Source organism: Leptidea sinapis, chromosome 2 (genome assembly GCF_905404315.1).
Source record: "Leptidea sinapis chromosome 2, ilLepSina1.1, whole genome shotgun sequence".
Taxonomy (NCBI): domain Eukaryota; kingdom Metazoa; phylum Arthropoda; class Insecta; order Lepidoptera; family Pieridae; genus Leptidea; species Leptidea sinapis.
Genome location: NC_066266.1, coordinates 4,949,928 through 5,094,106, shown reverse-complemented (window position 1 = coordinate 5,094,106; position 144,179 = coordinate 4,949,928). Strand labels below are relative to the sequence as shown.

Genomic DNA, 144,179 nt, shown 5'->3' with positions numbered 1-144,179 from the left:
TACCTTACTTTGGAAGAATGCCATACACCATAATGATGACGATGTTTTTTCAAGTGAAACTGCATCGACTGAATTTATAGTCAGCCGCAAATAGTAAGTACTATACTGTAGGGATATGAATTTTAGTAATTTTTTTATGAAAATAAGGGACGGGACGAGCAGGACGTTCAGGTAATGGTAATTGATACACCCTGCCCATAACATTGCAGTGCCGCTAAGGATTCTTGAAAAATCCCAAAAATTCTGAGTGGCACTACAACTGCGCTCGTCACCTTGAGACATGAGATGTTAAGTCTCATTTGCACAGTAATTTCACTAGCTACAGAGCCCTTCAGACTGAAACAGAAATAGGCGCCGTTGTGGTACCCATAAACTACTGCTATCAAATCAGTTTGGCCGAGCAGTTTAAGGTGCCAGACTTAGGCCCGGTATCCACCAATGCGGAGAGGAGAGGAGATGTATTTTGACAACCAATCAGATTTCGTTATTTCTATCTCCTCTCCGCTTAGGTCCGGTGGAAATTGATCAAGCAGACAAAAAAGGAGATGTCTCATTTGTCTATAGAATTTTGTGCCGCGTCGAGCGATCGCATATCCAAAAGCGTTGTTATAAGCACAGCTCACATCTCCGCTTTGGTGGATTCCTGCCGCCGAATTCCACCTTCGCACGACACGCCACAAGTTAGGATATCATCCCCACCATCTGGATGTGTGGCGGTCCTCCACAGTGCGGTTTTCAACGAGCTTTCTTCCACGTCCTACAAAGCTGTGGAATGAGCTTCCTTGTGCGGCATTTCCGGGACGATACGACATGGGTACCTTCAAAAAAAACGCGTACACCTTCCTTAAAGGCCGGCAACGCTCTGTGATTCCTCTGGTGTTGCAAGAGAATGTTGGCGACGGTGATCACTTAACATCAGGTGACCCGTACGCTCGTTTGTCCTACTATTCCATAAAAAAAATACCGGGGACGTAAGCTCTGCTTCCCGAGAGGCACCGTGGCCAACACCTGACCAACATTGTCCTACGTATCGTCTATAAAAATGTATACAGATTATGTATTAGCACATAAAAAGTTGCAATTTTTATTAGCCAATTCAGATGAGAAATGATAAGAATTTAGATTTTCGTTAATAACAAAAAAAATATTAATATATTAGGAATTTTGAAAAGTCCAATAAGATTAGAAAAAAAATATAATTTGCACTAAACAACAATTGCGTATTATTTTACAATTTAATAATCAGCTTTCATAAATTTTGGACACAAATTATATTTTTATAATTAATCCCAAAAGTGAATCATTTTAAAATAACAAATTGTTTACAACGCTCATATTTTTAGGAGCTTTATCAAGGATAACACGATTTCAAACTTGTTTACTAGACTAACGGCCGTACCCAATATACTATCTACAGATAGAGATAAATTACTACCTTCTACTGTCACTAATTAGCTGTCAATAACCTGAAGCTGTCCCAATATACCCGATAAGCCATTCTTATCGCCTTATATTGGGACGCGTGAATTGCAATTTCCATACAAACTTCTATCGCTGGTAAGCTATACGTCTTCCCATTGATAGACAGCGTGTACGGATGGTAACTCACCTTGAGTTACCGTCGATAAGTTTATTGGAACAGAAAAGTCAACGATAATAACGATTTTTATCTCAAGATGCCGTTAGACTATTAAATATAATTGAAAAATTAATTGTGGGTATTTATAGCATGGTAGAAGCAACAATTTACTGAATCTAATATCATCAAAACAGTATAATATATAATGAACAGTAATCACATAACGGAGCAACTAATTGAGCTGACTTAGTGCTAATTAGCTGTTTGCCGTTAAGTAGATTTCAGTATTATCCCCATGTTAATGATGTTTGATTTAATGTTTCATCTAAACTCGCCTTGCCATTTTGTGTGTGCTTATATAATGCACCACGCATCACCGATTTCGCATGGGTTTATTTTTAATGACGAATTTGTTACATATTAAGATGCTAGTAGTTATTTATAGGTTAACCGCCAAAAAAAATATCCGAGCGGCGAGCGGCATGTTACATACGTACACACTGAACTTATACAGATAACATTCAAACATTCATTCAAATTAACACCTTATATTGTGGCAGTAATGTACAAAGTCTATTTGTTTATGCTTATCAAGCTCGGACGCGAACACGAGGCAAGCACATTTTGTTTTAGCAATTGAATTGTAATTAATTAGAAAAATGGTTAAAAACGTCAACGTAAGTTTAACATTGCGTGTCGTTGTATTCAAAGCGCGGTCGAAACGCATCTGAACGAAAACTCTGATAATAGAGTCTTGCTTCACACAATTTTTAAGCGTGATTGTAAGTATAGTTGTTTATTGTACGTTTACGGTTGATACCATAGAAATCTAATTAATTATAACAGAATTGTTATAAGTACTAATTCTGGGCGACTGTCGAATATATTTAATTGATACGATCCGGTATTAAGGGACTAGTGCATAAATGGAGTGCTATAATTGCACTCGTCTCCTTGAGACATAAGATGATAAGTCTCATTTACCCAGTAATATCACTAGCTACGGCGCCCTTCAGACCGCAACAATAATGCTTACACATTACTGTTTCAAGGCAGAAATAGGTGCCGTTGTGGTACCCATAATGTAGCCGGCATCCTATGCAAAGGAGCCTCCCACTGGCGTCTATTTCATTAGTAAATTAAGTTAATGATTGAAATTAATTTTATTAGGGCCGGAATCCACCAAAGCAGAGAGGAGAGATGTATTTTGATAACCAATCAGACTTCGTTATTGCCACATCTCTCGGCTTACCTTCGGTGGAAATGGATCAAGCGGAGAGGTGGATGTCTCATTTATCATTTTTTTAGCGGCAGAGCGGAGATGCGCGTAGGCGGGCCTTTCATAAACATCACTTGACTGATTTCGAGCTCTGACAGCTCACATTTCCCCTATACACAGCTCACATCTTCTCTCCGCTTTGGTGGAAAGAACCTGACAGCTTCGCGGCTTATCAACTCTCGTCTCCTCTACTCTCCGCTTTAGTGTATACCGCACTTAAGGTAACGCGGACTTGTAACCATCTGTTACCTCGATATGTATCTATGTAACTGGACATTTTAATTTTTACTACTCATTTTGGCCTCATTCTTCTTACCAGTTCTTACCCTACCTTAAAGATAAGCGATTGTTTTATGTACGATACCCGGTAGGTATTTATGCCAAAGACCAATACCAGTGCTTAAAAATGCGAAATGCGTGTTTTTAGTTTTATTTTATCTATTATTTTATTATATATTAGTATTATGAAAGTAATTGTTTAATATACCTTTAGCTCATATGTTTATTTTAATTCATTTTAGCATTTATACGATGAATATCTTGTCTAGTTTGTTTCCGAGTCATGGATATTTATAAGTATTAATGTAAAAAGGCATAAAAGGCATAAAAGGCATTTATTTTCTCAAAATTGATTCCTTTAGAATTCTTTTTGATGTCATTTCTTATACTACTAGCTCGGAAACAAATGGCGCTCTGAGAGAGAAGAAGCGGCGCAAGAAACTCTCCCAGCATTCTTTTTTTTTGCGCTCTTTTCAATAAAAATATACAATATTGTACAGTTGCTATAAAATAATCACAATCTAGTCCCAGGCTGTCCGATCATTTAGATATTCAGCAGTGGAGTAATAGGATTTACGACAGAGCCATTTTTTTATAAAACATTTAAATTTATTTATAGACAATGCCTGAACAGCGGCTGGGACTTTGGGAATGTATGGTTTAAGTAAGTATATTGTATTAAATATACCGTTGTCTTGTACCCATAGTAAAGGCTGTACCTTGTTTGGGGCGAGATAATTGTGTAGAAGGGTGTCAATATTATTATTATAAATTTTTAATAATATTTCAATAAACATAGAATCTTTCGTTCCGAAGTATGTTAATAATTAATATCACATTAGACATTAATTTTTTACGTCGGGTTGACGGGTCCAGTTGGATGTTGTGATTGAGTATTTTGATACTAAAAAAAAATGATATTTACAGTTTAGTGAGAGTACTTTCATGCGATCACTTCCTTATAGGACATTTATGGGTCATTTATTCGACCTTCCACACTCAGGGGACCCATAACTAACTAAATGGCCGAATACAGGTGGATTGAAAGCTATAAGGACCCGTTAAATAAGCCAAGAGGTGCCATAAAAACCGAGAAATTTATGCGTTACTATAATATCTTTAAACGTCAATTTCTTATATATATTTTCGGCCGATATTTTGGGCTGACATATATATTTTTTAACCATTATCGCAAATCTGAAATGACGATATACCTTCAGTAGCAAGGACGAACTAACACACTTATTTCTGCCACAAATTAACTTACCGTTTAAAATCAGAATTAATGTTAGTATTTGAATTAAACAAATGAGAATATATTTTAAGCAGATTCAGTTCGCATTAAGTAAGACTAAATCGACGATTCTCAGCAGCGCGACGTAACTGTACGCGCGTACTAATTCATCAGCGCTGGACTGAACGCGATCATATGTTTTCTTTCATGCTAAGCTCGACCGACGATCAGTCCTCACCGTCGGTCGAGCACTCAGTGCAGCCTAAAAGTCGTGTCCAATCAGTCAGGGTCAGGTGGCTGCCCAAACTCCCCGCCACTACCCTTCACCTGAAAGATGCAATCCCTGCACTATCTCCCAGACTTACCAACCAGCTCGTCCGCACGACTAAACTCTACCCTTTTTTTTTGGAGAGGACGAAAATACATTTACGTATTGAAGAGCCTGAAACGGGGCCCATATGTCAGGCTCGGGTATAAACCCCGTACCTACTAAAAACCTCCTCTGTGCTGATAATGGCTTTTACAGCGAAGCCGGGCCGGGGGAAAAACTTACCTGTCTATCTCTACTATCTCTAATCCTATCAACTTCAGTCCTACTGAAAACGGGAGCCTTCAAAGGTCACGAAACGACAGTTTAAATAAAAATTATATAATAATGTAACTTTAACTTAAACATCTCATTGAAAATACAGCCGCAATAACACTCGTTTTAAATCATTAAAAAGTATTTTATTTAAATAAATCTGTAAATAATATTTTCACATTCATTTTATTTTATATTATTTCAACAATTCTGTTAAAATAATAAAGGAACAATTTGGATTCAATTTTCAGATTCCTACCAAATTACAAATTTCTTGATGGTCATTCCCCATGCCAAAAGTACTTAATGTTTTTATTTCAAAGGGCAGGCACTTGACAGAGCCAAATACGTGGACAAATACGGGTCAAATGCTATACAATCGTAGCTTGTGAATTGATTGAGAACACGTCCCAGCAATGTATTAATGTGTGTATGATTAACTGTGGATCAGGCGCTACAGAATGATGTTCTGTGTTGAGTGAAATTGATCAATGTGTACACTGCAGTCCAAAATATTAGCAGATCTGATACACATTTAAAATAACTGGCAAACGCATTTAGTGTGAGATCCGAATAGGAACCGACCAATCCATTAAATGAAAAGTATTTTATATTAAATTTAATATACCAAATTAGTTATAGCTAGTTGGTAGTTGAAACTCTATCAATATATTTTCATCATAATGAAAATACAACATTATGTGATGTTTTTAATATTTACTATAAAATATCGCTTTTACTTTTAGTACAAATAATATCAGTTAGACCTGACCTTTGATAAAATCACAAAATAGAAAATAATAATTAAACGTTTGCATACGTAATTGCTTTTGCATGTCTTTCAGCACTTGCCACTAAGCCACACTCGTTAAATAAAAAAAAATTATGAAAATGAAAACTTTAAAATATTTGAATAACAAAGCCAAAGTATCTTGAAATAAGGCTCATTAATACACGAGAACAGATTCAAGTCAGATTAATTCTTAATGTTCCCTTTAGAACTAATATATATTTATCGATTTAATTGTCAGAAGATGTTTATTTTTAACTTCACATATAAGTTATTTAACTAAAGCCAATCTGGACTTACGGTATCCAGGTCTGTGGATCAGCATGCACCTCCAACATTTCAATAATACACAGAACCCAAAATTTCATCCTTTGAAATTAATCAAATGCCCCATAATTCCTAAAAATCAATGAACTTAATGAAGAACTTAAATTTTAAACAGAAAAGAAAGAAATCAAACAGTACTCCTTAAATAACAAAGAACGCCTAGCATTTCACCAAGAGCGATTGGCAGTGGAGTTACTTACTATAAACTATCCAAAGAGACTCAAGCGAAATAGCATTGTCGAATTGAACTTGAACTAAAGTTAAGAAAAGTCGATCGACCACTCTTCCCACAAAAAAAGAAAAAAAAATAAGTGGTTTATCATAAGTGTCATTCCAAATTATTGTACTCACATAAGGCCATGTCTATCCTCTTTCTTTCGTTACTCGGGCCTTTTTAAGAACAGACTTTTTCGATAGAGAGTTAGTACTCTACCAATGTAAATGTCCTACGGTATACAAAACGATTCACTTAGATTAGTTCTGTCTGCTTGTCACAGTAACGTCTACGTGTCTAGGTAAGTTATGACGTCACAGACAAGTTTAACACGATGCTTGAGTGTCGCTTTTGTCAAGGACAATAGAGTTATACAGCAGAGATACTGCAATTCCCACATGGATAGAATGGAAAGGCAGAATTACTGTGGTGTAGTTTAACTAACTTACATATACAAATTCAAGTACTTTTATTCAAAATAGAATATGATATCACTAATTGAAAGGCAATTAACAACCGACTGCAAAAGCTGAACAGTATCAAATAACAAAAAAATTAATTTAGTACACCTCATATGCAAACCTTTACCTTTAATATTAATAAAATACTATTATTTATATGCGTTACCTATTGATAGGTTTTAAGTCGGTGCCAAGCCAAATGTAATAGTAGGTACCTACACTCGCCACGCGTGACTTTGAGAACAAAACAACCCAAGCGGACAGACACGCGTGGCCAGACAACCATAATATTAATTACGAAAATTGAATCATAATTCTCAGAGTAATCAGTGTACATACATAAAAAATACTGATCGATTTGAGAGAATGGAGGAGGTCCTTTTTGAAGTCGGTTAAAAAGTACCCTTTCGAAAGAGTATGCCCCAAACCTAAAAAGAACGGGCGCTAGAAACTCAGCGGGCTTCTTTTTTTTATAAAAATATGTTAACTTTGATAGCGTTCACTCCATTTCCAAACTGTGGTATCATTAAGAAAGTCATTAATGTTATAGTAACCTTCACCACACAAACGTTTTTAAACAATTATTTTGAATTTCGTGACATATTTGTTTTGAACATTATCATCTTGTTGTAAAATACATTGGATTTTTAAGAGAGTGACATCTCCAGTCTATTTTCTAAAATGCAATCAATGGGGTTGAGTAGGTTAATAACTGATACTGTTGAGAGAGCCACAACCTGAGACTTGAATAAGATGAAGACATACCAGGATTTACGAACGTTGCGTCATTCGGACGGCTCAGTTGGTAAAAGCGCTCGGATGGAACCCGAGTGGTTTTGACTCCCGCATAGCCATTAATTTTTTAAAGTTTTACACTGCTCAATAGAAGCAGGAGGACGAGATGCCAATTGCCAATTAGTTGGTAGACGGCAGTGTTATAGAATAGATAATAAGAAACTGAAAGCGATTTTGCTATGTATCAGTCTTTCATATGGTCAAATTTACGCAATGTTCTTCAAACCACATGTTTCAATTTAAATAAGTCTGGTATGTGTGACAATGTGTTTACACATTCTATAATATATGCTGCATGTAAAGAGGACAGATAATCTAAATACGACAAACTGCAATACATATTTACTTGGAAACTTCCATATATCACGATTTACTATATTACGAAGTATTAAACAGAGCCATCTACATTTTTTATGCGGAACTAACATTTAATAGTAATGACAAACATTATAAATAATATAAGGATTAAATGTTGACGCATTAACAAGGCCAAAAAAAGGTATCATACTATAACAGTATTTAGCACCATATTTTTTTTACAGAGCCTTTAAATTTGATTTCGAAGAGGTGGTAGTAATTTAAATGACATTAAAAAGTATCTTCCGTAAACCGGCTACGTAACAAACGCCGGGCTGTATCAAAAAAATTGTTAATGTCAATAGGAAGATATTATAGGAATAGAGGAATTAAAGTACATAATTTATTTATTATTATTCAATCGATATTGAAGTATTTATAACTGTTAGCTAATTTGAAATTAATTCAAGCAAAAAAAATTGTCAATTTAAGTATTCATTTCCATCGGCAAACACTTTAAAAAGTACTTGTAATGATTATTGTTTATCAAAGAAAAATATAGTATCTTCAGTTAGTTAATAAGTTTAGTAATCTTACAAAACTGTTAACTTATTAATAATAAATACTAAAGCTATAACACTTCGTTCTAGTTTCAATTTATTTCACCCTACCCTCCAATTAGCTGCAGATACGGTTCGCTTACTTATCTTTGCTTCAATAAACATGCAACCTGACAAAGCCAACAAAAACAAACACCCTTCACTGTTAAAGCAATACCGACCTTACTCCGTGAAAATAAGCATCAATTTCTATTAATGGTTATTCCTGTGAAGATTCCTCGCGTATTAGCAGATTTCTAGTAAAATTGATAGTTTTGGTTTATTTAGAGGTTAATTGAAAGTAAGCTTGGTTCCATGCCTGTTAAGTGTGGAAATATTGGACCTCGTGTTTTATTATTATTATAAATTAACACCAATAACAATATTGGCTTGTTTACTGGGTTCCGTACCTAAAAATTAATGAATAATCAATTGAATTACAGACAATATTACTTTAGTAAATAAACTTTTTTTAGGATCAGATGAGCAGGACCTTCAGCTGATGGTAATTGATACGCCCTGCCCATTAATCTTGAATCTTGTAAAACAAAAAATTCTGAGCGGCACTATAACTACGTTCGTCGCCCTGAGACATCCGATGTTTAGTCTCATTCAGACCGAAATACAATAATGCTTACACATTACTGCTTCACCCCAGAAAAAGGCGCCGTTGTGGTACCCAAAATCTAGCCAGCTACCTGTGCAAAGGAGCCTCCCAATATACTATAGGCTTATGATTACTTTAATTAGAAATGTATAATTTTGATTCAATTATCAAATTCGTATCATATGCGTAACGATAAAGGGATTTATTTAAGTACAAAGCGGCGTCATTGGTATTTTTTATACAATAGTGGTACATTCTCTCATACAATCTCAGAAAGAAAGAAATCCGCACTTGTATCAAAATGCGGAAAATATGAGATTTCTTCACGAACAATTCCGCATGTACATCGATAAACGTTTTTAATCGCTGGCGAGTGAGCCTTTCTCATTTTTTCATCCCTTTTTACTTCATCTTCATCACAAGCACAAAAAATCGTCCTGGAAAAAAGCATGCGAGGAAATTCATTATACAGTTTGACTGTACGCGGCCGGAAGATCCGCGATAGCCGCACTGTACAGGAATCTAAATAGCGAGGATGATATCCGAGTTTTTAGTTTAATTTGAATTTGACGGAAGGCATCAGGTGAAATAGCTCTTCGGAATATTCTTTTTTACAAATGCGTAAATGTCTCAAATCTATAAAGAACATTACAATGTCCTCATGTATATCAGTATGTCTATCAGAGGTTATTGCACTAAATTGATTAGTTTTTTTTTATATTTCTCTGCAAAAAGTATTTATTTATTCATTTAGGTCCAGACTAATTCATTCCCTTTGATAACAAAAATAAATACGATGGGAAGACTACAGCAACTGTCAACTCCAAATGTGACGAGGGGCTGCTGAATACCAGTGTTGTGTTGGTATCTTCTGCACTGACCAACAATGTACTGAGTCAACTCCTTTTAGCAGGGAATTTAATTTTTATTTATTTTAATTACATTTTAATAATTTTTTTTACCTATTTCATTGAATTTAGTATTTTTTAAGATTGTAATTAGTACTGTAAATTGAAGTTGTGTGTTTTTTTTATTTCTAACTAGCTGATACCCGCGACTTCGTCCGTGTACACGCATGACAAAACGTAAGATTTATCGTTCATAAAATTTAATATTCAAATTTTATTTGAACTTAAATTAAGTTTATATTTTAGCTGCTCAGAAAGTTGGAAAGATATAAAAATTCTAATTAGTTATTCATTTTAAACTATTCTTTCTGATTAATGAACAATAATTTTTCATCATTTCTGAACACATCAATAATTATTGTTTTAATTTAATTCCAACCATTTTCATATTTATTCACCTTTTAAACCTTCTCTGGACTTTCACAAATAATTCAAGACCCAAATTAGCCAAATCGGTGCAGCAGTTTTCGAGTTTTAGCGAGACTAACGAACAGCAATAATTCATTTATATATATAGATTAAGTGTTTTCTATTCTATTCCATTAATAAGGAAATAAGAAAGCAAATACTTCTCCCACCCTCTCTAATGAATTTAATTCGCTTCGCTCGCTCAATTAATAACACGGCCAACCAAACAATAGAAATATACCACCTGATAGTAATACTACGTATTACTCACTGAAATCAATAATTACGCGCTTGTTAATGCGAATTATAGCAACAAATTTACCTTAACGACCTTGTATTGAGATAACTGGCTTATATTGTATTAATATCGAAGGAATTATGTGGTTTCATTCACAAGCTTTCGCGATATTTTTTGTATATCTTTAAACTAGCAATTCTGAATCTCGGCTCCAACGATTTTAATGAAATTTTGTATATAGGTAGTTTCAGGGGCGAGAAATCGATCTAGCTAGTTTTATCCGTGTTTAAATGAGAAACAGCTACAATAACATTGCAATACAGAGGTAAATTTCGCCACTATATAAAAGACTATGATAGCTGATCCGGAAAGCAGAAGACCCCGGTTCGAATCCAGATGTCCTATTAGGTTTTTTGTTCAAGTTTTGTCCGTTCTTAAAAATCCGAGCAAGGCTCGGTCATCCGGATATTATATTCAATAAATCCAATGTCCTGATGTTTGTTTCCAGTGAACTCCTAAACTAATGAACTGATTTTAATGGGGATTACTTCATGGAGTGCAGTTTAGTCCAACTTGAGAGATAGATAGTTTTTATTTCGATTCGGAACAAGTTAATTATTTTTATTTCCAACTAGCTGACCCGACAGACGTTGTTCTGTATATATTAAATAAAATATTGTTTTTATATGAATTTGTCAATAATATATTATCATAACATCAAAAATTACTTCGTAAAATATGCACCCTACTGTCGTAATGAAATTTTTTCACAGCAGAACTGTCAAACCGTGCGTCAATAAATTCTCTCATAGAAATTATGTATGGACACATCAAAGGAAAAACAAATTTGTTGTTTTTATTTAATTTAGCCGCATTTTCCTATTTATTTTCCATTTAAACCTTCTCTGGACTTCCACAAATAATTCAAGACCAAAATTAGCCAAATCGGTCCAGCCGTTCTCGAGTTTTAGCGAGACTAACGAACAGCAATTCATTTTTATATATATAGATATTTTCTGTGAGATAATTTATTGACGCACGGTTTGACAGTTCTGCTGTGAAACAATTTCATAATAACAACAGGGAGCATATATTACGAAAAAATTTTTGATGTTATGAAATATTATTGACAAATTCATAAAATGCACAATTTACTTGTGTACAGAACAACGTCTGTCGGGTCAGTTGGTTTGTTATATTTTGTTTTATATTAGCCGCCTGAACCTCCAATTAAAATTATAGTTTTTGTTAACTGCTCCTACTTAAGGAGATTAGTATTAAGGAGATTGGTATTTAGTATCCGCAAATTTTATGATTTTTCATGTGATAACGTCTTATAAATCGATGAACGCCGGGTGCACGAACGGAAGTGGCACGTTCCGACTGAGTCCGATCGTGTAAGCGAGAGAGAGGAACAAGCGATAGAGAGGCACGACAGGTCTAAGCTTTCGCCTTGAGATGCATCATCTCTTTTCCACTCCATCGGCTGGCGTTGTTGTCCACTTATACTTACTTTGTATTTTACCAGTGGGAGGCTCCTTTGCACAGGTTGCCGGCTAGATTACGATTACAACGGCGCCTATTTCTGCCCTGAAGCAGTAATGTGTAAACATTACTGTGTTTTGATCAGAAAGGCGCCACAACTAGTGATATTATTATATGGGCAAATGAGACTTAACATCTTATGTCTCAAAGTGACGAGCGCAATTGTAGTGACGCTCGGAATTTTTGTTTTTTTCAAGAATGCTGACACTGCTATTTTGATTATTTTAAATGAAAATAAGGGACGAGACGAGCAGGACGTTCAGCTGATGGTAACTGATGCGCCCTGCCCATAACAATGCAGTGCCGCTCAGGATTCTTGAGCAATTCTGAAATTCTGAGCGGCACTACAACTGCGCTCGTCACCTGGAGATATAAGATGTCAAGTCTCATTTGCCCAGTAATGTCACTGGCTACGGTGCCCTACAGACTGTAACACAGTAATGCTTACACATTACTGCTTCACTTGTTCAAATAAGTTGGATCTCTTTTATAAAATGCGAAAGCTGTAAATAGTTTTATATACAATGAGTTCTTGCCAATTATTAAACTTCTTATTAAGGCTCATATTTATCCGGAGTGTCGATATATTTTTATTGAAAAGAGCGCAAAAAAAAGGATTGCTGGCAGAGTTTCTTGCGCCACTTCTTCTCTGTCAGAGCGCCATTTGTTTCCGAAGCGGTAGTAGTATCTAGTAGTAATTTGAATTGACATCAAAAATAATTTTAAAGGAATCAATTTTGAGAAAATAAATGCCTTTTATGCCTTTTTATGCCTGATAAGCATATTAAAAAAATCAATATTTATATAGTAACTACACATGTACGTCCCACACTGCTAAGTTGAACTTCAAATAAAATCACTACACGAAATCATACAAAATAAATCTCCCTAACTTTTCCTATCCAAAGCTTATAACTTAAGCACATCGTACTTATATGGCCGGATATCAACAAACGGTAATCCACGTTAGAATTACTGACCTGGGTAATAATTACACAAAGTGCATTCTCGTTATTGGTTTATAATTTTTAGAAATGAACATTGATTTTGCAGAATAAAAATTGGGCCAATCTGTTATGTTTTAAAGTTATAAACCTCACTTCTGGGATTAATTACACAAATTTTATGACAAACAACATTTTATGAACTTTGCTGGAAGCTACAACCTGAGACTTGAACAAAGCATACAATATTTTTTTAAACGATATGTCACTCGAACGGTTGGCGCAGTGAGAGCGCTCGCACAGTGAGAGAGGTCGCGGGTTCGAGAACTGCATCGTTCCTAAAATTTTGTTTTCAAATTTTATTTGGGTAAAAATTGTGCCGTCAACGCTAAAATGGCGATTTAAAAGTATATCGTGGCATTGGATTGGCTATACTCAGATTGTTTTTATTTTAAGCGCTGGGTCATGTTTTACTGTCGTAGCCAAGTAGCCAATGTCGTAGCAATCAAATAGTAATGAAATAAAAGAAAAACAAAATATTTCAGTTGGTTCTCATTTCGTGTGGATTTTTTAAACCATGTTAGTTTATCTATATAATATATCATAGACCTGATCTGACTATAATATACACTGGCCTGCAAAAGTAAGTATCACACTTTTCAAATTAATTGTTTTTCTTCACTATGGAAGGTAGAGATTTAAGATTAAAAACGTTTTGTTGCAAATTTTATAGGCTTTAATTCTTAGAAACTAAAATTATACATTAGTAACATTTTTAACTTAAAAAAGATAAAACAATGAAAATAGACATTTTTAGTTTAGTGTAAAAAAATTCAACTAAAATGTTACATGTTATTTAATTTTTAATAATTGGTATTGCCTCCTCGAGCTCTGATTACAGCTTCGAGCCGGTTTGGCATACTGAACACTAGGTTTCGGAGCCGATGTTGGGGAATATTCTCCCATTCTTCTACCAGGGCCTGCTTTAGTGCCCTGAGGGTAGTAGGTGGTGGTCTGCGATTTCTGACTAGCCTCCCAAGCTCATCCCAGGCGTGTTCAATCGGGTTGAGATCAGGACTTCTTGATGGCCAAGCCATCACGCTGATATCGACCTCCTGAATATACTCTTGTACGATATGAGCCGTGTGTGGCCGGGCATTATCATGCATCAGCATCGATCCATCACCCATATTTGCTAAATACGGCCCTGCATACTCATTGAGAATCTCTTGAGCATATCTTTGCCCAGTGAGGGTGCCATTTTCTATGGCTACTAGCTCTGTGCGACCTTCTGAAGATATGCCAGCCCATACATGTACACTGCCTCCACCGTATTGGAATCTTTCTGAGATGCAGGCTTGAACGTATCGCTCACCAGGTCGCCTGTAAACACTTCGCCTTCCATCAGAAGTGTAAAGGGAGAATCGAGACTCATCTGCAAACAAAATTCTTGACCATTCTTCTTCATCCCACTGCATGTGTTCACGGGCGTGTCGCAGTCTCGCTACTCGATGCTGTCTCTCGAGTTTTGGGCCACTCGCTGGTCTTCGGGGTTTCAAATTTGCTTCAGCAAGTCTTCTTCTCACTGTACTGTCACTAATGTAGTCCCTCCGGGTCTGAAGTAGCTGTTGCTGGACTTCAACTGCATTTTGGTGGTGATTTCTTAACACAGTGGAAATAATATAACGATCTTCTCGGGCACTAGTACACCTGGGTCTGCTATTACAAGGTCCCCTAGGATGGTGTCCAGTCTCTTCGTACATTCGCTTTACCTTCTGGACCGTTCGTACCGTCACACCCACCATTCTTGCAGTGCGATGCATACTGATGCCTAGTTCCAGAAAAGCCATGATCCTAGCACATTCTTCAACTAAAAGAGGCATGATAAAAAAATGTTATGTGCTTTTTAGCATAAATTTTTAAAACAAGACCCATCGATCTTGAAAAAATTTAAAACAGAAAGAAAAATGTGAATGGTAAAATTGTAATTCGGAAACGTCCACTTTGAAAAAGGAATGGTTTTGTTTTTGAAGTTTTTTTTCAGCCAATTCTTAAAAGAAAGTTACCGACTATAAATTTTTTATGTACAAAATTAAATTCTCTTTGGAGTCCTTTTTATTTCGAAAGTATATCTTGTGAACTTAAAACGTTATCCCAATTTTAAAAGTGTGATACTTACTTTTTAGGCCAGTGTATATAAAAGGTTTTAAAACACTATGTGTGTATGTATTTTACGTACGCATGCTAATTTATTATTGTTTGGCGTAATAGAACAAATATACTTAAAAAAATTAGTCCTCGTGTTATTTTACGTTTATAAAAAAACAGTATTGTAATAAAGAATATATAAGAATTATTATTATACCGCATAATTTAGCTAAAAACGTGTATTTAAATATCTATAAATTATTTTTGAAGTTACTTACTCCTTTTTGGCGCATTGAGGAAAAATTATCAGAGTGATCTTTAATTTTTTTAGTTATTTAGTAGCGAAATTCACCGTTCGAAGAAAATAAATAAATTAAAAAAAAAAAAACTAAAAAACACGCTTTGGTTGAAAAGATAATGATTGAAATTTAAAATAAACATTAAATCCTGCTTTATCGACGAAAGACGAAAAAGTTATAAAAATTAACAAAAAACTTAAGGAATAATTTTAACAAATTAATGTATTGTCATCGGTCCCCTATAAATCTACGAAGTTTAAACGAAATCTGGCCATTCAAAGTGGGTAAATTGCGCCCAAATGAGTCGGTTACAAACAAACATACATGCGGTACAGCTGAACCTAATAAAAAGCATGTAAAAAAATTATTATAAAAAGAAGAAGCCCGTTGAATCTCTTGCGCCCATTCTTCTGAAGTCTGAGGCAATAATTTAAAATCATATTATGAATAAAAATATTCAAACTTGAATTTGAAAGCTACCGTAACAATTTACAAAAGATGTACGACTTTAAGAATTATGAACGCTTTTTCCATATTTTCTTTTAAATTACAAAGTAACAGTGCGAGGTAAAACTCATAGCACTCGACACGCCAACAATAGAGAAGAGACAAAGCTGCCCACTGTACTTGGTATTGAATGAAATTTCAAGCATGCAGGTAGCCTATTGTGATGAGAGAACAGCTATCTGGGCTACTCGGCATTCGCTTACAAAAATGTACCGTCAGCAAAACAACCTACACTCGCGTGTTGAGAAAATGAAATGAGTGCATATGAAAAGTTTTAAATAAAACATTAGGTGTATCAATTTTGAATTAGCATCAGATATTAATGAGAAACTTGAATCTTTGATTTTCTCTCTATATTCAAGTCTTTTTTAATAACTCTCAGAACTCAATTAAAAGTCAAAAAGTGTCGGTTAAACACATATATATAAACATGCTTCAACGAAATACAAGTTTTATTACAGACTGATAATTAATACGTCCAGATAAAGCCTCTTGCTAGTAGAAAACCGATGAAAACAGGCCTGGTTTATTACTTTAGTGTGCGTGACAGGCTACGTCTTACACTTTGCATGTTACTTTACGTAGTGTGCGTGCATTTACCAGTGGGACGCTCCTTTGCACAGGATGCCGGCTAGATTATGGGTACTACAATGGCGCCTATTTCTGCCGTGAAGCAGTAATGTGTAAGCATTACTGTGTTCTGGTCTGAAGGACAAATGAGACTTAACATCTTATGTCTCAAGGTGACGAGTGCATTTATAGTGCCAATCAGAATTTTTGGGTTTTTCAAGAATCCTGAGCGGCACTGCATTGTAATGGGCAGGGCGTGTCATTTACCGTCAGCTCAACATCCTACTCGTCTCGTACCTTATTTTCATAAAAAAAATTGCTCAACCCGACTTAACCCGATAAATTTTCCGACGTTTTCACAGCTGTCAGTCTATCTAGATTTATATCGAAATATATATATAAATCGATGAGTACAGCTTATAAAACTAAATACCATAACAACATATTACAATATGATATGAATCTTTTGAGATCCACATCAGATACCTGACTTTGACATTGCACAATGTTAAAACCATAACTAAAGCGAGAATAAATTTAAAATGTTCATGTGTGCTAGTTTTACAGATGTGTTAGTGAGCTTGTGAAGTGTGTAGTACCTATTTTGCTTTTGCACAATCTCTATGACAATAATTGGTACACAGCGACATATTACATACCTATACAAAATTTTATTTTCTAACACATAATAATATAATCTATATTTAATTAATATAATCTTTAGAAAATAGAGTGTTTACCGCGTATATAAAATGTTATTATCAGTATTTTAAATAAACATCACGAAAGTAGTATTGAAGAATCAGTATTTATCTGTGAAATGATGCGTTAGTTTGATTTTTGCTATATTATGTTACAACACAATCTAATACAGTAAAAGACACCATTATATTTTTTTAAATTAAAACGCGGTCCAATTTGACAGGAGACTAATAATAATAATAGCATTTAATAACAATCTTTACATAGTTTTCGATTTACATTAAGTTTGCAGTAGACATCGTCACAGATTGTTTTGCTTTCGCATAGGCCTCCCCCAGGCTCTTCCACTGTTCTCGGTCATGACATGATCTGCTCCACGTCACACCAGCGGCATCTTTTAAATCGTCGCTCCATCTACGACTCGGTCTCCCTCTCTGTCTTTTTCCTTCTCTAGGATACCATTCTGTCATTCTGTCAGTCCCATACAGGAGACAAAACGGTTTCATGATCTTCATCTATTCCATCTCTTTCTCACACCTTGGTTTTGTATGTAAGGATAGTTATCTCATTCTCACACAATGTTCGTCTATTACGGTAGTATACTAAGTTAATTTAATTAAGGTAATTTATTGGTAAAAAATGATAGACCATCTTGGCCAACTGGCAGATTGCTTAAGTTCTAGAAAGTGTACTAGATTTCATAAGAAAGAATGACATTGATATAAAAAATTGTCACGGTTAGAGCTACGATTATGCCAACAATATTAACGAAATGAAACGGAAAATATATAAGATGGAAAGCTCTAATTAAATAAGCATGCTGATAATATTCCCTGAATTGACCCTTAAATAAATTTGTATTGATATGTGTTCTACAGTCCAAAATATGGTACAGTAGCATTGTTTTATCTTTTATACAGAAACTAGCTGACCCAGCAAAAGTTGTATTGCCGATATTAAAATCGCGAAACAAAAGTAACTGTTGATCGTAGATGGGTGAAAATTTGAAATTGTATATATTTTTTAATGCTGACTCATAATTAAACAAATTTAAAAAAAATGTCAAAAAAATTAAAACAAAATTCGTATGGACCACCCTTAACATTTAAGGGGATGAAAAATAGATGTTGTCCGATTCTCAGACCTACCCAATATGAACTCAAAATTTCATGAGAATCGGTCAAGCCCAAGAAGTTTAACACCATGACAAGTGAATTTTATATATTAGATTGTAGAGTGTTGGTATTAAAAAAGATTTAAAATTTATTATATAGTTACCTTCTTTTTCTATAAATTCTTCTGCAAATATTTTAAATTACAAAGGCAATTTCATCTCTTGCTTAGTGTACCTACGAAAGACCAATGGACTGTACTATTGCAACAACAAGAATGTAGCCTTAAGCTGATGACAAACAAATAAACGAATTGTCTACTGTCTGTGAGATCGTCAACCGGTTATTTATGGTTCCCGCTGCTTCTTGCCGCGTACGCAACAAGCGGCCAGTGGACAGTCACACATGCCGCGGATCTTGTAGTAGTGCAACCTTTTTGGGTGGTTGTGTGAAGTTTACTCTCTGTAACCTTTAATTACTCATGTGCTTCAGGCTCCAACGAGTTTTGAATAAGTAGCGATTCGATATGTACACTGCTCGCGTTTAAGCATAGCACGTGTCCAGAAAATTATACAAAATATGTAATAATAAACATCTATTCAAATCAAATATTATGGTATATATTTTGGTAACATAAGGATTGTTGATTTTAAACGAACTATATAAATATTTACAATGTAATTGATGTTGATAACCTATCATGAAATAAAATATTGATCTTATCTGGCAAACCAAGCGCTGGCAGCTATCTCCGTCAACGGATCACCCTATCTATCCACGCGGAAATGCTGCCAGTATTCTTGATACGCTTCCACATAATGATAATTTTAATTTTAAAGCTATAAAGTCATAGTTAAATAAACTTTATTAAAAACGCTTAAACTAACCGCTTTTGAATCGTCATTAAATATTTTAAGTAATTTAAGATACTGAGTCTCATAACTTGTCGGAAGAACATAAAAAAATCTTATCGGACAAACTTTTAAATCAGTAACTGTTTTATTACAAATGTTGTATAATGCATAATTAGTTTGTAAGTCATCCAATATATTATGAATCATGATAAAAGTTGAAAAAAAAGTGTAAAATTTCCAATCGCATGCAAAAAATACGTATTATTATTAACTATAACGCCAGCCATCGTTCTCTTCGCACATATTTGAGTGAAGGATACGATCCGACTATACTAAAGTACGTATAAAGCTAATAAAAGCGTGTTAAAAAACAAAGAGAAGAACGTATACACTGATGTTTACTTGCTTTTATTTATATGCTGACCCTACACAGAGTAATATGGAATAAAAAAGTAGTGCAAGGAAGAAAAGTGGTAGCGTTTCTGTACAAGAAGCTGTTGGCTGAGTGTTTAATCATGCGACAGATAAGCAGGCAATTGTAGACCGTAGGGCTGTCACTTCTATAAAAAAATAATTTATATAAAACATATTTGAGCAGTACGTTCAGCTGATGTTACTTGATACGCACTGCCTATTACAATGCAGTTCATGAAAAATCCAAAAAGACAGAGCTGCACTAAAATTCTGTTCGTCTCCTTACGATGTTAAGTCTCATTTGCCCAGTAATTTCACTATCTACGGTGCCCTTCAGACTGAAACACAATAATGCTTAGACATTACTGCTTCACGTCAGGACTAGGCGCCGATATGGTATATTAATTTTGACGACCCATTTAGCTCAGTAGTTAGTGACACTGCCTACTGTCCCGGGTTTGAATCCCGATAGGTGCAAACATTTACATGATGAATATGGATGTTTGTTTCCGAGTCATGGATGTTTATATGTATTTATGTATGTTTAAGTAAGTATATTGTATTAAATATATCATTGTCTTGTACCCATAGTACAGGCTATGCCTAGTTTTGGGCAAGATAATTTGTGAAAAATTGTGTTAATATTATATTATTTATATTAAATGAATATGACGATAGATCAATTTTTACCCCTGACGCAAAAAAAAGGCTTTCGTGGCTCTCCATCGTAGTTCTTAAACGAATGTACTGTTCTAGATACGAGTTTTTCAGTTTGAAATTAATATGACGGTTCTTCGTTATAAAAATTATTGGATTTTTTTATTAGAAACACTAGTGGACCCGACAGACGTTGGTCTTAAATTTGAATAATCGGTTCAGCCGTTAGGAGGAGTTCACTAACATACACATGAGCAGGAGAATTATATTACATGTTTGATCAATTGTGAATCTAAACCATTCTCGAATCCATCTGATGACACAGTTTCATTAAAATCTGTCCAGCGGTTTAGGAGGAGTTCAGTTACAACAGACGCACAAAATAAAGATATATATTAAGATATTGATATATCTACTAGCGAGCTTTTTTGATTTCCGTAGGATTACTTGCAATTTTTGGGATATTTTCAAATAAATTATTTTATTTTAAGAGCGCAAATTATGCACTGTAAATTAATAATAAATAAATAAATGGACCTGTTGGTAGGATCATATTGTGTTAGTAACAAAGTAACTTAAAACCTAGTGTTACTACAAGATAATATCTTAAAATCTAAGCCATCCTAACCTAGAACAGGATCGACTGATCAGCACATGTACCACACAGTAGTGGTTCAGATACTGACAATCGAACCCGTGCGAAAATGCCCTCAGAATACCATTGGGGCTATGCTATTGCAGAGGTGTGGCCTAACAACGGGCACAAATACTCCAATCACCATCATCGTTTCCGGATGCCTCTAGAAACTTGAATAGACTGGTAGACTTCTGATCAGGGCTGGTTGGAGTAAGAGGACAAATGAAAACGCACAATGGCCCAATCCAGAGGCTTAGTGTGAAACAGCTTAGCTAAATTAACTAGCTAACCATTGGGGCTAGCCCGGACCCAACGCAACAGGGATGTGCACCGCTTAGCAAAGTCGTATAAAACCGACTCAGCAAATATCCCTGACGCACTGCTGCACCGTGGCAGTGCTTTTACCGTTTTCGAAATCTCTTAATGGAAAACAACGAGCATATATCCTTTTCATAAGTCCAAAGAAATCACAACATTGTAGTTAGTTCATGATAGAGTTATCTTGACGGCCATCTATCCGTCGAGCTATGTGCCCTGCCCACTGCCACTTCAGTTTCGCAACCATCTGAGCTATGTCGGTGAATTTGGTTCTCCTACGGATCTCATGTCTGATTCGATCTCGCAGGAAAACTCCAAGCATAGCCCTCTCCTTTCCCTCTGAGCGACAATGAGCTTCCTCGTAAGTTCCACAACGTTAGCGACCACGTCTGCGTTCCGTATGTCATCACTGCCAACACACGCAAGTTAAAAATCGTTTTCAGAGACTGTGATATTTTGGACGAGAATATTTTACAATTTTTTATCAGGGCAATACAAGTTTTTATGCTGGTACCCATTTCACACCTTTTTGGGGTTCCGCACCCATCAAAGAGATTTCGCAGTTATCGAAACCCTATAGTTAACACTTCGCTGTCCTTCCCACCTTGTTATTAATAAAGATTGTTTCTTCAAGAAAAATATTAAAAAATGACAACGTTATATCTTGTACGAAAACTCTGTATATGGAATCCCTCTCGCAATTGACTGGTTTTAAATATTCATCTGAAAAGCAAGCCTAAAATATATTTTCTCTCATAAATATTTATCTTGGTTAAAATTTTGACAGCCCTGGATTTATTTGGCTTTGCCACCTAACCTTTTGTCCCGTGGCAATTCAATTTACTGATAAGGAAGATTGCAATCAGCGAATGAAGACAATAAAAGAGCCGTTGTCTAAACTAACAGTTCACTTGGCGCGAACATTTATTAAGAGTTGAATTGAATACTGCAAGATGTAGCTAACAAACATAATAATACATACGTCTTAATGCCTTACTCATTTTTTTGAATCAGTTTAAGAGTTGAAATCCGTTTGTATGTGTATGAAAATAAGGGACGAGACGAGAAGGGCGTTCAACTGATAGTAATTGATACGCCCTGTTCATTACAATACAGCGCCACTCAGGATTGTTAAAAAAATCCAAAAATGCGCTCGTCATTGAAACATAAGTTGTCAAGTTGAATTTGCCCAGTAATATCACTAGCTACGGTGCCCTTCAGACCGAAACGCAATATGCTTAGCTTATACATTAATGATAATGCTTAGACATTACTGCTTCACTTAAGAAATAGGCGCCGTTGTGGTACCCGTAGTATAGCCGGCATCCGGTGCAAAGGAGCCTCCTAATGGTAAAATAGAGCGTGTTTTATAATGCTTACCTAGCGTACCTACTAAAAGAAAGACTTAAAAAAGTTTTGTGCAGTACAGTTAAACAAATATATATAATTAAACGTGAATAAAATTCAAATTACTGTGCTCTGTCAAATGACTTGGCGAAGAAGAACAGCGCTCTAAGCCGGTTTACTTAATCATCGTCATGAGCCAGAAGACGCCCAATGCTGGACAAAGGCCTCCCCCAAAAATCTACACGGCGATCGGTACTGCGCTGCCCTCATCCAACATATTCTGGCGATCTAGAACATATCTTCTGGTACGTGGTCGCCATTCGACGACTTCTCTGCCCCACCGGCAATCTGTCCGTCGAACTATGTGCCCTTTAATAAATCCTTGCAGCATCCTGGCAGGGATGCTATTCCAACAGGCTTCAAGTAACTGGTCGATTCTTCATTAATTTTGTTTCGACGATGTCAATACTAATGTGTTATTATTTGCAGGTATTCTAGTGCTCTGATAATTGCTCAATAGCCAGGCATTGCGTAACGACGTCGCTTCGTTTTGTGTCTTCTACCGCATATATCACGGAAAGTGTTCCCAAGAGCAGTTGGTGCTGCCTCACTGACCCAGAATTTTACCAACCCACCAATCGTCTACCACGCACAATATAGATTTGTGGCGTTCATTCATTCAATCATTCATTCATCGTTGGTTCATTAATTCATTTCATTTATTCATTCATTCAGCGTTCCTCCATAATACTGTTTTTAATAAGCTTCTTTTTTTTTTAAATTAGGGATGAGAAGAGCAGGACGTTCAGCTGATGGTAATTGATACGCCCTACCCATTACAATGCAGTGCCGCTCATGATTCTTGAAAAACCCAAAAATTCTGAGCGGCACTACAATAATTGTGCTCGTCACCTTGAGTCATAAGATATTAAGTCTCCTTTGCCTAGTAAATTCTCTAGCTACGGCGCCCTTCAGATCTAAACTCAGTAATGTTTACACATTACTGCTTCACGGCAGAAATAGGCGCTTTGCACCAACAGCCAAACTTTGGAAAAACCTTCCATAAGAGATATTTCCAAGTTGATAGAACATGCATCTTTTTTTAAGAGGAGGACAAAATAGCGTACATACGTTACATCTTATGGTCTGTTATCACTGCGGCCCATATTTTCTTGTAACGCCAGAGGAATCATAGTTGCGTCATGTTAAAAACTAATTATTAGTGAAAAATAATTCACCGAATAAAAGAATCATCTATTTCTCGATTGTTGTGGGTAGACGATCTGCAGCATATGCAGATAAAGGTATTGTAACGGCCGGGCCATACATAATTTAGTAGGTATATTTCAAGTGATACAACCACAGAAAGGCTTTAGTAGACTCCTGTTTAAATGGTTAATCGAAAAAAAAAATTATAGTGTTAAACTTTTTACATGATAACTAAATTAGCCAAATAGAAGACACTACAATAAATTTAATATCTATAATGTATACTGAGTTCGACGCAACAAAAAAAATTTTATTTCATTTCCGATTTGTTTCTATAGAAACGTATACATGTAGTGTCTATATTATGTATTGATTTTGACTACTTTTGACTCTGATTTTGACGTTCTATTAGTGATTTGAAATGCTACTTAATTTTTTTATTTCATTCGAAAAAACTAGTATTTCAGAAGTTTGAAAAACGTAGGATTTCATTTTGAAGTATGATAAAGAAATTAATTTATGCTTTATAATTGCTTGTAAAACATTAAATACCTAAAAATTAAGTAAAGCAACTTCATTAAAAAATTCACACCTTATAAATTTCAAGCTGCTGCAACTTTTACCACTTTTACGGCCGTAAGTTATTACTTAAACTAACTGCCACTAAGCACTGTACTTAGTTATAAAGTCTAATTAAATTAACTTTTAATTTAAGTGCTGGATGCGTTTTCCACTTTAACGTTGAATATTAATAAGGTCACTCTTCTTATAAGTGGAAGGCTCCTTTGCACAGGATGTCGGCTAGATTATGTGTACCACAACGGCGCCTATATCTGCCGTGAAACAGTAATATGTAAACTAATGTAAAATGTAAATAAAGTAAAAGTAATGTAGCTAGTGAAATTACTGGGCAAATGAGACTAAACATTTTAGGTCTCAAGGTGACGAGCGCAATTATTCTTCAAGAATTTTCGGCTTTTCAAGAATCCTGAGCGGCATTCCATTCTAATGGGCAGGGTGTATCAATTACCATCAGCTGAACGTCCTGCTCGTCTCGTCCCGAATTTTCATAAAAAAAAGTTAAATTTGCTATGTCAACGAACCCGAAAGTTACCAAATCTAAATCCGTTTCTTTCCCGACTCCCACTGTTGACAGTCAGTCCGTATGTCTGTCAGCGGGCTGTATCCAATAACCTCACTGACCTGTATAAATACCACTGGACAGGCTGTTCCATATGTTTTACAGAAAACTTTTTGTGCCTATTTGAAGCACCACTATAGAGCGTCCAGAGAAATACTTTTGACGTATAATACAAATGGCTGCGAAGGAACGTACAATACTCTGATTGTACTGTATTTTTGCATTTTGAATAAATTTCGTTCGTTTTCCGTGTTATTTATATTTCAAGAATCAACGTTATAAAGTTCACAAATTTTTTTGTTAATAATTACCCATCTATGTTTACTGAGGTTGTCATCACTTACTAGTAATTCGCCATTTTCGCGCTGTAGTACTACTACAGCGCCAAAATGGCCAAAATTTCAAACAGGCACAAAAGCACTTTGACAGCCGCCAGTCCAGTGGGGTATATAGCAGAGGTCAATGAATAATCTGCAATAATTATTGTACCAAAATGTATGGACCATACGGATGGGAATCAAACCCGCGCTAGGGATACCCCATAGCGCTCTTACCAACATTCAAACACACCAAGATTCACGAATCACGCTTCCCTCTGACGTTTGGCTAAGTTGGAAGAGCGGTGGCGCGTATCCCGAGAAGCGCTAATTCGTGACGCGCACTGTCCATTACAATGAATTTGGAAGGAGTCAGATTTGTGAAAATAAATGGTTAGACTTCGTAAAGTTAACACTTAATTGATGGAAATTGGCAATAGTGGATTATCATGTTTCAAAGCTAATTTCGGCGTTATGTACGTTTGCTAAATGACGGAAATCCCATTATTCTCAGTCGAGTAAACAAGAATGCCTGTAGCCTATGTCACAGTACACGTATAACAGTTCTTAATAAAAGTGATAGAGTTTTTAAGCTCTGTTCAAACTGAGGCTGCAATCGCGCGGGATGCGGGACGTAAGTCGCTCGCGCCGATTGTGTCAGCTAACTTGTATGGACGTGTTCAAATTGACGCGAGTAGTCGCTCAAGTTGAAGCGAAACAAGAGCGTGACACCCGGCGTGATTGTTTAATCTCACAATGCGTGATGTTTCTCGTTTGAAGAACCAAAAATGACACGCGGGAAGTCGAGTCAGTTTGAGAGGCTGAGAGAGCGAGCGAATTGCTCTAAAACGCGTCCGGCGTCCCGCGCGTTATTCGCCTCAGTTTGAACAGAGCTTTATACGAATAAAAGTGAAAAATGAGAAGAGCAAGGTGTTCACATAGTAAATGATAAAAACCTAAACCCTCGGCAAATGCTACACATTGGGGTATCTAGACAAAAGAAAAAAACTACACTCACTGAGCATCCACACATACGCAAAATGGACAGAACAACAGAACACCTTGGCAGTGGCTGAGCATGGCCTAAACTTTGACACCTCTCAATATATTCGGTTCGATAAGTTGAAAGTATTGACCCACGATAAGAACTTTGTGTGGCCTGGGACAAGATTATGATTATTTTATAGCGATAGCAATGACAGTAAAATATTGTTTATTTTTATTAAAAAGAGCAAAAAGAAAGAATGCTGGGAGGGTTTCTTGCGCCGCTTCATCTCTCTCAGAGAGCCATTTGTTTCCGAAGCGGTTGCAGTATATTAGAAATGACATGAATAAAATTCTAAAGGAATAAATTTTGAGAAAATAAATGCCTTTGATGCCTTCTTAAATGCATCTGGGAATAAGACCCAAAGTGCCTCTTGTTATAAATAGGATATTGTGAGTACATTTAGTGCATCCGTGAACACCAATAGAGACACAAAAGTTTAAGTGATATATTTACTAAGACATCATGTGAAAAGAAACAGTGGATAGATTAGGGTTCTAAGGTTCCGTACCCAAGGGGCAGCCAATGGGAGCGCAGTACTAAGACTAAGACTATCAGCAGCAAAGAATACATAATCTAAAAATCTGTTAGGATAGGTTGTAAATTGTTTCCTAAAATACGAAGAGGCGGCAATATAGTACAAGTGACAACGAAATTACATCAATTCAAAGAATAATTCAATAGTGTCTCGTTCAGCAACCTTAGTAATTGTTGTAATAAAAATTGTAGAAGTTGGTCAATCCGAAGTATTAATTAGCGCAATCCATGGTCAGTCACAAGCACAGTCAAAGCGTCCACTATAGTGGACGTAGCGTGCACCCAAGATATATGCTTAAACACATAGTAATACACACACAACTTTATGTGCTTAACCTTCCACGATCGGCAAGTGCCCCGCGCCAGTATGCTTTAGATCAGCGCCATTTTGGCGCGTGCGCAGCGTTTAATTTAGCGCATTTGTTTTACGTGTATTAGTAGATTGCTTATAATTAGGATTATATGAGAGAATATATAAGGAAACTGTTGAAATAAGCTATAAGACCATGCAAAATAAACTATCTTATAAACAAAATGAGAGTCAGAACTTAGTCAGGGCGTAGTGTGCCAAACGGCACTTCCGATTTTGGTGTAAATGAAAGCTCTTGCCAAATTTCACTACTCAATTTTGATAGGAAAAAGAATAATTAGTAAAATTTATAATCTAAATAGCCTGATGGCGGTCGTTCCATTCCCAATCTATGGTATAATTAAGAAAGCCATTAAAGTTATATTAACTGTACCACATAAACGTGTTTTAACAATTCGTTTGAATCTCGTAATACATTTGTTTTAAACATTTTGAACGAACAACCACGAACCAAAGTTATAGTTTCGCTTTCACCCGCGTCGCTACAGTACTATACACGGCCTCAAATGACAACTTTTAGTTATAAATCCATACTTTTTCCTGGTACTTTTCTAACACTAACATGGTATGATATGGTGTTATAGGAAGACTCTTTCAATGTATGAATAGTATGATAAAAATTGTGGAAAATCGTAAGAAATAATTTCACCAAAATAAAATCTTCAAGTCAACCCTGTCACCTACCGATATGTCTATACTGTGGATATAGCTGGTTCCGATTGCAACGATTGATAGCACGCATTAATCGTAAAACTCGATCTCTATGCGATCGAACTGCAGACATTTTAATACATTATTCCGACATTTCTAAGCCTCGCTTATGTGACTGTTTACTACTGCGTTTCCGTGAGTTAGCTGAATTATGAGATAAAATGTGTAAAACACTTTTAAAGGATTAGAATGCGTGTAGCTGTAACTGTGTATATACATTCGATTTTTGCGTAAAATTTACATTTTTATTATTATCTTAGTTAACCCGACGTTTCAAGACCTTTCCAGATCTCGTTTTCAGGGGAACTGAAAACTTGGATCGTCTAGTATGATGATAAAATAGCATTTGACGTGTCATGTGTGAGGTATGAACCCACGCTGCATCTTGAGAACCAGAGCTTAATTCTGATGCCTTAGACTACACTGCCACCTGAAATCAAAGAGAATGTAATTACTACGTAATAAGAGGCAGGACCTCCTAAGTAAAAACTGAAATTTAGTTTAGTATGAAACGTGCAGTGATTTAACATAAGTTTGAAATAGTAATTACAATAAAATGACGACGAAGTACTATCTGGCTAAGTTTGAAAGCGAACAGTTGCTTAACCCGATATCTTCATTTTTTACAAGATTATAGCCGTCATCAGTCAATTTTTCAATCACTGCACGTTTCATACAATCGCTTTTTTCTAAGAGATAAGAGAGTTTCGCAAGGCTGCAACTGTCAGTTATTTTAAACTAGCTGACCCGGCAAAGGATTGCCATATAAATTATTTTTAGTGTTCAATCGTTCTCCAACTTACTTTTTAAATCCGACTACCACGAAAAAGTCTTCATTTTGCAGGTTAATATAATATAGCCTATAACACTCATAAAAAATGTGGCTTTCTACTGGTAACAGAAATTTTAAAATCAGTGAATCACTTCTTTCTTCAAAAGTTTCGCTAGGCTGGGTTTCATCCAGCCGAAATAACAATGATTCAACTTCACTTCTGCTCCGCGTTCGGCTGGGATGGGGTCGTGACGAAAAATCTAAGACTCTTTTTCTAGCGCCAATTCGGCAAGCCCGAACCGTGCCATAAGGAACTTCATTCTAAAAAGGGATCGGAAACATTTCAGCTGGCTTCTGAATTCTTTTTTAAGCCTTGCAATTTATTATTTTCCAGGCAACATCTAATAAGATATTTAGAAGCAAGTTTAATCATAAGAATAATGCTATATTCTTATAATCTCACCACGAAACACGCATATGGTTATAATAACCGGACGCTACACCGAAATCTCAATTCTATACTATGAAGATAGATTAGTATAGAGAAAAATTAATTATGCAATGTTTTAAGTCAAAAATTATTTATTTATTAAAATCGAAATAGTACACAATATACGAATTATTAATTTAGTGAAAAGTGCACTTTATAAAGAATTTTCTCTAAAACCTTTTAAAGTGGTAGTATTAAATTATAAAATCTCGTGTTTCTTACGTACGTTAAATATGGCACTTACTTTATTCCACAAATATTTATTTAATCAAAACAAATCTTATAACTATATTTACAATACTACGACTACATAAAATTAAAACTATCATTACGTGGAAGCGTACCAAGAATACTGGCAGCATTACCCCGTTGGATAGCAAGGCTGATCCGTTGACCGAAATAGCTGCCAGCGCTTGGGTTTCCAGTAGCCTTATTGAGGCGCGAAGATAGTATTTTGAACATTCTCCGCGCCTCTGGGCCCCACGGGCCAAGTGTCTCGACACCAAACGGCACAAAGATGTATGACTCACTGAGACCAACATATTTGCGACGCTTGCTGTCTTCGGCAGTCGAAGCAGCAGCCCCAGCACCAACTGACGTAACATGGACATGAGAAGGAGCCAGAGTGTCGACGCAAGTAGCGTCCCACACCAGCGCCCTTCCCCGTGCCCAAGCCACCAGCGTCATTCCATCAGGACGCTTGCCATCGCGGCGGGTAATACCATTTGGCTCAAAAACAGCTGGTATATTAAGAGCGGCAAATGCCCTGCGGATGACTTCATTAATGCTGGCGTGACGACTGATACGGCCTGCCGATTTTAGGCAGGATAACCCGTGGCGTCCAAGAGCATCTACCTGAACGCCACATCTACATTGATGTGGTTCATTCAGTTTTATACCTAGCCGGAGTGATACGCATATTGACAATGTCATATTGTCAAGTAGCGTTCCAATCGGCGCAGAAGGCAAGGCTTGTAACCAAAAGCCCGACTCATTTTGTGTCACGGCCAAAAGACGAGCACGCTCTGTTATGTCAGTAGATGAGATCAATAGATCATCAAAGGCTGACTTACAAAGAAGTGCGTCCCATGCTTTTTGACACTTTAAATCGTCTGGAAAATTTTGAATGTTTGCAATATTTAGCCAAGCATTGTTAGCTTCGTTCAAATACACAATCTCTGAGTTACCTGGTACATGATTTACAATTCTAGTAACCAAAGGCTGCGCACTATGAACTGAAGATAGAAATGCTGGTAAGGCAACGCCCGAAACTTTGCGAGTACCCAAACCACCAAACCGTATCGGTAAAGAGGCTTGAGACCATGCACGATCTGTAAACGCGCAATTCAAAACGGTTTCTAAAATATTTTTAAGTGAAATATCAATCACATCAAGCAAATTTGGAAATTTCCATAACGGGCTAGACCTTAAGAGGTACGTAAATTTTGGAACAAATAAACAAGACCGAATAATAGTTAAGGCCATATGAGAATTAATTTTTAATAATCTGTCCGAAACATTATTAACTTTTTTAATGTGATCGTTTAAGATCGTTGGAATTGAAACAGGAAATAATGGAGCTCCAAGAAGGTCAAGTGAATTATCCAAAACTTTAATATTGGGGGCCAGAACATTAAATTTATTGGAAATATCAACCCGGTCTGAAATTTGGAAATTTTCGCCGATAAAAAGCTCGCATTTTGAAAAATTTAACTCAAGGCCGATTGAGCTAAAACTTTCTATTACAACTTTCAAATCATCTAAAACAGAGTCCACTTCACCACCCAAAGTACCATCATCCAAGTACCAAACATTAAATTTTGATTTTAGTTTTGTTATGGCGGAATGAATGGCAAGGCTAAATATTGCTGGACCAAGAGGGTCGCCTTGCTGACAGCCAACAGAAGACCAAATATTATGATTTTTGAATAATAATTTGGATGGTTTACTATAACATTGCCAAATATAATGATATATTGAAGGAATTGAATTTTTAACTTCTCTCAGCAGAGCTCCCCTATCAACAGAGTTAAAAGCATTTTTCACATCTAATTTTAAAAAGACATCACCAGAGTTCCTCTCCAAAAAAGTTCGCGCAGCGTGGACTGCAGCTTCGCAACCACTTTTGCAGCCGAAACCCAACTGAGTTGGAATGAATTTAGTTGATAGGAAAGGAGAAATATGTTTACAACAAATTTTAGAAACAAGGCGTCGAAATGTGCAGCCCACGGCTATAGGACGAATACCACCATCTTTTTTCTTAAGAGCACATATATTCGCACCATATAAAATTTCGGTAATTTCGGTATTAACTTTTCCAGAAAGCATGAGATTTACTAAGAGAACAATATCCTCAAGCAACGCTCTACCCGCATCCCCTGTGGAAGGACATACCAGATCTTTCAGATGCTGGGGTGTCAGTCCATCGGGGCCGCCGGCAGAACCAGTCTTAAAGGACATTATTGCTTTTAGTACATCACCATCATTAGCCCGTAGATGATTATCGGAAAAAAATGGTTCCGGAATACCACAATTAGCATCTGGTGATGGGTGTTTACTTTGTAAAGCCAAAAGTGTTTCATTTGAGTCGGGTGCCAGGATATCATTTGAAAAAAGTATAGATGCAGCACCTTTCACGTCACCGTCATTAACTTTCTGTTCTACTTTTCGAAAAATGTTGAATTTGGAATTTTGGTTACTATTTAAAATATTGCCAAAGATATTTGGGTCAGAACAATTTGATTTTATTTTCTGTGTGAGTGAACTGTGGTCATCTTTTTTTGCATGTAAAGTTGAATATGCGAACATGAACAAATGCTCCCAACTATCTTTTGAATTTTGGTTGACTGTAGATCGAATGACTTTGGAGAGTGCAGTTGCAACAGTAATGCGAGCCCCTTTTGGAATTCGCTTTACTACTGGAACCGAATTCTTTAATTTTCCTAATAATTCCGAAAAATTTGTTGTAACATGATATGCGTTATTTGTCGAGGGCAAGGTGCTATGATGTATATCCGAAACTAACGCGGAACTGTGCTTTTTACCGATGTGAATTTTTAAAGCCTCTTGCACCTCTAAAATAACGTGTAGGAGAGCATAGGTCACATTTCACAAGATCACTGGCTTGGTTACAAACATTGTTTATGTTTAGATTATTATCACTCATTAATTCACTATTGGTTCATTTAACAGTCACTTCACACACAAGCTCAGCTATTGGTCCTCGAATGACACGAACTGCGCGTTGCTATGTGCAGAAGACAAATCTGAAAACAATAAATACCTTAGCAACTATATTAACAGGACAAAAATACTTAGGAAATATACTATCCTAAAACATTGTGATGGGTAGCCACACCGACACACCAACACTTGTACCGATGCAGCACCACTTTCTGAGGCTGGGATGGGACAGCAAGCGCTGATTTGCAGCGAAAATAATCTGAAACAGAATTAAAATATGGATCAGTAGTATGTTCTGCGTGACAGCTCAATGACTTAATTCATTCACTTACTTTATTGTGTAGAAAAATGAATAAACTGCATGTTACCTAACCGTAGTCTGTAATCAAGTACAAAAATTACAATTAAAGGGTTTCATAAAAAAATAAGGCTCTGATCATGTGCTTAGAACAAATTACAGAAATGTTAAAGCCCCACTATGGACAATATCATAATTATATTATTTAATAGCCCGGTCATACTCTTGTGATTCCTCTGGCATTGCAAGAGGGTATGAGCAGTGATCACTCACCAATAGGAGACTCCATTTTTGTGTGGTAACAAATTAAATAAAAAGAATCCACCTCCACACTATGCAACTTTGTATGTACAATATAATTGCGTAGTAAGTCCAAAAACGGTAGATACAAAAAAAACAGAATGAGAGGTTCCGCAGAGACGTCCGGTCGTTAATAATACAATTATTTCACCGAATCCGACCCCTGATAATATAATTATATTGTAAAACTTTGTTTCTGTGTAGTGAAATATTGTGATGTTATTTAAGCAGCATCATAAAATCTATTTAAAATAACTGTTATTTTTGAAGTGTAAACTTCTTTTGGCCGCGTTGAGCACTTTTTGGTAGGGGAAAATCTTATGGGCTCGCGTCACCGACATGATCATGACTGGGGCATGCGATAAATAAAAAAAATAAACATATATAGTTAGACACTTTTGGAACAGCAGTATATCTGTAGCTATACAGCTGACGTACTGTGCAACATCTTATATGTGAAATTGAATGGATTTAGTAAAATGTTCAGTGTGTATATACTGAGCATTGTTAAAAAAGTCTATAATATATTATTGAAAATAAGTTTTGAAAATAAATTGAAATCAATAATATAATTGCTTAAACATTATGAAATTTATAAATTTTCACCTCTAACGGCGGACTCCACAACTGCCATTATACTCGCTTTCTTAGCTTCCTGTATGTATGTATATTTGCTTGTAACCAACTCATTTGGGCGCGATTTTGACCCACAATAAACGGTCAGATTTCGTTCTAACTTCGTAGATTTATCGAAGACCGTTGACAATATATTAATTTAATAAAATTTTTCCATTTTTCAATTTGCAAAATAAGATTTTTGTTAATTTATATATATATTTTTCACCTATCGTCGATAAGGCAGGAATTGATCTTCATTTTAAATTTCAACCATTATATTTTCAACCAAAGCGTGTTTTTTAGTTTTTTTTTAAACTATTTTTGTTATTATTTACGTTAAAGTTAGCTGAAGATTTCTGAGTTATTAATAATATTTTAATTTCGAAATTAGACTTCGTCGGTCTCAGATTGAACTGTAAATAATAAATAACACCTTAAAATGTTTTAGACTTGTAACTTCGTATTTTTAGTAATTGTGTCTTTAAGCGCTAACTCAAAATAAAATCAATTTGTTATGTTTTTAAAGTGATAACCCTCACTTCTGGAATTAATTACATAAATAAAATTTTAACAAAGTTTTATGAACGATGCGGGACTCGAACCCACGACCTCACGCGATCCGTGCGAGTGCTCTTCCAAAATCCAACTTAGCCAACCGTTCGAGTGACGTATCGTCAAAAAATCTTGTATTCTCTGTTCAACTCTCAGGTTGTGGTTTGTTTGTTATGTGGCTTGATTGCTTAGATTTGTAAGAGCGACATCTCAAGTCAATTTCCTAATATGCAAATACTGGGGTTGAGCAAGCTATCTACTGTAAAGTAGATCCTGTAGATGAAGCGAAAATACGAAATACTGATGATATGTGATCCCAGTGTCTTTCTTATTTCTTGTAGTATTTTAACAAAATGTTCTACGCAACCCGGGATTTTAGTTTCAATAATTATTAGCGAAGTTTAACAGAATATGTGGCACGTCAACGCCACATATTGTTCGAGCCTGGCGCCAGTACTGCTTGGGCGTAATATTAGTTGCCGCACTTTGCGACTACGCCTGCTGTATCTAGTTGGAGTGCAGCGTAGACCAATCCTAAATCTGAGGTGTATATATATATTTTCATACATAATGTACCTCCGTTACCTGGATTGAAAAAATAATTTCAAGAGTTTTGTCTTAATGTCATTTTGTCTTTGTGTGGACGCTCACCTCAGAACTAACCTAACCAGATTCGCTTGCGGTTTTAACTGTGAGTGATAAGTGACTGTTTCATTACAATAGGGTATCTAACGGCAACTAATACTACTCCCAAGCGTACTCGAGCCTGTCTCTCTCTGTTGACTTGCCACATGTTCTCCTAAACTTTGCTGATAATTGAAACTAAAACTTTGTAAAAATAATACTGCAAGACATAAAGACACTGGGATCACATATCATCAGCAAGTATTTTGTAATTTATTAATTTCAGTGTAAAATAACACGAAGCGTAGATATGTTAAAAAATTTGAAAGATGCCATTGAGTGTCAAGATGCCACGCAAACAAACAAGCATCTAATAGTTGCCGTAATAAAAAGCTCATCGTTATTAGATAGTGCGGTATCTAGCTGGAGTGCTAATTAAACTAAGATATACATAAATACAGAAAAGGCTTCATCTACTGCACGGACTAGTAAAAAAATAAGGAGTCCGTGTCACCTCACATAACAGTGTAGCACCAAAACAAGCCGATTAACGTGTAAATATATAGCCCCACGCACACACTTACACTACTACAGGCCGATAGGCGGCCATTATGAGAATTGTCATCGTCTGTGACAGATCAGTTTGCGTCTCAATAAAATATTTTAATAATGCCGTCGTGCGTTGTGAAATGTGTAAAAACGATACTATATAAGTATTTGTGGCCATATATGATTATTTAAGGGAGAAAAAATTGTGTAACTAGTATCCCCCATAACCGCACACACACTAGCATAACGGTGCTTCATTTGCTCATATCACGGCGCGGACTCCTTCTCTTTTTACTCGTCCGTGATCTACAGTATCTACTTTACAGTTGATAACCTGCTCAACCTCAATATTTGCATACAAATAAAAATGTTAAGTTAATTAAAATCGAAACTCGAGCGTGTTAATATAATTTTTATAATATTTTTTCGGACACAGCATCTGAAAACTTAATTAACAAAAGTACTAATTACCGTGGACCATTAAGTAAACAGCAATGTCGATACACATTCAAATAATAAGCACTCATAAGCCGATCGAAACAAAAGCAGTTAATGAATTAAATTAATTTAAAATTGAATTGAAATGCAACTGTTATGGACATATTTATTGCTCACTCAATCATGATGACAATTTTAAATGATAATTACTGGAAATCCGCCTGTACTTGACATATTCATACTGGTTTGACAATTCGGTTGTTTTTATCAAAGAGGATGTAAATACAGAGTAATAAAAGGCGTTACTGCCCAACGGCCGTTCCCAATATACTACCTACAGATAGAGATAAATTACTACCTTGTACTGTCAGTAATTAGCTGCCAATAATCTGAAGCTGTCCCAATATACCCGATAAGTCATTCGTATCGCCTTATATTGGGACGCGTGAATTGCAATTTTCATACAAAATTCTATTGCTCGTAGGCTATACGTCGTCTCATTGACAGACGGCGTGTACGGATAAGGTGAGTTACCGTCGATAAGTTTATTGGGACAGAAAAGTCAACGATTGTTACTATTTTTATCTCAAGTAAGAGATAGACTGCATATTTGGATCGGCCGTAAGTAAAATATGAAATTTAGTTAAGTATGAAACGTGCAGTGTTTTGACAAGTTTGAAATAGTAGTAATTACAGTATTAATTGGCGACGAAGTATAATCCGCATAAGTTTGAAAGCGAACAGTTGCTTAAAACGTAGTGGATTTTAGCTATCTTCGTTTTTTACACGATTACAGCCGTCATCTGTCAATCTATCAACGACTGCACGTTTCATACAATTAAGTTATTTTTTTCCTTTCAATTAGGGAACATAATAAACATAGTTATTATAATGTTGTCCCACTTGCATTACAATCTAGCCTTAACTTAGACTAATAAGTAATTCTACTTTAACTTAAACTGGTAGATAGATTAAACTAAGACTGTGTCAACTAGTGTGTACGGCCGCTGCTTGTGGTGGCAGGATGATCCAGAAGGATATATATATATATATTACTAGCTGACCCGGCAAACGTTGTTTTGCCATATAAATTATTTTAAGTGTTCGACCGTTTTTTCTCAGACTTACTTTTTAAAGCCGACAACCACGAAAATGTCTTTTAATTTTTCCGGTTAAGATAATGAACATAAGGCACTCATACAAAATGTGTCTTTCTATACGTAAGAAAAAATTTAAAATAGTTTCAGAAGATCCAGAGATTATTAATAGCTTGCAGATTGCAGATTTCTTTTCTACTTACTTCATACTTCTTTTATATTTTGGATAATTCACAAAATATTTTTAAAAATTATAGCCTATGTGTTATTCTGATGTGTAAGCTATATAATTGTAAAGTTTCACCAAAATCCATTCAGTAGTTTTTGCGTTCAAGAAGTACAAACATACATCCAGACATACAAACTTTCACATTTATAATATTAGTAAAATGCTCACAGAATACCTTTATTTATTTACGGTGTGTGTAGAGAATGCAGCTACTGTACTGAATAACTTTTGTATTAATTTACATTTACTTTTTTGACTTACTCTTGTAGGGAAGGCATTGACTATTTGACGTTTGAGTATGTTTGTTGCATCACTTTACATATTATAATGTAATTGAAATGATTTGTACATCGAAGAAAATTTAAATCATGAAATAAAAGAGTGGCAATGAGTTTCTTGCTACTTCTTCTCATTGGCTCAACCCTTTACGAAGTAGCGGTAGATTAGATTAGATTTTTTGACATTCATAAGTGTCATTTCCGTGACCTACACGAATAAAGTGATTTTGATTTGATTTGATTTGTCCATTAACACATTTATTAATGTCCTCTATTAAGGGGAAGTCACTTTGTTCATGTGTCTTATTATATCACTATTTAATTCACTAGCACTACACTAACTCAAAAGGACGTACACAATCAAGTGAACCGCTTTTTTCTTAAACAGTTTGGCTAGGCTGGTTTTTATACGCGGTTTTGCTTTGCCCACATGTATTAGTTATACCTTAAATAATTTATATGTCTAGATAGAGTCTGTTGCTGTTAGACAACCGATAAAAACAAGACAAGAATATTAGATTAGTGTGCGTGACAAGCTACGTCTTATACTCGCGATTTGTATTACACTTTGTGTTAGTGTGCGTGAATTGTTCTAAATACAGGTTATTTCTAAAGTTTATTTTTATTCGATATTTTCAAGCTGTTATAGATTGATATATTTTCAAGATATTCATGTGGGTCACGGAAATGACACTTATGAATGTCAAAATAAAATAAAAATATTGTTTCTTATTGAATTTACCGCTACTTCGTAAAGGGTTGAGCTAATGAGAAGAAGTAGCAAGAAACTCATTGCCACTCTTTTAAGCCAAGATTTACATTTCAATTGTTTTACAAATCATTTGAATTACTATACATATACAATACTAGTGGACCCAACAGACGTTGTCCTGTTTTAAATTTGAAAAATCGGTCCAGCCGTTAGGAGCAGTTCACTAACATACACATGAGCAGGAGAATTATATTATATGGGCGGAATTGAGAATCTAAACCAATCTCAAATTCACTGAAACAAACAAAAAAGTCATCAAAATCAGTCCAGCCGTTTAGGAGGTAGTTTAATTGTGAATCTAAACCATTTTCGAATCCACCTGAAGACACACACCAATCTCAAATTCACTGGAACACACAAAAATATCATCACAATCGGTCCAGCCGTTTAGGAGGTAGTTCAATTGTGAATCTAAACCATTCTCGAATTCACCTGAATACACACAGAAAGTTTCATTAGAATCGGTCCATCCGTCTAGGAGGAGTTCAGTGACATACACACGCACACAAGAATTATATATATAAAGATATGCAAAGTGACGCAACAAAAATACTCAAATGTCAAAAACTGAAAGGCTTACACGAGTAAGTCAAAAAAAGAAAAAAAAAGTAAATAAATACTTATAAACACAACAGTTATTAAGTATAGTAGATGCATTAATCCACACATACCGTATATAAATAGAGGCATTATGTGAGCATTTCATAAAATAAAATATATAATAACTTAAACTTTAAAGGAAATAATGATAATTAAAACACATCAAACATTCCTCCCGGTAACAAGATCATCCAGCCACCAACTAAATGATCTAAGAGTTATACTTCTATACAGGGTGTGATCGTTAAGTGTGACCAGATCAGGGGCGTGCAATTGCATATCATATTGTAGGCAATTAGGCAGTGCCTACATCGTTATGAACCTAAATGAATATAGTATTAAAGTTATTTTACTTTTATTATGTTCCTTTTTTATAACCAATGTTATTTTGCACACGTACTCATAAAATTTTCCTTACGCTAGATACTAAATACCTGCGGTAATCAATCTCCATAATTCATATTCTAAAGTTCAACTACGACTAGTTAGATCTACAGTGTATACCTTTCTTATAAATAATAGTTTAAAAAAAAAACTAAAGAACACGCTTTATATAAAATTCAACTAAAAAATAGAAAATAAATTTAAATTGAAAATAGTGTAAAAAAATATTATATATTTCATTATAAAAAAAGCGTGGGATGTAGAAGAATTATTATTTTAATAATATCTTAAAAAGCACCCCACGCTTTAAAAAGAGCGCAAAAAAGGATGCTGGGAGAGTTTCTTACATCGCTTCTCTCTCAGAGCGCCATTTGTTTCCAAAGCGGTAGTAGTATCTAGTGCCTATGAGTAGAAATGACATCAAAAAGAATTCTAAAGAAAATAAATGCCTTTTATGCCTTGAAAAGATAGTTTTATTATTATGTAAGGTAAAAAATATAGAAACTAAAATCTTTCTGACAATCCCATACTAAATTGATGTCATATTTTTACTAATTAGGTTACTTATAAAATATTTATATATAATGAAAAAAAAAATAGAATTACCTGGTTATACGAGGCAACCCTAACATTGCGGCTGACTGAGACTAGAAACCACTTTTTTTTTTAATTTTTTACATAATTTCCTTTAAAATTACTTATAATAATTTAGAAAACATATAGTAACAATTTACATCAGAAAATTCTATAAATATCGCTAATACATCGCATACTCAATAAACGTTCATTTCAAATTAGTTTTATCAAAAAAAACACGTACCCTCGTATCATAATCGTACTCAGTTAGGCAATTTAAGTAAAAAGAAATGTTATATTAAAAAAAAGATCGCTTAGTTTCTTTCGCCTGTTCTTCTCAGGTCTAACTAGGTTAGGCATGTCAGCCACATTTTTGCGAAACTATAAGAACTATACTGTTGAAACTTGGTAAGTAGATGTATTCTGTGAAGCATTAAGATATTAACACAAAAATCGAAAATAAAAATTATAAATTTTGGGGTTCCCCATACTTAGAACTGAAACTCAAAAATTTGAATGATAAAACTAAAAAATATATGATTTGCATTATCATGCAAACGTCCACCGAAAATTGGTTTGAACGAGATCTAGTACGTAGTTTTTTTTTTAATACGTCATAAATCGTTTTATCAATAACTTGAAACTTAAATAAAGTTACAACGTTTACGTTACTTCCTGCTACGGAACCCTTCATAGGCGAGTCCGACTCGCGCTTGGCCTTTTTTTATCAATCGTAAAAAATCTCCTCAAGAGACAATACAAAATGTATTCACAGAGTCTTTTGAGCCCAGGTCACCAGAGTTGTACAGCAAAAACAGAAATAAAGTAACCGTAAGACGGAAATGATGATGGCATATGAGGAAGCTCATTGTCGCTCAGAGGATAATGGAGAGGGTTATGCTCGGAGATTCCCTGAGAGATCGAATCAGAAATAAGGATGGAAGGAGAAAATATCCCAAATGGTTGAATTGAATTAAGTGGCAGTGGGCAGGGCACATAGCTCAACTGACAGATGGCTGTTGGGACAGTAAAGAAGTAGGGGGCAGGCAACCATATACTGGAAGACGTAGTGTTGGTAGACCACATGATGGACCGAGGATCTGGTCAAGATCGCGGGAATACGTTGAATGTGTGCAGCGTAGGACCGATCGTCATGGCGATCTTTGGGGGAGGCCTTTATCCAGCAGTGGACGTCTTCCGGCTGAAATGGAAGATGACAATGTATACATACCGAGAGACTTCTATGAACTATGAATGAATATGTATTCATCGTTAAAAAAATATGTTTGAATTTTCCAGTACAAAACGGCAATTTCATGCTTTAACCCCTGTTACGTCTAAAATTGAAGTGACATAATAATATTTCTCATACCGCAGCGTCATAACTTACGTAATAACTTTATGTTAAGCCATCGTTTCTAAGCCGCAGGTTATTATTAACGTGTGTAAGCGTATTTGAGTTCAAGTTCTTCACACTCAAAATAATTTACTGTATTTTCGAACGGTTAACTACTGTGATTCTAGATTTTTTTTATATTTCATTATTATTTAATACTTACTTATCGCACATTGTATCGAGTTCTTTGTTTCTTTTATTATTGAGGCTTATTTTCCACACATTTACAAAATCTCCATTTATTTATTACTAGCTTTCACCCGCGACTTCGTGCGCGCGCAATAGTTAGGTGCTTTGGGCAGCATTTTTTATTTTAAAGGATAGCTGCTCTCATTGCAAATATTACACGACAAACTGCTGTGGTTAATACATTTTTATAAGCTACCAACTATAGAATTTTCATTCCACTTTTTCATCCCCACACAGGTCTTAATTTTAAAAACGCCAGAGCAAATATTTATTTATTTCTTATCAAGTGCCTAAATACAAATTTTCATGGTGTTATCTTCGATAATAACGAATTTTCATGCAGTTCCACCCCCTATTTCAACCCCGCCATGCCTTTTCGAGATAATAGGTAGCCTATGCCCTTTACCAAGCTCTTCTCTATCTCCGTAAAAAATTTCAACAAAATCGGTTCATTGGTTTAAAGTACCGTGAAAGCGTAACAAACATTAACAAACAACTTGCATTCAGATTTATAATATTAGGGATGAGGATTTAATTATGTCTTTTTACTAAAAGCATCTCTCACGAGGACCACGTGAGAGATGCTTTTAGCATCCATCACTTTATATTTTTTCTATCGTTAACCATTGTCATCTCCTCCAACTATTTACACTATTTTTTTTGTCGTCTCTCTCTTGTCTTCCTAAACTTCTAATCTCCATTAGCCCTGATAATTTCTTTGTAATGGGACGTCATGTTGCATTTGAGCTTTGTACGTGGGTAACACTGAAAATGTTTAGAACTGGCCAGTTTGAAACATTGCTAATGAATTTTTTTTTTTTATTTCAATTTTAGAACTCTTTGTTAACCTAGTATATTGCATTCATTTGTCATTTGTTGATCAAAATGAACCTAACGCGAGAAAAGTTTATTACTACTTTCGTTGTGGGCTTACTCAACAACAAAGCTATGATAGGCGGCGATTAGTATTTCTTAATGAAGCCCCATCTTGTGCCACTATTTCCAATTGTTTTTACGAGTTTAAGCGTGGACATAGCAATCTCAATGATGATCCGTATGAGGGACGTCTTTTAACAGCGACTACTGAAGATAACATCAGTGCTGTGCGACGCATGATAGAGGAAGATAAGAGAGTGAGCTATCAGCAGATACGGGCAAGCCTAGGCATTGGTATGAGTCACGTTCAAAAAATATTATACGAACATTTAGGCGTCAGGAAGATTTGTACCAGATGGATTCCCTATACTTTAACCGACGACCAGAAACACCTTCGCATGGATTGATGTCACCAAATGTTAGAGAAGTTCAACGGTGGAGAGGCAAACGCTGTATTTGACATCGTCACAGCTGATGAAAGCTGCATATATTACTGCGAACCCGAAACCAAAAGACAACCAGCTCAGTGGGTGTTTCCTTTCGAGGATCGGCCAACTAAGGTAAAAAAAGCAGGGTTGCCTGTTGTCTTGGAAAAATATCGACAGCAGCGCCCTCGAAGCAGGATTCTCTTTCACCACGACAATGCTGCAGCGCACTCCGAAAAACGGACTGATGAATATTTGACTATGGCAGGTGTCATACAGTCCTGACCTGGCGCCCTGCGACTTTTATTTATTCCCAAGAACTAAAGATAAAATTCGATATATTCGCTTTACGAGCCCTGAAGATGCCGTGAAAGCGTACGAAAATGCCCTAGAAGAGACCCCTAAGGAAGAATGGGCCCACTGCTTTTCTCAGTGGTTCCATCGAATGCGACGATATCTAGAGAGGAATGGAGATTACTTCGAAAAACAATAAAAGTATTGGCAACTTTCTACATTAAGCCGTTTTTCATTTTCAAAATATTTTCAGTTTTACCTTTTTTAATTAATTTAATTTTTAATTCGTTAGTTAATTTTGAATTCTTTAGAATGTCCATGTCTCTTGTTTTTTTTATTCTTCTCAGCTTCAAGATGCTTCTTAAATTTTCATATTTCATTTCAGATTCAGAGTAGTATGTTTGACTTGCCCACTAGCGCCCTTTCCCGTGCCCAAGCCTGTCATTCTATCAAGAAAAGGAACAATGTAGATTGTAATTATAATTACCGTATATAAATTTAAGAAGTTTAAAAGACATCAAAACTTTAACTACAGCAGCGTGCAGATTTTAACAAACACAAAAGTAAACTCAAATTCAAATATTTTTATTCAATATAGGATTCAAGATCACTTAATGAACCTCAAAAACTACCAATTCAAAATAGACTGCCTCAGACATGAGAAGAACTGGCACATTAATTCAGCGGGCTTATTTTAATACAAATATGGATTACAATGTAATATCGTAAAATGAACATATATAACTAAAGAGCCTGAGGGTGTCCACTTCATTCTCAGTCTGTGGTATCATTAAGAAAATCGTTTATGTTATAATAACCTTTCCCACACAAACGTTTAACATTTCTTTTAAATTTCGTAACACATTTGTTTTGTACATTTTCTGGGATCTTATTGTAAAAGCATATACAACGCCCAATAAAGACTTACTAACTTGATTTAACCGAGTATTAGACATAACATGTTTATGTTTGTTCCTAGTGTATACATTATTATTGTCAGAGTTTCTAGCAATTTCCTTAATGTGCTTATGAACATATAGAACATTATCAAGAATATATGCAACTGTCAAAATGTTTATTTCTTTAAATTTTTCTCTTAATGAAGCTTTAGAACGTAAGTTATAAATATCGCGTGAGTTGTAACAGAAGAGGGCGGGCTATCTTCTGTCGGAACTCAAAAAAAAATCACGTTTTCACCCCTTTTTTCTAAATTGTATAAGAGCAAAGCCGGGGCGTGTCACTAGTAAATAAAAGAATAAAAAATCCCAACAGGCAAATCCATAGTCCGCAGCTAGTTATCACATCGTATGATAATGACTCAGATGTAAATATATTACTTTCTTAGTCTTCATGTTTATCATATTTCTCGTATCGTAAACAAACTGTTATTGTTTTATAAACACTGATTATAATAATATATAAATTGTTACAATTCACTATTGAGGTTAGTAAGTGATTTAGTTTCGTGAGTGCATTTAGTGATTCAAGGAGATATATCAGATTCGTTAAGGTAAATACCTACCAATATCTTCTTAATCTATATATATATATAAAAATGAATTGCTGTTCGTTAGTCTCGCTAAAACTCGAGAACGGCTGGACTGATTTGGCCAATTTAGTTCTTGAATTATTTGTGGAAGTCCAGGGAATGCTTAAAAGGTGAATAAATAGGAAAATGCTGCTAAATTAAATAAAAACAACAAACTTGTTTTTCCTTTGATGTGTCCATACATAATTTCTATGAGAGAATTTATTGACGCACGGTTTGACAGTTCTGCTGTGAAACAATTTCATTACGACAGGGTGCATACTTTACGAAGTCATTTTTGATGTTATGATATATTATTGTCAAATTCATATAAAAACATTATTTTATTTATTATATACATTATTTTATTTATTATTATATACAGAACACCGAGAACCAAGAACCGATTTTAATGGGGATTACTTCATGGAGTGCAGTTTGGTCCAACTTGAGAGATAGGATAGTTTTTATTTCGATTTGGGACCCATAATTATTTTTATTTTCAATGTTTGTTTTGTATGGGCATTTTTTCTATGAGAGAATTTAGTGACGCATGGTTTGACAGTTCCGCTGTGAAAGAATTTCAATATAACAACAGGGAACATTTTTTACGAAATTATTCTTGATGTTTTGAAATATTATTGGCGAATTCCTTTAAAACAGTATTTTTTATATTATCTACAAAACAACGTCTGTCAAGTCAGCTAGTTGGTTTATATTTCTTGACATTAACGTTTCGTATTGTAGGTACTTACTATGAAATAAAATGAAATGTCTTTGAATATGAATCACTGACCCCGAAGATACAGTTTTAACTAGTTTCAGGATCAGAGGTCTACCCCTTTTAATATCACTGCAAAGTCGTTTTTCAATGTTATTATTATATAATAAATAATGTACATTTAGTAATTTAAGTTATTTGCAATGAGTGTAAAAAATGAAATAAAGCATTATTATTTTTTTACCACTGGCTCCATGCACAGGATGCCGGCTAGATTATGGGTACCATCGGCGCCTATTTCTGCCGTGAAGCAGTAATGTGTAAACATTACTATGTTTCGGTCTGAAGGGTGCCGTAGCTAGTGAAATTACTGAGCAAATGAGACTTCACATCTTATCAAGGTGACGAGCGCAAATAAAGTGCAGCTCAGAAATTTTGGCCTTTTCAAGAATCCTGAGCGGCACTGTATTGTAATGGGCAGGCCGTATCAATTACCATCATCTAAACGTTCTGCTCGTCTCGTCCCGTATTTTCATTAAAAAAAACCTATGATATTGTCAAAACGAATGCAAGCCGCGGTAAAGATGTTTCTGCTTTAAGCGTCAGTGGTACAACATGTCCGCACTCGCCTGTATGTTTTCGGTTTTTAAATTCATATTATGTATGTTTCTTCTATGCTTTATAAGGTCAACAACGCTCTAATGATTCATCTGGTCTTACAAGAGACTATAGGCCTCAGTGATCAAATACCATCAATTCAAACCGTATGTATTGTCGCTGTAGTTCTCTGTCAAAAAATAATGGTCGAGTCACGAATTTTTAACTTGTTTCATTTATTTTAGATTCACTGTGTGGTTGTAGCGTATATTTTAAACACCGGGTGCATGGTGTCACAAAATCTTTTTCTAATATTGGCCAATTTCTCATATAAAATCTTCTATTTTATTTCCGATTACACTGTTATAAAAATCACGGAATGTGGTAGAATAAACGTTGTTCAGTTTAACCTCCAGAAGTTTGTGCTTTTAAAACTAAAGTAATCGCTCTTCGAGAACAATCGAGGACAACAAAGTTATTGTTCCGCCTAAAAAGCGAAAGAAGGGCTGATTTAACTGATCCTTGCCGCCGAATTCTACATTTGCTCCATACGATATTATATTTAAATATTATCCTCTCCATCCAGATATGTGACATTCCTCCAGGGTGCCCTTCAAGGAACATTCTCCTGCCTACAATCAAACAGCAGTATAAGCTTCCTTGCCCAATATTTCCAGATCCATAACGAATACAAGGCTACGTTCTAAAAAAGCATATATCTCCCAACTAATACTTTGTTTTTTTTTTGTTTAAGAGTTACATGAAATTTTGCTTTTCAGATGTGGAATATCTTTTCTACCGTGCTCTTCATATCATGTGTCTCCGCCAGCCCTGTAATGACACGACAAGGCCTACTGCTACAAGCCAACAAAATGAACATCTGTTCCAAACTACTGCACTTTAACAACTATTATTACTTCCTGGAAGAACGCAGAAACATAACAGGTACGCCAGCTGATCTGAGCATCCATTGGAAGACTGGAAACATATATTTCACACACATAAGCGACGAAATGAAGATGAAGCTGCAAGTAATAAGACCAAGTGGCGAAATTGAGCCAATTAAAGTGGCCGGGTTAGGACAATCAACTTGTGTAGATAACCTTAACGATATTGTATACCTTGCAACTGATAATGGTGTATATAAATACAAGGATGATGGAAATGTTGAAAGTTATACAGCTTTAGGCGAAGATGTGATGTATATAGCAGTATCCAATGACGGAGATACCATGTATATTGCCACTTGGCCTCAAAACCGAGTGCAGAAAATTACAAATGGTGGACAAAGGCAGGAGACTTTCTCAACGATACCGAATGGACACGGCTTGACAATAGACACAAGAAATAATATGTATTTTGTGGCAACAAAAACTTCATACATTCTCAAAAATGGCCAAGACGTGCCTATTAAAATCAAAGGCCTCCCGAACGATAAAATGACTGGTGTCTTCGTAGCTCGATCGGATGATATTTTTGCCATGGATGAAAACAGCAATTTTTATTTGATCGACCCTGAGAATGCCCTCGCTAAGCTTTTGGGTAGTTTTAACATTAGTGGTGTCAATACGTTTGGCTTGGATTCCGCTGACAATGTGTATATTGGAATCAAAGGCGCCATTTTGAAGTTCGTCGCTTATGAGAAAAGTCCCTGCGCTAATTTTTTTAAGTAAATATTATGTGTGAATGGTAAATAATATTTGTTTCTAATATTCTCTTTTCTTTGTGTTATACCTCCGTAAAACTAACAATTTAATACTAACCTCTTTTGTAACATCCTGAGGTATCCTGTTGTATCATTTTAAATGTGACATGTTGGTAGCTAATGAGCGCTTCTTCGCGGTTCAGGCATGCCCATGAAGCCTCTTTCGATCTGAATAGCCTGGCTCACCTTTTTAGAATTTAGGTGAATATTTTTTTTAATCATGACGTCATAATGACGTGGAATCCACCAGATGGTGAGCGTAGACACAATTTATAGGAGTTTATAGCAAGTTGCGCAATGCGTATCGTCATTATATTGTTCTATTGTTAAATTATTACGTAGTGGGTTGATAATATTATGTGTATATATAAGATTTATTTTTACACTAAAGTATTTTATCATTTTCTTGATATTATTTATAATGTCATTGTTAAGATTCATAATGTCAGATTCAGTAATTATCGAATTATCATCCGCTTAAAGAATAATTTTATTAAATGTACTGTCTATAATGTCATTGATATACTTACAACAAAAATGGAATAGGCCACAGGACACTTCCTTGAGATATATTACACTGCTTAAATGTAGGTAAGTATACTCAGATTTGTATGTTTCTTTCTAATTAATTATATTAGTCCGAATAATAATTATACTTTCTATTCTATTTCTTTATCTCCGTTCTTAAAGAAGGGGCTAATAATGGATATCATAGGCGGCAAGTACCTAATCAACGGTTAGATGATAAATTAGCTCGCAGCAAAACGTCATTTCGTTAAACGCTCGCTGGAATGGTCGGTAAAATACTCCTTTTTATTATTTGTTAGCTTTACGGTTGAATGCTCATTCATTCATGTAAGGTGCTCTAGTCTGTCAGCACCTTAATATTACTTTGAAAAACTTTAACATCAATCTTGTTTCTTCTCTCTCCAGGTTTACTAACAATAATAAAGGAAAGCGACACGACCATCGACGAAAGAATAAGCCAAAAACTACAACTACAACGCCTTCGACTGATTCAGCCTACGAAGATGAATAGATTATTTAAAAATGCAACCAATTATTATTGTTTTACTCTACCAATGTTAAAGTTACTCATTACATTTGTTGTTAAAACATTTTATTAGTTTCATTACTTACCTATTAAAAAAATATTCTATAATAGAGACATCTAGCGGTATTTTGAATAACTAATAACGCAAATGAAATTTACGAATAGAAATTATGACGATGGTAAACAAAAATAAGGAACGACAATAGATGGCGGTAAACAGATTTTTTTTTAATATGGTCTAAATAATTGAAGCTCATGAGCCATATAAATTAATAATATAATAATAATTATTATGATTTGATTACGTTTTTTATTTGAAAAATAACAATTAGATTGCTGCTTTTATTATACAGTAGAAACGTTGTATGAAATCAAACAGGAAATTTGCGACTCATCATACTCTAAGTATTGTACTGTGTCTATACTCTACAGCCATCTTTGACATTTTGCCTTGACTGTTTAGTGTTGACATTTCATCAAATAATTTATTTGAAAATCGCATTTCAGAATTCACATGCGTCGCGGATGTGTCAGAGAATGAGCGTTCTCGATTTGTCGTGCAAAGTAATCGTAAATGTTGTTCGTGTATAAAGTGATAATGAAAAAACACGCATTAGATTATCTCATTATAAAGTGACCGTGTGTTTAGTTCCAGTGTTTTGTTTTTAACAGTTATTTTCTTGTGTATGTCATCGGACTCCTCAACATGGCGGCTCCCCGTCACAAATCACAACAGAAAAATATATCTTCGATATTTTCTAAGCTCCATGGGGCTTTTTCAGACGCTGTATGTCAGACTAAACTCGCCACCGACAAGCGGACATTAGACAAAACTTGGAAGTTGATGGACAAAGTAGTTAAACTATGTCAACATCACAAAATGAATCTAAAAAATAGTCCGCCGTTCATTCTAGATATTTTGCCTGATACATATCAGCGACTGCGTGTAATATACTCGAAATACGAGGACAATATGCAGGAGTTGAATAACAATGAACACTTTAACATATTTATTATTAATTTGATTAGAAAGTGCAAACAAGCAATAAAGTTGTTCAAGGAAGGGAAGGAGAAAATGTTTGATGAAAACTCTCATTACAGACGTAATTTGACTAAGCTTAGCCTTGTGTTCAGTCATATGTTGAGTGAATTGAAGGCGATGTTCCCGAATGGTGTATTTGCCGGCGACCAGTTTCGTATCACAAAGAGCGATGCAGCTGAGTTTTGGAGAGCAAACTTCGGAAACAGGTATGTCACAATAGTACATGCTAAATCTACAATCTATATTATGTACAATACAATACTGATGACTAAGCCCCAGTTGAATGGACAGAGATTATGAGGAAAGTGAAACTAGTCTTACCAATTTTTATTAACATGTTGTACTCAGTCAGTATTACTTTTATTTAGCTTGGCAGTATTTTGAATATTAAACTAGCTAATACTAACACATTGACAAATCAGAATTGGTCATACCATTATCAAGCTGTCATGTTCTTTATGCTTATTATATTGTAAGTCTGTGTATTATGGTTGGCATTAATTCAATATAAAAATTTAAATATTTATATTCAGAATAGGATAGCCACTAATTTGGATATCATCCCAACCATCTGGTTGAGTCGCAGTCCTACACAGTGCGGTTTTCAAGGAACTTTCTTCTACATACTACAAAGCTGTGGAATGAGCTTCCTTGTGCAGTGTTTCCGCCATGATATAAACTTTAAAAAAGAGTGTACACCTTCCTTAAAGGCGGGCAACACTTCTGTGAATCCTCTGGTGTTGCAAGAGAATGTGCGGTGGCGATCATTTAACACCAGGTGTTTCCAGGAACATGAGGATATGTTGTATAAATATAGACAAACATTACCCAACAAAACTAATTGATACTCAAATAACTGAAAAAAAAATTAGATTTGTTTTAAATACCAATCCAGTCATAACCTGGTGATATTCTTCTATATGAGGGCTGCACTAAAAGTATCGGGAATCAAGGAAGTGACACAACATTACTATTTAAAATTGTATTTATTGCTTTTCAAAGTATTCTCCATGAAATTTGACACATTTTTCCATACTATGGAACCAATCATTGAAGCAACCATTCCATTCGGAAGTTGGTGTCTCCAAAATGGCCGTTTTGTAGCCGTCCACAGATTCTTCAGGTGATGAAAATCTCTGACCACACAATTTATTCTTTATTTTAGGGAAAGTATAGAAATCATTAGGGCTTAGGTCGGGGCTGTACAGCAGATGGTCTAATAATTCTATGTTTTCTTGCTCTAAAAACTCTTTTGTTCTGTGCGCGGTGTGAGAACTCGCATTGTCGTGATGAAGGATGATGCGGCGGTTGCAGTTCTCTTTACGGAGTTCAGAAACGACCAGCAAACAAATGCTAGCATACCATTCTGCATTAACCATTATTTGGCCCTCAAGAGGAGTAGTCGCAGCATGGCCGGTTTTGGAGACAAACGTGGCCCCTATTTTTTTTGCATCACTCCGTGAACGAACAATTTTTGTTGGCTTTAACTCATTTTCGAACACCCAAACTCGTGACTTGTTTTTTTGTTTCGGGTTCGTACGCGTATATCCAGGATTCGTCATCTGATACGATGTTGTATAATAAATGGTATTCGATTTTTAAAATCAAGGAGTTTTCAAACAAAGAGATTTTAATATGACAGGAAAAATTCCCGATACTTTTAGTGCAGCCCTCGTATAATACATAATAGAATCTAAATATTTAAGGTCTCATTCCGGAGAGAGAGAATCTATTGGTTGATTCAAAATTTTCTGTCAATTTTTACCTTTTTGACATAATTAAAACTATAATAATATAGGGTAAGGTATTTACATGTTACTTATCCACAACTCTAGTTATACTATTTAGTGTAAAATGGCCCTGGGTAGTCGGCCATATTGGCCTAATACATAGAAATCTAAATAAGAAATATTTAAATTTCAATTCAGAAGAATTTAGATTTCAATGGCCTTATATTGTTCAAATGCACACACAACCAAAGAATATGTAATAGTAATAGTTCAGAAGGCTGAAAAGGCTTAAAACAGGGGAGTGCATTGGTCTTCTAGCAAGGTAGGCACTGTAGATCTAACTTGTCGTAGTTGAGCCTGGAGATTGCTTACTGTAGGTATTTAGGAAAATTTATGAGTGGGTGTTCAATAGAAGTTTGGTTATAAAATAACAGTACTAAATTAACTTTATCACTATATCTATTTAGGTTCATAATAAGGTAGGCACTGCCTAATTGCCTTTATATAATATGCATATGGTGATGAAGTGATGGCGGACCCATGTATCATGCTCATGAACCAGCACTAGTTGTGGTTGCAGGATGGTTCAGATTCTTATATTATTCTTTTTTTTTAATTGCATATAAAATGTTTACAAAATACCGTAATTTATAAACAGTGTGTGCGGGTGATGCTGCAACCATACTACACAAGTTTTGTTTTGTATTAATTTACATTTACTTTTTTGAGTTACATAAGGTATTGACTATTTGACATTTGAGTATTTATGTTGCAACATATTGTAATTGAAATGATTTGTAAGATGATGAAAATGTAAATGTTGATTTAAAAGAGTGGCAAACATTACTTATTTCTGAAATGTTTAAGGTTTGTTCCTAACTACAATATAATTGTGAAGTGAATTTTACTCCACAAACAACCAAGCATACAATGATTACCAAAGCAAAAATTCAGTCAGTTTACATCCACAGTAGTAGATGGTGTCAGGACTTGGAGACAACAGCTGGACTTTATTAAATGCTCTTGACAATCTTATACTTTGATGGGTTCCATCACATGCAAGGATTAAGGGCATATAATGTACCTCCTGTCTGTGCTGAAATCAATCAAAGTGTTTTAAGGATTCTTCTTACTTGCATCAAACTGTGGATCAGCAATCCAAAACTATATTTCTTGCCCTTAACAAAAGGGCTTCTTGTGGGGTAAATAGGGAAAACTGACATATCCTTATCAGGAACCTTAGGGGGTGCTGCAGACTGAATAAACACTGTCATGGGCCTAAAGTGTGATTCTATAATGGAGCTGATTAACCTCCATTACATACTTTATTGCTTTTTACATATTCTTTACTTGATTGTGTAAGTGTATCTTTAGGTCGAACAGTTTGAGATTTGTCAGCTCACTGCAGAAGATACATTAAGATTCAAAACCAATTAATACCAGCAGCAGCTTTAGATATATACTTAATAGTAGCTCTGACGTTGGAGGTACAAAGAACTGTATGAAGACTTTGCAAACTATAACTACAAAGCATAAATTAATGCACATGCACTCTCCCCAAAGGAACTGCAAAGCCCTGTGAGTCTCATATTTCTCTAGAAAGCATGAGTCAGTTGTCATTTTCTATTACGCCTTGTCCACACTCAAAGAATGACTGAAAATTCTTCTTGTCTTTACTCACCTAGCCAAATGTACTATTTTTTAGCTTCTTTTTGCTGTTTTTTGTTACATGTTGATTTGGTATAATGTGCTGTCCTATTTGACGAAAAAAGAATTGTACATAAGGTTATATTTATTTTATAATATGTACTTACATAAAATGATCAATATATAATTAAAAGTTAAGGTTGCTATCTGAGAATTTGCCAAAATAGTGCATAATTGAAACCATTACTTAACGGTTTATATAAAGCTTTTTACAAAAAATAATTATAATGATGTCTACAGAATATGAGAGGAAAATTTATTTTTTCTTTACATTTCCATCTTTGATCTATTGTTTGCTAAATAAATAACAGAGTACTAAATGGCAACGGCAGCAAACAGGAGGTTAGTAGACATTGCGAAAAAAATCACCAAAGTACCTCTAACTCTTACAGTTGGAGCCATGCTAGTCATTCAATTCAGTTAAAAATGTATGATTTTTTTTTAACTGTTTACCAATATTATTCGACATGACATAGTTTTGTTATTTTGGTAAAGAAAATTGTATGTTTATAAAATACTAAAAATGGTTCCAATTCTGTATTAAAACTATAGATATCTTGTGCGAGAGAGGTTACCTCATCCACTCGAGTCCTCAAAGGCTGTGTTTGCTCGGTCCACAGCCTTAATGTTAACGTAAATGTCTTTCATCATTTGAAAACAATAAAAGTATTGTGTATAATACATGAGTGTCAGTTGTCGTTTACTGTTAAGCCTTGTCCACACACAATGGATGACACTTCCACTTCTCTTTTACTTTTTAGCTACATACACAACAGTTTTATTTGTCAGCTTCCTTTCAAAATTTTTTGTTATATTTTGTGGTTAGAGTATGTATTTTTTTTTTACACATTTTCATAGTAATATAAAAAGTTGATGTTCGGTTGAAACAGCCTTCATCATCATTTGAAATCAACAAACAATCATTGTATACAATGCCTCTATTGTAGTTTCACGTAGTATTCTCTCACGTGTATTCAAGTAAAACACAATTCATCAATGACATTATTTCTTTTGGATTAACCGTTGCTTCTCACAAGCTCATTGTCTCGAGCCAATTTCCTTACAAAGAAATAATATTTCCCATGATTAGTTTTTAATGGTGCATAGATTCATGTTGAGCTCTGAGCATGTTTTATATGTACTATTTATACATAGTTGCAATTGGATTGTATTCTTTTTTATAACAATAATAACATTTTAAAGAGGAAAGACTGATTTATAATTGCTTGTAATGAATAAACTGCCTCTCTACTTGAGTAGTTTTAAATTTTTAACACCTGTATGTCATCATTGAGTAAAAATGGCTGTAAATGAGGAGGCAGGAGAGAAAGTTTGCTGATTTTTGGCAGTAGAGAGTGGAAAACAGATCAAACATAATATGATGACAAGTAGTCACATACGAAAAATTCAAAATAAGTAGACTCTCACCATAGTGACTCCGGTTTGTTCCTCCCTTGATAATCAGCGCAATGTCCTAATGTGTTCTTGAATTAATAAGAATGTTTATTGATGCTTTATAAGGTCGACAATAGTTGTGCTACGAGAGAGTACAGATCACGGTGATCATATATATTTGTATCAAGTAACCCATATATGTAGTATAGACGACCTGTATAGCCGAGCGGTTAGCGATCCTACCTACTAAGCTAGAGGTCCCGGGTTCGAATCCCGGTAGGTGCAAGCATTTATATGATGAATATGGATGTTTGTGTCCGAGTCATGGATGTTTAAATGTATTTATGTATGTTTATAAGAATTTATGTATGTTTAAGTAAGTATTAAATATATCATTGTCTTGTAACCCATAACACAGGCTATATATGCTTAACTTGGGGCAAGATAACTTGTGTAAAAAGTGTGTCAATATTATTATTATTATTATATATGTATGCTTTTACATTGTAAGTTACAACTAAAACTGAAGCTAAAAAAATCAAGTTATCTAAGAATTAAGGGTAGGTAAATTATTGCACCAAACTAGCAGATAGTGAAATAAATACAAAGATGATTTAAGAGAATAGAGAGAGAGAGTACAAAGAAGAAGAGATAGATAATTTGTGGGGCCCGTACTGGTGTTGAAACAGATGAACTAGCTTGACTCAAGTGGCTGGCCTCATGTTACCATTGTACTACACTTTAGCCAAATATGTTCATGGATCCTTTGTCATACCAATAACAAACACAATACTAGCTGAGTTAGCCTCACAATCTGCAAACAGTCAAAAGAAGAACCGATACTTACCTGAAATGTCGCTTATACTGACATATCAATGTCTCTGCTATTAAAACAAAATATTATATCTGTTATAACTAACAGGCTAGGGAGCCCATTATTATTTACAATAAACTCACAATATATTAGTGTATGCTTATAGCAAAACAAAGCATGTGGGTGGCGGTGTTCGGTCGTTGTTTTCCCAGTGGGAGGCTCCTTTGCACAGGATGCCGGCTATATTATGGGTACCACAACGGCGCTTATTTCTGCCGTGAAGCAGTAATGTGTAATCCAGATTGGCCTACCAATGGGTAAAACACCCGAAAATACGAGATCGTTCCGGGAAGTCTGCCCTTCCTAGGAAGGCTCTGAATATCTGGACGGAGCGTGGATGTTTGGGGTATCAGGTGAACCCTGCATGCTCACATAAACTGTGTATAGATATACAAAATAATCATATTTTTTTTTTTTGGAATAGGAGGACAAACGAGCGTACGGGTCACCTGGTGCTAACTGCTAAGTGATCAATTATATCTCTTATGCTTAAGGCAGCGTTCGTAAGAAATATTTTCGAGGCGGGAGTACCTAAGTTAAATTTCATAAGTTAAATTAAGTTCAGTATGAAACATGCAGTCATTTGACATACATTTCAAATAGTAGTAATTACAGTATGGATTGGCGACGAAGTATAATCCGGCTAAGTTTTAAAGTAATCAGTTGCTTAAAACGTAGTGGATTTCGGCTCTTCGTTTTTTTACAAGTTTATAGCCGTCATCTGGCCATCAAGGACTGCACATTTCATACAATCGAGTGAATCGCATTTTTCCTAGAGAGTTTTGCTAGGCTGATAATCGGGCCTATGACTCAAATATAAATGGCCTTCTATTGGTAACAGGATTTTCAATGATTACCCCCCTGTAAGCGCACGGACTTACAAACTTTACCTCTATATATATATGTAATATAAGTAAACATAAACTAGATAATTAATATTACTGCTTAATCTGAATTTTACTTTATTTTTAGCAGTTTTTTATTAGTCTATGGAAGCAATTAGCTAAAAAATGTCTCAATGTTGTCACTTATTATGTTTCATGTCCATTACTTGTGTACACATCTTACACAATACATCATCCAAGTTACTCTGTCCCAGTTTGTTCAGTGCTCCACATGCTAAAAATATAGTCGAGGGCAATTTGAAAAAAAAGCCAGTACCAGCAATTTGTAAATCATGTACATCTGTATATATTACTAGCTGACCCAGCAAACGTTGTATTGCCGATATTAAAATCGCGATACAAAAGTAACTGTTTATCGTAGATGGGTGAAAATTTGAAGTTGTATGTATTTTTTATTGCTGACTCATAATCAAACAAATTTAAAAAAAAATGTCAAAAAATTAAAAAAAAAATCGTGAGTACCACCCTTAACATTTAGGGGGATGAAAAATAGATGTCAGATTCTCAGACCTTGAAAATCGGTCAAGCCGTTTCGGAGGATTTCAAAGTTTACCTAATACCATGACACGAGAATTTTATATATTAGATATTTTGTGTCTATTGCCTATTAAATATAGCCCTTAAGATTGGTTGGTTTTAAATCCCAGTAGGTTGAATCAATTATAATATGATAAATATGAATGTTTGTGTCTGAGTGTATCTTGTCTCTTCTTGTCTTATCACTCTAACTCACTTGTCTGCTTTATAATTTATATATTTAGAGTAATTGACTCATACCTTTATTATATATATATATATATATATATATATATATATATATGTAGGTTATATATATATATGGTTGTTGGGTTGCCTAATTCAAATTCAATAATTTTTATTCAAAATAGGATGTGACATCACTTATTGAAAGTCAAAAAATACCACCCATTCGAAAATGAATGCCTCAGACCTGAGAAGAACGGGTGCAACAAACTCAGCGGGGTTTTTTTAAAATCACTTTTCAAAATTAAATTACATTGTTCACCCAATTCTTGTATTTTTTTGTATTGTTTAAATTTTCATAATGCAATCATTTATAGCCCATTTTCAAACAATAATATATATATAACTAGCTGACCCGACAGACGTTATTCTGTAGATAATAAAAAAAATACTGTTTTTAGGAATTTGCCAATAATATTTCAAAACATCAAGAATTATTTCGTAAAAAATGCTCCCTGTTGTAATAATGACATTGTTTCATAGAGGAACTGTCAAACCGTGCGTCACTCAATTCGCTCATTGAAAATATGTCCATATAAAACAAATATTGAAAATAAAAATAATTATGGGTCCCAAATCGGAATAAAAACTACCCTGTCTTTCAAGTTGGACCAAACTGCACTCCATGAAGTAATCCCCATTAAAATCCGTTCATTAGTTTAGGAGTCCATCGCGGACAAACAACGTGTCACGTAATTTATATATGTTAAGAAGATAATAACAATAATATAATATTGATACATTTTTTACACAAATTATCTTGCCCCAAACTAGGCATAGCCTGTACTATGGGTACAATACACTAATATATTTAATACAATATACTTACTTAAACATACATAAATACATATAATTTAGAATAAAAATATATTTAGAATTGATATTTAAATAAAATCTTTTATAGTTAAAGTCTAGAAAGAGTAATAACAGTGCAATTGCCCTAAATATGATTTGAATAATAAAATGAAATGAATATTTATTTATTTTATAAGAAGCCTTTACCACTCATTCGTACAATATAATAAAATGAATCAAAATATATTTGGTTAATCTTAAATACAAAAGCCAAAACTGGTACTCCAAAAGACTAGACTCCTGGAGTCTACTCATTTATAGTTGTGTTTATACATTAATGAACACAACACTGATTTTCAGTGAACCCTTTTGTATGACGTTTGATTTACATTGGGGACTAGATTATGATTATTTTATAGCAATTGTATATTTTTATTTAAAAAGACCGCAAAAAAGAATGTTTGGAGACTTTCTCGCGCCGCTTCTTCTCTCTCAGAGCGCCATTTCTTTCCGAAGCGGTAGTAGTATCTAGTATATTAGAAATGACATCAAAAAGAATTCCAAAGGAATCAATTTTGAGAAAATAAATGCCTTTTATGCCTTTTGATTTGACATTTAATGGAAAGACATTTACAAAAATGAAATGAGGATGAGAGAGCAACACATTATTTTAGTTAAAATATTCATAATGCCGTTGGAATCCACCCAATCAAGATTTGATTTGCATAAAACATGTTTATTTATATTATGTCTCTTTGCTTTTCTACTCAAGTATTCTGTTTCTTGCGACATGTGTGTGACGCTTTCTCACACCACCTCTTTTGCTTTCAAAATTTAGTAGGAGATTGGCTGGTATGGTATGGGGGCTCTTGTTTCCTCATTTATACCATTTTAGGTGACATATTGGCCTGTTACTCCAACCAGCCCTTCCAGAAGTTCACATTCCTGGGGTGTTCGCAGACTTATTGGCGCGACCTTGTATTCACTAAGATTTTTGCCCCTTGTTTGGCCACCTCCGCACGTTCCATGATTACGTGAGCGACCGTTTCGTCCTCGGCCACACAGCCTCTGCACATAGGACTTGTCCGTTATGCCGATTGTGAGAAAGTGCATGTTTAGTGATGTGTGACCCTTTAGGATTCCTGCCATTATTCGGATGTCATGTCAGGCTGATAAGTCGACGTGTCAGTTTGGGCGAAAGTGCAGGTATCGCTTCTTTCGAGAGTCAACAGCCCGAGACATTTATCAATCGGGCGTTGTGTAGGCTGTTGGTGGGAAAGAGTATCCATGAGCGCATTTGGGGTGGGTGACCCGTATCATTTAGGGGTTTTAAAATAGATGTGGGCCGATTTTTAGACCTACCCGATATACACACAATTTTTCAAACAAATTGGTTTAGCCGTTTCGGAAGAGTTTGGTAACTCTTGTTTGGTGGTTTGGACACGAGAATTTTATGTATTAGATAACATTGATAGAGTGCACTGAAATGTTACTATTATTTACTACTAGTTGAACTGACAGATGTTGTTCTGTTCATAATAAAAAAAAACTTCGGGCTCAACTCGGCGAAATGGATAGTCCTACAGATTCTCAAATCTTTACGGCTTATGATTCCAGAGATATCAGGATGAGTCAATACATAGGCGGAAATCTCTTTTACATGTGTATACTTTAAAAAAAAGAATATATACATAGTTTGTTTTTATCCAAAGCGATAAAATCATTTCTGAACGCATCACAATCATTCACATAATTATAAAATAATATAATAAAATATATAATGTACTTAAATGTGAAAAGTTTTTAGATATTTTTTTTAATCTACCTACTTATTGTAAAAAGCAAGCAGTTTATACCCGCCCACAATTCTGCAGCCTTCGTAGTCAGCGTCTTATACCAATGTTAGGTATTCGTCATTCGACGATAGACTGTTAAAGTGCGGTGAGTCAACTAGTGCAGAAATTTCATTGAATTAGGTAATACATTTTATCAATGTTCGATCATAAATCTACGTCGTTACGAGAGCCACTATCGAGGATTTCAATGAAACACGCCGGCTCTTTGATGCGATGTCGGTAGAGTCCTTGAATCAATGGAAAAAGAAATTAATAATTAAATTGTTATCGAGTACAGTAGATGTATCAATGCACCATCCGCCATTTCATCAAAACAAAATTTTTTCTTACTAAGTTATCGTATAGCCTTAGGACGGTCGATCCATTCGGAATCTGTGGTATCATTCCGTTCCCTATTGGGAATAATAATAATATATTTATTATCTACAGATAGAGATAAATGAGATAGATACATAATAATATATTTATTATCTACAGATAGAGATAAATTACTACCTTTTACTGTCAATAATCTGAAGCTGTCCGAATATACCCGTTATGTCATTCTTATCGCCTTATATTGGGACGCGCGAATTGCAATTTCCATACAAACTTCACATTTTCTGAGTTGATGTTGTAAGAAATCCAAGTACTCACCGAAATAGTAAATCCGGAGACATGGAGGTGGGGAAAATTACCTCTAAAAGATTCCGATAGGTACATACAGGTATATATATTGTGATCAATATTATTACATTGAATAGTTAATATGTGTTAACAAGCGCTCCCAAAGTCATGGAGTCAAAGGATATCCCAATTAATAATTACACTTATATAACTGCTTTTATTTATTGCTCTGTTAGAAATGTTGTTTTATGTAATTATCACTTCAGTTTAATGATATGATAGCACATAATATACAAATCTTTAGTTAAATTAATTTAATTTGATTCGTGTAAGTTTGTTGGCACTACCGCAGTGCCAACTTACACTCATTCACGGTTACCTTCATTTATTCACGGTCAATCCGGTATACCTAACGCGTATTAACAAGCTGATATTTCGCTGCACTACTAAACAAAATGTAGAGTCAATTAATCATGCAGATTGTATTGATTTCGAGTGAGTTTTAATGGGGTTGTGAATGAGTCACGTATAGCGGATATAGTAGAATACTTATTCCTTCCGGCGGCCGTTATGAATGGCGTGACGCAGTGGAAGTGGTCATGTGGGGCCCTATGTCGAACAAATACAGGGAAATTGCTGCTGGTTGTGTTTGTAGCACAGATTTGAAACATTTTACTTGCATTTTTTACTCTACTGATGTGCACCTAAGCGAACTTGCCAGGGTCGTGGCATCATTTCATTATCATCATAATCAGCCGGAAGACAGACGTCCAATGCTGAACATGGACTTCTCCCAAAGACAACGACCGATCCTGAACCGATCTGCATTTTATAATTACTTATTGTTATTTTTGAATTCGGTATTCTCCCCCTCTCGCCTCTCTCCTCGTCCCGTCGCGCGTGCGATACAAGTAGATCTCACCTATGACTATGCATGTAGCTGCAATCCTACCTTGGCTGACATCGACGTATGACACTGACTGAACCTTTAAGTAATGAATTTTCCATAAAAAAGGGTCATCGAAACACTTGTGTCGCACGCACATACTTTATATGCAAATTTAAGAATCAGAAAATTAAGTATAAGGTTTTCTCCATAAAATAATAATAATAATAAAAATATTTCTTTATTTATTTCAAATAAGTACATAAGTAATCCACAGCTCTTTAAAATATTTAAATTACATAAAAATATGATCAGACAGCCAAATGGCGATTTAATTTTTATTATTATTTATTTATTTTAATTATGGTTTTCTCACGGATGCCATGGTCAGAACTGGACTAAATTGTAATGGGACCAAACGAGAAGCACCAGCTTTCAAATAAAAGTATCATCAAAATCGGTTCACCCAGTGGTAAGTTCTGAGGTAACAAACATAAAAAAAAAATCTAATTGAGAACCTCCTCCTTTTTTGAAGTCGTTTAAAAACAAAAAAAAAGTATTTAAAGATAATCCATGTTCTCTGAAAGATATAATACCCCATATACGTGGGTAGAAAGCTATTTAGCCCAATAACCTCATTCGCCTGTGTTCAGTTTATACAACTCAACTGTATTCTGAGCTATACAATATGATTTCTTGTTGTGGTTCACCGCATATTAGGACGTCTCACAAACTTAGTTGCTAAAACCTAATTTCGTAAGTCCGAAGTATGCGAAACATAAACTTCCAATGCACACAATACATTTGAGGTAACGTTTCATATTTATGTTGTTAACTAGATTTGCAACAAGTATATATGTATAACTTCTCGAACCAAGTGGCAACAAATAATTATTAAAAAAAAAATATCCTATTTTATTAATACCAATTAGAATTTAGAATAAAGTCATCTTCAGCTCTCAGGTTGTGACAGGTGTAACAGGACATACCAAGATTTACGAACCATACGTCACTCGATAGGTTCTCCCAGTTGGTAAGAGCGCTCGGATGGAACCCTATAAGTCGCGTGTTCGGGCCCGCATTATTCATCAAAATGAAATCGTTAGTTGTCAGCGTACCAGACAGGTAACCAATGAAAACCTCGAAAAATAAACGTTAGGACAGCGGGTTTTACACGCTGTCCTAACGTTTATTTTTCGGTGGTCTGGATCTCATAACCCGATGTTGTAAGACAGATGAAATTTTGTGCAGCCACGTTATGGAATCAATTACCGGCTGCTGTAATTCCGAACCGATACGACTTAGGGACCTTCAAGAGAAGAGCATACTGCCACCTCCACTGCCGTGGTCCATGAGCGGTTGCCTCACCCCTACCCATTTCGTAACCTCTTGCCCGTTTGCCCCCTCTTGTATAAAAAAAATGACAGACTCATAGACTGCACAGACACAGACTACACTAGCGAATAGACGAACAAACGAGAGAGATCTCTAACGGAAATACAGTAAGATACAAAGGGTAAGCGAATCTATTGTTACTGTAACCGAAAATACCCGCAATACAAAATAAAAAAGTTGTAGTAAAGAACATAGGTAGTGTTCCATTTTGCACGTTGGTACTCGATGACATTTTAGAGATGGATTTTTGCGTAATTCTGAAGTTATCTTCCATATGACATTGACCAGTTATTTTTTCTCTATTTGTCACGCGGCTACCTGTTCAATGATTAATTAATTATTCTTTCCGCTTACTCCCGCAGCGTTGAGGCATTGTTGAAAACCCTTGAAAAGTTTTGACTGTTACCCATTTATAAAGGAAAACGTCTACCAGAAGTTTTAATGAAGTATTCACAAAGGTGTAGGCACTGTAGGAAGCCGGCAAAGTTTGATGTATATAATTATACAAAGTTACCTTTGCAGGGGAGTTGTGACGTCAGTGTTAGTAACTCTGTGCTTTGTAGTGAAAGAGCTATTGACTAGTTACTTGATAATGTTATGTACACCGCGGCAATTAAATTTTAAATGGGTGCCCCCAGTTAATATCTTAGAATAAGACTGTAAAGTTTCAATATGTAGTAGTATATTATAATTTTTAATTGCAGTTATATAAAAAGTAGTTAATTTCAGGGCTTCTAAAGAACACACCGTTTTTTTCTTCGATTTTAATAAAATGTTTTAAATATTATAAATGGAGACTCTTATGACCGTGTAAGATACCTAAGTAAACTGTTGATTGTTATTGATAAATAAATAAAATAAACTTTAGTTTCAGACTCAAAGAATATGTAATTATAACTTTACAAGTTTTTTTTTAGTTTTTTTTATCTCCAATTCTTCAACCACTTGAGATACATCAGCTCACTGCAAAAGATATAATAAGATTCATGAAAAGAATCAATCTTAGCAGTGAGCTATAGTTAACAGTGACAAGCACAATAGATCACAGTGGTCGCAGTTAAACAGGTCTACACTGAAATGTTCTAAAGCGGCTTTACAAATCATAAAAATTAAGGGTTCTTTCCAGAGAACTCAAAAATATATATGTATATATCATTAGCTCTTACGCTAGGCCGGATGTTAAAAGCGGATGGATATCCCGAGAGGACGGACATTTTTAGATCACTTTTATCCTCGTCATTCTGTTTAATGATGGGTGTCTTTCAGCGGCACCATTAGTGCTGCCATTTCCCGGTGCGTGATGTATTTCAACATTGTCAGTCGAGTGGGGTGCTGTATCCCAGAAGAATACACTGGATCTCCATTGGACATGTCCTGATATTCTTTGCTAGCTGTTTTACTATCACAAACCCTTTATGTATGATTTTATGGGGTTCCCTTACAGGTGAAATCCCATAAAATCCTTAGCGGACCTCTACTCAATATAAAATGTATATTCCTACCAAATTTATTTTGCTATAAAACTTAGATTAACTTATTTCAGGTTTTCACTTTTCTTAAAAGAATATAGTAAGTACCTATAACACTATAGAGTGTTATAGTTTGTTATGTTTAGAGTAAGTACGGTTGGCATCCCTAGTTGAGTGCTCGAATCAAAGACAAGAAATGGCCGAATTTAACCGACACGCAGCACCGTTTTTCACGATTATTTTTGCTTAAACCAAATTATTATTTGCATGGTCGGAACAGTTAATTCTTCATTAAGTTAAATGATGAAGGTAGTGACGAAAAGTAGACAAATGTATTATTTGCAGTGTAATGTGTTGACAGAATATTGAACTTATTGAAATGAAACTTCTTTAGAATCGTTGTGATTTCAAACCGGATGCAACGGAAAAAAACGACAGGTAAAAGACACAAATACAAAAATGTGTAGGATGAAGCCGGCAAAGAATGAGACAGAAATATGCATACTATTGAAGTGAAAACTTCTTTATCATCGTTGTGATTTGAAAGTTGATAAAACGAAAAAGCGATAGTAATATTTAACATGGGAGATAATGAGATAGGAAGCATAATAAAATGTTTTGGTACCAGGCGATCATAGTTAAAGAAGAGATTGTCTCAAGTATGGCGCGAGTATACCTTAATATATTCTGACTCCAAGCGCACGACGTATTACTACATAGACACCAGGAGAACATTTTATTATATATATTAGTGGTGGTAGGAATGTCTTTCATAGCGGTTGAAATCATGTGTCATCCTAGCAACACGTACCAGAAATTCATATGCAGTTTAGAGGTTCATTCACCATACAGGTTTCACTTCTGACATGTGTACTTAGTACGCACGTAATGTTTTTTTTTGTTTTGCTTGAAACGTGCGCCTCCCTGTCTTCATTTCATACTCTGTGACCGGCTCATTCGTTTAGCAATGCATAGTCACTGCGTCGTAGTGAGTAGAGACGTCGCTTCATTGTATGATTTCTACCACTTGTATCTCAGGTAATGGTCCGAAGAGTTGTATGGCCTGATCTCTGCCACCGAATTGCACTATCGCAGCATACTCCTCAAACTAAGATATCATCCACGCCATCTGGATGTGCGGCGTTACTCCACAGTCCGGTTTTCAAACAACTTTCTTCTACGTACAACTTAACTGAATGAGCTGCCTCGCGCTGTATTTTCAGGACGATACGACGTGGCTACTATCAAGAGAAGAAATTCTCCAGTATTTCAAAAGAGTTCCTATGGGTGGCTGTGATCAATAAAAACATGACCCAATGAACCTTTTAGAGTCCAAAATATATCCAAAACCTCCTTGTCTACTACTACTATCTAGTACTATAACCTAACTCTGACTAAAGCAAATTTATAATTTGAAAATTTCAACGGAACATTGAAGCAATACGCAGACAAAAGCCCGCAATCAAAAGTGAGGGTAGTTGCAAATTAAACTTGCTCTTAAATGTGTCAGTGGGACAGTAGAAACTCATTAAACTGTTTGCAAGTAGCGCTCGCGGGGGCGCGCTGCGGGATTAGCACTCGACCGCTTTTGTGTTCTAGGAAGGAAATTAAACAGTATCTATTTCTAGCATTGCACGTAGTAAAACACTGCTGTGATCTTGAACTCTGGCAAAAGTTTGCAACATCAGTTTTATTTAAAAAAATCTTATCTTTGATTTTTTTTTAAAAGTTAAGCTGCGTCAATAGGTCGACTTACTACCAAATTGCGGCAATAGAATATGTCTCATTAAAAATAAAACAGTTCTGTACTATTATAATTATACACGGCATAACGAATAGATCTTTCACCGCTGATTCAGTTGTCGAATTATAATATCAGACCTATATCAAATCCCACGATACACAAACGTAATAACGCTAAGACGAAAGTCAATTTTCCATTTGATTGGGCGATCTGAAATGCCAAGGCACAGGGAACGAGTTGGCATTTAAGCGGATCACGAATACGCGATGCTTTTGTGCATTACAATTGTATCGAAACAAGTCTGGTCACTGAGATTGTTGTTTGAGATATATATTTCACATGTTTTTAATTACCAAAAAAAGTCAGGCTGTATAGAATAGTTTGAAAAGATCGGACTATATGCGCCTGTTTTCGTGTCAGTGTCTTCGCACTGAAAAACAGAATTATTATATATTAAACTTTTCGAAAATCCCTTCCATAATTATTGTGGAAATAATACCCACAAAAACATCAACGCAGGGCAAGGAAAAGGGTGGGGAAAGTGATTACTGAATAAAAGCAAACAATAAGAGCCCGTTCACACCAGGACAATTGACGAATGGTTTTTTTGACGGAATTAAGTAATGCTTTTTAAATGCCCATGTTCACACGCTTCACGAATAGTAAAAAATGACGGATACGAATTTTTTTTATTATATCGTTATTATAAAATCGATATTAATGTTTCGTCTTTTAAAAATCGCGTACTTTAAAACACACGAATCGTGTATATTTTGTGACGGATCCGCTTTTGTGCTCGCGTCCCGTCCGACTACAGCCAGGCCTCAGTTCATCTAAGACTGAACTCAATCACGGAACAAATGTGAACATCAATTAGTGTTTTTTGACGAATCGTGAAAAAATACCATTTGTATGCAATGTGAACGTCCGTCCGTCATGACGTAGTTATCGTGTTTTTTGACGAATCTTCAGTGACGTATTCCATGTGAATGCGCCCTTACAGTCCTTACAATTTGTCAATATCTTGTATGTGGCGGGCTATATCATATAAACCGCTAAGTACAGTTAGACAGCAGCTGACATGGTATATATTGTATCACTATAGCACCTACTAATAAAAATTAAGGAAAGATGTTTTGTAAAAAATACACAAATAAAATTTGAAAAACATTTTTTATGAACGATGTGGGACTCGAACTCACGACCTCTGGCGTTCCGTGCCAGTCCTCTAACCATCTGAGCTAACCGTTCAATCAATGGCGAACGATGCGGGATTCGAACCCACGACCTTTGGCGTTCCGTGCCAGTGCTCTAACCAACTGAGCTAACCGTTCGAGTGACGTATCGTCATAAAATCTTGTATGCTTTGTTCAACTCTCAGGTTGTAATAACATTACAAATTGTTTAGTGTTAAAAATGTAACTTAACTATCTGATACGGTATTCTGTACTTATCATTCATGAACGACTCGCACTTGACCAGTTTTATATCGACATTATCCAGTCGCAAATCTATGTTTATTATAACAGTGAAGTTTCCTGGAAATTACCTTGTTTATATTGTAGTTTCGTTTCCGAAAAGTTCTATCGATCCGAGTAAATAATGTTATTCTTGCTGCGAGTGAATTAAACTCGCGTTTCCTTGATTCGCTATAAAGTTCTTACACGTCATCACATTAGATAATAATAGAACTAGATTTTATCACCTTTGCGTTTCTGCGAATGATTGGAATATAATGGGATGATCTCGGAAATAGCTTCTGGATCAGAGGTCCGGAAAAGTGTAATGCAATAAAATTAACTCCAATTATCTCCTTCGTCTTTCGAGCTGACTTCAAAAGTGCTAATACGATGAGATTAATAATTCACTATAAATTCCAATTCATGAGTTATGGCTGATTTACAAAGGGTAAGTTTACGAAGTCCAAAATTTGAAGCTTGAAGAAATAGTCCGTGTTGACCCCTATCCTAACATAGTTTACCTGCAGTCGTGGTCACTTCATAATAATTGCACTCATAATTGAAATCAGCTTAGAAAAATGTGTGTAGAGTCAGCAGAGTTTGTAACAATTCAACTTTTGTTTGAGGAAAACTAACCAAATAAAACTGGGCAACCCATAATTGAAATCAGCGCAGAAAAATGTATTGACAGAGTCGGGAGAGTTTGTAACAATTCAACTTTTGTTTGAGGAAAACTAATCAACTAAACTGTACAACCCATAATTGAAATCAGCGTAGAAAAATGTATTGAACAGAGTCAGCAGAGTTTGTAACAATTCAACTATTGTTTGAGGAAAACTAATCAACTAAACTGGACAACCCATTATTGAAAACAGCGTAGAAAAATGCATTGACAGAGTCAGCAGAGTTTGTAACAATTCAACTTTGTTGGAGGAAAACTGGCCAACCCAAAATTTTCCTCAAATGTCCTTTACTTCCGTTTAAATTTCTGTTATCAACGACAGAATAGATAGATTATTTATATTAGAAGTTAAATAAAGTGCTACCAAAACATATAAGCTCATTATTATAAAATTTTAACACCATTGTATACTATGTTTTTTGCAAATAAATATATTGTTATTTTTAAAAATGGCCTTTGAGAATGACTCCGAAGATATTTTGTGGATGTTGCGTAAAGACGTCGCTTCATCGTCTGTTGAGACTTGTGTGTATCCGCATTATGAACAGTGTTCCGAAGAACTGTTTGACCTAATTCCTGTCGCGTTATTACATCATCGCACAGCTCGTCAGAAACTTGAATATAAATTTCACCATCTAGATGAGTATTCTCCACAGTGCAGTTTTGTTCGTCTCGTCCCTTATTGTCATAAAAAAAAATGCTAGCACACTGTAGATTTGTTCAAATTTCAATTCGTAAAGTCGTGCATATCATGCATCATATAACGGTTGGGAACGCCCCTTTGATTCTCTTGGTGTAAGAAACACCAAAAGAATCAAAAGGGACTAGAGAGTGTAGACAATCACTTACACAGCAATACGTACACTCGTTTGTCCTCCTATTCCAAAAACTAACTAATTAATTAGTAATATGCACGAAATAGCAGAAAAACATTTGAGGCAGAGATACTCTGCCTAAATACAAATCCATTTCTTAGAACCCTTTCATCTGGCTTCATTGATTAAGAGAGCGTTTATTTCGAGCGGTGTCACATCGGCACTAAACTTGAATATCCTTGAGAGTTTATTGATCTCAGTATTAAGACCGACGTTAAGTACTTGTCCTGTTCTTATATAGATTCAATGTGCAATGACGCACGCGTATCGAATACGTAGATCAGATAAGATGAGGTGGGGCGAAATATTCACGGTACACGAGTTTCACCGGGATCCAAAAACATTGTCAGAAAAGTATAATAATTTATGAAATGAAATCATTGGCAGGAACGCATCTGAACAATCCCTGTAACCTAAGTCATGATGTATCAGGACATAATTAATACTGAACTACCAATAAAACTACTAATAATTTGAATTATATATATTTTTTTTCTTTTAACGAAATATTTTTAAATGTGTTGCTTTTCAATATAGTTTGCGAGAGTTTTCCAGAAAGTCCGATGGGTTTTGCTTTGCGAATTTGGTGCAAACTTTTTTAATGTCTTGTACCCATCTACGATGCTCTTTGCCTACTTTTTTTTTTTGTCTTGGAAACCACTCTGCGTTGCGAATGATGATTATTTACAATTAGTTTGCATGTCCAAATGGATTTCTACTTCCATTCTTATTGTACGCAGCGGCAACGCGATTCTTTTTTTTCTTGTACACAAGGTAAGACTGAGACCTATAGACTATATAGCGTACTTAGACTTTGCTCAGGCTTTACTTGCGTATAACATATCTGAGTGTGATAAAACGCAAACTTGACTTTTGTGTTGGGCTATCTTGGCCATTAGAATGACTAAAAACAAAATAAATGATTTTGCGAGGTTTATTCTCCCTCTTACTCTCGCTTTTCGTAAGTAAAATCTGAGCAATATCTAAGTACTCTCTATAGATTTCAGGCCGAAATTTCAAAAGTCAGTCGTGCAAAGATTCTGGAAATATATTTTAGCCATGAGAAAAACATGGATGTAAAAAGTGTATATATATGTATATATTACATATAAGTAGGGTAATGGTGAAATTTAGGAGTCAAGTGGAGCAGCAGGTGACACAATGAAGCCATATTTCTACAAAACGTGACGGAATCGAGCTGGCCGCATTGTACTGGAATGCTGAAAATTATAGCAGCTCTACGCACGTGGTGAAATTATTCACAATTTCCACATCTTCACTATTCTTATACCCAAAAAAGTATTAACACGCACAGTATTTAAATCATTGGTGGGGAATGGAGCGACCGCCCTCAGGCTATTAAATAATAAGTATACTTGTACAATTTTACTTTGCAAACATATTTTTTTTTGTTGAAAAAAAAGATCGCTGAGTTTGTTGTGCCCATTCTTCTCACGTCTGAGGCATTCATTTTGGAATGAGTGGTAGTTTTTGACTTTCAATAAGTGATGTCACATCCTATTTTGAATAAAAATATTTGTATTTGAATTGCAAAACCTTGGCGTCATCGAAAAAACTGGCTTAATAGAGCGAGTCAATTTTGGAAGCCTTACCTTAGAATTGCGCTTATAAAGAATTCAATTAAGTCAGTCGCCTTTAAGTTGTAGTTCTTCAGAATAGATAGGTTTTCTTTACAGAGTATTTCTAATATTGACTTTCATTCCAACGGAATCTCAGGTGATTGAGCAAATAAGTGCTGGGAGAAGCAATAAGACCTTCCCTACGAACTTGACCCCTCTCTGAACTGTTTCACTACATTCCGCTCGCTGCAATCGAATGTCGATCTTATGTCAATGTAATAAGAACTTAGAGCGGTGAATATTTCGTCTGACATTTGAAATTTGAGCGTTGAATGCTTTCGTGTTGAACCGTTTAACAATGCTCGGTATTGGCCGACAATCAACTTTAAAGTTAACATTTTCTATGCATTGTCGTTAATTATCGTATGCAGTGTAACTAACGTTTGAATCTCCTTACCGATATAATATTTCGCGTCCCATTCTTATTTTGCCGTCTTGAATGGATTTATTTTCGTCCACTTAATGGACACTTACGTATTTAGTATTGGAAACGTGCCAAGGACGAGTTGTATTATAATATCGGGAATATTTTATTATGTTTATTTCTATATTATAACGACACTATTTTCGTAGCGTGTTTATTTCGATTGACGTTGTTGTTTGTTCTGAGGGGGTCCAGTTAGTACTTAGTATACTAATACCTATTCGCAATGTGGGACATACTTATTATTAATATGGCTTATGGTCAGGTAATGATCACAACCTAATGTAATGTATTGCTCTGGATTTATATAAATGTTGAAAGAATTTGACCTTTATTAAGCGTTCCTTTTTTTGGCTGGCGTCGCTCCTTTGATTCCTCTAGTCAGTTAAGATCAGGTGACCCGTACGCTCATTAGTCTTTACTTCCATAAAAAAATACCTCTTGCTGTTAGGCTACACATGAAAACAGGCTAGGTTCATTACTTTTGTGTGCACAATAAGCTACGTCTTACACTCGCGATACGTCAGTCAGTTTGTTTTAGTGTGCGTACGTTGCTGAAAATAGAGGCTTAGTTTGCCGCTATTTTTTCGATGTGTTCACAGCTGTCACTGTCTATCTAAACGTATAAATTCTCTAAGGGTTATAAGATCCGATAGTACTAGACAGTTAAAATTATAATAATTCCAAGTGCTTATAAATACCTATCAAATAGTGACCAATTTCGATTTGTCAATGCGTTTTCCAAGCATGGCTGACTTATTACGACTTGTCAATCATAATCGGTTACAGTAACAACAGAGTCGCTTACCTTTTCTATCTTGCTGTATCTCCTTTAGAGATGTTCTTCTCTCTCGTTCGTATAGACGCTAGTATATTGTAACGTGATGCGAAGGGCATCATTCAACAACAACGAAGTGAGAATCCGCACGAGCTGATCCACACGAGACTTATCAGGCTGCCAAACGGCAATGTCAGGAGACAATCCAAGGTCGCGAGATACAATATCACTTCCTGTGCGTTATCAAGGAAATACACTAATAGCTTCGTTATCTTGTGTTAATGATGTACTGAGCGGGATGGAGATTGAAATAACCACTAACTAGTGGCTTTAATTCAGACGCCGTCTACGTGAATAGTTGTGTATTTGTGTATGTTACCGACAATGTTTTACCAGTGGGAGGCTCCTTTACACCGGATACCGGCTTGATTATGGGCACCACAACGGCGCCTTTTTCTGCCGTGAAGCAGTAATGTGTAAGAATTACTGTGTTTCGGTCTGAAGGGAGCCGTAGCTAGTGAAATTACTAGGCCAATGAGACATGACAACTTACTTCTCAAGGTGACGAGCGCAATTATTGTAGTACCGTTCAGATGTTTTGGGTTTTTCAATAATCCTGAGCGGCACTGCATTGTAATGGGCGGGGCGTATCAATTACCATCAGCTGAACGTCCTGCTCGTCCCTTATTTCTATTAAAAAAATGTGTATAATCCGGTATTCTATACAGCAACTAGAAATTGTATACACTGCTGAAAACATTCAGGCAAGCGTAGAAACGATTTTAAATTATCATTTTATCAGCGAAAACTTATTCATGGATTCCCTTTCTTCGAGACTTCTTTGTTTGGATCGAAGAAAAGAAAAGTTTGAAATGTAATATAAAAATATATTTTTTACTTGAAGGTAGGTATTTGACGTCTGAGTATTTATTTTTTGAAGAGACATCACTATAGATACATAGATAGATAGATCATATAGATGGTAATTAAAATAATGAAAAAAATATGACGAAGCTTTAATTAGGTATAGTGATTTAAAAGATCGGCACTGAGTTTCTTGCCACTTCTTCTTATAAAACCTTTTCCGAAGTGGGGGTGCTCAAATGGTTAATAGTATAATAACATTTGACATGCACACCCTTTTCTTTTACCTAAATGAATAAAGTGACATTGATCGATTGAATGAAATGATTTTGTTTTGTGTGTTGCAATCTTTATCACTGGTCTTTCACTCTAGTGCCAATGGTGTGCCGCCCCTGCTAACAAATTATCTGTGGTGGCTATTAAATTTTAATACTAAGATTTCTGGTCTGGCGCACCCCAGTTTCAGATCGAACCATCTGACCGCGTGCAACGCAGAGCTGCTCAAATTGTTGGAAACTCATTGCTCTGTGAACGGCTCGATCACTTGGCGTTGCGTAGAGACGTTGCTTCATTGTGTGTCTCCTATCGTGGGAGTATTGCGTCCGAAGTGCTGTTTCATCTGATTCCTGCCGCCGAATTCCACCTTCGCACGAGTCGTCACAAATTAGGATATCATCCCCACCATGTGGATATGTGGCGTTCCTCCCCAGTGTTGTTTTCAAGGAACTTTCTTCCACGTACTACAAAGCTGTGTGGTGTTTCCGGGAGGTTATGACATGGGTATCTGCAAAAAAAAGCGGGCCATGTTCCTGTAATTCCTCTGATGTTACAAGAGCATGTGGGCGGCGGTGATCACTTAATATCAGGTAACCCGTACGCGCGTTTGCCCTCCTTTTCCATAAAAAATCAATACAAAATGTCCTCTAGTCAAATGTTCGGCAAGATTACACGCAACTTTTCCTTTCGGGACACGTAAAAATCAAATACCTATTTTCGACCACCTACTTAATGGCGATCTGAATTGAACAGGAACAAAGTTGTTTATATAAAGTGTTCACATTGTAATTAAGTTTCCTTTGTGTCCAATACGATCGTGCTACTATTAATAACCGCAAGCCAAGATAACGCTTCGATCACAGAAGTTAGTCCCATTCATAAAGTGTCGATAAATGAGGCTATTGGTAGTTATCGTGAGTAAGGATCGATCGCTCAGCGTCAACATCGCATGAAGCCATTATCAATTCAAATAATAATATCGACACACTTTTACACAAATTATCTTGCCCCGAACTAGGGCATAGGCTGTACTATGGGTACAAGACAACGATATATTAATGACAACACACTTATTATTGAAGTAGGCGTTACTTTGCGGAAATCCATAATTATCAACAGGACGTGTTGACTCGCCAAAGTTTGGCACGAGACTCAACACGTCCTGAGGATGCCTCGTGTAGAGGCGAAACACGTGTCGAATTGTTTAAAGACAAATATTGGCGGAATTAACACTAAAGAAAAATCATTTTGATGACAGTACACTTACTTAAACAAACATAAATACATATATACATGCATGACTCGGAAACAAATTAAAATATTTTTATTCAAAATATTTTAAACTCACTTATTGAACGTCAAAAACTACCATCCATGCGAAATAGTGTGCCGCAGACCTGAAGAGAACGGGCCCAAGAAACAGCAGCGGGTGTTTTTTATATAAAAATATGGATTGCGGTATAATATAGAACAATAAATTTACAAAAAATTGTATCGCTCCATTCCCAGTCTGTGGTATATAGATTAGGGATATCCCAGGAAGATGCATGTCGTAAATACGCTGTTTCTCATAGGCTCGTGTCGAGAACCATCGCCATATAATATGACAGTGGCCGTTCTTGGGAGGGCATAGAACAGCGAATTATAAGATCAGCAACTCTCCTGTGATTGCTCTGGTCTTGACCATCTGGCCACGTGGCCAAATTAACGTGAATTTGTACTATTTTATTAAAAAAATATGATTCCTTTATTAATTTATCGAAGTCAGTGACAGGACGAGCAGATGTTTGATCTAAGTCGTAACAAGACACCATACGACCTCAAGCATAGCGATAGATAGTTACCACATGGTCATGGTTATGGTTAAGGTAATGCGGCTTTTGGTACAGTTCAGCGCAGCCCGGTTTCACTGCGACTAATGCGATCTATTGTGATAGCCACTGTTAGCTATTCTATTCATGAATCAAAACAAAGTACACACGATTAAAAATATATTACCATAAAAAAAACATTTATTGAAGTAGGCGTTACTTTGCAGAAATCCATAATTATAAGGTCTCGTGCCAGAGTGGGCGAGTCAAAATCTCCTGAGGATGCCTCGTGTAAAGGCGAAAGACGTGTCGAATTGTTTAAAGAAAAATATTGGCGGAATGAACACTAAAGAAAACTCAAAACATTAGGATAAATAAAAAAACAGTTAATTTTAAACCACATACTTAATAAAAACTTAGTCAAATCTAATATTTTTATTATAATTAACTATTAACCCAACAACTTAACGCCATAACCTCGTCTTTTCCCGAATCGTTTAAAAATAGTGTCGGCGATAGGAAATGTTTGTCAGTTGTGTGTGCCGAGCGAAGGTCGATTGTATCGTAAATAGCGCATCCGTTTCCGACGAGCGCTTTACGAGCGGGCGTGGGATACTTTGATTGTTTACATCCCCTCTCACCGATTGTTGTGGGATTTACTTGTATGGTATGTGAGGCTGAAATCTGTAAAGCGTACTTTACTTAGAGGGCGTCCATTAATTACGTGAGGCAATTTTGAGAATTTTCCAATCAATTCTTCATTCAGTCCATAGAGACTATTTCTTACACCGTTTTCTGCTTGAAAGTTAATTACATAATAATTGCCAAGAAAGTGTCCTCTAATTGAGATTGGGAAAGATTTAGTTAAGCGTATAGAAATTTCCGTTTTCAGTGATGAAAAAAATTTATAGAAGAGTATACTAAGAGTACTATAACAACAGTAAAATAGCAAAGCTGACATATTTAACCCGATGTTTCATGACGTTCTCAGGAGAACTGATAAATAAAATAAAAAAGTAACTTTTACGACGAATCTTTTTTTTATGACAATAAGGGAGGAGACGAGCAGGACGATCAGCCGTAGTAGTTGATACGCTGCCCTTTACAATGGAGTGCAGCTCGGGATTCTTGAAATACCAATAAAAAATTCTTAGCAACACTACAATTGCGCTCGTCACCTTGAGTATAAGATGTTAAGTCTCATTTGCCCAGTAATTTCACTAGTTACGGCGCCCATCAGACCGAAACACTAATGCTTCCACACTACTGCTGAACGGCAGAAATAGGCGCTGTTGTGTTACCTATAATCTAGCCGGCATTCTGTGCAAAGGATGCCTCCCACTGGTGAACGTTACACAGAACTGGAAAAGTGCATCGATGTCATCATCTTGCATCAGTCTCAGTTCGGTAGGTGATTTTTTATCAAGGAGTTACAAAGTTTAATTTTTTATCAAATAATTGTTCCACTTTTGGTTCTGTGATTCGCCACAAATATGGAAAAATAAATCAAATATGTATTTAACTATGTCATTGTTGTAACTGGGCAGAGCGAAAATCTGTATTTGCTGTTAATAATTTTCTAACTATCAAAGTGGTCTCTTCTTGGTAGAGTTTGGCTATTTTCCCTTTTAGGAAACGTCTTTCATGATACTATTTCCTTAGATAATTCATCCTTCTAGATAGAGAGTTTTGCCGCTAGACAATCTATGAAAACATGCCAGATACTCTACTTAATTTACAGATTTATTAATTTTAGTGTGCGTGACAAGCTACGTCTTACACTCGCGATTTGTATGTCACTTTGTCTTAGGGTACGTGCATTGCTCAGATTAAGAGGCTAACTGTCGACCTCAATTGCTCTCGACGTTTTCACAGCTGTCACAGTATTTCCAGAAGTATAAATGATCTTATATATTATAATAGATCTTAGATATTTAAAAAAAATTCAAATAGTTAAGTTCAATAAGTTAAGTAGTTACTTAATCAAATAATATAATCACAAAAGTACTTAAAGAAAGTTGATTTGTTAACAGATCGTTGTGACGTAATCAAAATGGCGGCTACCATTTTGCTACGTAAATAATGCATAGTGCCTGAGCTGTATCAGTTTGGTATATTTTTTAACCATATTGCACATATTTTCTGTGGTTATAATTATGTATTTATGGGTAGGTACGCGTGCCGCGACGTAACTTAGTATTAAATTAATTAATATAAAAATCTAATAAATATATAAATTTATTTATATATATAAACGGGAAGAGGCTCACGGGATGGGAAGAGAGAGGCAACCGCCACATCGGCAACAACAGTGGTCAAAAAATTCGTTGCCGGCCTTTAAGGTGGGAGTATGCTTCTTCTTGAAGGTCTCTAAGTCGTATCTGTTTGGGAAAACCGCAGCCGGTAATTGATTCCAAGAAGTGGCTGTGCGAGGTAATACATTTCCTGCATAACGTGCGATTGTCGAATGCCAGACGTCAACGTGATGCGGGAATTAATGATCATTTCTTCTACATAAGTCTCTAATAGGTATTTTAAGACTAGAAATTTTACTGGCTAGTTAAGTTAACGAAAAGCACTATTTACAATTAAATTAATATTAAGACGGTAATAATGTCGCTGTTACCAGCACCATTAATGCTTTCAAAATAAACTTAGCTATCAATTACGACGTTAACGGTGCTTACAAGCATGAGTCATGGCTCGACTCTTTTTATTTATTTGTTCGCATATGCTTTGACCCCGTGAGAGACTTTACTGACACAGATGAACACATACAGAGCAATACGATTTTAGTTTCTGAAACTTTTTTTTAGAAACTTATTTAATGAAAAGATATCCTCAACACGGTGATGTGTATAAGAAAATCATATAAACATCACTTTATTCATCTAGGTCTAGAAAATTATTCAGTCAAAAGTTTTTCGTTTTGCCATTTTTTTTTTTATTTAAGAGGGGACACACGGGCAATAGGCTCACAGGATGAGGAGTAAAGAGACAACCGCCCACGGTCATCCACAACAACAGGTGTCATGAGATGCGTTGCCGACCTTTAAGGTGGGAGTATGCTCTTTCCTTAAATGTCCCTCAGTCGTATCGATTCGGTAAAACAGCAGCTGGTAATTGATTCCACAAAGTTACCACCTCTGCGGAAAAGGTTGAGCTTTACTGGAAAGAAGTCTTTTAAATATCAACATTGACAGTGCTTTACACAAGTACCTAAATCCAAAAAATAATATAATAATATATCAATCAGGATTCTTGAAAAAAGCCAAAAATTATGAGTGGCACTACAATTGCGCTCGTCACCTTGAGACAGAAGATGTTAGGTCTCAATTGCTCAGTAATGTCACTAGCTACGGTGCCTTTCAGACCGAAACACAATAATGCTTACTCATTACTGCTTCGCGGCAGAAATAGACGCCGTTGTGGTACCCATAATCTAGGCGGATATCCTGTGCATAGAAGCTTCCCACTGGTAAATTAATGCGGAAATGTTGACGTGGTTTGCTGAATAGAATGAAATAAGGGTAGAGGGAAGTCGCGAACATTTCAGAGTAATAGAGTGGCCTACATATTACTCTGAAATGTTATAAAAAGGGCCAAATCAAGTGTACCAAGATTAGGCTTGCATTTGTGCGTCCGATGCCATTAGTAGCCAGGAAAATATTTTTCTGCAAATGGAAGACTGTAATTTGTATCTGTAAATCTTCGGTGATTCATTCTTTTGTATTTCTATATGAAAAGCCGAGTGTGTTTATGGCTACACGATTGAATAAAACACTATTAAGGCGAGGTTAAACTATTTGAATTTTTTTATTAAAAAGTTTATAGCTATGCAGAATATTAATTTGAGTTAAGCGTGTGGATTTCTTATTGCAAAAATAAATTATTATTATCAAATAGAAATAAGTAAGATTTAAATGAAATAATGTCTATTTCGATTACTTAGTGTTATTAATAATTATGATTGACACTGTGAAGTACTATTAATGATGCAGTAGTTATTGCTAGGAGAGAACAAAAAATCAAACGGAATCAAAATAATTTATATAATTTGTATTAACTTTAGTTTTTAACGAATCACTTTTACAAAGTTTTCGCCGTTCGCCGCCAGTTTATTAGTGGGCGGTATCTCTTGAAACTTGTTTGAATTGTTCAGGATATTATTTTTATTGCCACTAAATAGCATCAGCAAAACTAAATTCTAATAAAAGTTGTAAGGGTACTCGGTACAATTTAATGTAAACCCTCCACTTGGCGGGTTTTACATTTAATTGTGCCGAGTGTAACACAGGACTTCTCTGTTCGTTAAAACTACATAGTATTAAAAGGCGGATTACTCAATGTTTTCAAAGGGCTAACGAGCGCATTCGCCATCGCTCTGTTCAGATTTATACTCATCGTGCCGGTCTATTGAAATGTCTGCGGCTAAATTCCTCGCTTTCATAACCGCCATTGAGCTCCGTAAATATTGCGAATCGTAGAGGCTATAAATGTGCCGTAGAGCACGTCGGTTGCATTTTTATTTAATGACTCATTCATTTATCTCTCAATAATATTGGTTACAAATAATGAATAGATACCATGTGGAATAAATTTAAATATAATATGCCAATAATGGATTGTAACGATTTAAAATAATAACATGAAGGAAAAATATTTCTTTGTTTATATTTTTATATTAAAGTTGTAAAATCGATAAAAATGCAAAATAAAACTCAACAATTTCCCTACAGATTTGATCCGGCTACTGCACTGTGTCTTTCGCTATATATAAAAGCTACGTACACAATATGTAACACATTCGTTGAAATACATAGGTATTTAAATGTAAATCCTGCGTTAACAGTATAATAGCGTGTACAGCAGCTGTTAACGATACTGTCCGAAATACGCAGAATTAGAACTGAATGTCTCGAAAGGGGCATAAATAACACTTTTTCATAAACTTTGTTTTGAATATTATTATTTATTTAAAGTACATATAAGACTGCGTCAGAATACATTTTTTTTAGTAAATACATATGAAAAGTAACAACCTCGTAAGAGATAAACTTGATATCTTGAAAATTGAGCCTATGTATATAGGTGCGAGTCCAGCTCGAAATTGACTGGTTCTTTAGTAAACATCATATGAATTTCTTATATAAATCATTTATTTAGAAACTAGTATCTAAGTATGTTTGCATCACCTTTCAGAATTGTATTACAAATTACTTTGTTAAATTCGAATTGATGGTTATTGGTAAAATATAATTTCTAAGTTTGTCTTTAAAAAGCAATGATTGATAGCGCAATTTTTTTTTCACTTATACTCAGTCCATAAAAAACATTGTTAGAAGAAACAACTAACTAATGTGAAACCTACAGTAAAGACGTTTCACACGTAGCCGCTCTACGTGATGTGTATAGCCTCTGTATCGAGCGTACACAAGAGTCGGGACCATTTGAACTCTTTTTTGCTCGTGGAGAGCTTGAGTTATTATTGAAAGGTCGGGAAATTCTCATCGCTGGGGTTACCGTAAACTTTGGAATTATATTAATTAGGTTTCATTTAATATAGATATACTGCTGTCTGCATCAGGAATGTTATTAGCGGATTGATATTATATAGAGGCGATGGATACAAGTACACTGCGGAATGAATAACGTTGGTGTGTCCAAGTGTTTTGAATTTTTCTTGAGTGTTAATTCCGCTGAGATTTGTCTTCACCGATTCCAAAGGTATTTCTATTTGTTAGCTTTTTTTATACACAACTTTCGAACATTTTAAATATTTGTATTAAGACAGAACTTGAGAAAAGACGCTCGGAGGCAAAACTGAGCTCAGTAAATAAAATCATTATTTCTGCGCGCGCGTTTCTTATATTTCCCGCGCTTTTCGATCTGATTTTATTGTATTTGCGATACCGATATATTGGCCTGCAGATTATATAATCTTGCGATGTGTTGGTATCGTTGCATCCTTCTTATACTAACTAGGTACATATTTTATAAATAGCGATTTCACTTATCTTATTCTTCTTCGCGTGCCTCTCCGACTAGCGAAGGTTGGCAGTCAGCTTTGTAATTATAACCTTTTGGTCTTCGCGAGGCGAAATAGTTCTGCCACACTCGCGATTCCTGCCCACTCTCGGATGTTGCGCAGCCAAGACTTTGCTGCTACCTTTTCTCATTTTGATGGTTTGCATGAGTTCTCGTTTTTGATTTATATGATTTCATTTCACTAATAATGCTCTAGAATCTCTCCTGTATGAAGTCACACATTTTGCAATAGTTTTAATCCAATAAATTATAGTATTTTATGTAACAGTTGTATAACGAGGGTCAAAAATCACGAATGGCATGGTTTCGTAATCGCAATGAATGACGCCACGATTTCATTTTTTAAAATTACAATTTTTGTTGACATTAACATAATCGTAATAGTTAACGGGGTCTACATTTTATTACAAAAGTTACGGCATAGGTACCTTTCGTATCATTCAAGATAAAATATTAAATAAGCGAAGAATGTCTGCATCAGATTGATACAGCCTTGAACCTGTTGCGTTCAAGAGACGTCGAGCAATGTGCAAGGCACGGCAAAAACTTGTAGACCGGTCATGCTAATGCGCGAGAACCGCGTGGGGCGCGTTCTCAGTGGACGAAGGGGGTTGCGGTCCTGCGACTAGATTGTATCGTATCGACTGTACTAAGGGGCCATCCATAAATTACATCACATGAATTTCATGTTCTTTTGACCCCTCCGTGTTGTATCATACAATGTGTTCAAATGGAATAAGCTGGTTTTGGGGAGCGACCGCCCTGAGGTGAGTAGGTACTGTATATTTCACATGAGACGGTATTCGAACCACATATAGTTGTATGCGGTGGCTTGAGGTCAACTGTATCGCCAATCCATGCTTTTTTAGAAGACAATTTGGTCTTTTCTTATAAGGAACCTAGTACGATTGATCCGTTGACCATCCTGTGTCCAGAAGTTTCACCACATTGATTATCTGCGCTTCGTTTAAAATGGCTCCGAAAATCATGGAGGATGTGAATACTACGTCAATAGAGGCAGGACAGCCTAAGTAAAAATTGAAATTTAGTTCAGTATGTAGTCAGACATAAGTTTGAAATAGTAGAAATTACAGTATGACGAAATATAATCCGGTTAAGTTTGAAAGCGAACAGTTGCTTTATGAAGTAGTGGATATCGGCTATCTCCGTTTTTTTACAAGATTATAGCCGTCATCTGTCAATCTATCAATGACTGCACGTTTCATACAATCGAGTGAATCGCTTTTTTCTTAGAGAATTTTGCTAGGCTGCCGAAAATTTCGAAAAACACTGGACCCTAACTATTTATTTAAATTCGTAATTGCGGTATCGCTAAAATAGATGATGTGCCAATATAAATTTTTAAGGCCGGGTCAGTCACTCCACAATTGTTACCTAAAACTGTAAAGTTTTTTCATTATTTATTTTTTAAAGCATATTCTTAATATGTTTAAATGTCTGAGGCAATGTATTGTTTTTTGTTATGATCCAGCTTTGTGCGTGTTGCTTTGCGGTTTGCTTTAACGAACGTAGGTTGTATATTTATAAACAATGCCGATGTTGATGCGACACTTGAAACTTGTATAGTTCGAAGAACGACGCATCGAGTCTCGTGAGAATGAATGTGCGAGGCGTATCAAAAAACTTGCAAGCGGTTATGCTAGTGATGGCTATCGGTTAAGGGTGTGTTCATACAGAAAGAACCAAGCAAAGCGGTGATCACCGCATACTATGCTTTGTTGCAACAACAGATAAATCAAAATTGCGTGGTCAGCGTTTGCCTATGCCCTTAGACATACATTCAAAATGCATCGGAACTGCACAGGCGTTTATTTTCTTCCGAAATTTTAGTTAATTAATTAATGGCGGTACTACTCTACCATACTTCTTTTTTTTATTTTAACGTTTTTCTTCAAATATTGCGTTATTTACTATTAGTTTATTACACCCGAGAAAAATTATTTTAAGTTTTTGTTTATATAATATCTTAAATAATATTAGTAAATTATACCATGGGAAGATATAACCATACCATATCATGAAAATGTAAACGATAACACGAATTGTTGAAAACTTCATCAAACCGAGGTTTATAATACGAAATACAGCTATTTTTATTTTATATTCATAAAGTAATCACCTTAAATCACTCTGGTACACTTTGCTCTTACTGATGACCCGAACGAGTGTTACATAGCCTGGAGTGATGCTTCAATCTCTGATTAAGTAGTACAAGTATTCAATTTCGATTCCAAAATCAAAAATATATTTATTTACATTATTTAAAACAAACATTAACATAATATGGGCTAGTGTCCTCCGGTAAGCAATTAATGCCTCTATATAAAGACACCGCTCTTCCTCCAATTCAATTCTTAATGTAGTTTTTTTATGACAATAAGGGATGAGACGAGCAGGATGTTCAGCTGATGGTAATTGATACGCCCTGCCCATTACAATGTAGTGCCGATCGAGACCCAAAAATTCTGAGCGGCACTACAACTGCGCTTGTCACCTTGAAACATAAGACGTTAAATCACATTTGCCTAGTTATTTCACTAGTTACGGCGCCTTTCAGACCGAAACACAATAACGCTTACACATTACTGTTTCACGGCGGAAATAGGCGCCGTTGTGGTTCCCATACTATAGCCGGTATCCTGTGCTCAGGTGCGTGACTCTTAATGTAGATTAACGAATTAACTGAAAAGGTAAACAAATATAATCTTGATTTACATAAAGTACTACTAAATTTGCAATAGTCTGTGTGAACACAGCCTAAGCGTCATCTGTTGCAACATGCACGTCACTCACCGCTTCCGTTGTTGTCTCGAAGTTTTTATGAATTTTATGTTGAACGGTGGCACATTAATGTATGCGCCTTTTAGCCGATGGTTTTTGTACGATAAAACTGACAAGTGCGAGTCTTTTTTATGGTAGAGGAGGACAAACGAGTGGAGCTACGGGTTAACTCTTCGTGGCACTCGTGATAAATGCTGTACAGGACACATAATGACGTCTCTACGCAACCCCAAGTCAAGCAGGCAATAATAGAGCACTGAATTCCAGACAATAATTCGAGCAATAAGCGACCTGTGTTGCACGCGGTCAAATGGCTCTAGATGAGACTGAGGTGCACTAAACCAGGGTTGAGAGTTTTTTTTTATGACAATAAGGGACGCGACCTATGTACTGGAAGACGCTGTGTTGGTAGGTCCCCCACAAGATGTACCGATGATCTGGTCAAGATCGCCGGAATAAGTTCGATGAGGGTAGCGCAGGACCACTCGTTGTGGAAATCTTTGGGAGAGTCCTTTGTCCAGCACACGAATGAGACTGCCCGACGGACTGACAGCGAAGTGGCAGTTAGAGGGGTCTTGATGGTTACCAGAATGAATTACCGCATCCAGCGCTGGCACTTTGACATTGACACTTGACAGAACGGTCAGTGAACTTTCGGATTTGGCATAAGCAGCAAAAAAATATTCTTTAAACGTCTCACCGAAACATAATGGCTCTCGAGTATGTCTTTGTTCGTTAACGACATAATCATCGACTCCTTTTCGTCTCCTCCTCCGGGTCATTACCCTAAGTACCTTAGGTCAACTGAAGGGTACTGGGGTATCTTAATGGTAAGTGGTCACCTCCGCCTACTTCATTTTTAATAATGTGGTGCTGATAGAGTTTTTTCTTGAATTAAAGTCTTTTTTTATAATGAGGAACTATCTACATAATATGAGACACCTGATGTCTTTGAGTGGTCACCGCTGCCCTTGCTCATTTGTTTGCAAGAACGACTATGACAGCTGTCAAAACGTCGAAAAGAAAATTGGCTTAGAACTAACACAAAGTGTCATACTAATCGCGAGTGTAAGACGCACACTAAAATGTTAATCCTGGCCTGTTTTTATCGGTTGTCTAACAGCAGGAGACTATCTAGACATATAAATTATCTAAGATTGAAATATAGCACTATTTATTTAAAACTACTTTACTCATTGTTTATCGGTGTAGGTACCGACTGGTTTTGGACCATTCGGAGGTCCTTCATCAGGAGTGAGTGAGTGTAGTGTGTTCGCGATAACATCCCGTCTCACACTACAGATTTGCGCTCGTAGTGCGCGGCTTGACAGGACCGGGAGCGTGGACTGCGCATCACCACCGGGTGATGAGCACGGTTATCACTGATGGCCGAGACTGGTCCGACACTAGTTGGTACCTACACCGATAAACAGCGAGTTTAACCAATTTAAAGATATATACTTAATAATGTCTCACGAATTGCAGATTTTTCAAGTTTTCAGCATTAGTGCCAGTATCGGTGGCGTAATAGATAGAAGAGTATTTATTTATAACTTTATGAGGCCTGCGCTGCTTCTGTGTTTCCACTAGTGTTGCAAGAGAATGTGGGTTAGGTGATCTCTAAACACCAGGTGACCCGTACGTTCTCATTTGTCCCCGTTTATCCACATCTTCTACAATAAATTGAGGTATATGGACCTCTTTTTGTTGTGCCTGCATCTGTCTCTTTTTACATACTACAAAGAGTACAGTTGATGACGGTTCGGGGCCATAAGTTTGCACCGGCGTTGTGTGTTTGCGGCGTTGCGGCGGCGACTGTGGAGGCACAGTGAACGAAGATTCGGTTTCGGTAAAACAAAAATGGCTTCGCCACCAGTTTCGTTTCCGGCGGGAAAAGTTTCACATTCGGCAGAAAGTCCTGTTACGATTGGACACTACAGTATTTTTCACGTGCGACCAAACTGTATAAGGTGCATACTAGCGTAGTGTTTCCAAGTCGATACGAATCTGGTATTGGAGAAAAGGATGGGTGACCTGTTCGCTGATTTGTCGAGCTATTCAATAACAAAGAATGCTAAGTATTGGCAACATTATAAAATTGTCGTAAACTTTTTATTGAGAACAGAAAAGTTTCATTGCGAATATTATATTTGCCGTATACCAATAAAACGGTCGTAAAAAGGCAATATACTTCACGTTTACACTGGAACGGGCAGCGTGTTTACTTAAAGTAATAGGAGTGCTTTCAAATATTGAACTCAAATAACTAGTTTGGCTTCGATATTTTGTATTATATGCAGTAAAAACTACATTATAGTATGAAAAGAATCTGAAATTACGTCGATTACCATTATTATTTCCTTACCACCTTCCCTATTACCATGTATATTATGTACACCGACACTTTAAAAAAGCTTAAGAATAAGGGGTTTATAGAATTGAGCAGATTTATGGGAAGAATTGAAATATTTCAATTATTATTAGAAAATTGTATATATTTACGTTATTATCATATTAGCGAATAAATCATTCTCATTGAACCATGCCAATATATTTTCTAAATTTTTGTTAATAGCCATATTATAATTTAAAGCTTTATGCTCGTCAGGAATAATAATAGATATGTCATCAGCAAATAATACACAGCTATAGTCAACTACATCGGGTAAATCATTCAAATAAATTTAAAAAAGTAAGGGTCCCATAAGACTACCTTGAGGAACTCCAAATTTACTAACTAAATATCGTGACTTGTATGTAGTCATCTCCAGTTTCTCATTTATTTTATTTATGTCAAATAGCATAAACTTATTCAAAGAAAAATCATTGATAAATTTCGTTCCATTCACAATTTTATTAATAAATCGCTAGTTCCTCGGCCCGCGCTATTTAGGTACTCCATAACACAACCCCAGTCTTGAATGTTTTTTAATTTGAACGCTTGACTCTCTCAAAGTTCGCCCGCTTTGCAAGAAACTAATAACGACGCCGATCATCCAATTGGAGGCCAAAACTTCTGTACCTAAATATATGTGTTGTGCATGGACATTTGGCAATAAATTAAACCACAGAGAATTAATAATCTTGTTACCATGGGTACGGGGTTGCGTGCCGAGCATCGGTATGTGGGGTATTCGTCTTCAATTAGTTGGATCTTCAATTAGTTATAGTATAATACCTCTGTCGGCATTATCTTCATTCCGGGAATTCCCTTACGTTTGCTAAATACCTAATTCTCTTTGCCATGAAACCTGCTCGCGTGAATATCTATATTATTAGGTATTTAATATATAAGCACTAGTTGTAGACCGGCCACTAGCCACGCTTTGTTATTTTTTTTTATGATAATAAAGGACGACACGATCAGGACGTTCAGCTGATGGTAATTGATACGCCCTCCCATTACAATGCAGTGCCGCTCAGGATTCTCTAAAAAACCCAAAGATTCGAAGCGGCACCACAATTGCGCTCGTCACCTTGAGACATAAGGTGTTAAGTCTCATTTGCCCTACCCTAAATTACGATTTCATTAGCTACGTCCTTCAAACCGAAACACAGTGATTGTTTACACATTACTGGTTCGCGGCAGAAATAGGCGCCGATGTGGTACCCATAATCTAGCCGGTACCCTGTGCAAAGGACCCTCCCAGTGGTCTTTTTTTTATGGAAGAGGAGCGCTTTAAATGATCACTACTGCCTCCCACATTGTGCTGAGGAATCAAAGGAGGTGTCAGGCTTTTTAAGAAGAGTGTATGCTGCTGTGACTAAAAAAGACTAATACATTTTTTTAGTTCGTCTAATTTGACAATAGTTATGAGCTTACGATATTTTAGAACACTACAATATTATATTTTCTCCCAACACTGTTGAGCCGCCCATATTCTCTTGCAACATCAGAGGGATCACAGGAGCGTTGCCGGCCTTTAAGGAATATGCACGTTGCTTTTTTCGAAGGTACACATGATGTATCGTCTCGGAAACACCGCACAAGGAAGCTCATTCCACAGCTTTGGTCGGCACCCTATCGGGTCACACATCACTGAACAAACACCTATTTACAATCGGCCTAACGGACAGTCCTAGGTGCAGGGGCTGTCTAGCCGAGTATCGTTTGATTGTCACTCATGTAATCCTGAAATGTGCTGGGGTGGCCAACCAACGGGCAAAAGCCTTAGAAAATACAAGGTCGCTCCAGGAAGTCTGCGAACACCCCAGGAGTGTTCTGAACTTCTGGAAGGAGCTGGGCTGGTTGGAATGACTGGCCAACAGTGCACGCAAAATGGACCCAACTGAGCGGTCAAATCGCGGAAACAGGAGCCCCTTACCAATACCAGTTCGTTCGTATAAGGATAGCAGACATAAAAAAGCCTGTCTGCAGGTTCACAGACCCTCGTGAATCGCACAATATATAAATATCTCGGTGTTTTTCAATTGAAACGTCGCTCGGTGTTTATTTGCGAAATTCTCTTTTGTTCCTATTTAGAGCGGCGAGTATGAATGGCCGCGATGAAACTTTGATGGGAACTCTGCGGCGTACGTAATGCGGAATGTATTTGCGGGTGGTCCCTTATTGGTGGAATAAAAATACTCTGTGAAGCACTAATCGAACTCCTATAATGTTATCCCTAACACGAGTTCTGCGAACTAAAAAGGGAAGTCCTTCAAATTCTATTTACTAAAGTGCTAATAATAATAATTATATCTGTTGAAACTTGGTTGCTTTAAGAACTGAAGAAAAGAAACAATAAAGAAAGATAGAATCATTGCAGAGAGCAAAATTCAAAGAAATTAACATCTTGACTGTTGCTTCTCAATATATTATTGATAATGTAATGTATGTTCATAGGCACATAAGTGAATTTACTATAAACATAATATTAACACCAGGAAAAGGCATAAACTTATAATGCCTACTACACATCTAAGTCGAGTTAGTAAGTCTTTTGTGGGGCGATGTACCTATGTGCTTTTACAACAAGATCCCAGAAAATGTTCATAACAAAAGTATAAAGTTATTCAAAAGAATGGTTAAAAAACGTTTATGTGGTAAAGGTTAATAAAGTATGCATAACTTTCTTAATAATACCACAGATTGGGAATGGAGCGACCGCCCTCAGGCTATTAAATAATAAGTTTAATTTTACAATATTACTTTGTAAACATATTTTTTGATGAAAACTGAGCTGAGTTTGTTGCGCCCATTCTTCTCAGGTGTGAGGCATTCGTTTTGGAATGGATGGTAGTTTTCGACTTCCAATAATTGATGTCAAATCCTATAATGAATAAAAATATTTGGATTCGAACTGCTTTTACATATTTTATTGTATAATTATTTATTGTACTGTTTGTTTCCCTAGAAAAGCTAATAAATAAATATGAAGAGTGGTGCAAGGTGTAGGTTATGAAATACTTTTGTAGAGCATTTTTAGTATTTTTTTTATAATTAACATTGCTCTCGTTTTGTGCTTGCCAGAAATGGCATTAAGGAATGGCTGATGCTAGCTAGCATAATACAAAATACTGTAAGTAGGTTACGTTCGTGTGTGGACTATAATAAAAAAAAGTCAAGTAAGAATTAGACTCACATGCTACGGCTGAGATCTAAAGAGCCTACTTAGACTTTGCTCAGACATTACTTACGTAAAACTTAGCTGAGTGTAAGCATAGCATTATTATTGATTTCTTTTTTATAGTCATTTAACAGTTGAAATAATAATAATATTGACACACACAAATTATCTTGCCCCAAACTAGGCATAGCCTGTACTATGGATACAAGACAGTGATATATTTAATACAAAATATATACTTACTTTAACATACATATAAACATCCATGACTCGGAAACATTCATCCATATTCATCATATAAATGATTGCATCTACCGGGATTGAACCCTGGACCTCCAGCTTAGTAGTCAGGTTCACTAACCAATCGGCTTTTTCGTTTGTCAAATGATACTGAGCTTTACGCTAAAATGCAAAAGTCAAGCTCGCGTTTTATCACACTCAGCTAAGGCTTACGTAAGAAAAGTGTGAGCAAGAACTAAGTACGCTTTATAAATCACAGCCTAAGTGCCTGTAGAAACGCTTAGATTTATACAAAAACCAATTTAAATATACTTCATTTCATATGGTATATTTATATGTTCAATCGCTATCCTAAATTGCCGATGGGAGATTTATATAATTATCCACAGATCCCTAACATCGGTTATTGAAATGTCAAAACCAGGAGTAGGGCTGAAATATCAATCCGGTATTGTAAAACTATTCCTCTCTAATAATAAAGCCTTTATTACAATTAATACAACATAATACATACTAAGATGTACACGTAATATACATTTTTATAAATTTACTTAACTTACACAACCATTTCTTTATTATTAAATAATTTAGTAACATTCACACAGTCTGTATCCTCCTTTTGGTAATTGTTTGCGCTTCAATTAAGGCCTCCTACAAGGTCCTCTATTCTTTCTAGTTCCTCGTTATTATCCATAATGGTCCTCCTATCCGCTTCAGTTCATTCCCCCATCGTATAAACTGTCTCTGTATCTCCTCTGGGGTACCATTCAGTTATTACTCTAGTCCATTTTGGTGTTTCACTCTCATAAAGTGGTAAAAGTTATGATGTATGAATTTCTCTATAAAAGGCGTTAAATATTATGTTGAATATATTTTGCTCGTGCTATTTCAGTGTTACTATAACGAGTGTCATTATTGTTGCAGGTAAGAGGAGCGTTCCTGAAGATTGCGTCCCCGTTATAAAAGCAAGATGACACTTTATAGCGTCGACGTCGAAGATTGCTCGCTGCAACCCGACGGAGACATTATGCGCGAAGTTGACCTATTTTGTATAATCTTCTTGCAGAAAATTTATCTGAATTTCAATCTCGGCTTTACGCAGCGGTTAAATATCTTGAGATTGTGATTTTGCTTGCTCTGATATGATGGACGCGGTTTAACAAATTACTTTTTAAATGATTAAAATGCGATTAGGTATGTTTTTTTATGGAAGTAAGACAAGCAGGACGTTCAGCTGATGGTAATTGCAGTGCCGCTCAGGATTCTTGAAAAACCCAAAAATTCTGAGCGGCACTACAGTTGCGCTCGTCACGTTGAGACATAAGATGTTAAGTCCTTTGCCCAGTAATTTCACTAGCTACGGCGCCCTTCAGACCGAAACACAGTAATGTTTTCACATTACTGCTTCACGGCAAAAATAGGCGCCGTTCTGGTACCCATAATCTAGCCGGCTTCCTGTGCAAAGGACCCACTGGTGTGAGTTATGTCTAAGTTATTTATATATTGAGTATTGTTTTATAAAAATTATGATTGGTTTTCTGATATAGGTATGTACATAATGGTTGCGCGGAATATATGTATTTATATTATATATATTTATTTCCTATTATCCTACTATCCTACTCCTTCAGTATCCTCGTTTAAATTTTTGTCAAATGCGAATTGATCTCTCACACGAAGAGTTCCATACCTACCCTCGTGCAAGATATAACACTATTTTTTTTAATAAAAAGTACAGACAGCTTCCTGACAGACAGACAAACGGAATGTAACATTCCTAAGACTAAGAATATGATTCCGTTTTGGTTATGCTTTGGGTACGGAAAGTTAAAAACTGATGCTGTGATTTTGAGAATACTGACAGTCATTTTAATTTTTGTGTATAGATTTACTGCCGTTTTCAATAACGTATCTCTAGTTACGGATACATTGCTGTCACCGTTTAATGACAACATCTTATCTATCCATGGTTATGTCCAGTATAGTTATGGTGCATTATGTCGATCGGTTATTGAAATGTAAGTAAGCGTAAAAGGATAGATTTGTCTTACCACTAGTAAGTTAAACTAGAGATAGATACGATATTGAAAACGGCCGTTAATGAAGTTAAGCTAACGTTGTCACGATATTTGTTTTTTGAAGGCTTAAATCGCGCGAAAAATGGGTTAGGTTCAACTACCATGAAGTGGTTTTAATGTGAAGAAGTAGCGAGACCAACTCTTACGATATTTCCTGACCATTTCTTGACAATTTTTATGAAGGATTAAATCGCGCGAATAATAGGTGAAGTTCAACTATCATGAAGTGGTATTTATGTGAAGAAGTAGCGAGACCAACTCTTACGATATTTCCTGACCATTTCTTGACAATTTTTATGAAGGATTAAATCGCGCGAATAATAGGTGAAGTTCAACTATCATGAAGTGGTATTTATGTGAAGAAGTAGCGAGACCAACTCTTACGATATTTCCTGACCATTTCTTGACAATTTTTATGAAGGATTAAATCGCGCGAATAATAGGTGAAGTTCAATTATCATGAAGTGGTATTTATGTGAAGAAGTAGCGAGACCAACTCTTACGATATTTCCTGACCATTTCTTGACAATTTTTATGAAGGATTAAATCGCGCGAATAATAGGTGAAGTTCAACTATCATGAAGTGGTATTTATGTGAAGAAGTAGCCAGACCAACTCTTACGATATTTCCTGACCATTTCTTGACAAGTTTTATGAAGGATTAAATCGCGCGAATAATAGGTGAAGTTCAACTATCATGAAGTGGTATTTATGTGAAGAAGTAGCCAGACCAACTCTTACGATATTTCCTGACCATTTCTTGACCATTTTTATGAAGGATTAAATCGCGCGAATAATAGGTTAGGTTCAACTATCATGAAGTGGTATTTATGTGAAGAAGTAGCGAGACCAACTCTTACGATATTTCCTGACCATTTCTTGACCATTTTTTTGAAGGATTAAATCGCGCGAATAATGGGTGAGGTTCAACTATCATGAAGTGGTATTTATGTGAAGAAGTAGCTAAACCGAGTCTTATGATATTTCTGTCTGACAATTTCAATGCGATGCAGGATTCTTGAAAAAAAAAATCTGAGTGCGTTCGCAGTTGCGCTCGTTAGCTTATTGCCGTTACCGTTGCGCAGTTATATCACTAGCTACGGCGCCCTATAAACCGAAACACAAATCTTGCTTGCACATTACTGCATGGCGGAGGAGCCACTGTGGTATTACCCACCTAGCCGGCACGCTGTGCACAAGTGCGTGTTTGCTTTGTCTACGAATTAACTGTGCACTACATTGGCATATAGGTAGGTTAATTAATGTAGATATGTCAAAGTTAAAGTCAAATAAACTTTATTCAATATTAGGCTTAAACTAAGCTTTTTTGAATCGTCACTACAAATGTATCTTTTAAATTACTAAGTTTACCATATGTTCGTAAAAAGTTGAGCTCGTGAGAAGAATATATATTAGAAACTCAACGGCCACTCTTTTCAATCAAATAGAGTAATTTACAATTGCTGTAACTGTAATTCGTGAACATGATGGTCGTAATTACTGTCACAATTAGTAATTGCATCCAACAAATACAATGATTTATTTACTATAACAGGTCGACCTGGTACCACAAGCAGCACATGTTCTATTCCCTCGCAAATATTTGAGGGAAGGAGACTACCCGGCCACACGACGCCGCCGCATGCAATGCCGAAGTTGGAGTTTGGGGGTCGTCAGTTTACCTTGCGAAAAGTTTGTTAGGATGTAAGCCACGGCCATTGGTCATTAAACAAGATTAATATCGCTGTTAAATTGCGAGCACATGCTTTTGGAACATTAAATATTTATCTAGCCTTATATATATAACTTAGACGAATTTTTTTTCTAAATAAATTGTTTGACCCGGGTTCGAATCCAGATGTCCTATTAGCTTTTTTTTTGTTCAAGTTTTGTACATTCTTAAAAATCTTCGGTCGACCAGATATTATTTATTAAAGTTCTTAATTACGTAGGCATTGCCTTAATGCCTATATAGAAAGCACGCCTCTGCCTATGAATACCACATAATTAAGCCCTATGTTCTCCATCGATGGCGGACATAATAGAAATGAAATTCGGGAGCCCCTAAACTTTTCTTGGATTATATTTATAACGAGAATCTGTTTAACCGAATTGAGCCACTATAATTACTTCAGAGTAGTAGCTGCCATTATGTGCCTCGTTATTGGATGCCTCTCTTGACATGATTTCAGCGAACGCTGCTGGCTCCGTTACGATATGAAGGTATTTTATAATCTTTTCTGTGTGTGTAATCGCCAAATGAAAATTGTTTATGAAATTATTCCTTCGTACAATTGAGGAAAGTAAGGGACATTTACCTTTAAAACGTATGTATAAACGCATCTCCATGGTAATAGAGACCATGAGTCCATGTCGATAAAAGTATCACTAACGGCCGTTCCCAATATACTATCTACATATAGAGATAAATTACTGCCTTCTACTGTCATTAATTAGCTGTCAATAATTTGAAGCTGTCCCAATATACCCGATAATTCATTCTTATCCCCATATATTGGGACGCGTGAATTGCAATTTCCATACAAACTTCTATCGCTGATAAGGTATACGTCGTCCCATTGACAGACAGCGTGTACGGAAAAGGTGAGTTACCGTCGATAAGTTTATTGGGTCAGAAAAGTCAACGACAGTTATGATTTTTATCTCAAGTAAAAGATAGACTGAATATTGGGAACGGCTGTATGTAAATTGTGCCAAGAATAACATTTCCGCATTGGACAACTAGGTTGCTCCGTTGGGGTTTGGATTTCCAGTAGCTCTATTTAGACGCGTAGACTCACTCACAACACTCCTTACAATCTCCGCGTCTTCTGGCCCCTACGTGCAAGTGTCTCGCTCAAGTAGTCTGGATATGGGAAATAGCCGGAGTGTCGAAACAAGTCGCGTGCCACACTAGTGCCTTTCTCTGTACCCAAGCCAGGACTTGTAGTCCATAGCATCAGGATGCTTGCATTGCAACCAGCAAAATACTAAGTGGGAACCGTGGAACAGTTTCGGAAAATGTCAGCCTTAAAGCAAGTTTCTCGATCAGATCGGGGTAACCAGGAACCAAGTATACCAGGTTTGCCGGGCAAATGGAAATTCGTAAGCTTAAGTAGACCTTATAGTCTGGAACACAGGCGTGATCATTTGTATGTATGCATGACTTACCTACTACTTCTGCTTGTTGGGTGCCACTGCTGTAGTAGAGCAGTTGGGCCAAGTGAAACAATTCATGCACACTGTCGATACTGTTCCATTCCCGGAGGTTTCGTAGCCATGTTTTCTTTCTACGTGTAACGCTTCACTTGTCCATCAAACACCCCAAAATTCTGAGCAACTTAGCAATTGCACTCGTCACTTTGTGAGACGTCATCAGCAACGGCATACTTCACAACGAAACACAAATTCTGCCGTTGGCGCAATTCAAATTGATGACGAAAGAGGCGCCGCTATAGTAACTATCTATTAAGCGACCGACAACCTGCCTGTCAAACCTCCTTCTAGAAACTCAGATAGCGATGAAATTGATAAGTTTGACTGTCGCTGAAATTTTGCACGAAACAATTCTTTACAATATTTTTTTTAGTCACATTAAACAACCGAAATGGCTCAGATTGCAATTATTCACTTATTAATAGGTTAGGTATAATCGAGAAATTTTATGCTCTGTATCTACTGTGTTAAAAAGTAAGTGTCCAATAGATTTTAATTAAAAGTATTTCACTATTCAGTTGGCAAGAGTGCCCGTGTCTCGATATAAATTACTTTGCGAAGCCTTAGAGGAACTATCGCTAACCCACTTTGTTGTAATTGCTGTATTTGTCCTCTTCGGTTCGAATCGAGGTCGGACACATTAAGGCGTAATTCGTTTTCCTTAAAGAACCTTTGGAGATTGATTGCTTTTTAAATTTATTCTGTGACGAAACAATCTCTTTCACTGAACAAATGCGAAGAAAGGAGAGAACTCGTGTGATGAGATTAGAGAAAAGGTTAAATATTCTGTCATTGCGGCTTTTGTTTTTATGGTTTTTAATTTACAAAAATACATTTACAAGAATCACTTTGAAACATCACTTTTTTAAATGTGTTTTTGTGAGTGAGGCGGGAAAGGAACAAGTACTTAAATTATTTCTTCATACGTTAATTCATATTAATATTGTTGGATTAAATGAAGATTGATAAAGTAAGACATAGTAACGTTAGAAAAACCACCAATGCGACCGACGCTCTAACTTTTGCATTAAAACTAAAATTATTTCCATTGGGCTGGCCATGTCCTGAGATGTACAAACCAGAGATGGACTGCGAGAGTTACATCGTGCAGCGGCCCAGTGGGCATAAGAAGCCGAGGGAAACCACTAACCAGATGGGAAGACGACTTCACACGGACAGCTGGTCCTAACTGGATAGACGTAGCACAGGATAGAGACCCTTCTTGGAGGGCCTTGGCCTTTACCCAATCCAGGGTTCTTGCTAACAAATTTAGTTATAATTATTAATTTACTTACAATATTTATAAAAGTTTGTAAAATCAAGAAATAAGTGGTTTATTTATTTATTTTATTTTAATATTGTTGGATGTTACTTACACTAAAGTCATTGGCAGAAGAGCGTGGTGGCAAGAGACAACAGAGTAAGTAAATCTCCTTACCATAGACATACATCATAGAACTTAGTGTATATCAGCGGGAGGCTCAGACACAGTTAAGTATAAGCATTACTGTGTTTCGGTCGGAACGGCGCCGTAGCTAGTAAAATTACTGGGCAAATAAGACTTGACATCTTATGTCTCAAGGTGACGAGCGCAGTTGTAGTGCCGCTCAGAGTTATTGGGTTTTTGAAGAATCCTGGCGGCACTATATTATAATGGGCAGCGCGTATCAATTACGAACAGCTGAGCGTCCTGCTCGTCTCTTCTATTAGTTTCATAAAAAATACATTTAACAAATATGCAAGATGCTGCAGAAGAATCGAAAAAATGAACATAAGTAGTTTTCAAACCTATGAAGGGAACAAAAAAAATAGTTTCTAATCACCCGTGCTAATCCAAATCAACGTATGCGGAGTCACGAGCGCCCTACAATAAAGTAAACATCTTATAATTAGCAGAATTAAGATCGGAACCAGATAATGGATGGTATTAACGATGCGAGGCGCTCGCTCCTTTGTAGTTCGCATGGATCGCGAAGTGTGACCCGAATGCTCGTCGGAGCGCGTTGGCCGTCGTTTTTGCATGTGTTGCAATAATTATCTCACATCCGCATCCTGTCGCGAACTGGACCACTCGAGCTTTTTACCGATCGACTTTCCAATTTGGCTCGGATGAAAACTGGTTGCCTTTGTTCGCGTTTAACGTGTCTGCAGAAATTTGGGAATCGGTTTTTTATGAGAGAAAGCGAAGAGACGTAGTATTTCATTTGATTCTAAATGATTGGTGCCTACGGCCTGCCTGATAATAAGGCAGTGCCGCGCAGGATTCTTGCGAATCTAATAATTCTGAGTGGCATCGCATTTGCATTCCCCTCTTCGAGACTTGGAATCTTAAACAGTTTTTTTTATTTTTAAGTGATATCCCCACAAATTAAATTAATGAACGATGCGGCACTCGAACCCTGACCACTCGGGTTCCGTCCGAACCCTGTTCCACTGAGCCAACCGTTTGAGTAACGTATCGTTCGTAAATCTGTAATTTGTGTTATTAATCCCAGAGCGAGGGTTATCACTTTAAAAAAAATAACAAATTTATATCCCTCACTGTTGTTTTAATCAACAAATTTAATTTGTACCAAATTCATGGGTGACCACATGGTGACAGCCTGAGACTCGAGCAAGACATTGACAAACAACAACATGTCACTCGGACGGTTGGCTCAGTTAGTATGAGCGCTCGGACGTAACCCGAGAGGTGTGTGTTCGTAGTAGTTCAGTCCCGCATAGTCCATGTATTTTGGTACACATAAGAAATGGTAAAACATGGGATGTTATAATGTAATCATCCTCACCGTCTGGATGTGTGGGGTCCTCCACGGTGCGGTTTTCAAGGAGCTTTCTTCCACGTACTACAGAGCTGTGGAATGAACTTCCTTGTGCGGTGTTTCCGGGATGACAAGACATGGGTACCTTCAAAAAAGCGCGCACACATTCCCTTAAGGCCAGCAACGCTCCTGTGATTCCTCTGGTGTTGCAAGAGAATGTGGGCGGCGGTGATCACTCAACACCAGGTGACCCGTCTCATAAGCCCAGTAATTTTACCAGCTACGGCACCTTCTAGCCGATAACTTAGTAAATGCTAATGAAATAAGTACTGCTTGAGGCGCCGGTGTAGTACCAATCGGTCAGCTATCCTGTGCTAAGAAGCCTACCCTGTGCTGAAGTAGAACAATGGCTGCGTGTAGAACAATGTGCCAGCTCTTATTTAGTCACTATCAATCCAATCTGTAATGACATTGATAAAAATTAAAGCTGCATCGTTTAATATTCGAAAACCCAAGACAAAAAACTGTTATTAATTCGATATGGTACATGATTACGGACATCGCCGCCCACTAAATTAATTGAAATTCACACGTATACCTATAAAATGTAGTATGTAAATACATGAAATTAGTTGTATTCGTACAGCTGTATAAAGAACAGTTAGAAAAATATATAAATACAGCACAGAGTCGCGCTACCGGTTCGCAAATTGCGATCGTTTTTGTACCGTTATAGAAAGTATTCACTATTTTATTGTTTTATAAGTTTATCGGCAATGGGTAATTGACGTCACGGTATGATTAGGAACGGCATTGGAAGGAATGGATTTAATCTCTCGAATATTAGTGCTAAATGTCTATAAAGATTATACAAATAAAATTTATGAAAAATGCGGGACTCGAACCTGAGCCAACCAAGTTCGAGTGACGCAAAGTTCATAATTTTTTTATGTCTTTGTTGATCTCAGAGGTTGTGGCTTCATCTACAGGATCTACTTTACAGTTGATGAGCTGCTCTAAAATTATGTTTTCAAATTTTGTTTGTGTAATTAATCCCAGAGGTGAAGGTTATCACAAAAAAAAATAACAAGTCTTTAAAGATAACCTGTGAGGGTATCTACACATGATTATTGGTAATTCGACGTTTGGCCGGTAGGAGATGAAAGGGGTGACAGATTATTTTAAAAACTTAACCGTTTTTTAGCTCTCCAACAATGCATAACTATTAGGAACTTATTTCAAAGAAACTGATAAAAATAATAGTGCTATGGAAGAAGGTGGAAATTCGTATTCGAACTGAACTTAAAATCGCTGTTTGATTTGCAAATCTGTAAGCCAAGTTTCATAAGGGTTTTTTTTATAATAAGGCATTTTTTTTTGAAAAAAAAAATTGAAATAATATTGTTTTGCGTCTCGCATTTTTCAATTTGGACCGATAATTATTGGGGTTTAAAATTATCACAAATAGTCACCCTTGTGTCAAATGTCAATGCTTTTGGCGGCGACGTGGGACGGGTCGTTCCCTCCCCTAAAAGCTGGTCGAGGGAGGCGATAGCTGGCCCATGCGTCATGCTGTGAACATGTGAACGGGCGCTACTTGTGATGGCTGGATGATCCTGTTTCCAGTAACTCTTTTTCAGATTCTTAAAAGTTATAATATTTCTAATAATTGTTTATGAAATGCTCGCTAAATACCTTTATTTTTTTACGGTGTGTTTGGATGATGTAGCTATAACTGTACAATAAATTTTGTTTTGTATTCATATAGATTATAGATTAAATGAATCCTATAAAAAGTTCATCAGTACCGTATTACTTACTCTGTCTAGGAAAACATAGCACGCCATAAGAGGATGCTTATTAACAAGAATGCTAGTTGGCTAAGAGATGTTCAGATGCACTTGTGCAGATGTTCGTGGTAATAGTGACTTGTTTATGTTGTTACAGCGAGAGAGAGATGCATCTGCGAAGTAACGGTGTGTTCCGTTAATTATTATCGACGCTCGATAGCGGAGCCTGTTTGTCGTAAATAGTGTCGCGGAACTGTGACACGACTTGATTTATGGCCGATGTTCTCTCGGCGTTAATGTTCAATGCGTCGACTTATAGCCTAAACACATGATCGGATTTGGTATGGCCGAACCTTCGGACGATACAGTAGCGGACCATATTCGATAGTGGAATCCAACCTGATTTTTTTTATTAACCGACCTGGAATTTTCTTTGGACAATGATCAGAAAATTGTGGAGCTAACCATAGTTTTATATCAATTGTTATTTATATAACTTGATTAACTGAGTTAATTACTAGAGATTAGATGACTGAAAGCAGGTAATGTAGTGAACATACAACCAACTAATAGTAAATAAGCAATTATTTCTAATGAAAGAATTAGTTAAACTATAACATAAATATGTCAAATTTAAATTATTAAGTACTTTGATGTACTATTATGTATTATAAATTATTATTATTACCGTCCGGACCGTACCGAGTATAACGCCGGACCAATTGGTGCGAGCCTCCCACCGGACCTGCCGATGGTAGGGCCGTACCAAATCCGAGCATGTGTTTAGGTTATTAGAATTCACTAGCATATAAGCGATCCGACAGCCCGGTAATGCGAGACCAATTTTGATTTGTCAATGTGTGTTTTAGCTTGTGATTTATATTCAAATACTAAGGAGGTATAAATGCCAATTCACTGACCTCTACTATTTGCTGTTTGATCTTCGCTATTTTGGCGCTGTTGTCCATGTAGCGAGAGTCTGCCGAACTAAAACTAGTGATGACAACCTCAGCTATAGAAATAGGAAAAATATTTACAAAAAAAATTGTGTACTTTATTACGTTAATTCCTGAAGTATAAATAACACGGAAAACGAACGAAATTAATTCAAAATATAAAAATAAATTCAGAGTATTGTACGTTTCTTCGCAAAATTTGTTCTCTGGACGCTCGCGAGTGGCGCTTCCAATAGGCACAAAAAAATTGCGTTTCAAACACATGGTGTTCCAACAATACCACTGGACAGGCTATTGCCTGTCAAGTAAGAAATTATTGATTCACATTCAGAATTTATGCATGCGTAATATTATGTAGTTATGAAAAAAAATTATCATACTATGTAGGTACTTCATAGAACTAACTTTTTGTTTGAAGTTGAAGAAAATATACAATTTTCTTTTATTATCCTACTAGCTGACCCGACAGACTTCGTTCTGTTCATAATAAAAAAAAAACCCTTGCGGATGGAAGTTTCCTTAAACAATAAAATCCTTCTTAGCTGACCTCTACTCGGTGAAAAGAATATTCCTACCAAATTTCAAGTCTTTAGCTCTAGTGGTTCCAGAGATATCGTGATGAGTGGCTATAAATAGGAATCACTTATATAATATATTAATATAGATTGAACTTCGGAAATGGATTGTCTTGATACAGTCCTCTTAAGTATACTTCCTAAAATTAAACCGCAGGTATTGCTTTTAACTTAATTTTCTTGCTCTTATTCGATGGCTGTATGTTATGTATATCCATTGTAAGCTCAATTTGCGTCGGAAGAATTTGCTCCCATTCACCCTTTGTATGAAAGTGGGCCATGCTAATTAATATTACGAATGTTGTCGGGATTGTGCGCGAATATACCCGGAATGGTTCAGTATTATCTTACTGACTTGGCCGTTTTCGTTCTAATCGAATCTTAAACATTTTGCGATGTGTTACGAATCCAACGCAGGTATGTTATATTAATTGCTGTGATCTTGAATAAATAATTATTCAATATGCGGAAAAGGTTTAGCTTCAATGTGAAGTTATCTGAAGATACCGTAATAGTTACATCATTAGATTATAAATTAATAATAATATTAGATTATATTAGATGAGCTAATATATTTATATAACTTCTCATGTCGCGGTGTTTGTAGTTAAACTCCTTCGAAACGGCTTGACCGATTCTCATGAAATTTTGAGTGCATATTGGGTAGGTCTGAACTTTTTGTTTGAAGTTGAAGAAAATATACAATTTTCTTTTATTATCCTACTAGCTGACCCGACAGACTTCGTTCTGTTCATAATAAAAAAAAACTCTTGCGGATGGAAGTTTCCTTAAATAATAAAATCCTTCTTAGCTGACCTCTACTCGGTGAAAAGAATATTCCTACCAAATTTCAAGTCTTTAGCTCTAGTGGTTCCAGAGATATCGTGATGAGTGGCTATAAATAGGAATCACTTATATAATATATTAATATAGATTGAACTTCGGAAATGGATTGTCTTGATACAGTCCTCTTAAGTATACTTCCTAAAATTAAACCGCAGGTATTGCTTTTAACTTAATTTTCTTGCTCTTATTCGATGGCTGTATGTTATGTATATCCATTGTAAGCTCAATTTGCGTCGGAAGAATTTGCTCCCATTTACCCTTTGTATGAAAGTGGGCCATGCTAATTAATATTACGAATGTTGTCGGGATTGTGCGCGAAAATACCCGGAATGGTTCAGTATTATCTTACTGACTTGGCCGTTTTCGTTCTAATCGAATCTTAAACATTTTGCGATGTGTTACGAATCCAACGCAGTTATGTTATATTAATTGCTGTGATCTCCTCATCTAATATATTTATATAACTTCTCATGTCGCGGTGTTTGTAGTTAAACTCCTTCGAAACGGTTTGACCGATTCTCATGAAATTTTGAGTGCATATTGGGTAGGTCTGAGAATCGGACAATATCTAATTTTCATCCCCCTAAATGTTAAGGGTGGTCCACACGATTTTTTTTAAATTTGTTTGATTATGAGTCAGCATTAAAAAATACTTCAAATTTTCAGCCATCTACGATCAACAGTTAGTTTTGTATCGCGATTTTTATATCGGCAATACAACGCGTTGCTAGGTCAGCTACTAATTTTATAAATAAAGTATTGTCGTTTCAATCTATGTGAAGCGGTGACACAAAAATATTCAAACGTCAAGACATACAGGGTAAAGAAAAAAGCGGCCAAGTGCGAGTCGGACTCGCCCATGATGTGTTCCGTAGCAGCAAGTAACATAATATATAAAAGTTCTTGTAGTTCGTTGTAACTTTGATCGATGTTTTAATAATGGTGTATTTTTTTTAATAATTATGTTATTGATAATACTATTTATGACGTCAAAAACTACTTTCTATGTCTCGTTCAAACCAATTTTCGGTGGAAGTTTGCATGGTAATGTACATCATATATTTAGTATTATCATTATCTTATTTTAGAAGTTACGGGGGGGGGGGGGGGGCACAATTCACCACTTTGGAAGTGTCTCTCGCGCAAATAGAAAAAAAATGTAATTAGAAACCTCAATATCATTTTTGAAGCCCTAGACCTAGCATGAAGAAAAAAAAATTTTAAGAGTTTCAGTTCTAAGCATGGGGAACCCCCAAAGTTTATTGTTTTTTTTTCTATTTTCGTGTCAAAATCTTAGTGCGGTTCACAGAATACATCTACTTACCAAGTATCATCTACGTTAGGGATCGCTTTCTCCACGTGCTATTAATAGCTTCCTTACTCGATGATAACTATAAATGAGATATCGAAAATATTCGCTCTTTAACTTGGTTGTTCGAAAGCAGCTTTAATAAACATTACAACCAGAAATCAAATGAACATGTTTTTTATTCTCGACAGTTTTTTTGCTGTTTCCGTAGCAAATTGTCACGGCTCCGATTTGTCGGTGTAAATGAATTCGTATCGGCACCGCAATTACACGCCCACGGCTGCGCCAAATTTACGGTTTATTTTACTGGCTAAGTTGATTAAGTGTTAATAAGATTTGTGGACTTTAATACGGGCGATACGTGACCAGCTTATGTCCCTGAGTTGAGGGGAAGATTACGAACTTCCATTATATATATATTTTTTTAAATGAAAATAAGGAACGACACGAGCAGGACGTTGAGCTGGTGGAAATCGGTACTCCCTACCCATGACAATGCAGTGCCGCTCAGGATTCTTGAAAAACCCAAAAGTTCTGAGCGGCACTACAATTGCGCTCGTCTCAGGATCTACTTTACAATTGACAACCTGCTCAACCCCAATATTTGCACATTAGGATGAAACCAAAAAAAGCATACAAGATTTTATGACGATACGTCACTCGAACGATTAGCTCAGTTGGCAGAGCACTGGCACGGAACGCCAGAGGTCGTGGGTTCGGAGTCCCGCATCGTTGATAAAATTTTGTTTTCAAATTTTATTTGTGTATCTAGTATATCTTACTACAGCCCCCCACTATTCTGTGATTTTTCGTGATTTTTCCGAGCCTCACGTGATCGGAAACGGACAATCGCTAATCTGTATTTAGTTTTCCTGCAAGAGTCACGTGACAGTGGGCGGCTAATTAGTCCCAATGGATCCGCGCACGTTCGTCATTCCACATCCGTCACGCCGAGCTCCGGATTTGTCACACAAACACAATGGCCGTGTCCTTACTTTGGCAACTCGACGTGGGTGCGTTTTGTAGTTGTGTATCGAAGTAATTTTCTAAACAAAGACTTTGAATATTATAACTAGCATACCTTAAGATCATCTGACAATCCAATTATGTATGCTAACTTACCAGTGGGAGGCTCCTTTGCACCGGATGCCCGCTAGATTATTTTTTGTTTAATTTTTCACTGATTTGAATCTTTAATTAGCATTTAAAAATAACCCAAAGCAAAAGGTTTAAATTCGTGTCGAGACCATTTTTAAATTGCCCCCCTTAACTATCAAATTGCCCCCCTTAACAATCAAATTGCCCCACTGTGGGACGTGGGTGCTTAGGCGAAAGCATGTATGTTGAGTATGTATGTTTGTTTGTAACCGACTCATTTAGGCGCGATATTGACCTATTTTAAACGGCCAGATTTCGTGCAAACTTCGTAGATTTATCGAGGACCGATGACGACAATGCACTAATTTGATAGAATTATTCCATTTTTCCAAGATTTTTCTTTTTATTCGTTCATTCGAGATTCTCTGAAATGAAGTGGACAGATATTACTTGCAGTGACACACGATACACAAAAGCAAATAACTCAAGCGTCATTATAATTATTATTATTATGTTACGACATTAATTATTTAATTACTGATATTATGTAACTTGTATGTCCTCGCGTTGCGTAATTAGTACGAGAGCTAGCAACGTCAGGAAAACAAGCATTTCAGGTAGGCCAGTTTTTAGATATCCTATCTCTCTCACTCTTCCGGACGTCATATGGACTATCTGGCTGGCAGTAGTGGTTGCGTTCATCAGTGCGCATCCTACCTGCACAGGTAAAATATCGATTTTTTACAAAAAAAAAATCAGCCATACTATTTATTATTTTGAAAAAAATTTTTTTTTATTCGAAATTAGCGTCTGGAACAGATTAAACAGCAATAAACATGTCTGGCAATATTCGATTTACGTTGTGGAAAGTTTAATAAAAATAATAATAAAGAAAAGAAACTTCTTAAAATGATTTAAAAAATCGATATTTTACCTGTGCAGGTAGGATGCGCACTGATGAACGCAACCACTACCGCCAGCCAGATAGTCCATATGACGTCCGGAAGAGTGAGAGAGATAGGATATCTAAAAATTGGCCTCCCTGAAATTCTCTCTCAAAAAACGTTGCTAGCTCTTAGACGAAATCACGATCATAATAATATGTCCTTTTGAAAGTTTTCCCATGTTGCCATTTGCATTCATTGCCCGATGTTCTTCTGTAATACACGGAGTATTTACAATACCTAAAAAGGTAATCTCCTATCTTAATATATATATTTATTGTGTGCGTGTGTATGTCACTGAACTCCTCCTAGACGGCTGGACCGATTTTGATGAAACTTTCTGTGTGTCTTCAGGTGGATTCGAGGATGGTTTAGATTCACAATTGAACTACCTCCTAAACGGCTGGACCGATTTTGATGATATTTTTGTGTGTTCCAGTGAATTTGAGATTGGTGTGTGTCTTCAGGTGGATTCGAGAATGGTTTAGATTCACAATTAAACTACATCCTAAACGGCTGGACCGATTTTGATGATTTTTTTGTTTGTTTCAGTGAATTTAAGATTGGTTTAGATTCTCAATTCCGTCCATATTATATAATTATCCTGCTCATGCGTATGTAAGTGAACTCCTCCTAACGGCTGGACCGATTTTTCAAATTTAGGACGTGTGTACAGGACTCGTCGGGTCCACTAGTGTATATAGGTAATGAAAATGGTCTGTGTTTGAGGGTCAATCACGTCTAAACTACTGATCGTATCGACATGAAACTACCACCATTCGACGTGAAATTTATTCTAGATGGTTTATGAGTGTATTTTTTTTTATTGTATTTGTTATAAGATAATAATATATAGCACGCAAAATGGACCCAATTAAGCGGTCTAATTGCGGAAACAGGAGCCCTTTACCAATAAGATGAATAAAATTTATTTTGTTACTTTTACAATTCGCACAGCGAAGCGAGCGGGAACAGCTTGTATAATATATTGGAATTTGCAAGATCGAAATGAATTGGAACGTGTCGGGTGGGAATCGTATCATACTCACTTCTTTTGCCGAACGTGCACTAAGACAGAGATCTATAGAGCGTATGAATTCAAGGTGCATCCAATATCCTTCCACGATCGGCAAGTGCCCCCGCGCCGCGGTATGCCATAGATCCGCCGATTCATTTAGGCGCACGCACAGCGTCTATTTTAGCGCATTTATTTAACGTGTCTTAATAGATTGCTTATAATTAGGATGATATGAGAGAATATATAAGATAACTATTGAAACAAGCTATAAGACCATGCAAAATAAACTATCTTATAAACAAAAAAAGGGTCGGAACTTGGTCGGGGCGTTGTGTGCCAAATGGCACTCGTCGATTTTGACAGATAATTTATATTAATACAGATTATTGTTTCTTTCTTTTTATGAAATAATTTATATTATTTAAACACGACTCATACATTAGATGCAGCATCTCGCAAACTTATTTGTTATGTATATAACAGCCATTGTAAAATACTCTATTTCATTGAAAAGAGTGGCCGTTCTGATTCTTGTATGATTTTCACACGAGCTTACACTTACACACACTTAATATAAGCCTAATTGAATAAAGTTTATTTGACTTGACTAAAACTTAGCTGAGTGTGATAAAACGCCAACTTGAGTTTTGCATTGGGTTGTCTTAGCTTAAGCTCAGAAATATTTCAGTTCAAATAACTATAAAAACGAAATCTAAGCTTACACGTAGCTATGTTTTACGCATGTAAAGTCTTTTTTTTATGAAAATAAGGGACGAGACGTGCAGCACGTTCAGCTGATGGTAATTGATACGACCTGCCCATTACAATGCAGTGCTGCTCAGGATTCTTGAAAAATCCAAAAATTCTGAGCGGCACTACAATTGTAGTTGTAGAGACAAGTGCTGAGACTGTTAAGTCTCATTTGCTCAGCTATTTCACTAGCTACGGCGCCCTTCAGACCGAAACACAGTAATGTTTTCACATTACTGCTCTCTAGATCTCAGCTAAAGAGGCAACAATATCATACTATCGTATACTTAATATTTATTCTTACATTACAAACACCAATGTTTACGTATCGAATATCCCATAATACAGCTCTCGTGCAAGAGACATGAGCAAATATAGTCAACACTCGCTATACCGTCTATTAGCTCTTACGTTTTATCGCCTTGTTAATTGAATGAAGTAATCCAATCAGCGCTGTTCAATATTGGGCGGGCAATTTGGCGGGCATCTTAACGTTTCGAGCTGGTAGATCTATACTCGACACTCGACATGAATAGGTATACAATATGTATATGGCGTGTTCAATCTAATATTAATAATAGAATACTTATTTTATAAGTGAAAACTAACACCAGTGGGAGGCTCCTTTGCACAGGAAGCCGGCTAGATTATGGGTACCGCAAGCAGTAATTTGTAAGCATTACTGACTTTTGGTCTGAACGGCGCCGTAGCTAGTGAAATTACTGGGGAAATGAGACTTAACATCTTATGTATCAAGGTGACGAGGAGAGAATTTTTGGGGTTATCAAGAATCCTGTGCGGTACTGCATTGTAATGGGTAGGGTCTATCAATTACCATCAGCTGAAAGTCCTGCTCGTCTCGTCGCTTATTTTCATAAAAAAAATATATAGGTGCACTGATTGCTTTATTTTGTCCTTTTTGATTGTTTCAATGCTGTGTTCAGATATTTATTTATTATTTATTTATTTATTTATTTAAGGAAAACCAACAGCTTAATATATATTGCAGGCCTCTATCAATTAATGGATTCAATATTAGTGTCGGGATGTAGTATCAGTCGCCAGGCGACCTGCACAGGAATCGTCACAGCGATGATCACGATCACGTTCTCAATTCACAGCACCAGGAATACCAGGAGCCAAGAGATGGCGATTCATCATCAAATACCAACTGAAGTCTCTGGCAACCTTCACGTGGACTTAAGCCACAGTGAAAATCATAGCGCGAATATTCTCTCGAGTTTTATAGACGGTGCCACAATGTAAAAACAAGTGATAATCAGACAAACTAAAATTAAACCTAACCTGGTAGTGTTCTAGATTATAATGGCGTATTTTTTCTTAAAACAATTGTAAGACAATTTGCCTGCCCACACACTTTCAGTATGGCCATGGCTCACCAAAATGTAGATATTCTTAATGATACCACAATGTAAACAATTAAAACGTAACCACAATCAAATATCGTATTTTTTCTTAAATAATTGTATGCCAATCCAGACAGAAAGTTTCTGACCAAAACTTATCCCCTCAATATATCCTAATGGGTGGGATAAAAAACAAATTGCTATAGCTTTGGGCAAATAAATTGCAAATATCAATTTTTCAAATTAAATGCACAGTGAGTTTTACCCCCTTATTCATAATGGTCCGCTAACTTTAAACAGCCGCTAAGGATGGTTTTTTCTCATTCTGACTTAGGTCAATAGAAGACCAGAGTGCGAATTAGCAATGCTATAAGTTAGCAGACTATTATGAATAAGGGGGATATTCTCTACCATCGTACCAATGTGTTTTGATTTTCGTTTATTAGACGCTTTTACGGCGAGGAAGAAATCTCGACTCCCACACACTTGCGAAGAGATTCAGAAGGTTTTGTGTGAATAAGAAGTACCCAGTTTTCACGCATAATTACCACAAAGTAGAGAGTTTTATCATGTTGCGGAAAACATTTCGTGAAAATCTATCTACAAATATGGTTAAATTAAAACTGTCTGCATGTTTTACCGCATTTATTAGGGGGAGTGCTCAGAGGAGTTTTTCGGGATGATACCAGCAGTCATATATCACCACCGGACATTACGACAATGTGCAAAATACTACCAGCATCATGTTTTCAGGATACGCACCTCCCAACAATTGAAGTTCGATCTTGTTACCAGAATACGCATCATACGATTTCCTTAAATCAGAACATTTTAAATATGTAAAATTCTCGTGTCCTAAAGATTGTTACCAAACTCCTCCGAAACGGCTAAACCAATTTGCTTAAAAATTTGTGTGTATATCGGGTAGGTCTAAATATTTTTTATTTTATTATGATTAATATATACAAATTCAAATTTTCCCCCGTCTACGATCAACACCTATTTTTGTATCGCGATTTTAATTTTATTCTATTCCATTCCACAGATACGCAATAGAGTTGCAAGGTGGCAATCGAATATAATGATTATTGTAGCACTATAAATTGTATGTACGATATATTTGGTAGGTCTGAGAATCGGTCGTCATCTATTTTTTATACGGTCTCAAAAATTTTAAGTATTGTTTTGTTTTTTATTACTTTACATGGCAATACAACGTTTGCTGGGTCAGTTAGTTACCAATAAAATTCATCTCAATCGGAACTGAGCCATCAATTTTTGTTCTAAGAATACGTAATATTTTTTTTTATATAAAGTCGCTTCGATCCTATTCTAGATTTGTTCCTCTTATAAGTAAGTTCATATAACGCTTGTGATTTTCCAATTGATAATTCTTAACCGAGTATACGCATAAGTAATATACCAATATCATATTACGAATGCGACAACAATGAGACATCGCAATGCAATATGAGAGCACGTCGCTTACTGTAAATGGAGATGGTATTGTGAATACCGCACCTTATTTGTGTGTGCGCTTTGGAACGCGATGCTCGCCCACTAGGCTCTTGCACGTGGCTTTGCGTGCGTAAAGCGAAGACGCTAAATGATCATGGAAAGAATTCGAGCAGTCTATAAAATGCGTTCAAGGAATTCATTGAGAGAAAAGTTTAGAGAAATTAATATTATGACAGTACACTGCGACGGTTACGGGGTTTGAAAGCAAACTACCCGTACCGGCCTTTAAAGAATGCTATTGTGAATTAATATTATATGAGCAAGGGTCGTAGGTTGTATGGTTGGATGGTCGAGCTCGCCTTCGTAGTCCGGTACTCCCCTGACGCTGACGCCGATGCAGGCCCAGGCGATCATCTGGAGGCTAGGACTCGGCTTGTCGCAGGTATATCGGATGATATGTGTCCGTTGTTGTCTCCACCAAGTTCCAGTGTTGGTGGAATCTTATTTTCCAAGAGTCAAAAAAATCTAAACCTGGAACGAGAACCTCTTATGCTCATAAACATATTAGCCAATTTAATCAATACAATACTTGAAACAAACATAAATTTGCAATTCCATCTATTAGGCTCCGTAAAATTGCTTAATCTTATATAGTGGATTGTGGTATATTATATAATAAACTCCCAAATTATATTAAAATTTTACCTATTAATAAATTAAATGTATCGTAAAAAATAAACTAAGGCCTATTATAATGTGAAAAGCTATTTGAATGATAAATATAGTTCAGATTCATGTTCGTACTTCATCTTGACTTGCACTAAATAACTTATAAAAATTTTTTTGAATTTTAATTTGAATTAGAATAGAATAGTAATATAATATCAAAATTAAACTCGCCTTATCGGGCTGTCTGGTCGACTATAGTAAGTCTCAATGGTGTAGTGAGGAAACTGTAAGAGAGTGGAAGACCTTTCGCTAGCTTTCGTTGCCTGTCTGTGGACAAGAAAGGTTCTCTGTATGTTGACCTGATATGAGCGACCGCTTACTCTTTGAATGGGAGCGCTAGAATCCCAAACATCGCCCTGTTTAAGTGTTGCTTACCAGTGTCACTTAATATGCTAAGTACCTACTTAGTACAATGACATAGATTAAATTTGAAAACAAAATTTATTAACGATGCGTTACTCGAATCCGCGACCTCCGAGAGCCAACCGTTCGAGTTACGTATCGTTGATAAATCTTGTATGTCTTGTTCAACTCTCGGGTATGGCTTCGTCTACAGGTCGCAGATTAGAGTCCCGCATCGTTCATAACTTTTTGTTTTCAAATCTTATTTTGTGTAATAAATCCCAGAAGTGAGGGTTATCTCTTTAAAAAATAACAAATTGTTTATAAAGACATAGATTCGACGCTTATTAGCTGAGTTTACTGTAAAAAAAATTGAGTTAGTCGTTATTTTGCGGAAATCCATACTTATTATGTTATGAGTTTTATGAATTTTAATCCCACTTAGATATTTTGTCTTTAACCAATTCGACACGTGTTTTGCCAATATGCGATGCATCCTCAGGATATTATGTTAACTCGCCGATTCCTGGCACGAGACTTGTGCTCATGAATTACTGTGTAAGAATATGAAAATAAAATAAAGCGTGTGTGCTTTTAAGATCGCACAACAGAAGTGACAACATTACAGACAGTTGTGTTGTACATTACTCTGAGGGATATAAGAAGTAGCAAGAAACTCATTTAAATCAAGATTTACACTTCATCACTGTCTTATTAATAAACGCAGTGTAAAGTTACTCCATGATTTAAATTTTTTCTGTGTTACTTACAAACGCGAAATAAAGTTACTCCGAGTTAAAAGTTTTTGTCGTTATCTTACCTTATACCTTTGCCTTATTACTTGGGCTTGTTATCAGTTGGTAGTAGGTACGTTGGTCATGAGTTACAGCAGCGGTTGTTTTGACATTTGGGTTAATTGTACGGTCACCGTTTACGGAGACCGTTGTTAAGTGTTTAAGTTAATTTGTTTCGTGTCAACTCGTATGTCTTCCACCTCTGTTACTGTTACGCCACCACTATTAGGCCCTTTTCTGACTTGTCGGTATGCACGTCCAGTTGCCGGTCGGCATTTTACTGAGCGAGACTTACTCAATCCCTTTAGATCGTTATCCCAAGAAATCGCCAAAATAGCGCATAATTGGAACCATTACTTAACGGTTTATATAAAGATTTTATTTTGACACAAAAATAATTATATTGCTAATTGACAGTGCGGATGCCCGCTGCCAATCAAATACGATATTCAAATTACGAAGCAATTAGCAAGTTAGATTTATCTCTTTTTCGCTTGCAATAATTGCATTTACTATCCTTCTTTGACGTGCAATCGTAATGTAGTGTGCTATTGCAATGTTTAATTATTCATGTGTAGGTTAGTGTAGCATTTACAAACACCGAATGTTGTCTGGGTAACCTATCTAGCACTGCAATTTTTTTACTGAAATGTGCGTAGGTGCTGGCTGTGCGAATATATTATGTTTTCCGCATCCGAGCATGCTGATGTCTTACCGCTGCTGTGCCGTCAAGTTAGATAAAGGCCTTACTATCTATCTGACGAGAGTAGCGCTGCAGCTGAGGTTTGGCGCAAGTACAAACATTAATTAACCAAATGGAGAATGACCAACGTTGGACGTTCCTGTTATTGATGTTACTAGAGAATGTCGGCGGCGGTGATCACTTAACATCAGGTGACTCGTACGCTCGATTGTCCTCCTCATCTATAGAAACAAATATCTTCACATGATGCACGTAGAGATTGTGGGATTATTATCTCGGAATCAGTTGTGGGTGTAACTGGTATGTGTCATCCTTTGTAAAAGTGACACGAGAGTGGGTCAGGGATTGGGAATAATACTCCGCTTATAGGAACGAGTCTTTATTTGCGTTCACTTTTCTGAACTTGCACTTCGCCGGTCTGGCGCTGTTCCTCTTGTCGGCGGCGGTACCTTCAAAAGATCAAAACCGCACCGAACACTATTATCTTCTATCTTCTTCTTGTCACGGATCACTTTTCACTACTTGTTCTTTTCTTCCTTCTTTTCCTTTACACTTTCGAGTTTGAACTCGAAATGCCGTAGGCCACGCTTAGTACGGCTTATACATATACCCCGGATCTGTTCTATTTTCAAAAATATTCTCTTCCATTCCATCTTTAAATTTAAATTGTACTAGAAATTTCCATCGACTTTACTAAACCCAAAAAATTCCATGCACTGGTTAGGTGTATCGAACCCGGATCTACAGCATCTGAAGTAAACACTTTTCTTATTAGTTTCGTTGACAGAGCTGTCGAAATTATGTATGCCTTGAAGTTTGACAACTCTCGTTATGTACGTTAAAGCGATGCTACGCGACAATAGTAAGTAACGTTTGGTCAATAAAAACTGAATTGCACTTAGTATCTTTGTATTTATTATATTGACAAAATTATATAATTATTCAAACCATTAAACAATATAATTGGGAGTCAAGTTTACTACTAAGAAACCCCACGATTGAAGTAAAAATTTTCATCAAGGCTAATAATATGAAATACACCTTTTTAATAACATTTCTATGTATATATATTTTTTTATTTGTGTTTAAATTAAGATCACACCCCTTTCGACGCGAGCCGACTTTACCCGAGATAATGTTAAATAGCCGAGCGTGATATCGCAGTCTCTTTGAGTGCCAAAAGAAATGTTCACTTCAATGATATGCGACGTTGTTACTTTTGAATTATTTAAATAAAAGTGATTTTTGTTTGGATTTTGTCTTAGTAATATTGAAGCTAAAACTGAGATGAGAGTTTGCTCGGACTTTACTTATGTAAACCATAGCTGAGAATAAGCTTGAATTATATTTGATTTGTTTTTTTTAGTCATTTGATAGCTGAAATTATGCTGAGATTAAACTAAGTGAATGTATGTCGCTTAACTCAGTATGCCGCTTGGCAAAGGCCTCCTCTAGATCTTTCCATAGGAGTCTGTCATGGGTCACTCTTCTCCAGTTCGGGCCCGCTGTGAGTTTGAGTTCATCCTCACATCTTGTTCGAGGTCTCCTCTGGCTCCGTGTGCAACCTCTTGGATACCAATCTGTGACAATCCTGCTCCATTTCTCCCGGCCATCCCTCAACATGTGGCCAATCTATCTCCACTTCTGCTGATCTATTTTATTAAGTATGTCGGTTCCTTTAGTTTTTTGTCTCAGGTCTTCATTTCTAATTTTGTCTAGTCTATGTGTTCCCTTCATACTTCGTTCCATAGATCTTTGGCAGTACTTAAGCATGTCTCGGTGCTCATTGTTGAGTGCCCATGTCTCACATCCACACAGTATACATTATTAGATCTTAAATTTATTGTAGTGTCTTCTATTCGGCTGATTTAAATTAACAGGATCACTTAAAATTTCAATTTTAAAAATCCTTAACGCTATAAATTTTTTTTCAAACCGTTAAACGTTTCTAGTTAAACGTTTCTGTGGTATGCTTTATATTTCTAGAGGCAGATGATTAAATAATTTAATACGCATTGCGTAGGTAATTCGTAGAAATGGGACAGTGGGCATAAACCAGTCTATGCGGTAATCTTGTGAAACGAGGACTCTAAATAAATGATTATTTTGTTTTCCAAATTCACACGCTTCAAATATATACATATTGGGCAATGTCAAAATATTTAACTTTTTTCAATAAGTGTTTACATGTACTGGTCGGACCAACTCCACATAGACAACGAATACATTTTTTTTTAAGCAACAAATGCTTGCTAAGACAAGCCAATGCAAAAGTCAGTTTCGGGTTTTATCACACTCAGATAAGTTTTACGTAAGTAAAGTCTGAGCAAAATCTAATTCCGCTCTGTAGATCTCAGCCTTATAGGAAAGCTTCCGTGCATTTGCCCATGTGGTCTCTATTAGTCTATAAATAATATTCGCATGTTTATAGATGACTCGCGGTCAAGGTGTAGTTGTCTCGTATGGATCGATGGAAGAGCGAGCGGATGTCGGTTTCCGTTGCAATACGAACGCATGGTCGTGATGACGTGTTTATTGAACGAGTTTCGTTCGTTCGGTCCTGCAAAATCATTTGTTTAGTCCGAATTGTCACATAATATTAGCATTTTCTTTTTTTTCTTCTCTTTTTTTTCTTTATGAAAATAAGGGACGAGACGAGCAGGACGTTCAGCTGATGGTAACTGATACGCCCTACCTATTACAATGCAGTGCCGCTCAGGATTCTTGAAAAACCCGAAAATTCTCAGCAACACCACAATTGCGCTCGTAACCTTGAGATATAAGATGTTTGCCCAGTAATTTCACTAGCTACGGCGCCCTCCAGACCGAAACACAGTACATTTACACATTACTGCTTTACGGCAGAAATAGGCGCCGTTGTGGTACCCATAATCTAGCCGGCTTCCTGTGCGAAGGAGCCGCCCACTGGAGCATTTAGGCGTTTCTATTAATAACGTTCGATACATACCTGTAGACATATCACGTCGTATAAAAACATATGAAACATGCCACAAATTACGCCAATATAAGCTTTTACTGCTATATCTATACATTGCTGCATTTACTCCAATTGTGTAAAATATTCTTGGTCAAAAAGCGCCAATGTAAAGCAATAATTAATCGGTTCAGGTTTGATTCGGACAGTGATACTTGACTGCGAATGATATATCCTTATATGGGTATAGAACGTCATTGCTGCCAAACAATACCACCCACGTTCCCAGTGCACGGCACTAACATATTTTTATGACGATATATGACTACCTTCATAACTACGAGGTCTCGCTACGTACTACATATTCATATTTAAGAGAGACAGAAAGACAGACAGGTAAAACAGAACTAGTCAAAGTCGCGGTTTGTTATATAGCTATGTAATAATGTGATATCTATATACGATAGCGAGAATTGCGTATGAACATGACGGTATTAAGGTATTAAACTAAACGGAAACATATTTCCTCCGATAATCTGTGATTGATAGCGCGCTCAGTGCAATAAGACCCGATAAGCCACTATCGTTCATTCCCAGTATTCATACATTGATAGGTAATTTTAAATTGGGGTAAAAGTTTCTTGAAAAGAATCGTTCATTCCCAGTATTCATACATTGATAGGTAATTTTAAATTGGGGAAAAAGTTTCATGAAAAGAAATTTTTCCCCAATTTAAAATAATAAAAAATCTACAAACTACTTAGATTAGTTACACATGTCTATCACCTATCAAATCAACTAACGGCCGTTTTGAATGACCTATCTATCCTTTAGTTTAACTTACTAGAGGTAGACAAAATTTATCCTTTTACGCTTACTTACATTTCAATAACTTATTGACAGATAGCATATAGACTATAACTATATTGGACATAACTATGGATAGATAAGAGCTTGTCATTAAACGGTGATAGAAATGTATCCGTAAGTTAAACTAAGGATAGTTAGGTTATTGAAAACGGCCGTAAATATAGTATATCATTTTGTGGGATGACTTTTTACCAACTTGTACATTTACATGTTCCAGTTAGTGAAGTTAATATGGTGTAATTTATGGCGTGTTCTATATTTCAGCTTTGCTTTTATACGATGTGCATCTATATATATATATATATATATATATATATATATATATATATATATATATATATATAATGAAAATGGTCTTTGTTTGAGGCTCAATCACGCCTAAACCACTGATCGTATCGACATGAAACTACCACCATTCGATGCGAAATTTATACTAGGTGGTTTATGGCTACTTATTTTTTTTATTGTAGTTGTAATAAGATGAATAAAATTTAATTTATTTTCTTTTAACATTCGCCCAGCGATGCGGGCCGGGACGGCTAGTTTTCCATATGTATAGAACGTCATTGGTTGGCAGGGTCCAGCAGCTAACGTTAATAGAAAATAATTAAAGTATTTTCTCATTGTTTTCAGCACCCTGGTGCCGTGGAAGATCTTCCGTGAGGAGCTGAACAACGTGCACCCCATCTCATCCGGCTTGGAGACCATGGCGCTGAAGACCACCATTGATCTCACCTGCAACGACTTCATATCCAATTTCGAGTTTGATGTTTTCACCAGGTATGTAACTAATTTTAACTAATTCCCGACCCACTTTGCTGATAATTCTTTTAAAATCAAATTGTCGGACTCGGGTGTTAACACCCCCTAACGATTAAAAACCTCTATGCTGTCAGTCCTAAGGCTTTTATAGCGAACCCAAAAACAGGTTTATATACCTACGGCTGGATTACTTGGCGTTGCGTAGAGACTTCCGCGTCGCTTCATGGTTCTCCTATGATTCCTTTATTGTTGCAAGTGAATGTGGTATGCGGTGATCACTTAACACCAGGTGACCCTCGTACGCTCGTTTGTGCCTAAAACAATCCGTCCGATTGGCAGTGAAGAATTTTACTGTGTAAAGAGTCCTTGCTTCTATTGATATCTGGCCTCAACGTTTAAAGGACTGTATTGCAAGCCAATGGAGACCACTTCGAATAAGCTTTTAATATTTTAAGTTGTTTTATATTTATGTTTTAAATTAACACACTGTAAACGTAATAAATGTTATTTGCAATAGAAATTTTGTTTTCTTTGTTTTAGTATTTATGGCAAGACTAGGTAGGTATATACGTAATAATTTTCTAAAAGCGTCAAATATAGAAGCAAGCAAATTTAAATACAATGCTTCAAATAAACAAAGAAAATCATAAACAAATTCCAAAGTTCTACAATAGCTCGAGCGAATTTACGTCAGTCTCGAGAAGTTTCCTAATTGTATTTTGGTAATATGCCCTCTGTTTACTTGATGTTTCATAACAAGGGAAGCCGAGTGGTATTATTGCGTGTTAGCTATTAAGAGGTTGAGGTTTCAATATATATATATAGCAATAGGCTGGTCATATATGACGACTCACAGACAAGATATGGACGATGCAGACAACGAAGTGGAAAGGGCCGGTGGGCATTAGAAAAGTTGGAAGACTGTGAAGAGGTGGGCTGATGATCTCATTGAATACGATGGAAAAGACTGGCTGATATTGGGCAAAGACCGTAAAGCGTGGAAAAACATGGGGGAGGCCTTCACCCAAAGAGGGGCCCATACTACTAATTAATCTTTTTCTTTATTATTAATTCTTATAATATTATGCTTAAGTTAAGTTTACTATCAATAATATAAAGTGTTTAAATTTAGTACTGACATGTAACTAACCAACTGACCACAACGTAATATTTTCAGGTACAGTGTTAGTCAACTCTTCTTCGTACCTACCACCTATTCCTGTTGCAAATTACGGTGCACTTATACTACTGAAGAAATTGTAATGTCACTTTTGGGGTTGTATCGCGTGTTCTTTTTTAGACCAAGGATGTTCAATTAAAAGTTACATGTTGGCTCCATCTACTTTACATTACCTGCACAACCGCAATAATTGTTTATTAGGAAATTGACTTGAGATGTCGCTCTTTAAAATTAAAAACTTTGTTATTTTTAAGTGATATTCCTCACTTCTGTATTATTCTGTTGTTCCAGGCTGTTTCAACCCTGGAGTACACTACTCCGCAATTGGCAACTCCTTGCCGTGACACATCCGGGCTATGTAGCGTTCCTCACTTACGATGAGGTGAAGGCGAGGCTCCAGAAGTACATACACAAGGCGGGCAGCTACGTGTTCAGGTAAGAGAATGAGATATTCATACTAACACTTAAATCCTTCTCCGTTTACTTTTATTTAGGTTTGACTCGACTCGTACTTAGACACTGCTCAGACTTTACTTACGTAAAACTTAGCTGAGTGTGATAAAACGCAGACTTGACATTGACTTTTGCATTGGACTATCTTAGCTTAGTGTATTTTCAGCTGTCCAATGACTACAATATGAATCTTACACTCAGCTAAGTTTTGCGTAGGTGAAGTGTAAGTTTGCTCAGACCTTACTAAGTCTAAGTACGCTCTAGAGATCTTAGCCTAAGACCTCTTCATATCTCTGTGACCTAATCTTCTTCCACTCGCATCAACTCTTCCAGCAAGTTCATCCCCTATCTGATAGTGGACTGTACGCCAAGACCCCTTTTTAATCCATCCCCTCCAAGTTTCTAATCCACCTCAATATTCCTTTCTGAAAAGCTGTCATTACATATTACTTATACATATATAGATCGCCGGAATAGGGTTCAATGAGGGCAGCACAGGACCGAATATCGTCATGGCGATCTTTGGGGAAGGGCTTTGTCCAGCAGTGGACGTCTTCTGGCTGAAATGATGATATTGACATATTATTTTAGACCACATCGCCCTCAAAACTCCCCGCATTCTACCCTACGTTCATTTCTACCGTATATTAAATGTATATTTTCATATAATTGTAATTTATATAAAAAAAAAACTTATTAGCCAGACTTATTGTCTGATATGTTCAGTTCCGTTTTATACACAATCTTATCAGCTAATATTACAGTAATTTCGCTATGTAAGTAATTTGCATGTCACCGATAGCAATTTCCGTTGATTTCGTGATAAGCGAGGCATTAAGATTGAACGATTATATAAATGAACTTCATTCCAAAACTACTCTTTTTTAAAGTCCGTTAGAAAAATAACCTGACAACCCTATTGCTTCAATGGAGTGTACGCACATATAGGTAAGTATTTTATCAACAAGGCTTAGTTTCCGTACTGATACATATGTCTACTGTGCCTATGCTAACCATAGCGGCTCAAGGCTGCTACTTCAAGCTGGTGTTCTGGGCAATTATGGTTCTTATCCGGACGAGCCTGGCCGTTCTGTCTACAGTTCTGTCATACGACAGCGTAACTTTTAAACACTGAAAAGCCTTATGGAAAAGGAGGACAAATGAGCATACGGGTCACCTGGTGTTAAGTGATCACCGCCATTCGCATTCTCTTGCAACACCAGAGGAATCACATGAGCGTTGCCGGCTTTTAAGGAAGGTCTTTGCGCTTTTTTTTGAAGATGTCGTATCGTCCCGGAAATACCGCACAAGGAAGCTCATTCCACAGCTTTGTAGTACGTGGAAGAAAGCTCCTTGAAAACCGCACTGTGGAGGACCGCCGCCACTCATCCAGATGGTGAGGATGATATCCTAAGTTATGGCGTGTGACGCGAAGGTGGATTTTGGCGGCAGGTATCAGGTGAAACAGCTCTTAGGATACTCTAGGCTTGCGACTTCCCTATTCCATATTCGCCCTGGGGAAGTAAAGGGTAAAATTGATGTTCATGTTTTAATTTAATTTTTTCCAGATTATCGTGCACGCGTCTCGGTCAGTGGGCCATAGGCTACGTGACGGTCGACGGAGAGATCCTGCAGACGATCCCGCAGAACAAGAGCTTGGTGCAAGCCTTGCTGGACGGATACCGAGAAGGATTGTGAGTCTTATGACTTTGTTATTTCTTTCATGCAAGACCAGAGGAACCGTCAGAGGTGTTTTCAGGACCATAGACCCATTTATGATCTGAATCCTATGGAACATAATAAAAGGCATTTATTTTCTAAAAATTGATTCCTTTAGGTTTCTTTTTGATGTCATTTCTAATATACTGCATACTACTACCGCTTCGGAAACAAATGGCGCTCTTAGAGAGAAGCGGCGCAAGAAACTCTCTCAGCATTTTTATTTTTGCGCTCTTTTTAATCAAATATACATATAGTATTGTTATTGCTATAAAATAATCTAATAATATAATATTGATACACTTTTACACAAATTATCTTGCCCCAAACTAGGCAGTCTGTATACTATGGGTGCAAGACAACGATATGTTTAATACCTACAATATACTTAAACATACATATAAACATTCATAACTCGGTAACAAACATCCATATTCATCATTATAAATGTTTATACTTACCGGGATACGAACCCGAGACCTCTAACTCAGAAGGCACAGTCACTGACCAAGCGTGCGTGCGTGCAAGCAGTGTAAGAGTACTAAAGTCCATAAATTATTTTTTACTTAGCTACCTGTACCCCGACGGGAGGGACATGAATCCAGACTTGAGCAGTGCAATTATATCTCCTGCCGAGGATCACATCACAGTCACACAGGAGCAGTACGAGTTGTATTGTGAGATGGGTGAGTATATTCTGTCATCGCTGTTTTCTTTTCAGAGGGCCTACCATCAATTTTTCATAAGCGACGCGATTCCGATGCAGTTTAGTTTAGTCACTAAAATACGTATCATGAAGTGCCTTTTACTGAATGGCGCTTGGATCGCTTATGAAGAATGAACGAAATAAATTTGTCTGTAGTCCTCGGTGTGAGGAAGAGATGATGCTCTATAGTCGTTGCATAAGTTTGTCTCCTCTTTTGACACAAAAGCTATCCAGTCTAGGTTGAAATATTACCTGATGGTACGAATGAATGAACGAACTGAATCAGTTTGCGAATAATTTGATATCATTTTTGACATTCATTTGACATCATTGCGATGTAACCAGTTGATTTGACTTCAACCTCAATTAGATAGCTCTAATCACGTCGTGGTACGAAATAGCAAATCAGTTAATTTTAGGTTGTCAAATGCATCGCAATAAGAGTAGGCCCCCAGCTCAGACACAAAGTTCCAGTGCTAAAATATGAGACTATAACGATCAAAGGGCTTTTAAACAAACATACATTCGCGTATGTCCCATAAAGGGCTGTGCTGAGATAAGCTACCTCCGTAACATACACTCCAATAAAGAATATTCTTGGAACTAATAACCTGTCATCTTTCATCCTTTGCTTCCCCGTGGCATAAAAAAGTTAAGGAAGTCCCAGGCCTAAGCATGTCGTAAGAAGCCTCATTAAATAAATCCAGACGATGACAGACATATTAGTTGATGTAATAATGAATTAAGAATACAAGGCTTAAGGTAAGTACAATAATTGTTGAATTAACTTATTCTTAAATGGCGCAGTAGAGGAGTGCGAAAACACATTGACGGTAGTGTGAGAATTCAATGCAGAACACATTCAGTGTCTAGCAGCAAGAGCCTAGATGTATCAATTATCTAAGCTTATTCAATAAAAAAAAACTGTGTACTTATGTATGCACGCAAGAGGTTATACTTCTTCGGCCTATCGACGTAAAAATCATTAAAATGATTTATTCCTCGTGCAATTCTACGTTTTTAGAAAGACCAATTTTGTAAAAATCTTGCAAAGATGGCTTTGATGATTATATAATGAATACGGCTGTATGGGCTTGAACCCTTTGCCTGTCCTAGTAATGGACGAAAAAAACAAAAAAAAAGAAATAAAGAATGAAGTATACGTCACAAAATTTTAGGAACAGACTTCAACCTGTTACTTTTGTGTTACAATGATGCGCGCGTATCTTAAAATTTCATTCTCATCACTTTTTCATAACGCGCCCAAAGAAGTGTAACTTCAAAAAATATTTGATTGTTTTGGTTGCAGGCAGTACGTTCCAGCTGTGCAAGATCTGTGCTGAGAACGACAAGGATATCCGGATAGAGCCGTGCGGCCACCTGCTGTGCACGCCCTGTCTCACCGCCTGGCAAATCGTGAGTGCTGCCATCTATACATTTAAAAAAATAATTATATCAATGTATTACCGTACATTTACAAAATGGCAATAGTGTAGGTTTTCATATTCTGTGTTCATCTCCACAAAATATTGACACACTTTTTTTTACACACAAATTATAATATTGACACACTTTTTACACAAATTATCTTGCCCCAAGTTAAGCATATATAGCCTGTGTTATGGGTTACAAGACAATGATATATTTAATACAATATACTTACTTAAACATACATAAATTCATATAAACATAATGCGGTTGCCGGAGGCTGCCGATAGAATGGAAAACTTAGAATTTTTTGTATTAAAATTTGAAATAAAAAAAAAAAAAAACATTTCAATTTATTTTCAGTAATTTATATCTATTTCCAATCTACACATTGAAACTTTTCACTAAATCCATTCAATTAGGAATGTAGCTAGTGAAATTACTGGGCTAATGAGACTTAACGTTTTATGTCTCACGGTGACGAGCGCAATTATGATGTCGCTCAGTTTATGAGTTTTTCAAGAATCCTGAGCATTGTAATGGCCAGAGCCTATCAATTACCAGCTGAACGTCTTGTTAGTCTCGTCCCTTTTGGTCATAAAAAATATTATGTGCGTATAGATAAATGTATATATATTGACAGGACTCGGAAGGTCAGGGCTGTCCATTCTGCCGCGCGGAGATCAAGGGAACGGAGCAGGTGGTGGTGGACGCGTTTGTACCGCCACGCCCGCCCAACACCACGTGTGATATGAAGTGAGTATTGTTTAACTGGAGACTTACTTACTATAGTGACGGGCAGCTAGGTTGGAATTTACCGCTGGCTACAAAAAATCCTTTGATTTTATTAAGGATACCTATAGGATATGAAACGTCAATAATTATCACTTATGCGAAGAAGAATGAACGCAAGAAACTCAGCGGGCTTCTTTTTCAGTTGCGTCGCAAATTCATTTGTATTTATATCGGGCGTCGCGTTGTTGGTATCCGCCATGTTGTTTGAATTGCGCACGCACTTCAAACGGGCGCACGTACTAGCCTGAGCCCTGAAGACCACTGCGGATTTTAAATGAGCGCTCTACTGAAGGACAATAATAATTAACTTTATTTATGTCACAGACATTGACGTACGCATGAGCGCCACCAACGGATGTGACAGTGGCAGCTTCAAACAGTCTTTGACAGATGAGGTTTGCGCGGTGTTGACGTTTGACACTATTTGCCAAACGTCGACACCGAAGAGATATTCAATAAATATCTTAGATCATATATACGTCTAGATAGAGCCTCTTGCTTCTAGACAATCGATGATAACAGGCCAGATTTGTAAGTTTAGTATGCGTACAAGGTCTTATACTCGCGATTTGTAAGTCACTTTGTGTTACTATGCGTGCATTGCTCAAAATCGAAGTCAACTATCAACATACATTTTTTTCGACGTCTTCACAGTTGACGCAGTCTCATCTAGACGTATAAAGTTAAATATGATACAGGCCACATTGGTATAATATTGTAATTCTCCCACATATATTATGTTCCAGGTTATCGAACACAAAGTCTGCTGTGAAGTCTGTATCATCCAACTCGTCAGGGTCGAGTGGCTCGTCAGGAACTTCCGCGTGTAATGGATCAAGTGAGTGACTCAGTCAAACTTACCCGCATCCATTGAATATAGTGCTCTCTGGTCTGGTCACCTCGAACCATTTCACCGATTCCATACTATCTATCTCTGTATTAAATCTATCCAGGTACATTCTGCCGTTCTGGTGTAAATGAGTAACTTACATCCATCAATCCAAACCTTCGCATTTATAATGGTAGTTAAGTTGGAGGGGAGTGGGAGGATCTTTTGCACAGGATGCCGGGTAAATTATGGGTACCACAAAGGTACCTATTTCTGCCGTGAAGCATTATTTTGTTTCGATCGGAAGGGCGCCGTAGCTAGTGAAATTACTGGGCTAATGAGACTTAACATCTTGTGTCTCAAGGTGGCGAGCGCAATTGTAGTGCCGCTCAGAATTTTTGGTTTCTCAAGAATCCTGAGCAGCACTGCATTGTAATGAGCAGGGCGTTTTAATTGGAGGAGATTAATGGGGAGTGGGAGGCTCCTTTGCACCGGATGCCGGCTAGATTATGGGTACCACAACAGCGCCTATCTCTGCCGTGAAGCAGTAATGTGTAAGTATTATTGTGTTTTGATCGGAAGGGCGCCGTAGCTAGTGAAATTACTGGGCAAATGAGACTTAACATCTTATGTCTCAAGGTTACGAGCGCAATTGTAGTGTCGCTCAGAATTTTCTCAAGAATCCTGAGCGGCACTGCATTGTAATGGGCAGGTCGTATCAATTAACATTAGGTGAACGTCCTGTTCTTCTCGTCCCTTACTGTCACAAAGTTACAGTAAGTAATATTATGATTGATTACAGATTCAGACGGAGCGATAAATAATCATTCGAATGGCTGGTCGGCGAGAAATACGACCTTCAACGGACTAACGGACGATTTTGATGACAATGAGGTAAACTATAGTAACTATTGAGTAAGTCGCGGTTCAACAAGAATATCGGTCATTGACCTTAGGGCCTGTGCGAGTGACACACATATTTAAAGTGAAATAAGAATAGTTTGGTTATTGGATCCAATGTTTTTGCAGCTCAGCTCACACCAAATGAGGTTAAGGTTCAATTAAATGGTAGGTGATCACCGCTGAGTTCAGTCCAGCCAACATCTCGAGGCAACGTTACACAATCTAGATGTATAAATGATCTAAGAAATACACAGTATCCAGTAAGTACCGATTGTTTACGATATGTTGTGGTCATTACCTGACCAATGAGGATTCAGTAATACGCGCTATCTTTTGGTGAAAATTAATTGTTTGCCTTGCGAATGCTTATCACGAGTGTACTTGATTATAAGAGCGATGGCAGACATTCATAGTACGCGTACACTTTCTAATTATTGGCACGGATAATATGCAGTTAATTTGTCGGCACATGTTCCATATACAGGTTGTCTCAAACTTCTACATCAAGCTGAAACCAGACGATAGGCTTAGATGGTAAACATCATCAGAAAAATAAGAAAAAAAACCATCCCATGGTCTTTATGGGTATTAAATAATAAAAAAGCAGATTTCCTCCATTTTTTTTTACCTATTTTGTTTATTGTGGTTAATGTTTTTTTTATTTTTGCCAATTTCAAATGTTGCAAAAGGTGCTATTTCTAAGAAAATTTGGTGTAATTATATTATTATTTTAGATTGTGATATGTTATTTAAGATTATGGTGAGACGTTTGAAATTGACAAAAGTAAAAATGAAAACCATGATAACCAAAAAATTGAGAAAATCTGCTTTTTTTTTGTTAAGTGCCCATAATTTGTAAGGAACATGGGATGAACTTTTTTTCTGACTTTTCTGATGAATGTCTATACCACCTAGCCTATCCTGTTTTGGCTTGACGTTGAATTTTGGGACACGCTGTATATATACGTAAATTAATAGATCCGTTCTATTTCCTCTACCTATCTATATTGGTTAATTGTTCATGTATGAAGTTATTAAAATAGCCTATCTTCAAATTATGCGATATTATACGTAAACCATTTGTTTACCGCATATATACAGTACTGACATCGCTTGTCTCGTCACCACTATCTTCTTTGAACCACAACCGACAGACACTTAAGGTCGCTATCCCAAACAATCGCCAAAATAGCCAATAATTGAAACCGTTTCTATCTTTTATTTCTTAAATTTAATTTCAATTTGGAGCCATGCTAATCATTCAATCTAGATAAAAATTGTATGCAAAAGTATTTTCTGGTAAGAGTTTTGTTAATTTGCTGAATAATATTGTATTGTGTTTGTTATAAATTAAAAATGTTTCTTATTCCGAATTAAAACGGTGGCGATCTTGTACGGAGAGGTAACCTAGCTCCGCTCAATTCCTCAATGCCGTTGGCTCGGTTCCCAGCCTTAAATATTGGATGTTCTTCCACAGTGCAAACTGCTATTTATTCTCATTACAACGTATTGTAATATACATGAGAAATAACGACCTAACAATCAATGTATTTAAATCATCAGGTTAACAGAAGGTCTTTTTGTTCTCCTTTTCAATTCAAACCACTACCACCAAAAATTCGAAACAAAAGATTATTACAATTATTCTTTATCCTAGTTTATGAATCATTCAAAAGATTATAGCACCTGACGCGTTCAAAACCAGATTACATTCGTCATTGTCATTTTAATTAAGCCGTAATATATTATTTTAATACAGTTGCTCAAGAAGTGGCGTTATCTTTCCCAACTGTCAAAATAATGTCTATTAAAAAGAAAAAACGAACCACGAAGTTTTTATAAAAAAAAATCATATAAGATTTTATGATTCATGCAAATATTTCTAAAAAGAAGCTACTAATTTGTTTCAATATCGGATTTAATGAGTTGGTTCAATGAGTTTGGTTAGGTTTTATTTCATTTCATCTCATTAAATTTCATTTTCATTTCATATCAAATTAAAAAAATCTACTGAAGACTTATTGGCTGTATGGGCATAGTTCCCTTTGCCTACCCAGAATGGGTAAAGAAAACAAAAAAAATCCCTGCTTATATTATTTTACGGTTGGCGCCGTTTTGTGTTTTTAATATTCTATTAAAATGCTTAATTTTTTCGCAACTGTATTAAAATTAGTTGTTCAGTACACGTGCGGAACCGTCATTGCAACTTGTTCCGACTGTCAATCCTCACCTTCAGCTGCGCCTCGGCTCGGGTAGACATTTGTCGGAACTCTTTGCAATGACAGGTTTTCCGCACTCGTAATGAAATATACTATTTCGATAAAGTAATTGGGAATGTGCATAGGGTAAAACTTAATTGGTGACATAACTAACAAATAACACAGGAGTAATTTATTACCTAGGTCCTAAAGAATCATTAGAGAAAACTTTAAAGAAATAAACATTTTGACTGTTGCTTCTCAATACATTTTTGATAATGTTCTGTATTTTCATAAGCACATTGAGGAATTTTCTTGAAACTGTGACATTCATAATGTTAACACGAGGAACAAACATAAACTTGTTATGCCTACTACTCTGTTGGGTCGAGTTAGTAAGTCTTTTGTTGGGTGATGTATATGCTTTTACAATATGACCCCAGAAAATGTACAAAACAAATGTGTTACGAAATTTAAAAGATTTGTTAAAAACGTTTGTGTGGTAAAGGTTATTATAGCATAAACGATTTTCTTAATGACACCACGGACTGGGAATAAAGCGAACACCCTCAGGCTCTTTAATTATAAATGTTTATTGTACGATATCACATTGTTATCCATATTTTATATTTAAAAAAAAGCCCGCTGAGTTTCTTGTGCCCAGGTCTGAGGCAGTCTCTTTTGAATGGGTGGTAGTTTTTGACGTCCAATAAGTGATTTTAAATCCTATTGTGAATAAAAATATTTGAATTTGAATTTCATAGGGCAAATTCAAAGTCTAGTGTGGTGGGCTATTATACTTTCTCACGTTCAGTAATGGCCGTTCCCAATATACTAGACGAGATAAATGACTACCTTCTACTGTCAGTAATTAGCTGTCAATAATCTGAAGCTGTCCCAATATACCCGATAAGTCATTCTTGTCGGCTTATATTGGGACGCGTGAATTGCAATTTCCATACCAACTTCTATCGCTGGTAAGCTATACGTCATCCCATTGACAGACAGCGTGTACGGATAAGGTGAGTTACCGTCGATAAGTTTATTCGGACAGAAAAGTCAACGATAGTTACGATTTTTATCTCATGTAAGACTTAGACTGAATGTTGGGAACGGCCGTTAGTGTTTTATATCCTACTAGTATTTTGTCACAGCTATAATAGCTGCCAGCACTCACATAGTACAAGAGATAATCATTTCTGAGATGTGAGATCTGCTAGTTTTAAAGTTTCGCCCTGTGCTTTATTAATTGTCATCGCGTAGCATACTTTAACCGGCAGCACCGGTTTCAATTCAATTGGTAATCCGATGGTATCAAGAGAATCCTAGGGATAAAGACTGTTTCCCCTTGGTTGAAGCCAGTAAAAATGGAGGCTTCGATCACATGTTTATGCAAGGTCTTGACCTGAAGTCTGGTTCCATTGCAAAGGTTTGAAGAGTTTTAGATTGTGCATTACAATAATTGTACCGCCAACTTTGAGGTGGTATTCATGGTGGCCCAAGATTGTGAAGAAACTCTACAGTATAATCGACTTGCAATACAATGTCTATAGATTCATATTTTATTTGAACTTACTAAAAAAAATATTAATACTGTTGGCTGAGTCGTTAAGATAAGGTAAGATAAACTTTATTTGCATTGAATAGGTTTCATTACAAGATGGTATAGTACAAAAGTTTACAGTTTTCTATTCAGCTCTATACAAAGCATGCAAATGTCAGAGATTTACGATTATTTATATAATTAAGAGATTTCGTTTCGTTTCTTAGAAAAAGAATAGAATAGCTCTTTCTCTCAGCTATGCAGCGCAATTTACTCCAGATTGAACAATATTGGGGTAGATTCTACCCGTTAAGCTAGTCAGATCTCTCACAACGTGACCAAGATTACTTCGAATGTTTAGTTTATATTCCGCCTCCAAAATGTTTCCACCACTAAGGTCTAGCAACAAATTAGAGAACTCCTCCGCCTTTGAATCATGTTGAAGATACACCCATATTTACTTTAAGAACAAAATATTATCTTTTGGCCATAGAACTGATGACTTAAGGCAAGCCTTCACTTCATCTCCCTTCATCGGCCTTCAAGTGTCACTCGTGAGACAACAGGCGACGTCTGTCTGAAGTCACCAGCCAATAGTACTTATATCTTGTCGAGTCCTATTTAGAGCTTCAATACCTTTCTTATGGGCCATAGACACTCATCCCATACAATAATTTTTGCTTCTCGAAGCACTTGTGCCGTGTTCAGATTCAAAAAATTTGAAACCAGACTGAGCCGTCTTGCCTCCATCAAGCAATCCCTCTTCGAAATGACTAAGTATAACATTTTTTTTATTTAATAATTTTATCAGCGAAAGGCGTAGGTGTCAAAGGTATTTTAATTATATAGGTACCTATACTTTCATCCAACATTTTAATCACAGTTTCACCCCTTAGTAGGGTTTTCGTAAAATCTTTTCTTAGCTGATACCTACTCCCTAAAAAAACCTACCAAACTCAGTTTGACAATAATTAAAAGATACCAAAATTTCATCCCCTATTTACCCACCCTTAAAGGGAGATTTTCCAAATCCACGTATACGTACAGATTTTCTTTATTTATAGCGAGCAAACTAAATTACGATTTTCACGTCCCTAACTTCAAAAACATAGGGCTTTTATACAACCTTCCAACCCACATTTCACCCCGTTTCGGGTGGGGGATTTTCATAGCATTATTTTTTCTTGCACTTTGCACCCTATAAAGATCCTACTTTTACAACAACTTTTCTATTCAAATTTTACCCCCCTATTTCACCACCTTTAAAAGGGGATTTCCCAAGATGACTTACACAGATTTTTATTATTTAAATCTAAAAACCTAACTGTCGATTTACACGTCTCTTACTTCAAAAACATACGACTTTTATACAACCTTTAGCTGACACCTACGTTCTAGAAATAACCTGCCTTCTAAATTAAAAGTTTGTAGGTTTTGTGGTTTCTGAGAGTTCGTGATGAGTCAAGTATCTATATTGATTTAGATTTATAATTTATGATTTTGAATAAAATATTGAAATTAGAATAATAATCACGCTACTGTGATGGACTACAATAGTTTTTATTACAACTTCTGCTGCGAAATAAATATTCATTGAAACAAAATTTAAAAAATACATGATATTAATAGATTTAAGCATATTTTGAATGTATCATCAACAGCTATAATAAAAATCAACTAAAAACAGTTGTGACTTGCCGTGTTTGACATTTATCCTCGAAAATTGTCTCCATTAGGCAATTTAAAACATTTGCTGGGGTAACTGTAAACATACATAATTTTGATATTCCGTATACAGTTAAAAATGTTTTGTAGTATATTACATAAATATGTACATTACATTACATAGATATGTAATATGCTATATAAATATTCTTCAATTGTATACGGAATATAACATTATGCATGTTTACAGTTACCCCAGCAAATGATTTCAATTACCCCATTGAGATAATTTTCGAGGATAACTGCCACAAACGTATATAAACGTATAATGTTGTGTAATATAAAGCGATACTGAACTAAATAGCGAAGGGAGCTTCTGTGTGTTTGTTTGTCTGTCTGTTTTATGTTTTGATTGTTTATATATAACTCAGCATGTTGTTATTGTTTTGTTTTGCAGAGACGCGAGAGAAAATCGCCGCATGCTTAGTTTGCACGTCCATCCGTCACCGCATTGTTTCATTTTTGTTATAATATTGATGGATTTTGATATTTGAGTTACCCGGCCACTAATATTATAAAGATTTATTTACTTTTCGCCATATGATTACATATGATATATTACAATAAATTGGACTACCATAACTTTAGTCAATATACAAATTAATCATATATAATTCATAATATATAACTTATAACCGTTTTATACATAATAACTGCTCTGCTTTAAAAGAACCTATTCTTACTATCACGCTATTTTGTATTTTTCACTGTAGTTGGAATGAGCTTTGACAGGAAGTGACGAAATAGTACAATATCTAAATAAGGTCTTATAATTAATTAATTATTATGAATGGTTTAATCATTGTAGATTATTTATAGAGAGAATTTGCTTACCCAGATCGCATTGATTGAAACGATTGTGATTGTATACAATTATTGTTGAAATATCTTTACATGATGGGTCAATTGTGATCACGAAATTTTTTTTTTAATAATTTTGTTATTTTTGGTCTAAAAGTCAAAAGTTAAGACAATAGAGTGAAGTCTAATTTGTATATTTTCCGGATAACTCAAATATTGAATCTTATGTCGCTGGCATAAAGTTTATATTAGATTATGCATGGTTCTTTATTCATTATACTCTAAGCTACGTACGATAAACGCATAGGTTAATAAAAAAGTGGATGTGTCTATAGTCATTTTTAAGCCAACTTTTCAAAAACTTGCAGTGTATTAGTGACTATTAATTAACTATGTGAATTATTATTTTCTACAAAGGTTTTGTTACAAATCGTACAATTTTAAAATCTTTTTCATGAAACCCATACGTGTGGGGTATATGATGTACATTTCAATGCAAAGGTCCAACGAAAATTTGTTTAAACGATATACAGTGAAACCTGGTTAAGTGAGACATCAAGGGACCTGCAATGTCGTTTCACTTGTACTATATTACTTTTATATGTTGCCAAGTTGTAACGTTCACTAACGTCACATATAGACGTATAATCTTATATCTTTAAACAAGAAATTCTTGCGTGTATATCTATATATCTGAATCTCGGAAACGGCTGCAACGATTTTCATAAAATTTGGTATAATAGGTAGTTTCGGAGGCGAGATATCGATCTAGCAAGGCTTAACATTAGAATACAAAGGTAAATTTCGCCAAGACTGTAATAGCTCAGGTGGGACATTGGGTAATCCGGAAAGCAGAAGATCCCGGTTCGAATCCAGATGTCCTTTTAGTATTTTTTTTGTTCGAGCTTTGTATATTCTTAAAAAACCGAGCAAGGCTCGGTCGTCCGGTTCGTTTGCACCTGTATAAAGCTTATTTTTCCATAATTATTTATTTTATTTTCACCTATGTATGATGCGTGCGTAGCTTAGATTAAGATAATAGTAGCATATTGTAAGAAATACCGTCCGCCTGTTTAATAGTTTAATAGCCCCCAGTATTTATCTGAACACAAGTATTTTAAACATAACCAGTGGAAGGCTCCTTTGCACAGGATGCCGGCTAGATTGTGGGTACCACAACGCTTATTTCTGCCATGAAGCAGTAAAAGTGTAAACATTACTGTGTTTCGGTCTGAAGGGCGCCGTAGGTAGTGAAGTTACTGAGCAAATGAGACTCAACATCTTATGTCTCAAGGAGACGAGCGAAATAGTAGTGCCGCTCAGAATTTTTGGATTTTTTCAAGAATCCTGAGCGGCACTGCATTGTTATGGGCAGGGCGTATCAATTACAATCGGCTAAACGTCATGTTCGTCTCGTCTCTTATTATCATAAAAAAATATATTATTATTTATTAGCGTATGCCCGTTGAACTCCAAATATATTATGATAATTACGATATTAGACTGTATTTTTTTAATGAAATTAATTTTTTTTTTTGATAATACTTTTTAATTATTCCGATAATGTCGACAATACGTATAAATGTTATCTAAAGATATTGACTGTATGAATCGTGGTGTATTGCATTAGTGTATGGGGACTAAACACATTCATCCGCTTTCGATCACAATTCATTCTTTTTCATTTTTAATCTTAAGTGTGCTATTGCATGTATTACTTTATTTGGATTATTCACGTGCTGTTTTGTGTTTGTTTCAAATATTGTAAAAGTGGTGATATAATCAATTAAACATTAAATTATACATCCGACTTCGTAGATATACATATGTCCAAAATACTTTGTTTCAACCGTCAATAATATGATATTTACTCATATTAAAAATACATCATAATGAATATTGTACTTGTGATCTAAATACAGTATATAATTTGACTTATTATCAGACATTATGAAATTATTATGATTAAATGGCGTCTAATATAATATATATTACTTCTTTGAGATCATACATCATACGAGTCGTTTAACTTTCCATTATATTACCATTCTAAATTGATCACATACTTAAACTATAAATGGTTCCTTTACTTTTGATAATGATTTGAATTAAATAAGTAACCTCCATCGCTTCATTTCCTGTACTTTTATTTGACACATGACGTAATCATTTTAAAGTTTTGCATGTATAACTTTTATTTGCTGTGCAACGGATATATGTGCTTTGTCCCAGTTTAAGTATGCTTTTTTTACTCTTGTTATGGCGAATGCGTTTGGTTCTATTTTTTTAAAGTTTGGCCTCATTTAAATTTAATAGTGTACGCTTCTTACAAATAGTATGGTCGTATCTGTTTAATTTCTTTACGTAGGTAAATAATGTTTATTTATCGCAATGAAAACACCGTTCATAAATGAAAAGTAACACACTTCTTCTAAGATACGATACAATACGGGCTGCTCACATACTATATAGTGAGTCCCGTGCTGGTAATTGTTCAGCTATCAACATTTACTTATAATATAAATACTTAAAAACATTTAAAAACCGCCATTTTTATATGCGGTGTTGCCATTCAATGTGTGGTGTTGATAGATATTTCTTCCAGGTCAAAATTTCCTCTGGTGTTTCTTTACCACGTCCATAAAAAGTTAATGGTTGACAATTATTACCAAAGTGATTTGGTCATAAAGAGTGGTAGATGAACGTGGAGCTATTGCACATATTTTAACAATTTTAGAAAATTGAAGACACGAATAAGACGTATTCCTAATGTTTAGTGATACGTCCTGCTCAGTACAATGCAGTGCCGCTCAGTATTCTTGAAAAACCCAAAATACTGAGTGGTATCGGAATTGCGCTTGTCACTTAAAGACTTAAGATGATAAGTCTAACTAGCCCAGTATTCTCACTTGCTGCACCTTCATACCGAAACACAATACTTGTACCCAGCCGGCATTATGTTAAAACTGCATTAGTGCTTCAGAGTACTAAGAATAATAGATATTTTATGAAAGGGGATTGATGCGAGTATAATAGGACAGTAGATAAGTATGAGATCAGTATGTCTGCACTAGATATACAAGTGCGTTGAAAATCATTTATTAATGAGTATTCAGATCAATTCTTATTTCGAGTTTTAATTTCCATCCACTGATGGACCAAGGCCTCCCCCAAAGATTTCCACGAAGATCTGTATTGCGCTGCCTTCATCCAATATTTTCCTTCGATCTTGACCAGATCGTGGGTCCATCTTGTGGGGGGCCTACCAACACTGCGTCTTCCGATACGTGGTCGCCATTCGAGGACTTTACTGTCCAACCGGCCATCTGTCCGTCGAACTATGTGCCCAGCCCACTACCACTTCCGTTTAAATGCCACTTGAGTTTTAATTTAATTAATTACTAAATCGATGATATGCAAGCAGAAGAGGCAAATACATTATGAGAAACATTGCTCGATAATTCGATTGCTATATATACAATATTTTGTTTAAATGGGGCTGAATATTGAGTAGACTGGTACAGCTGTACTTAATCAATACATTAATATTTTTTTAGATTATGATGTATTTGTATGTAAATTAGTATGGTATTCTCCGTGTGATTGTGATATGTTGTGCAAAATAATTTGTTTTAGGAGTTGACGTAAAGACGTTAAGGACGAGTATTGTGTATAAAATTTTAAGTATTTTTTTTAGTTTTTAATGTATATTTCAACAATGCATTTTTATACGCCATTGATTCGTAGATGTGTCTTTTTCGAAAATTTTAAGCTTAGTTTTCAGATTATATCATATTATAGTTAGTAAAGTAAGTAATGAGTAAAGTTAAATTATATTAAGCCTAGCTGTTGCATTATTGCGAAAATTTATTAGACCATTTATGTGTGTTATTGAATCTGGCTACCGAATTTAATGTAGAAAAAGTAAATGATAGTTCGTGTCACGTACTTAACGAAAATTACTTTATAATTGCGTTTATTGATATGTATATTCACCTGCTTACTCAATCCTACAAGAGTTATGGAATCTGTCTTAGATCATTTTTACGTCTAGATAGAATCTCTTGCTGTTTAACAACCGATAAAAACAGACGGTGCAGCTTTTATACTTTAGTGTGCGTCTTACACTCGCGATTTGTATGAGACACTTTGTGGTAGTGTGCGTGAATTGCTCAAAATATAGGTTAACTCTAAACTCAATTTTTTCGACGTTTTCACAGCTTTAGTCTATCTAGACGTATAAATGATCTAAGGAATGTGTAATCTAACAATTATTATTATTAAAAGGTTACTGCGTTAAATATTTTTAGTATTTTGCCACGTGTTTTACAATTATTTTCTCTGTACAGACACGTTATACGGATGCATTACGAAATAATAAATGGAAATATTCCTCATTTTAATATTGCATCTTAAATTAAGTACTTCAGTAAAAAATTTATACGAAATCTTGAAAGATGCCGAGTACACAGAAAACATAAACGACTGAGTGTAGAGAGACCCCATGGTTCATTTAAAATTTAATTTATGTCATATTTTTTAATTTATTTTTATTTCATATTGATATATGTAAGGATTGATAATGAAGTGTTAAATAATAATTAATATACTTTTGGGTTAAAAGTTGTTTTTTTTTTTTTTCGAATGTTTGTGTATATATATGAAGATCTTCGTAGATTTTTAATTGGAGAATGGGTAAAAATGTATGAACGTTGGTCTACCAATCCAACACTAACGGCGTCTGTGGAAACGAGAAGTTAATAAGTCTATAGTCAAATTACGGCTATAGTTGAGGTCTTCATGCACGGCAGTTTTTTTAAATAAAAAAAGTAGTCAGTACATCTTTATGTTACATTACTTATTAATCAATTTTAATTAATATTTGCATCAAGAATTACATTGTAAACGTTTGCAGAAGGTGGTACGAAGCCGTCCTGATCTAGGGCAACATAAATACCATAATATTGAAGTGACGCCTACCGAGAGTAGGACGTCGAGTTAGACACGTACAATTTGTTATCTTTTTAAAGTGATAACCCTCACTTCTAGGATTAATACACAACTAAAATTTGTGAACAAAATTTTATGAACGATGCGGGGCTCCAATCCACGACCTCTCGCGTTCCGTGCGAGTGCTCTTCCAACTGAGCTAACCGTTCGAGTGACGTAATACCAGAGGAATAACCCGATCGTTGCTGGCCTTATAGAAAACTATTCGCGCCTTTTTGAAGAGAGGTACCTGTCGTATCGTCCCGGAAACACCGCACAGCGAAGCTCATTCCACAGCTTTGTAGTACGTGGAAGAAAGATTCTTGAAAACCGCACTGTGGAGGAACGCCGGACATCATCTGATGGGGATGATATCCTTATTTGTAACGTGCGTGGTGGAAATTGAGGGTAGGTATAATGTGAAACAGCTCTTCGGAATCCCCGTGGTAAATACGGTGAATAAAGTGCATTTAAAACACAGTGTTTCTACCCTATAATTATTTTTAACCAGTGGGAGGCTCCTTTGCACAGGACGCCGGCTAGATTATGGCTACCACAGCGGCGCCTATTTATGCCGTGAAACAGTGATATGTAAACATTACTGTTTTTCTGTCTGACGGGCGCCGTAGCTAGTGAAATCAACAACAACATAACATCTTACGTCTCAAGGTGACGAGCGCAATTAGGCGCGTAATGGGCAGGGTGTACAAATTACCATCAGCTGAATATGCTCCTCGTCTCTTCCCTTATTTTCATTAAAAAAAAATCTTTGCCTGCTCACATAATTACGTAATAGCTAGCTCTACCAAAATGTTTAATTTTATTCATTACGCCTTATAAAACGACACAAAGCGTAACATAAGAGTCAACACTGATCAGTTATCGAGGGCTTTACGCACTTAGCCAATAACAAAGGAACATGTTTGCAGTACTAATACCGCCTCTGCCCTCCGACTATTGATCGCAATTTCGACTTAGATCGCTGCCGAGGCGAGTTTGTCGCTTTGATAGCTCAGTATCTACTGAATTCCTCGCACCATACTATCTGCTCTCCTTATATGACACGTTAACTAAAAGATTAGACCTCGCTGGGATGTAACGCCTCTCCCGTTTCCCCGCTCACCTCCCTGCGTTCATCCTGTTGCGGCAATAATGTTCGCATCTTTGTCACCAATACGCGGCTAATTTCATCTGTGACATAACGTTTTTTGAATACCTATCCTTGTTAAGTTTTTTGTTATAATTGTTACATTATTTGACTATTTTAGTCAGTATTTGTTAATGGACTGTTTTGGGCAGTCATTAATTTTCCTACCATTTTTTAGTTGGACCATTGTTTTGTGTTCCACAGTGACGGACGTTACGTAAATATTTATAAATATGCTTTTTTTGCACACGGTACCCATGCGTCAAAGTTACGTAATTGACGCCAGGTCCATTCTTTTAGTAAATGTGTAGAATGGATAAACCTTCGAACGCCTTCGATCTGTGTGGAATGACTCTTATACAATCCTGCTCCAGGAATAAAACTAGAAAACAGCAGTATAAGTATGAATTATACTGTAATAGCTGTGGTGGCGGTACTGCCCCGGACGTACAGATAGTTCTACTGACTTCTACTAGCTGATTTAAGGATAATTATAATTCAGGATTGGGCAGAATTCAACGCAGCAACATCAACAATAGACTCGCTCCGGCCCGGAGTTCGCTCGGCCGGTGCTTCGCCCCGACATTCGCCGAGGGCTATGCGGAAGGCGCCCGCGCCCACTGAGAATGCTTACGGGGAGCTTAGGGCTCCGCCCTTACCGCCGAGGAAGAGTTTATCGCCTGCGGAAACCATAGTAGCGGCATCTAGCGTGCAGGACTTGGCTTCTGCTAGCTCGATTGGTAAGTTAAAAAAATACGTATGCCTTCTTCTTCTACGTTACACTCTTGGCAGAGTAGTCGTGGTCATCACGAAGTGATATCTTATGGGGATGCGTGTGTAGTTATATAAACAAAGCCTAACTTCGGATGAGGTATGCCTCAGATGAGCCCCAACGGCAAACGATCAACATTTCAGATGAACATGGTGTTTACTTTTGACAAAAATAATAAAAAAATAAGGAGTTTAAACTCGGTTGAGTTTTCCCATTGTACTTACTTCAGAAAAAAAAATATCGCATCTTTATCTCGGACGCTGAGAAGAAATGTGAAGTAGAATCCTCCTAGAATTACCAACAAGCTAGGAAGGACTTAAATTTAAATTCAATTATAGTTCAACAAAGCGACCAAAGTAAGTCAATGTACAGTTTTTAATGATATAATAGTATGTTATGCAACAGTTGTATAAGAAGTGTCAAAAACGGTGAGTAGGCCTAGGTTATGTTCTGCGCCTGTGGCTCACATAGCAATGAATGACGACACGAGTGTAATTTAATCAAAATGAATATAAATAACTGTGCTTTTTAGGCCATAGAGTATAGACTTTTTCAGACTCAAAATAAAGTATGTAGGGGAATCTGTTGTACTTTAGCACTATGTGTACCTAGGCCATAAGGCTGGTTTCAAAAATTCCCGCGATGTTAAATTCTATTGTCTAGTGTATTCTGTACGTCACTAAGGTGGTGTTTGTATCGACGTTAAAAACGTTTTTTGGGGAAAAAAGTAAGTATTTATAATATGCTTTGAAGTCTGAGTTTTAAACGTTTTACAATAGTTACTGAACTTTTGTATGCCATTAGTTATTTTCTTTAACTAGTATTAAAATAATCATAAAGTTACAAGATAATTAACCCCAAATTAAATGACATCCACCGTTTTGTTAAATTTGGAGTAGTGTTGTACCTCGGTCACTCTCAATCAATTGTAACTTGGTCTGTGGCCAAGTTACATTTAGATGTTGTACTTTGGCTAGGAGAATATTTTTTTTAAATTATTTCACATGAACGTAATATAATGCAATGCAAAATATAAAAAACTTGTGTCATTAGAAAAAACGAAACTATGAATATCATTTTGATTTTGTTCAGAATTTATGTGTTATTTTTTGTTAAACATGTTATTTAAAAGAATAAAACGGTTTTAGTTAAGAATAGTATAGGGTATATTTTACCTTGGCCATAAATCACTTTTTTCGTTTTAATTATTAAAACACTTGTGAGTATAAAATATACATTTTGATGTTTTGGTGGTGAATACTGAAATAATTGACCTTTCAAAATATGCAAAATTCGTTTGAGTAAAGTTCGTCAAATAAAAATAAAACATAGATATCTAAAAACTGTCCTAAGTACAACAGGTTCTCCTTCTTATATTAGTGATTGTGGCTTTATAAAAGTCAGATAGAGAGAGAAAAGAAGAGAGGAGTATAAAAAATAGTTATATGGTTTGTGTTAAAGGTGAATGAATGAAACATCTACATATTACCTCGTTTGGGGTTACTTAGGCAGCGTGATATATCAGAATTACACGCAGAAGAATCGCTAGGAACTCGGGTGGATTTGGAAGTTAAATGAACATACTTTTAGTTCCAGACCTTCGCCGGAGATCATCGCTGGAACCGGAACCGGACGCGAGACACAAGCTTACCTCGGTCATCACCGGCTCTTCGGAGACCATCACCGGCATCATCGACACGAGACATGATGTTGTAAGTGCCCTTGTAACTTTTGACGTACCTACAATAACCAACTAGACTCACAATCGCCTATTAAAAGGTCATCAAATAACGTCCGAGCGGCGTTGTATATACGCATAAGTACATTAACTATGTATAGGTATATATGCACGTAATTATTTTTAAATAATTGCGTGCATTAATTTAAATTAGGACCTTATTTCGTAGTAGTAATGTACAAAGTTAGCTTATTAGAATTTGATTTTGAGTTTGATTATGGTGCGATAGAAATGCAAAAATAATGCCATTTATTTGAAAAGATATTATAGCCTGTATACTTTTATGCTTGTTTTATTTCATTTAAAATTGTTGCTTGCAAAACATCTAGTTTCTTGTTTAGGGGAGATTTCCAAAAAGCTATAAGGTCTGTTAGATTAGCCCTTCGGATACGAGACCTTAATTAGCCAAGCCCAAGTCTAACTGGCAAAGTAAAACCTCCTCATTAACTCATTAGCTGTCAAATTTCGTTAAAAATAAATTCTTACTTCAGATACCTCCAGACCCAAGAGCATTCGAGAAGCCACGACGAGCCTGCACACCGCAATCGAATAGCCGTCCCCTTCCCGCACCTCCTCCAGAAACAACGGAAGAAAGAGACAGACAGATTGACGTTAAGGAACGCATAGACCACCGATCCGAGCGCTCCAATTCTGAAAATCGCGGTATTGACAGATACGACTTTAGGCCCGAGCGTCCGGATAAACCAGATAGAATTGAAAGAGCTGCGGATAGGGAGAGACTGGATAATCGAGCGCCGCCGAGGCAAAGATCATTGCCTACTGGCACAAGTGTAGAACATCAGCCGACTAAGTCCACGACGATGCCAAAGATTCCAATTGAGGACAATAAAGATCCGCCGTACGAAAATGTTGAGAATGAGAATAATGGATGTGAGTAGACTTATTTATTTAACCTTTTCAATAACCTATCTATCCTTAGTTTAACTTACTAGAGGTAGACATATCTATCCTTTTACGCTTACTTACATTTCAAAGCTATCGACAGATAGCATTGGACTTATTAATTAATAACAAACTTTATTAGACATAACAATGAAACGATAAGATCTTGTCATTAAACGGTGATAGCAATTTATCCGTAACTAGAGATACGTTATTGAAAACGGCCGTCAAACTTTTTCTAAGCGGTTCGCGTGGTGTCAATGTACCTACCTTTTTTTTATGGAATAGGAGGACAAACGAGCGTAAGGGTCACCTGTTGTTAAGTGATCACCGCCGCCCACAATCTCTTGCAACACCAGAGGAATCACAGAAGAGTTGCCGGCCTTTAAGGAAGGTGTATGCGCTTTTTTTAAGGTACCCATGTCGTATCGTCTCGGAAACACCGCACAAGGAAGTTCATTCCATAGAAAATCATTCCATTCAAAATCTTTAGAACATCAAAATCTAATGCACATTCGAAAAGATCTGAGCCCTGAGAAGAACACACGCAAGTAACACAGTGGAAATTTTTTTTTAATAGAATTGCATTACAATATTTAAATTTATTGATCAAATAGCCTGGGTCGGTCGCTTCATTGTCGAGGTTTGATATCATTAAGAAAGTCATATATGCTAGTAAAGTTGACTTTCACAAAACAAACGATTTGATTTTTTTTTAATTTCGTTTGTTTTGTAATTAATTAATAATTTGTTTTGTACATTTTCTGAGAGCCTGTTGTGAAAGCATAAGTATACATTACCCAACAAAACATAACTCGACTTAACCGAGTATTAATAGGCATTTAAGTAACCATGTCATAATATATCGGCAATACTTAGAGCCGGCCCACATTCTAGCGCTCTACAAAGCGCACATCCGGCCACATATGGAGCATTGCCGTCATATCTTGTCTGGTGCACCCCAGTATCAGATCGAACCATTAGACCGCGTGCAACGCAGAGCTGTTTAAATTGTCGGGGATCCAGTGCTCTGTGCACGTCTCGATCACGACGTTGCTACATTTTCTATCTTCTACCGCATCTATCACAGGAAGTGTTCCGAAGATCTGTTTCACCTGAGTCCTGCCGCCGAATTCTACCTTCGCATGACTCGCCACGAATCAAAAAATCATCCCCACCATTTCGATGTATGGTGTTCCTCCACAATGCAGTTTTCTTCCAGGAAATTGCGGGTTTTCGGGACGATACGACATGGGTCCCTTTAAAAAAATCGCGTACACCTTCCCTAAAGGCCAGCAACGCTCCTGTGTCTTGTGTGAGTGGCGGTGATCACTTAACATAAGTTGGCCCGTACGCTCGTTTGTTCTCCTCTTCCATAAAAAAATATAGTAACCTATTCCATAGCTTGCAAGTGTTAATAAAAAAAGACATTTTACAATTAGGCTTATCATCGATTTATCTGTTCTCGTTATGCTTGTGTTTATCACTAATGTAAAAGACAAAAAAAAAATTATTTGATATTTTCACTCTTGTATATAAGCTTTAGGCCTATCGCAGATGACACACTTTTGGTGCGATTGGGTCTGCGGCACACAAAGTCTGCTTTGCGCGCAAAATGTCTGTGGCAGACATTACACAGACTCAACGCACACGAGGCACACTTTCGCTCATTTTGTCGGCAGAACTGTAGTCATATACACGAAATGGAAGTACAGAGATTGCGGTGTATTATTTCGTACGTGAGATTTAAAAAAGAAGAAGAAAAAGAGAATTTTGGGCTAATCCGTGTGTCAGACTTTTTGCGTTACTGCATAATATAATTGTATATGTTTTATTATCACAGACTAAAAAGTGCGTCACGGATAGTCGTCTGGGATAGGCCTTAAAAGTACTATATATGAAAATTTATTGAATTAGGCGGAATTTTGCGACAATCCAAAATTAATGAATGTTTACGGAATTTATACTCAAGAAGGCTTACAACATTTGAATAGTACTATATATAGGGGGCTGCTGAAAATCAGCGCTGTGTTGGTATTATACCAACGCGGCATGATGCTGAGTCAGTTCCTTTTGATAGCAATAACTGCTACACAGTACTTTTAAATTAAGATAATCACTACAATTTTATACATATCTATGTTTTTTTTTACCTTTTGTATTTTTTTATTATTTTTTAGTTTTTAATTTTTTTTTACCTCTGTAAGTGTTTTTTACTTGTATTATTCTATGTGGTTTGTTTTTGATATAGTTTTCATTCATTCATTCATTATATAAATTTATTTTTCAGGCTCGAAAATCAACCCACTTACTCACGACAAGCATGGTCGGAAGTACAACGAGAATCTCTCGTACGAAAATATAAATTTGGATTACATTGCGCGGCTCGTAAACGAAGGTTATCCCAAAGACATTGTAGTTCGCGCGTTGGGCATCACCAGAAACGATTTGGAAATGGCCTGCGATATACTCCACGAGTTCGGCACTAAGGTGCAAAATAAATGCTAAATCTTATGAGTAGTTGATAAGTTTAAAAATTAATGTTAGCCGGACCCGTCGTCTGTTTTGGGCCTAATAATTTTGTTGGTGTTGACTTTAAAACAAAAAGCAATCAATTGTACCTTTGAAAATGTATATTTTTTATGTATAAATATCGATTTTTCTGGATGGATTTTAGCGCGGGAATTTATGTGACTGATTTCAGTCTGATTGTCGCCTAGAGGCCCGGTATGGATCTTGAGCGGTGTTTTAGCTCGCGTCACGTAACACCCAAATGTGTAGTAAATTCTGAGTTGTAATCAAAATGGTAAAAACGAAAAAGGGCAAGATTTACCTACAGATGAATTTCAAATTCCTTTTCAACTATACCTTATAATACATTTCATTCATTTGATACATTTCACACCTTCAATGTGAAGTTTTGGATTTGAAATTGAAATTTTATTCAGTCATACAAGCGGTGAGCTTAAGACGGTTTGATTCATGTAAGCATAATCAAATTCAACAGGCAAATAAACACACGGGTGCTATCGGATAAAAATAAGGTTACTTTAGCTCACCGCTGAAGACCCACGCCGGAGCCCATTTTTTATTATTGGATGTAAGATAGATTTCTCGTCAAATAATATTTAAAATATTGTGGTAGTCAATATTTTACATACGTTACTACTAATCTGTTTAATATGAATAAAATGAAATTAAAAAAATTACAAAATTTAGAAATTTCAGACGTTATTTATATAAAAAAATATTATTAACTATTTAGGATGTAAACCCAGTTTAAGATGCAGGTCTCGTGCCAGAAAAAATATAATCTATCACACAAGTTGGCCGTGGCTAAATTAGGATCGCACGACGCCATTTTTATAAGCGACACTAACCGTTCAATATATTTTAATGACACCATTTATACACAGTATGTAATGACATGATATACAATAATAATATAGGTAAGTAATATTCTATTTTGCAATTTTCGATTGCATATAAAAATACACACACATTATCCTTGGACGAATTAAGCACTGGATTCAAAACCCAAGAATATATTATAGAATCACGATTGACTTTTGAGTGGGGATTATAAATTTAATGCACACGGAATATCCTTGGACGAATTGAGCACTGGATTCTAAGCCCATAAATATATTATAGAATCACGATTGACTTTTGAGTGGGGATTATAAATTTAATGCACACGGAATATCCTTGGACGAATTGAGCACTGGATTCAAAGCCCAAGAATATATTATAGAATCACGATTGACTTTTATGTGGGGATTATACATTTAATGCACACGGAATATTCTTGGACGAATTGAGCACTGGATTCAAAGCCCAAGAATATATTATAGAATTACGATTGAGGTTTGAGTGGGGATTATA

General features: G+C 36.1%; 2 protein-coding genes across 4 annotated transcripts; both read left to right on the top strand.

Annotated features, from left to right (window-relative positions):
- Nucleotides 1–44,383: 44,383 nt before the first annotated feature.
- LOC126976435 (uncharacterized) lies at nucleotides 44,384–48,592 on the top strand. The gene is made up of 3 exons (XM_050824768.1): nucleotides 44,384–44,432; nucleotides 46,548–47,457; nucleotides 48,407–48,592. The coding sequence occupies exon 2, from the start codon at nucleotides 46,548–46,550 to the stop codon at nucleotides 47,439–47,441; it is 894 nt and encodes a 297-aa protein (XP_050680725.1). The 5' UTR covers nucleotides 44,384–44,432; the 3' UTR covers nucleotides 47,442–47,457; nucleotides 48,407–48,592.
- Nucleotides 48,593–49,030: 438 nt separating this feature from the next.
- On the top strand, nucleotides 49,031–143,242 carry LOC126975675 (E3 ubiquitin-protein ligase CBL). Of its 3 annotated transcripts, XM_050823675.1 has the most exons (13): nucleotides 49,031–49,775; nucleotides 116,337–116,483; nucleotides 117,937–118,080; nucleotides 119,667–119,792; nucleotides 120,388–120,503; nucleotides 121,833–121,939; nucleotides 122,595–122,707; nucleotides 123,493–123,584; nucleotides 124,378–124,469; nucleotides 137,384–137,621; nucleotides 139,244–139,365; nucleotides 139,883–140,282; nucleotides 142,585–143,242. In XM_050823675.1, the coding sequence occupies exons 1-13, from the start codon at nucleotides 49,234–49,236 to the stop codon at nucleotides 142,800–142,802; spliced, it is 2,457 nt and encodes an 818-aa protein (XP_050679632.1). In that variant the 5' UTR covers nucleotides 49,031–49,233; the 3' UTR covers nucleotides 142,803–143,242. The 3 variants fall into 3 exon arrangements, with proteins under 3 accessions (XP_050679632.1, XP_050679649.1, XP_050679641.1); XM_050823692.1 differs by lacking the exons at nucleotides 137,384–137,621; nucleotides 139,244–139,365; nucleotides 139,883–140,282; nucleotides 142,585–143,242 and adding an exon at nucleotides 130,342–135,368; XM_050823684.1 differs by lacking the exons at nucleotides 137,384–137,621; nucleotides 139,244–139,365; nucleotides 139,883–140,282; nucleotides 142,585–143,242 and adding an exon at nucleotides 124,605–125,075.
- Nucleotides 143,243–144,179: the final 937 nt, after the last annotated feature.

Bases quoted from the DNA above. Each gene is read 5' to 3' on its own strand.
- LOC126976435 (XM_050824768.1), top strand. From the start codon at position 46,548: ATGTGGAATATCTTTTCTACCGTGCTCTTCATATCATGTGTCTCCGCC.
- LOC126975675 (XM_050823675.1), top strand. From the start codon at position 49,234: ATGGCGGCTCCCCGTCACAAATCACAACAGAAAAATATATCTTCGATA. The intron at 122,708-123,492 runs GTGAGTATTGTT...ATTATGTTCCAG, and splicing joins AACACCACGTGTGATATGAA to GTTATCGAACACAAAGTCTG. The intron at 123,585-124,377 runs GTGAGTGACTCA...GATTGATTACAG, and splicing joins TTCCGCGTGTAATGGATCAA to ATTCAGACGGAGCGATAAAT.